The sequence below is a fragment of the Silurus aristotelis genome (genome assembly GCF_946808225.1).
Source record: "Silurus aristotelis genome assembly, chromosome: 1".
Classification (NCBI taxonomy): Eukaryota; Metazoa; Chordata; class Actinopteri; order Siluriformes; family Siluridae; genus Silurus; species Silurus aristotelis.
Window position 1 is genome coordinate 21,324,773 of NC_139574.1, and position 144,179 is coordinate 21,468,951.

The 144,179-nt window shown below is 36.9% G+C and overlaps 4 protein-coding genes across 7 annotated transcripts; 2 read left to right on the forward strand and 2 right to left on the reverse strand.

Annotated features, from left to right (window-relative positions):
- Positions 1-13,890: 13,890 nt before the first annotated feature.
- cnn3a (calponin 3, acidic a) lies at positions 13,891-36,925 on the forward strand. 3 transcript variants are annotated; one of them, XM_083552162.1, is made up of 9 exons: positions 13,891-14,069; positions 14,158-14,309; positions 16,125-16,247; positions 33,582-33,703; positions 34,097-34,163; positions 34,407-34,544; positions 34,648-34,764; positions 34,859-35,005; positions 35,224-36,265. In XM_083552162.1, exons 1-9 carry the CDS (start codon positions 13,922-13,924, stop codon positions 35,563-35,565), a joined length of 1,356 nt encoding a protein of 451 aa, XP_083408288.1. In that variant the 5' UTR covers positions 13,891-13,921; the 3' UTR covers positions 35,566-36,265. The 3 variants fall into 3 exon arrangements, with proteins under 3 accessions (XP_083408288.1, XP_083408286.1, XP_083408287.1); XM_083552161.1 differs by lacking the exons at positions 13,891-14,069; positions 14,158-14,309; positions 16,125-16,247 and adding exons at positions 27,798-28,108; positions 36,745-36,925 and having other exon boundaries at positions 35,224-35,571; XM_083552160.1 differs by lacking the exons at positions 13,891-14,069; positions 14,158-14,309; positions 16,125-16,247 and adding an exon at positions 27,674-28,108.
- An 11,065-nt stretch (positions 36,926-47,990) lies between these two features.
- Positions 47,991-66,041, forward strand: tlcd4a (TLC domain containing 4a). Its single transcript, XM_083552299.1, has 7 exons — positions 47,991-48,400; positions 53,215-53,375; positions 55,578-55,667; positions 55,812-55,870; positions 57,855-57,949; positions 63,139-63,212; positions 63,375-66,041. Exons 2-7 carry the CDS (start codon positions 53,221-53,223, stop codon positions 63,688-63,690), a joined length of 789 nt encoding a protein of 262 aa, XP_083408425.1. The 5' UTR covers positions 47,991-48,400; positions 53,215-53,220; the 3' UTR covers positions 63,691-66,041.
- Positions 66,042-76,174: 10,133 nt separating this feature from the next.
- On the reverse strand, positions 76,175-84,879 carry grhl2a (grainyhead-like transcription factor 2a). Of its 2 annotated transcripts, XR_014536226.1 has the most exons (17): positions 84,588-84,879; positions 83,672-83,858; positions 83,380-83,435; positions 82,896-83,211; positions 82,630-82,688; positions 82,241-82,397; positions 81,951-82,062; positions 81,182-81,276; positions 79,716-79,874; positions 79,431-79,518; positions 78,684-78,829; positions 78,486-78,523; positions 78,098-78,186; positions 77,807-77,892; positions 77,651-77,715; positions 76,370-76,808; positions 76,175-76,332 (listed from the first exon to the last, which is right to left on the reverse strand). XR_014536226.1 is itself a non-coding variant. In XM_083557716.1 (16 exons), the coding sequence occupies exons 1-16, from the start codon at positions 84,602-84,604 to the stop codon at positions 76,694-76,696; spliced, it is 1,785 nt and encodes a 594-aa protein (XP_083413842.1). In that variant the 5' UTR covers positions 84,605-84,837; the 3' UTR covers positions 76,175-76,693. The 2 variants fall into 2 exon arrangements, 1 of the variants encoding a protein (XP_083413842.1); XM_083557716.1 differs by having other exon boundaries at positions 76,175-76,808; positions 84,588-84,837.
- Positions 84,880-88,978: 4,099 nt separating this feature from the next.
- On the reverse strand, positions 88,979-110,222 carry ncalda (neurocalcin delta a). Its single transcript, XM_083530483.1, has 4 exons — positions 109,983-110,222; positions 94,611-95,008; positions 93,013-93,118; positions 88,979-91,832 (listed from the first exon to the last, which is right to left on the reverse strand). The coding sequence occupies exons 2-4, from the start codon at positions 94,986-94,988 to the stop codon at positions 91,735-91,737; spliced, it is 582 nt and encodes a 193-aa protein (XP_083386609.1). The 5' UTR covers positions 94,989-95,008; positions 109,983-110,222; the 3' UTR covers positions 88,979-91,734.
- Positions 110,223-144,179: the final 33,957 nt, after the last annotated feature.

A 144,179-nucleotide genomic window follows, 5' to 3' on the forward strand; every position in this document is an offset into this window, starting at 1 on the left:
GTAGTTTCTTTTTGCTTGATTGTTGTTACAAAAATAGGAAGCATTTGAATAGACTTTTTGATACAATGCAATATTCACACGTACTGTGTAAAGATATAATTTCCCATACCAAACTAATAAACTAAATGGTTAATGGGCTATAGAAAATAAGACAGAATTTATTCTGTTAATAATAACTATTTACATCAATATTTTCTCCAGTAAATAAATTAAGATTTTTTTTGTCCTTATTACTTCATACATTGCTTATTACAATTAAAATGGTCAATTTGCAAATCAGCTTTTTCATAGTAGGCATAAAATACTGCAAAAGTATAAAATTATTATTGAATTGAATGTCTATTTTATGTACAGGTAGTCGTCGACTTACAACCACGATTGGTACCGACAGACCGGTTGTAACACGATTTGGTCGTAAGTAGAGTAGGTTATATGTACAGTACTGTGAAATTATGCCGGAAGCTGGTACGCACTGTCGTACGCCGCGGCTAGCGATTTTGGTCGAATAGGTCGTAAGTTGACGACAACCTGTATGTTGGATGTCATATTTTGTTATTGTTATTATTATTATTAATATTATTATTATAATTATTATTATTATTTATTATTATATCCTTGATGTGTGAACAAAAGAAAAGCATGCAGAAACAGCGGTCCCCTTTGTTTGCTCCTTTGTTACTGAAATTTCCTAAACCTTTCTAAAGGCATGATGAGAGCTGGATGGGACAGGCAGGAACTATGCAAACATCCTGTTATGCTGAGCTAAGATGAGATTTCAAGTAAACTCCACTGGTGAGACAATGTCATTACCAGCTATACCAAATCTGCTGTACATGTCAGAATCTTTGTTCTTTGTGTTTGCAATTTGGAAATCGGGTTTGGGGGATTTTAATGTCATTCCGTGAGAACTGTAAAACTGGCAGGTTTCTTCCTGTCAGCATTGCAGGTAGAAACTTGTTTATAACTTTGCAATTGTGGCTAAAGTTCTAGGATTATGTTTGAATGGGAACAGATGAGTGTAATGCCAATCAGTAATTTTAGGGTTTGATTATTCAAAGTTGTTGAGAGAATAAGTTGTTTTCCAAACATTCACATGAACTGGCCTGGAAGCACTTTAGTGCCACCTGCACTAATGTAACTATTGCATTCCTTTTTAGTTAACACACTTTCCCTTTAGAGATCTGTGCTGACATTACAGGCATGTACTTGGACAGCACAGGCAGACAGTTCTAAAGCCACAGAGTCACATAACATGCTGTGGTGCTCTTATCATTGAGCTGTGAACTGATGCATGATAAGCAGGGTACATTCCTCCCGTTCAGGTGAAAGCATTCCTCAGCTGTAACATATGCGGGAAGTACTGTTTCAGGCTTGTGGCAATACTTAGGGTGAGATGTACTGTGCAAAAGGAACATGCTTGAACATTTTTAAATAATTATCGTTTCTGATATTCTGAGCTTCCTTTATCATTGCACAGTGGCTAAGAAGGCATTTATTTTCAGAGGAATGAAAATTATGTCATCAGGTCTAGGCACAAATATATAGAACAATTAAACACTGTGGATCAGCTTTATACCCCTTATATATCTGTGGGAACCATTCATTCATTTTTCCCCCTGAATCTGTGGCAGATCAAAAACACATCATTCAGCCGATACACTGTTATTTTCAAAAGTTATTCGGCAACTCTGTAGGGAAGAAACGTCTGTACCAGCTGTCTCCAATCACATGTGGTTCCAATTTGGAATTGGTGTACTCAAAGGGCTTTGTCTTATCAGACCATTTGTAACATTATCCACAAGTTGATATAGATATAACACATAAATGATGGATGATATCTTCTGAAAAAACTAACAAACAAAAAGGAGAACCAACATAAAATACAAAATACAAAAAAAAATAAAAATAAAACACTATCTAAAAGATTTAACCAAAAATGCATATTTTGGAGGTTAGGCTTTGCATGCCCACATCCATTTTACACATTATAAGCAAAAGCAAAAAGGATATAATTGCTCTTGTTTACTTATTATACTCTTTTCCCTTCTCTGGTATACACCCAGAAATTAGGTTCAGGATTTTAGACTTTAACCTCCTCTTACTAGAATGTTTAACAAAACATGTCTTACAAAAAATATAACTGCTTGTTCAAGCACTATTTTGTACAGGAGTATTTGCTAGTCATTTACGCCTTAAAGGAGTAAACTACCATGAAGTGAGCATATATCCACTGCTCAATTCCCCATTTTGAAAACTTCTCAATAATCTTGTGAAACTCAGACAGATAAATATGAGTTTCTCAGGGTGTACCTGATATAATATACTAGAATATAAGTGTCACAAAGTAGCATACATAGAGTGAGGAAAATAAGTATTTGAACACCCTGCTATTTTGCCAGTTCTCCCACTTAGAAATCATGGAGGGGTCTGAAATTGTCATCGTAGGTGCATGTCCACTGTGAGAGACATAATCTAAAAAAAAAATAAATCCAGAAATAACAATGTATGATTTTTTAACTATTTATTTGTATATGTGTCTAAGTGGGAGAACTTGCAAAATAGCAGTGTGTTCAAAAACTTATTTTCCTCACTGTACATTGAACCATGTCTTGATTGAACATACAAATCAGACACCAAAAATATAATTTTTGCATATAAACTGAGGCTGCATATATGCATATATGTATGTTTATATAAAGCATACAATTTATCATCAAATCATCTTTTTGTCTGTTCAGTGCAAGGCATCATAATTGTATGATGCAAATGTGTCTAATTATTACGTCAATATTTATCTAATATTTGTTGTATGATGTTAATGTGTCTAATAAATATAGCATAAACAAAAAAATAGATGATAAATTGCACACCTTGAATTAGTAAGTTAGACCTTGAGTCCAGAACCTTGGTTTTGCTTGCTAAGGCTGATAGCACACAGGAATAAAGCTTTGTATTTTCCCAGATGTGTAGGGTCATTAGCAGTATTTCTGTTCTGTGTCTTTGATTTGGTGGTAAACAGGCATCTGATGGTCTTCTCAGCAGTATGGATTAATTATTGTAATAGTTTCTTATACAGTGGGTACGGAAAGTATTCAGACCCCCTTAAATTTTTCACTCTTTGTTATATTGCAGCCATTTGCTAAAATCATTTAGGTTCATTCTTCTTCCTCATGAATGTACACACAGCTCCCCATATTGACAGAAAAACACAGAATTGTTGACATTGTTGCAGATTTATTAAAAAAGAAAAACTGAAATATCACATGGTCCTAAGTATTCAGACCCTTTGCTCAGTATTTAGTAGAAGCCCCCTTTTGATCTAATACAGCCAGGGGTCTTTTTGGGAAAGATGCAACAAGTCTTTCACACCTGGATTTGGGGATCCTCTGCCATTCCTCCTTGCAGGTCCTCTCCAGTTCTGTCAGGTTGGATGGTAAACGTTGGTGGACAGCCATTTTTAGGTCTCTCCAGAGATGCTCAATTGGGTTTAAGTCAGGGCTTTGGCTGGGCCATTCAAGAACAGTTACGGAGTTGTTGTGAAGCCACTCCTTCGTTATTTTAGCTGTGTGCTTAGGGTCATTGTCTTGTTGGAAGGTAAACCTCCGGCCCAGTCTGAGGTCCAGAGCACTCTGGAGAAGGTTTTTGTCCAGGATATTCCTGTACTTGGCCGCATTCATCTTTCCCTCGATTGCAACACCCCCACAGCATGATGCTGCCACCACCATGCTTCACTGTTGGGACTGTATTGGACAGGTAATGAGCAGTGCCTGGTTTTCTCCACACATACCGCTTAGAATTAAGGCCAACAAGTTCTATTTTGGTCTCATCAGACCAGAGAATCTTATTTCTCACCATCTTGGAGTCCTTCAGGTGTTTTTTAGCAAACTCCATGCGGGCTTTCATGTGTTCTACACTGAGGAGAGGCTTCCGTCGGGCCACTCTGCCATAAAGCCCCGACTGGTGGAGGGCTGCAGTGATGGTTGACTTTCTACAACTTTCTCCCATCTCCTGACTGCATCTCTGGAGCTCAGCCACAGTGATCTTTGGGTTCTTCTTTACCTCTCTCACCAAGGCTCTTCTCCCCCGATAGTTTAGTTTGGCCGGACGGCCAGCTCTAGGAAGGGTTCTGGTCGTCCCAAACATCTTCCATTTGAGGATTATGGAGGCCACTGTGCTCTTAGGAACCTTAAGTGCAGCAGAAATCTTTTTGTAACCTTGGCCAGATCTGTGCCTTGCCACAATTCTGTCTCTGAGCTCTTCAGGCAGTTCCTTTGACCTCATGATTCTCATTTGCTCTGACATGCATTGTGATCTGGAAGGTCTTATATAGACAGGTGTGTGGCTTTCCTAATCAAGTCCAATCAGTATAATCAAACACAGCTGGACTCAAATGAAGGTGTAGAACCATCTCAAGGATGATCAGAAGAAATGGAAAGCACCTGAGTTAAATATATGGGTGTCACAGCAAAGGGTCTGATTACTTAGGACCATGTGATATTTCAGTTTTTCTTTTTTAATAAATCTGCAACAATGTCAACAATTCTGTTTTTCTGTCAATATGGGGAGCTGTGTGTACATTCATGAGGAAGAAGAATGAACTTAAATGATTTTAGCAAATGGCTGCAATATAACAAAGAGTGAAAAATTTAAGGGGGTCTGAATACTTTCCGTACCCACTGTATATTCTTGGATTGAAAAGAGGATGATGACAACAATACAGGAAATAGAAAAATACTGGCCTATGAAGTAATATCTATATTATCTAGTGTATCTTAATTATGCATGTGATGTTATCCTCCCAATTTTCTCTGATTCTGTATTCATTTAAAATGTGGTTCTACCACAGTATATTGGAGTTGAAATGTAAATAAATAATTACAAAATAAGTGAATTTAAATATCTTGCGTGTATGACATTTACAGCCAAATTGGGTAAATGGTAAAGAAAGTACAGGTAATTGGACAATTGGCAATTTAGCTGTTGCAAAAATAAAGTAAAAAATCTTGGTCAAGGTCAAGTGTGACCCTGATCTAGACCTTTTGCATTTGGTCCAGCTAAATATCTAAAATAACAATAATTTTGTCTAAATATTTGTGAATCTGACTGTATAATGTTAGTTAAATGCAGTTCATGGCCAGTTTATAAATCTATTTTATTTGCGTTGACAAGTAAGAATGAAGCTATTAGAATTTTAAGCGTAAGAATGACTGCTATAATTACAATGGCCGTTTACAATTACAATTACAATATAGTACAATTGTATTGTATACAATACAATACAATTACAATATAACTATAATGACTGCTATAATTACAAGTGTACTCATTATGTACATTCTTTCAGTGTCCAATTATACAACTGCATGTGCAGTAATCTGGACTAACTTCGAAAGAAATTGGTTCCCATTTTAAGCTGTTTCCTCTTAAGATTTCTTCATCGTGTCATGTCAAGGGGTTTGTCCCACTGTTACCGCTGGCTTACTCATTAAGGATATAAGCCCACATCCGGATTCCTTCTTTATGACAATGTGTATTGTTACTAAATTAATTGTCTACAGAATGCAAGATGCATTTACACAAAAAGAAAAAAAAAATGAGTGCATGTTGGAATGATTTATAAAAGGTTATAAAGATTATAAGGAAATCTTAGCCATAACCATCAAAGTGGACATATGTATAAAGTGAGCATGAGTTGGCAAGGGATACATTTCTGTACAGTACATTTTTATTATGTATTAGAAATTCTGTCTAATTATATGGTAGACAATGTTGAAAAAACATTTCCTTTCTGGCTTTACTTTTCAACAGGTCAAGACATGCAGTTTAGGGATGCTCTTACCCTTGTTGAATTTTGTTATTGTGGATTGAGGTGAATCAGACTTTGAGCCTCAGTGAGATTAGTCATATCTGAAAAGGCAATCTAAAAAAGTACAGACATGATCCCTGTACTACACAAAACAAAACTGAAAATATACTGTGGAATACCTGAGTGTGCTTTAAAAGGCGAAATTTTTCACTCATGGATTCAAGCCCAAATGGATGTGCTCATCATAACTCTGATTAACATTGTGTTTAAGTGTCTGCAAGAGTAATTGATAAATCAAGCCAGGACAAACACGCTCATAGTTTTAATATGTCTTTTGGCCCTTTTTCTCAGATGCCCGCATATAGCTGGTGTTCTTAGATTGCTCCTGTGATGTCTGCAATCAGCCTCCATTATAAAGAACACTTCTATAAATCTTATTTGCCTTTTGTTCTTATATGGACCTGACACTAATACAAAAGAAATATATGGGCTGAAGTGAGAGAAAAGATGAATTATGAGTGAATCAGGTCAACTGAGTATAATGCACCTTAAAATTTCCGAACCTATGAATTTGTTAAAGACCTCTTTTACATTATCACTGCCATGACTAATAAAAAAAAAACTTATCATTAACAACATCATCATCATCATCATTCTGAAGTTAAAGAATTATAAACTAAACATAAAGGTCAACCATCAACATATTTATGAGATGTGTTATGTGTTTATATGTTTGCATGCTTGCTTTAAACTCTATAATTGGATCTTGTTATTTTGTTATTAATCCAGTTTAAAGAATTCAAATTACTACATCTGGTCAGAAAAAAAAAAACTCACTTGAAGTCTATTCTACCTTCTGGCTTTATTTTATGATGTCTGATGATCATTGCTGTCATTAGCTGTTTCAACAATAAGTGGTCTGACATGAGCTTTGACGTGACTGTGGTTTCATGAAGCTTGCTTCAATGTTCCTTTAACTTGCTTGTTGTTGCTCTAATACAAAATGCTATCCTGTATTCTATTTTAAAAATAATCTTAAACGCTAAGGTTCTATTCTCTCTTGTCCTGTACCACCAAGGAGATTTCCTTATAAACTAGTGACGTTTTCCTGTTTGCTTGGTCGCATGCCTATAGTGTAATCAGCATGTTTTGACTGAATATTACCTATTATATTCAGCCTATAAAAGCTCCATGCTTTTCCTCTCAATAATCCTGTTTGTCATTGTCTGGTAAAGTCAAGATATGTATTATTAAGACATGCTAGAAACAGTGTTAAAACTAGTTTGTAAGTAACATGTCTGGGTAGTGCATCATAAACAACATGGAACTAAACTTACATATGTAACTAGATTTCTGTGACTGAGTTGAAGACCAGCAAGTCATCTGGCTCTCTTGAGATGATTAGAAGAGTCGGAAGTTAAGCTTTGGTTGGAAAATTTGGTAATGCTCTTGCCTGAGAAACTTATTTCGCTGAAATCCGAATGTTAAATAAGAGGTTGTGTGTTTCTTTGCGCAACCATGTATGGGGCAAACTACTGTGGCAGTCTGCAGGTTTTCTGTATAGAGAACTTAATCATGGTATCAGTTGCAGTTCCCACTTATAAAGCCACATCATTTGAACACATTACTTTTTCTATTCCTGTGAAAATGCACAGCTAGAAATTGTGCTAAAATTGTGTTTAGCAAGAATAATGATTTAACCAGACATATTTTTTTATTAATAAATAATTTTATTTGTTTTAACTACTGGTAAAATTGTGTGAAAAAGGTAATTCCAGAATTTGCATGAAAAACAGGACAGAGAAAACATCCCCCGTATAAATCTTGTCTATTGTTATAAGAAAGCAGATGCTGGGGAAGAGACCCTTCTCTGATCTGCATCATCTGGGAAAACAGAAATGCTAAGTGTTAATTCCAGCTCAATGGGTTGCATTAAGAGCTCCCTGTGGTGTTCTTTCCAAGACTTTTGGAGAACCATGCATATGATCCCACTCTGGGTGCATAACAGCCTTTCATTTATTTAATATTTGAAATGAATAATGTTACATTATGCTAAACAACAGTTTCTGTATGGTTTTATTATCAGAAACACAACAGTTAATTGAAATGTTGATCATATGAGCAGCAGGTGACTGGATACTTGATGCAGATGTTTGGCTGGAATGTCAATTAAACCTGTACTGTGTGTATATATAAAGTTCTATAAAGTTATATTAGTACTTCAAACGTTGGACAAACACATGTTCTGCCCTAATCTCAGGATCTCTGACATTACTCTCCAGAGAGATATTTGTTTTTCTAGTTTTCTAGTTGAACACTGGTTCAACTCCTGTAAAACATCTCAGCTGTATGCTTTCTGCCAAAAAAGCAGACATGCATTTAGGACCATTTATTCGTTAAATTACTGCCTGCAGACTAAATGGACTCCATAATACACTTCCTTTTCTTTCATTGTTGTTTCAGCTGGTAGCCAAGACCAATTCTTTTCACTCCAAGCTTGAAAAATGATAAAAGACAAACTGTTTGTTCTGAACTGACCACTAATGATGTGACATTGCACAGATTGCATGCCATTTATGCTACAAAAGAGACCAACTATAGCCACCAAGAGACCCTTTTCAATATTTCAGTCACTCTCACAGTTTAGTCTGTTTGTTTTCTCACACCACATGAAAACCACATTTAAAACCACTTGGACTTGAATTTCTGCAGCACAAGCAAGTAGTAATCTTTTAGTAATCCCAAAACAAGTAAGTTGACTCAGGTGCAAAGTCTCCGTAGCAAAGTGACAATATTGTGGCTGACAACACACCAAGCTCTCAACAATACAAATATGCTCTTATCAGCTGATGTGTTACAAGACGCTGGCATGGCCAGAACGTTCCACATGCTGTGTAGACAGAGTCGTTCACTGCGCTGAGACACATAACCCTTTATTTACCAAAGATATTAAATTCAATTAATTTTAAGTTTATTTCTATAGTGCTTTTTACAATAGATATTGTCTCAGAGCAGCTTTACAGAATGTAGAATTATAGAACAAAAATATAAAGAAGTGAACTATTTGTAACTATCCCTACTGAGCAAGCCTGGGATGGCTGTGGCAAGGAAAAAAACGCCTTCAGGTGGTATAAAGAAGAAACATTGAGATGAACCAGAATCAAAAGGGGAACTAATCCTCATTTGAGTGACTTCAAGAGTGTGATTATAAATCATTAAACCCACACCGTAGTGTGTGATTATGTGTAATGTCCTTTCTACAGTCTAATACAGATAGTTGGAGTTCAGGAGCTCCTGGTCACTAAATTAGCTCAACATTTGAGTTAATTTTAGACTCGACACCAACTTCTCCATGCCTTTAAATTTATAATGATAGAGAAACAGTATGCATAGAATGTTTTATATAAATAAATTAATAATAATAATAATAATAATAATAATAATAATAATAATAATAATAATAAATTATTTTTTACCGATAGATAGATAGATAGATAGATAGATAGATAGATAGATAGATAGATAGATAGATAGATAGATAGATAGATAGATAGATAGATAGATAGATAGATTTTGACTGAGAGGTTGGTTATCGATGAAGTTGGCCAACCTCTAGATGTCTCGGGATGTGCAGTGGAAAAGAATTAGCGTAGTTGCTGTTCTTAATATTAACAAGCACAAGATGATCATGTGCATTTGATCAGATGCACTAAAGCGCAAGGTTGTGATATGTGTTATGTGTATGATCGTGTCTGAGCCTCACAATATAATTCCATACTGTCATCATATCTGTTAACATGAATGTTTGCTTTATTCTCTGATGAAATTCTCCCAAAGCAGAAGACGATTAAAACCATTTTACTTTGTGATTTCCTTTTTAATGTTATATCTATGTAGGTAAACAAGAGACTAGAAATACTATATATAAGATGGTTTGGCCCATGTTGTCAATCCACATTATTTTCTATACTTTACCAAAACAAGTCAAAATTGGTTTAGTTTTCAAATAATATAATTTTCTGTGGAATAAATATTAATCTGTAATATTTCATATATATCTTCAAACGGCTAAAATTCATTGCTCAATTAAAGAAGCAATATAGCTGTTAACATGTCACATTAAATATACTGAGGTAAACCATCATATAATAAGACACGATGCGATGTATCAATATTGTTACCTCGCAGATGTAATAGAACTTCAATTTCTAAGTACATTTTGTTATATTTACGTCATCTACTCGAAAATCTGAATTTACCAAACGACTGACCACAACTTCTTCCGGGTGTCACACATTTAATGAGATCATACACTTGCAAAGCTTCTGTGATTCCACTATGTGACAGACATTCATGACAATGAACATGAATTTTTTTTGTTTCTTTTGTTTTTTAGAGGTTCACTGCTGGAGTAATTAGTTATTTCATACATGGTGACTACCGTCTATAGAAACCTGTCTCTCTGATTACACACGTAAGTGGCAAAACAAGACATGAATTTAAACTAATTGTACCTTACTCCGGAAGGACACATCTTTCTGTTACATGCATTTTATGATCATGTCTTATGCAAGCCAGTGTAAGGTGACACTGTTTGTGTTTCGGTCAGTTAAAGTCTTAGAATGCCAGGTGAACATTGGAAGCATCTCCTTACCAAGTTTCAGTAACAATAAAGGCTTTGTGTCTACAGAGCAAAGGGAACAAGAGCACAGGAGACTCTCATGTATTGGGTAGAACAAACCACTGCACCATAGTTTTTAAGTAGGGTCAAGTTTATTTCTATAGCGCTTTCCACAACAGACATTGTCTCAAAGCAGCTTTACAGAATTTTAAGAGTTAGGTGTTTGGTGTACATTTATTCCTGATAAACAATCCATGTGGCAAAGAAAAACTTCCTTAGATGTTATGAGGAAAAAACCTTGAGAGGAACCAGACTCAAAAGGGGAACCCATCCTCATTTGGGTGAGATCAAGAGTGTGATTATTAATTATTAAACAATACAGAACACTGGAGAGTGAGAACTAACATGAGCACTAGAGTGTAAAATTATGATTAATGTTCTTTCTACAGTCTTTTACAGTCATTTGTAATTGCTTATAAAACCAGGAGCTACTGAGCAACTCATACAATAGCTCAACATTTGCGATCATCACAGATCCAACACCAGCTTCTCCATGCCAGAGCCTTTAAACACTCAAAGAAGTCCAATGTCCAAACTCCACATAAAGTGGGATCCAATTGGCACTGGTACATCTCTAGATGGTTTGGGATGTTTGTGGGATTGACATCTATTTCTTCAAAGGTCCACAATCTTCATAAGGTCGGACGTGACTGAAAAAAAACAACAAAAAAAAACACCCACATTTAAACTAATTGTTTTCCTCAAACTCTGTACTTGCAGCATAGCATGTGCTGAAAATGTACTGTAGCTACAGGTGAAACACAGTGAATGGTGAAGAATGTATAACTAATTTCATTCAATGATCCTATAACATGAAAAATTATGCACTGGAGAGCAGGCAATACTGAAATGATGATGAAAAGCAGCGGACATGAGCTTGCAATAGAAATATCGAAGCCTGTACAGTGTCTAAAGAACATGTATGGAATTGTTGGCCAAGATTGCAGGGAATTTCAGAACAACATAAAGTTCACACGGTAATGAAAATTCCTGCATGACTGACATTTGCGGCATTTAGCAGACCCCCAGAGCGACGTACAAAGTGCTCTAGCAATGAATAAATCTACACTGGTACGCAAGATTACAAACTTAATATAAATATAACTCTTGAATTCTACAATACAAACTTGGAAAGTGCTCATTTAAGTGTGTCAGGAAGAGGAAGGTCTCCAATCGTCGCTTGAAGATAGTCAGGGACTCCGCTGTACAGACATCTAGGGGAAGTTCATTTCACCACCTCGGTGCCAAAAAAGAGATGACAAACATCATTAAATATGAGGTCTTAAAGCATTGCTGTGTCTATCATTTATAAATAATTGTATTCATATGGAATGAAATTTAAAGTTTAACCCAAACACATGACATGACCCTCACTTGTTAATATGAAATCAGGCAAAAAATATGAAACATATTTATATATGAAACAAATCAACACATTTACAAATATGACCTTTATATAAAACATGTTTTAAAATAGTGTGTGTAGATAGATAGATAGATAGATAGATAGATAGATAGATAGATAGATAGATAGATAGATAGATAGATAGATAGATAGATAGATAGATAGATAGATAGATAGATAGATAGATAATTTAAATGCAAACTATTAATGAAGTTAGAATACTAAAGAATACTAATTTATATGGAATTCCTAAAAATTCTTGAGATGATGAGATTTCTTCAACTTTGTCCTTCTCCTCCAAGAGCAATCTGCCTCCTTCTGGCAATTCTGGGAATATTCTTCTGTCTGGGTTAACTGAGAAGTCTCATGCCCCTTACATGACCCTGCAGAGTTTCTGGAACATAAATGCCAGAAATCTGTCCTCTTATGCCCTGATAAAACTTGGATAGAGTATTAGTCAAATGACAAAATGAATTATGCTGAGCACATAAATCAGAAAACAGAAATCCAGTAAACACTAAGAGTTTAAATGTTTAACTCACTGTGTCCTTTGGAACTAGTGCTAGAAGAAGTTAAACATATGATAAGATTACATTTATCACAAACTGCATGTTGTATTGTTGAGGAAAATCTGCTGGTATGTTTTGGATTTGCTTGTTAGTGAAGGGTTACTGCTAATCAGGACAAATCATTCTGGTTGACCACCTTCTTGTTCTCTCCTACGATTAAGCATTTCTATTCTGGTCCACAGGGTATGACGGCTCACTGACCAGTTTAATGAATATGAAAGTATGATTTCACAACCATTGCAGACCTAAACACTTGTAGACCAGACAAAACACAAACACTTGTAGACCAGATGGATTTAAATAGTACTGACAGATGTTGTGGAAGTAAATATTATGGTAATGACAGTGAGAATGGTATTATTGGGCTTTATATGGGAATTGAGGAATGCATGTAAACTATAAAAACAAGCAGACAAAGCAATAAATAGTTCAAAAGTAATTGGATGTGACGCCATTAGCAAAAGTCATATGGAGACATGCTCAGCAAATGGATTCCAGCCTTTAAAACCATACTAAATAGGATGTCTGAGGCAAACAAAAACATCCCATGATTCATCAATAAGGTACATAAACAAATTTTAACACTGAACAGTACATGTTGGGCAAAATTGTTTACTCCTTAATGTACACACAGGAAGTTCCCCATTGCTTGCTGACTGGAACATCCCAAAGCACATCAGTGCTGAACTGAAGACATACAAGTGATCTGGGAAAAGAAATATAATAATAACAGAAAGGGCACAAGGAAATAAACACAGTATATTTGTGTTTGTGCAGCTAGTCTATGTTTTGTGTAAACTCTACAATATGTTTGAAGATCCGATTCTAAAAGCCATTTATCAGCGCATATTTAAACAAATTAGCCTTAAGAGAAAAATATTTTTACTGGACTTCTATAAACATTATTCAGCAGGGAAATATTTACGTTTAGAAATATTTTTAGAACTTTGTAAACAACGGCACACCAGCAGGGGGCTATATTTCTAAAAAAATCTTGTTTTTAGAAACGAAAAAGAACCCGCGTGCTTTCCGTACACCTAAATATGGCGTACTGGCATGGGGGCGTAGCTAGCTGGGATAGGCTAGAAACAGGCATGTTTTAAGTTTTCCTTTTTATATTTCAAATTAGTTTGAGTTTTGTATTAGAGTAAATGCTTATCTTTTCAACTTTTTATTTTTTTAATGATACTGTTCTTTACTGTTGAGTGCATTGAAGCGCCATACTGTGGCGTAATCTCAAATATGTCCCTACTTCCTACTCTATAGGCGCCATGATAATGGATCAAGGCACCCTATGTAGTTCACTACAGAACGCACACGAAGCCGTTTAAGCCGTGTTCCAATTGTTACCGAAGTTTAACGCTGTCGTGTCCAGTACCTGCATGTTTATTCAGCTAGCAAGCAGGATTTAGTTTAGATTTGGTTAGCGTTAGTTTAGATTTAGTTAGCTAGCCCGCGCCATGTTTAGTTCGGTCTTCTGTGGGTTTTTGTGTGGTGCTTTTCTGGTTCTGATACTTTTCCTGTTGCGAGTAATCGTCTTGCGGGCTGGTGCGAAGGGTAAACCTGCTGAAAAGGGCTCTGTGTGTGTCCTTGTTGTAGCCGGATCAGGTGAGATGAATGATTTAATGATGAAGTGAAGTATACAGCAAGAGTGCTGGATGTCTTTAAAAAACCGATACATGTTCATCATTCGCAGGTGGACACACGACAGAGATCATTCGTCTTATGGGGAGTTTGTCCCAGTCTTACACTCCACGCCATTATGTGATCGCAGATACCGACAAGATGAGTGAAGAGAAGATTCGCACGTTTGAAGCATCAAAAGAGAAAAGCAGCACACAAGCACAGGTACCATAATGGGAAGGGTTGCGTTAGGAAGGGCATCCAGCCCTTAAAACATGTGCCAAATCAAGCATGCGGATTATCCGCTGTGGCGACCCTTAATGGGAGAAGCCGAAAGAAAGAAAGCACAGGTACCACTCAGAATAGTGCTCAGTATCAACCTGCTGCTCTTTTCTTATTGCTCTTTTCTTTGTTTTGGTTTTTCCTGCCATCCCTTCATTATTGTTTGACTCCGCCCTCAATCTATAAAAGGGGCGGGGCTACATGTGGTGCATACCCCACAAGTGCTTTATAACTTTGTACAGATGTCTTTATAAATAACACTTATGCTGAACTTTTACCTTAGTTTATAGAAGATTTTACTCCTCATCTCATTACCCGACTTCACAGCTAAGCATCTTGATTGAACCAGGAATATACCAGTACCTGGACTTCTCTCTCTGTCTACCTTTTCTTCTGCACAATTTTATTTGCAGAATTGCAAAACTGTCACGTTAACACTGGACTGGCACACCTCAGTGTCATTTTAATATCAGCACATCAAAACTCCCTTTTTGTCGTCTTCTTGTATATTTTTTATTTATATATATATATATATATATATATATATATATATATCTATATATATATATATATATCATACAGTGGAACCCACTTATCTCGACCTCGGTTAACTCGCCAACCCTATTAAGTCGATGTTTTTAAAGTTCTCGAATTCTCGCTTTGTCTTAGCATTTATTATAGGTTATGTCGATTTTTCTTTTTTTTTTTCCGTCGCCGAACCCTAATATCTCGAGCACAGGGGTGGGGCAAATTTGCCACTTAACGTCGGTTATGTCAGGAATCCCCCTGCCACGCCCCCTTCAGCGGCGGCATTCCCTGAAGCACCCTGCTTCTTCTCCCTTGCGCTTCTCGCTGTCATGCTGATCACACACACACCTGACTCTCATTCACTCACTCATCCCATCTCCTATTTAAGCCCCTCACCTCCACACAATCGCGGTCCGTTATTGTTTATGCATGATCGTATGTGATGGTTCATGGCGGTCTGTGTAATCGCGTATACGTATCCCGCTACGTACCCTTCTTTTTGGACCCCGCATTCTCTCAATGGCACCCCGGATTACCCCGATCCTGCTGTTTTCCATGTTCACGCTGTCTGCACCATGTTTATCCGTTGCTGCCCAGGGCTGCGCTTTCCATAGCGCAGATCCGTTGATTCTCTACACGAATTGTCTCTGTTTTTACAGAACTTCGTGGACCGCGCTCCCGGAGCGCACCATTGGATATTACTGCTTCGATACATGTATTGGTGGATTATCTCCTGAGTATTCTCAATAAACTTTGTTTGCATTTACTTCAGCTTCAGCCTCCTTATCCGCATTACAGGTTATCTCGATCCGCATGACCAATCAAACAAATCGTGGCAACGCTGTTGTGTAAAAAAAAAACCTCCAAAAACACGTGCATGTACATTCTCATTTAATAACGCATATCATGTACATAAAAAAATGTAAAATTATTTGTAATATATTGCCACTATATTGGTTTTCATTTATCTCAATCATCGGTTATCTCGACGCTTTTTGGCGTCCCCTAGGCCGGCGACATAACCGGGTTCCAGTGTGTGTGTGTGTGTGTGTGTGTGTGTGTGTGTGTGTGTGTGTGTGTGTGTGTGTATATATATATATAAGCGTGTGTGTATCATTATATTTGTCCATTTATATCTTTTTGAATTTCGTTTTTAATAATGTGCTATAATTAGTAGACCTGTTCATGATAATAGCTATATATTATGTGGTTGTTTTGTTTCATTCTCAGTTCACCATTCATCGGATCCCACGCAGTCGAGAAGTTCGTCAGTCGTGGGGCTCCTCTGTGCTCAGTAGTATCTACGCTCTGCTCTACTCCATTCCTCTGGTCTTCAGACTCAGACCTGATATGGTACGTGTCCTCTGCATTATAAAGAGATCCCATAGACTCAGTAACATTTTCACTGCATTCCTTTTTTTTCAGCTTGGCTAATTGTTGCTTGTAATTTTTGCAGTTGTACATATTTTGCTTGTAGCTGATTCTAAAGAACTTTTATGACTTGTGCTACTAATCAAATCTGTATCTAATGTTACATATTGTATTCAAGAAATCAAGCTTACACTGGTGAACTTGGATTTGAATTCTTTTTTTTTTTTTGCATTTTTTTTGGATTTGAAATCAGTCGTATCTAGCTCTGGGGCAGGTGTAGAGATCTGTAGTACAATAATTGTGAAACAAGGATCAACATGCAGAGCTCTTCAGATGTTGTCAATGTCACTGTATAGGGGTGTACTATTGGTAAATACACAGACTGTGCTGTGCCATGAACAACATATTTAACATAGGATTTACATAAATTATTAATAAATGAGTCACTTTTCATAAGCAAGTTTCTTTTACAGAAAACAAAAACACCTTTATACAGGTACATTTCATTTAAACTGTACATCAAATACATGCACGGTGTGGAAGATCAGTATGATAGTGGAACACAAATACTCTGCATAGGAAACTCCTTCAATAGTGCAGTACAAATTCAAGAGGAATCTGCTCCCAAAGCCACTTTCTTCTGCCCTGGAGAGTTTAAAAACAGAGGTAGCACGAATGAGGTAAAACTAGAGGTACCCTCCCATTCCAAAAAAGTTGGGACACTGTACAAATTCTGACTAAAAAAGGAATGCAATCATGTGGAAGTTTCAAATTTCAATATTTTATTCAGAATACAACATAGATGACTTATCAAATGTTTAAACTGAGAAAATGTAAGTTGATTTTTAATTTCATGGCATCAACACATCAAAAAAGTTGGGACAAGGCCATGTTTACCACTGTGTGGCATCCCCTCTTCTTTTTATAACAGTCTGCAAACGTCTGGGGACTGAGGAGACAAGTTGCTCAAGTTTAGGAATAGGAATGTTGTCCTATTCTTTTCTAAAACAGGCTTCTAGTTGCTCAACTGCCTTAGGTCCTCTTTGTCGCATCTTTTTCTTTATGATGCGGCAAAAGTTTTCTATGGGTGAAAGATCTGGACTGCAGGCTGGCCATTTCAGTACCCGGATCCTTATTCTACGCAGCCATGATGGTGTAATTGATGCAGTATTTGGTCTTGCATTGTCATGTTGGAAAATGCAAGGTCTTCCCTGAAAGAGACGACGTCTGGATCAGAATCAGAATCAGGTTTATTGGCCAAGTGTGTTGACACACACAAGGAATTTGGTTCCAGCTGTTAGTGACTCTCAAAAGTACAGACATAAATTAAACCTATACATGACAAAACAGACAAGACAAGACAAAAACAGACTATACAAGACAATACAGACAATGTGAGACAGTATAGACAGTGTGGGTATTAAATAGGGATACAGATCAGTAATGTACATAAAGTGTGAGAGTGCATGGTAGTGCAAATTACAGTATTGTGTGTCAGGTATGGGAGCATATGTTGTACTAGAATTTGGATATACCTTTCAGCATTGATGGTGCCTTTTCAGATGTGTAAGCTGCCTATGCCACAGGCACTCATGCAACCCCATACCATCAGAGATGCAGGCTATTGAACTGAGCGCTGATAACAACTTGGGTTGTCCTTATCCTCTTTAGTCCCGATGACATGGCATCCCAGTTTTAAAAAAACAAACAAAAAGATTTTATTCGTCTGACCACAGAACAGTTTTTCACTTTGCCACAGTCTATTTTAAATGAGCCCTGGCCCAGAGAAAACGCCTGCACTTCTGGATCATGTTTAGATATGGCTTCTTTTTTGACATATAGAGTTTTAGCTGACAACGGTGAATGGCGAAATGGTGGATTGGGTTCACTGACAATGTTTTCTGGAAGTATTCCTGAGCCCATGTTGTGATTTCCATTACAGTAGCCTTCCTGTAAGTGATGCAGTGCCGTCTGAGGGGCCAAAGATCACGGGCATCCAGTATGGTTTTCCGGCTTTGACCCTTACGCACAGAGATTGTTTGGATGATATTATGCACTGTAGATGATGATAACGTCAAACTCTTTGCAATTTTTCTCTGAGAAACTCCTTTCTGATATTGCTCCACAATATTTCGCCGCAGCATTGGGGGAATTGGTGATCCTCTGCCCATCTTGACTTCTGAGAGACACTGCCACTCTGAGAGCCTCTGTTTTTTACCCAATCATGTTGCCAATTGACTTAAGTTGCAAATTGGTCCTCCAGCTGTTCCTTACATGTACATTTAACTTTTCCGGCCTCTTATTGCTACCTGTAACAACCTGTATTTTTGAAATGTGTAGCTCTCCAAAATGAGCCAATATTTGGCATGGCATTTCAAAATGTCTCAATTTCAACATTTGATATGTTATCTATATTCCATTGTGAATAAAAATATAAGTTTGAGATTTGTAAAAATTTTGCATTCCCTTTTTTTTTTTTCACAATTTGTACAGTGTCCCAACCTTTTTGGAATTGGGTTTGTAGAACCAATGTCACTAAAATTGTCAAAGGTTGACCAAACTTGGGCTATCCAACAGTTAAAGTGATATGTAACATCCCATTCCAGATTTTGTTTCCATAGCTGTTATAATGACCTCCACATTTCTGCAAAGGCAGTTTATACCATTGTGTGTTTTAAACAATCGGCAATATTGCCGGCACTGTGATACAAAATCGGACAGGAAATTGCAATTCTATTTTTGACTGTTATTTTGAGTGTAAAGACTACAATCTAAAAAACTGCTCTTATGTGCAGTCACCACTAGATGTCATAATCCTCTTCCAATTTGCTTTTTGTGTATGCCTCTTATAAAGGCTGAAACTTTGACCAGTGTCATTGTTTAGAATAAAACAGTATACAACAAGTTGTATGACTTAAAAAATGAGACACTGCCATTTAAATAATTTTGGTATAGCGTCAAGTCTGAATCCCACGAGGAACGATAATTGAATCAATCTCCTTATCCAATCAAAGTAAACCTCCACTGTTTATATTTGTGCCTGACAATCAATGGATGGGAGGCTTCTGTAACAGCAATCTTGTTAGCATCATTTGATAGAACTCCATAAGGCAAAGAATGCTTTAGTAAAAGAAAATTAGAGACATCTTGAATTCTATACACTTTACAGCATGTCTGCTGTTTTCGTTTCACAGAGCATAACATTTTAAAACGGGGCAATTACACAAAGAATTTGTCCGGTTTTGCTTCAATCATTGCAGACTCTGTAGCCTCGCAAAAGGCCTAGTTAAAATTTTCCAATGGTTTCAGGCATTCTTGTTAACGTCACATGGCATTTTTGTTCAAGTTTGCGCAGTCCTTGTGCTAATTCTGTAAATTTAAAATCAGCTAAACATGCTATTTTCCTCATCACTGATCACAAGGTGATCATATCAAGACCTGGTACAGAGAAGCAAAATATCTGGCAAACCTCAACCTGTTTCCAAGTCAGTGAAAGGCATAAAGAAAAGTGAACAGAAACAGGAAGATAAACAGCCAGAGGAGAATAAAGGAGGGGGAGTGAAACTGATACAGTGTCTTGTTCTCCCCTCTTCCTTCTTTTTTTTCAGGAGTCTCGGTTTTAGGCTGTGGCAGGGCCTGACTGGCTCCACAGCTACAGCTGTGAAACAGCGAAAGTAGATGGAGGAGGAGTATAATGGCATCAGATTTCTATACTGGCTGGGACAGGATGGGGCATGATGAAGCAGGGCAGAGGTTGAGAGAGAGAGAGAGAGAGAGAGAGAGAGATGCATGGGGAAGTAGCTGCCTGACATGTCAAAGGAAACAGTCCTACTGCTTCTCTCATCTCTAATTAGAGTAGCTTGTTTATTCCGAGTCATCTTTTTAAACTTTTTCTTTCTGTGAAGTGCCTTTAGAATGGGTGGAGGATCCATCGGAAAAGACGGGGCTTGTTTGAAAATCTTTTTTATTTAATTTTTTTAAACTTCTGTCATGTTAATATATATTAAACTGATTTAAATCTGTATAATGCCAGTCTGAATACTTCACTTTTAAGTCTCAGGAATGTTCTATTATCTATCTAGTAACTCATGTCCTATTATCTTCAGCTGCTACAGATTTAGAAGTGCCATATTTTGGGCTTCAATCCCCGTTCACTGCTCTGAGTCATTGGTTTAAGGGTTGTATTTTATGTCTGGTGACGTCTGATGCACAGCTCTGCATGCCTGCATTCCATAGCATGACTTAAATCTCCTCCTCTGTTTGTTTTTACCAAACTTGAGCATGTGTGGGAGCGGTGGGCGGCCGTGGGTGCTGCATTCTTTGGAGGCATCAGAGGGAACTGGGGGGTCATTCCAGGTAGGCGGGGAGAGATGCGGGGGTGGTCTTAGAGCTCAGTTTGCCATAAAAGGACATATATGAATCACAACACCCCCTCAGCACAGCCCACCACCTCCAGATGTGTCAGCACAATCCAAGAGCCTGACCGTGTCTGAACACACAAAATGTAATGCCGTCTATCTGAAAGCAATAGATGGTGGTTCATTCATTCTAAGTTTAGAGCCATTAAGAACTTATTAAATAGTTGTTTGCGTCACTTAATTAACTTTTTTTTGCTTCACTTTAATGGCGATCAGGTTCCTGGAGATATTATAGATTAGAGTTAGGACTGTCCGACTCAATTTCTGCCCGGGCCACATCAACATGTCAGCATTTCTTTTAAATGAAGGTCATGACCTAATGCTGTTCAGTTAGTTTTTATGTTAATTTATGTTATCTGGTATGTTGATTAGCACCAATAACCTTGGATTTTCTCAGAAAGAGCTTGGAAATGATTTTCTAGGAAATGAAAGGTCCCAACACACCATGCAGTATTAGTCTTGGGTAATATTTATTACATGAATTGGAAATGTATCTATTTTCCAAATATAGCAGATATCTAATTAGGAGAACTATTTTAGGTTTTTAAGTTCATACGGAATTGTATATGTGGGTGAGTACAAGGGGGTTTAACCCTGTTCCATGATATTGCCCCTGTGCACAAAGTTAGGTCAATAAAGGATGATTTACCAACACCAATGTGGAAGAACCTGAGTGGCAGCTGTCATCTGAAAATCTCTGGGACGAATTGTAACACTGACTGCACCCCCAGGCCTTCTCATTTGACATAAGTTCCCCTTTGCTCAATAATGTCCACTCTTCCTCCTAGATTTTAAAGTGTTGCTGTTGGAATTTGCTCATTCAGCCACAAGAGCATTAGTTAGGTTCATCCTCATGTCAGGTGAGGAGGACTGGGCATTCATCATTCATAATTATTACAAAGGCTTTTGAAAGGTGACACAGTGGTTTCCACTTGAACCTTTTCAAACCATGTCTTTATAGCTGTCACGCTGTGTGGAGGGGCATCGTTATCTAGTTGAAGAAAAACTTTGTGGCAAAATGTTAGGGTTCCCTCACATATGAGTGTGACAGTCAAGTTTCCACAAACCCCAAGATATTATCTGTATTGTCTTGTATATTCTAAGATAAATGTATAGTGTTATTTAGGATCTTTTTTTTTTTTTTTTTAGAGTCACTAACAGCTGGAAACAAATTCCTTGTTTGTGTAAACACACTTTGCCAATAAACCTGATTCTGATACTTAGATGTGCCATTCAGTGAAGTTTGTGTTTGATTTAAACATTGAGGTTTAATTAAAATTATTCTACAAGAGACCTAATGCATATTTTTACTGGGACTAGAATGAAGTCCCACACATGCAGATAGTGGGGGATTATATCTTGAAAATTGTTTGTTTTTTGTTTTTTTTACATTCCATCTGTTCTGTTTGAGAAGCACAACTTTTCCTTGTGTGGAAACTTGGTTATCCAGTTCATATGTTTTCCAAAAGACAAATGACAGTGGCTTGAGAGCTGCATGGTGAGCAGCTCAGCTTTGTGGGGTTTCAGTGTGGCTCCTTTTTGCTGAGCTTCACTTTTCAGGGGTCTCTCTCTCAATTTGTTTTCTTTTTTTTTTTCCCCTTTTTTTCTTTTTCTTTTCTTTTTTTTTTTTTAAGCACCCAATTCTGCCTCAGCACCATATGTTTTATTTTAGCCTTATTAGGAAATTGCTGGCAAATGGAATGGAGTTGCCTGTTGATTGTTTTAAGGAAGATTCCAATGTGTAATTGGATATTTTGTTCCTTTCCATTCTTATGATGTCTGGAATGACTGAAGGATTCCCTTTTCAGAATTTAGGATGGGTGTAATAGTCAGAGCTGCATTTAAAAATATAAAACATTTTGTACATAGCACACATTTGTTAGACAAAGTCAATGTTTTAAGCGCTATTTTTCCTTTACTGCAACCCTGAATATACTAAACTACTTGAAACGACACATCACAGAGACAACAGAGGTCTATTTCAGTCAACAGCAGGAGCTGTAGCAGTGTGTCTGGGCCTTGAAGAAAAGAGAAGAGTTGATGTTTCTTTTATAAGATGATGATGATGATAATGATGATAATAATAATAATAATAATAATAATAATAATAATATAAAAGTTAAAAATACAAACATTTTATTCACCGGAACAGAGAAGTTCGTTTGTATCGTACTGATATGGTTAATCTATTCAGACAAGAAAAAGGAAAAGAAAAAAAAAATCTTAATTATTAATATGGTGATGGACCACCATGAGCCTCCAGAGCAGCTTTACTGTGCCCGGATTTATTTCTTCCAAAAGTATTCTCTCATTTGGCATCATGATCATTATGGCAAAGAATGCAGTTGCTCCCCACAGCTTAGCAGTGCCACCTGCTTGTCTATTATATTGTTACCCACCTGTATGTGTTTTACTACTTTATTATTAATACAAGCTTTTCAGTTTCTGTCTGCCTTTTATGGAATATCAGTCTAGTAGCTGTCTGGGTATTCTGCTTCCGAAACCCAGGTACTGATAGCGTTGACGTTTTTATGGTTCTCACAGCTGCTGTGTAATTAGGTGTGTGTTGACTCATATCCCCTCAGACTGAGCAAGTAGGCAAAAAATATAAATTACACAACCTTACGCACACTTTCGCCTGGTGTCATTCTCTGCGTGATGTAGGTGTCTCATTTGTTGTCAGACGTAATGTCTTTATCAGATTGTTTTCAGATTTGTCATGAACCTTGTCACCTGTGCGAGAATTCATAACTGGGGTTTATGACGTACAGCCCTGATTGTGCCATTTTTTACTGATGAAGTCAGATTCCAGCAAAGTTTATGTACAAGCACAGGTGCAGGCCCTAGCATGTCTTAGCATTAAAAAGTAGGAAAACTGTTTTACCTCTTAAATCGGTTACCCACAGATTCAATTCTGTTCTTTAGAAATCTGACGGATGAAAACGCATGAGGACCTGCTTGCTCTGAATATGTGTGAGAGCGAGTGAGTGTGGATTGGCTGAGGATGTATACTACTGTATACTTTATTGAACGCTGCCTCTGGGAATTAGAGGTTCATTCTGAACGTTTCTATTGTCTGTCTAGTGATATGTTTTGTTTAGAAGGGTCCAGATATGTGAACATTTATGAGGAATTTTATGAACATGTTGTGCTGCAGAAAGTTTTTACCATCTCTGCCTGTCCTTCCCGATGCTGGAGGTATGCACCAGCCCGATCCACTTCAGAGGTACTTTACAACAGCAAGTAGCACATAGTTTGCAGGACAGTGTCATGTGAAACAGGGGTTAGCATGGAGGTGATAGTGTGTTGTACTTCTAACCCTTTTTTTTACAAAAGGAAATATTTACTTTAAAACTACATTTTCTTTCATATCCATGGCTGACAATTTATTTATTTGTGTTGAAGGCTCATGTTATGTCCATATTTGCATCTTGCTGGCAGCAGACTTATTAAACCTTGGCTGGTACCCATGGCAAATGGTCTTGAATCTCAGCAAACAAAACCAAAGCATCTTTGGGGCTAGAGTCATAACTTCTCACTGGTGGGCGACTATTCGCAAAGGTAGACCTGCAAGAACATGTGAAGTGCAAATACCCCCCAAACACCTGAGTTTTTTTACCCCCTTACAACGAAATGAACAGTTAGATTTTTATGGTAGGTTTATTTGAACAGAGAGAGACAGAATATTTTAAAAAATCCAGAAACAAAACAATTATATATAAAAATGTATTTGATCGAGTGAAATAAGTATTTGATCTCCTACCAACCAGCAAGAATTCTGACCACCCCACACTGAAATTAGTCCTGTCCATTTAAAAAAGAACTCCTAATATCAACTCATTATGTGTATAAAAGACACCCGTCACAGAATCAACCTCTTCCATTCAAACTTCTCCACCACCATGGGCAAGACCAAAGAGCTGTTAAAGGACGTCAGGGACAAGATTGTAGACCTGCACAAGGCTTGAATGGGCTACAAGACCATCAGCAAGAAGTTTTGTCAGAGAGAGAGAGACCACTGTTGGCGCGATAATTCTAGAATAGAAGAATACAAGAGAAGTCAATCACCCTCCCTCTGGCGCTCCATACAAAATCTGACCTCATAGGGTAAGGATGATTCTAAGAAAGGTGAGGGATCAGCTCAGAATTACACAGGAGGAGCTTGTTGATGATCTCAAGGGAACTGGGACTACAGTTACGAAGAAAACCATTGTTAACACACCACGGTCTGTCTTTTCAAGAATGCACATGAACAAGCCCGTCTGAAGTTTGCCAATGAACACAATGTTTCTCTGTTGTATTTGTACTTTGCATCCTATCATTCTTTGCTAGTTAAGTTCAGTCTGGATTATTCTTTACTTAATGTGTACCCGGCTCATAGCCTGCTCTTTAGTGCAGTGATGGATTCTCCAGATCTCGTGGCTTCTTTCCACTGCTGTCTGACTGCTTTCCTGTGCTACTCCTTTTCTCCAGTCTAAAATCTCTCATATTTCAACTTTCAGTTTTGACCTACATACCCATTGAGCAGTTTAGATTCCCTTATTTAAATGTAGATGTTTGCTGATTAAATCTCAAGCGGTCATGTTTGTGCATGTGTGTTTGTTTCAGGTGCTGTGTAACGGGCCTGGGACGTGCATACCTCCATGTGCAGCTGGATGGCTTTTAGGGATCCTGGGGCTCAAGAGGGTCCTGCTGGTTTATGTGGAGAGTATTTGCCGAGTGGAGAGCCTTTCCCTGTCTGGAAAGATCCTTTACCATTTCGCTGACTACTTCTTTGTGCAGTGGAAGCCTTTGCAAGACAAATATCCAAAATCAATCTACATTGGAAGGATCGTATGAATGAACAATGGACAGAACAGTATAATTTTGTATGCTTCAGTGACCTGTATTAGTACTTTTAAATGTCTGTTTAATGACAGTCAATGTTACTGGAATTCACTGGTTTATGTTACAGTGAACTGTAAGGAATGACATGATATGATTTATGAGGTGGCTGTATTCATGCCCTTTTGTTTGCTTTAGAAGCAGCTGAAAATCTTGTTGCAATAAAACCCAAACTTTTTTTCCCCCAAATGATATGGAGGCCTGGTTTTATCTACAGAAGACTCCAAACCAAATATCACACCATATCAGTGTCTAGATGTGAAAACATTTTTGTGTTCATTTAAAATTTCCCTCTGACTTAGTGCTTATTCTAAGAAGCCTGAAGCTGCATTGTGAAGTTTCCTGTCTTTATTGCTACTACTGCCTTAAAAGGAAGTCACATAAATAATTGAGGTGTGATTTTTCCTGTCAAAATTAGCATGAGGGAAAAGAGAAAACACTCAAATTCTACTAACATCATTTCTTGGTTTTTGTCCTAATCTCAGAACACTAGTATTACGTGTTAATGTGATCTGTATATTTGGATGCACCAGTAAACAATATTGAGTTATAAACGCACAAAAATACTTTCTGGACATGACGAGACGCCCCTGATTAGCAGGTTACCACCACATGATTGTTTAATGATGCCAGATCATCTAGAGTCACATATAAAAAGATCTGAACGCATTTGAGATGTAATTAGGAGGCAAGTACACTCTTGTATGATGCAGAGAAGTGATTGTGTATTGAGTGCTGTCTCACTTACTGGTGCTACAGCAGGGGACTCATTATCGAGAGCTGGCTGCAGTGATTAAATCAATCACAGCAGGAAGAGTAGGCTGACCCTCTTGTGGAAGCGCTCCAACAACCATAACACCAATCCAACTTAAACTTGTCTAGATTGTGGGTGATTAGAATGAGAGAGCAGTCCTGCATGTCTGCTGTTTTGCAAGTATTATCCACCAAGACAAACAGTCATTTTACATACTTTTACTCCATGCACTGGTAGAATAGAATGACTTGGGGAACCGTGCTTTATCTACCGACACAGCTGTTTATTTATTTAGTGTAGAACTTTAGGATATTCTATATTAAAGTATAAATGATGAAAAAAAAAACTCTAAATGTTTGCACTGTGCTTTTTGAGATGCTTCACCCAGGCAATGATTCCAACACAAATTTGGACTTTGTAAGTGCTTAATAGAATGTGTTAAATCCAGTTTTGAGAGATGCCTAAAATGTATTGTTTGTTGTTTTCTATTTCTGTACTGATTTGGATATTCAAGGTTATGGGCACCTCCTTAATGTTATCTAATTTCTTTTCTTTTTTTATGATATTTGTTTCTGGTCTTTTGTCAGTGTTTTCCAAAAGAACACAAAATATAAATGATTGTTATTTACTTTTTGACTCTCGTTTTTTAAATTGGGAATTACTTGTTTCATTATTTTTTATAGTATTTTTATAATTAATCTTTATATAATTAAGCCCCTGTGGGGGATTATTTAAGGTATATCTTATCTTTATATAATGTTTTTACATGTGCCAATTATTTAGTAGAAGCACCCAGGTTTAAAAATGGCAGCAAAAAAATCTGAAAAAATATATTAGCATTTATTCGATTTGTGATGTCAATTTATTCTTTACAAGACATTAGATTACATAGTGTCAAGTTTTTACACCAAGCATCAGGGTGGTTGTTTTTTTTTTTTCTCTCCCAAATATTACTCTAATCCCAAAAAAGCTGATGTTTTTATTTTTATATTTACTTGTTTATGTCTAGTCTATCAAAGCCTGGCAGTAATTCTACAGTGTGTTTGTGTCAGTATTTAAGCAGCACCTTATTATACTAACTATAATAATGGGTATGGTTAATACAAAAAAAAATATTGCTTACAAATGAAACCGCTTTGTGCCTTTTATATATATATATATATATATATATATATATATATATATATATATATATATATATATATATATATATATATATATATATATATATATAAAATATTGCTTACAAATTAAACCGCTTTGTGCCTTATATATATATATATATATATATATATATATATATATATATATATATATATATATATATATATAATAAAAATAGTAGTCTGATCAGTCAGCACATGCTGCCAGGAGTGAGGCTGTACGAGTGGGCGGGGTTACGCATGTAAGTCAGACCCCTGTGATTGGTTAAATACAATCGTCAGCCGTCTTGCGACATTTTTTCCTCCCCAAAAAAACCACACAGCAGAGCTCCAGGAGCGAGAATTTTCCGAATGAGCTCAGCTCGGTCAGTAACACTTCTGCTGTCGTCCCGTTCAGAGGCCAAACTCGGGCGGAGTTTATGATTTTGGCATTTGCAGCAGTGGATCGCTGAGTTACATCGTCTGTGATCTAAAATCAACTCAAACACACACACGTGCTAGAGTTGTTGTTTTTTTGTTGTTGCCAGATTTCACTGAAATTAAAACGATTTTAAAAAGCAAAGAAACATGACTCAATTCAACAAGGGACCAGCCTACGGATTATCTGCAGAAGTTAAGAGCAAGGTATGCCTGATTCAACTTTCAATTTTCAACTTATATATATATATATATATATATATATATATATATATATATATATATATATATATATATATAGCAAAGATGCTGCACAGAAGGAATGCAAGTAAGTGTGAGATTAGGAGTGTTACACAGCAGGAGAGGATCAGGTGAGGATCTGCCTCTGAGTACGAGACCTAAAAGTCTAAATATATATATAAATTTTGGCTTTTAACTTTAATTAGGTAAAAAATAATCAATGATAAGTAAGTTAAACACTAATGACAGTTCAGAAACTTATTACACCATATTAATGTGTGAAATCGGATTTTCTGTTAAATACTAGAAGCTGTGGAGTTTCACCTCGTTACATAAAACCATTTGATTTATTTGACTTTAGCTGTTCCTGAGTATACAAGTATTGATCCCCCCCCCCCCGAAAAAAAACCCGAATTCGTGTGCATTTATAATCGCCTTTAGATTCATTCCTGATCACTGCTTTAACTGTGTGCTACTTTTAACATGGATGAATGGAATAAGAAGCAAAGCCATGTCCATTGTATCCTATTGTCCGTCTCGGTGGGCGGAGTCTGAGCCTCTTCACTCTCCTCCCACATGAATAACAGCTGGACACGTTAGCAGTCCTGCTCGCATCCCAGAATCACAATCACATTTATTGCCAAGTATCATGGGTTGTATGTACAAAGAATTTGTCATGGTGTGCCAGTGCAATAAAAATATAAAACCTGGGTATACTAGGAAAAATAAAATAACACAGTAACAAATAAAGAATACATTTAATTGCAAATACAATTTGTGAAGAGTATGTAGAAGTGAGTCAGTGCAAATGATAATGTTTTCAAAATAAGCTCAAAGGTGAAGGGTGCAATATAGTAGTCTTGGTTATTTGCTTTAATGTACAGTGTATGAAATAACTGAAGATTTACATGAATGTAATGTCATTATTATTCACTTTCTTCATCATGATGCACATGAACAACCACATGATGCACAATTTGAGAGTCGTACAGCATTTGTAGGAAAATGAACTAATTTCGGCTATACCTGATATCACACCAAACAGGGTGAGAAAATATCCAAGTGTCTACAGCAGGAAGGATGTTGAATAAGACAGCGGAAATGCCTCAGAAATTCTTTCGTGGATGACGTCACTATTTACCCAAGGGCTTGGGGAGCAAATGGGTTGTAGGTCATATTCTATAGAGGTCTTTATACACATTATTCCACTAGCTTTTGTGAGTCTGAGCATTTGAAACATTTCCTGAGTTGTCATTGTTCTGGGAGATGAATGAAACGAATTTGTGTGCACACAGGTATTCTATACAGTTTGGAAATGTATGCTAGAATACACCAGGACTGCTCTACCACACCTATTGTTATTATTTGTATTAATTGCTGTTGTTTAGTAGTAGGGTTTGTTTTCAAACAAAAAACTAATGTTTGAACATTTTAGGGGCTGCTAGAATACATTAAAAATAAATTAGTTGAATGCAACGTTTAAAACACATTTAGCTCTAGTGAGTATGTGCTAGAAAAGTTTCTGTACAACCCTGTGAACTGTTAAAGCTGTTGTTTCACTGGTAGCCTTCCAGAACCATGTGGTCCAATTTCTGCCTCAAGGCTTTGCACACACAGTGCTGAACAGCAGTCTGTTGCTTTTGTTCAATATTTTTGGTATTAAACACAATTAAAAGTAACTCCACTTTACAAACAATATTGTTGTAATGTATTTCAAGAAAAGAGCAAAAAGTAAACACAGTAATTATATATTTAATTGCACAATATTTTTTTTTTTTTTATAAAGAATACATTTTCTAAGCTCCAGTTATATAATAAATTAATTATTCTTCAATAATTATTATATATATATATTTTTGCATACACTTTACTCGATTGCATCCTGTCTTCTAAATTTATGGAAAAGCCTGGTGATAGATCAAGATTTCTGTAGCCATAAGAGAACACAGAGTTTCTTTTCAGTTTCTGTTCGTTATGGGTCAGCGACCTGCTGATCCTGTTTCTCTAGTCTAACATCTTGCTTTCTTGAAAACTGAGTGTGTTGCTGTTTGCATGTTTTTGTTTTGTGAATAAAGCAAAGAACCATCCAATACCCAAGACCAGTTTAGGGATTTGTTTGTTTGCTTTTACAAAATCTTAGTTGAACAAAACCAGTACAGTTACCATGCTAACAGTCACTAGACCACTTTATATATATATATATATATATATATATATATATATATATATATATATATATATATATATATAATTTGTTGAGGTAATTAACTACTGATCAATCAGTAATTTTTAGGATAATCATCCTTGTATGATTATACATTATACATTCCTGGTTACACAATAACATACTCAAGTTTCCCCTATTCGCAGGCTTATTGCCAATACACCATGGGCCATTTATCAGCATTACAACTAACATATAGCTGGCTTGGTATAGCAGGGAAGACGTTAATACTTTAATATTAAGTTTTTTTAAGGCTGCACGTCAGTGGGACACTTTTTAGAACAAGAATATACCATTGTCTGAAAGGTATTGTGGGGGTGAATAGGTGGTTTTAATCCATCTAGTCTTAATAATTTCTTAGGGTTGCAATGTGTTTGCAATGTGCATTTGTGTTGTAGATTATCCTAAAAATTGGTATTCAGCTCATACTAGTCAGAAGCATTAGATGCTTTTCAGTTCAGATTTTACATTCCAGTCCACTGTCATATGTGAGTGACATGTTTGCATTTAAACACAGGAAATGAATACTAAAAGCATGAGACGGTCATGCCTGTCATGTTTCTCATAACTTGCCAACAGATGTTTGATTGGTTCAAAGAGAATGCTTGTTTCAGGTCAGTACTAAGTGTAAATCTTTTTTTTTTTTTTTTTTTTTTATGTAAACAAACCTAGGTGATTTGTTGCATCCTTCAAAGGTATACTTAATTAGAAAATAATTTACACTTTCAATACTTTTCCAGGAGCAAAGATTGTATCCAGTCTAGTTTGGAGGGGGGGTTGAAACACTTTAGTTTACTCTGGCCTGGGAAACAGTCCCACTGTAGTATATTTATATGGCATGCCAAAACAGCTCACTTATGGACTGTCCCCTGTGTTTCTCATGACTCTCTAGGATATGGCTCATTGCCAGGGAATAGCTAAAGGGCTCTGTGCTCATCATTGTGGAAGAAATAAAACTGCTGGCCTCAAATGGTGGGATGATCGTGTTAAAGAAAAACCTGGGAGTGGTTTTGTTGTAACCAAATCCAGGTTAATTCTCTGGCTCTGGGGCCATTTCTCCACAATGCTACATTCCAGAGAGAGGTTTAACGTAACCAATCACTGCTCATGTGGATAGAGAGGCTGTGCGGTCTGACAACTTGCTGCATTCCCTGCAGAATGCTGACCAACAATTTTTTTCCTGGATTGGTTCAGGCTGTGTAAAAGGCTGCAGCTGTTAACCCTGCACTGCCATTTTGGGATAGACAGGAAAGTCCATATCCTGAGGCCATTGTTATCCAGTTTTAGTCTTTCATATCCTTAGCATAGAGTTCAAATGTAAGGGTTGTGGGCCTTTTACAAATGTACCTTAAGAGTGTTTGGTTTTGTAATGACTCTTTTATCCTGTAATTTACCTGCTCAAAACTTGATGGTTCAACAACTGTTTTATATTCCACAGATAAACTGCTATAAAGTTTTTATGAAGTGTACTTTACTACTTGTATAGTATTTAGGAAATGCATTCGACTTCAACATTTCTGTGAAAAGGTCTGACATCTGTAGCAGCATGGAATTTTTTAGTACATTTCAAAGAGTCTATATTTTTGCATGCTGTTTGTCCATACATTTATCCTGTATTGGTTTGTCACTGGGAAGTGTTTAAAAATCTGAACAAAAAGGCTGGGCCATAATTCAACTTCAATAAGTTGAGGTAAAAGGCATCCTTCTTTAAATGTGCCTGTGCTCCTGGTAGACAACTCTGGAGAGGAAACATTTCGCCTTGTAATCATAACTGGTGTTTCAGACATATATCTATGTTCTGTACTGTCTTGCATGAGGAAGGCCCTCTTCCCTGTCCTGAACTTGGACAGAGGGAGGGATCATGTCTTACAGTGCAGTCGTCCTAGTGGTTGGTTTTACATTCCAGCAGAAAGGCTTTTGAAAGAGCCCAGTAGTTCATTGCACTTCAGCTAGAACTAAACTTCACTCTGAAGAAAATTACCATCACAAAGACCTGAGGGCTTTTTTTTTTTTTTTTTTGCATGGTTATAGTTACCTACCTGGTTTAGGCACATTTGAGCCTGTTTCTTTGTAGGCTTGATTCGAGGTCAACTTGGCATTAATGTCTTAGCCTCAATGTCCTGGCTCAGTGTCGGCCAAATATTGATGATGGTGGCAAAAAGTCAGTTTCTACACTGGCCTGAATACCTTGTGTTTAGGATCAACGACGGGAAAAATAACTAAGGAAATAGAAGGCCAGATTTTTCTCTTCTTCTTTTTTTTTTTTTCTTTTGCTTTCAAGTCTTGAGACTTTGTGTCTCACAGTTCTAATTCCATACACACCGAATCCATTTGGAATTATGTATTAAGTTTTGCACATTTAGATGCTTTATTTTATTAACAAACTCCTAAGAAAACTTTGCCTGACCACTGTGGATTGCTTTATATGTAGGCTCACCTGTCCCCTGTGGGGATTTAAATGGTCTGCTTCATGGAATCTGGTTCGTTCTGCAATGCTGTAACCTCCAGCAGTGTGAAATAATTCTGTCCTTTGAAAAAACCCACCAGATAAATATCATGTCATGTGTTTCGTCTAGAATCATGTTAAATGAGATACAGTATGCATACTGGTTGGAATTAGTCTCACATTGTATTTATTTAACGTTAATGGAGTGATTTAATGGTGCTTGTCTCTTGACCCTCCATCATATGTTTGTGATGAGCTATTGGCTCACAACTAGCATTGTTGACTTTGGCAGTTGGCAGGCTGTGCTATCATACATACCATTAGGCAATTGTAGAAAAAGAGCCAGTAAACCAGAAGTGTCCACAGTCTGATTCACTGATTAAATGGTGTTCTGGGTAACAATGTGTCTGTGATAAATCACGAGTGCAAGCTTACACAGAAATACAAAAAATTAAGAGAATGCAAGTAATGCAACCTTTTATTTCTCAACTATATGAAATAAAATAAAAAATAGTTAAAAGTTAAAAGCAGTTTTTTGGAGGCATCTGTAGCCCTGAGCAGCAGCTGTATCTGGTCCTGATCGGTGGTTGTGATTTAACACAATGAGGCTAAAGAGTGAGCATGATAAATCTGCTCTGGCTATTCAAAGCACTTTAAGATCATTCTAGAAGTTGAAACCGAACACAGTACCACTTTGTAGCATGCATAGTAATAGAAGTAAGTTTTTCGGTCTAACGTGCATTAGTGTTTGTTCTGTTTATCACATTTAGATTGCACAGAAATATGACATGCAAAAAGAAGAGGAGCTCCGTTTCTGGATTGAAGAGGTAACGGGAATGCCCATCGGAGACAACTTTCAGAAGGGCCTGAAAGATGGTGTCATTCTATGCGAGTAAGTTCATATATTGCAGAATGTTTAAAGTTGTAATGTGTGTGTGTGTGTGTGTGTGTGTGTGTGTGTGTGTGAGTGAGAGAGAGCGCGCGCGTGCGTGCGTGCACATGTTAGGTCAGATTTCTATTCACTGTAAGTCACATGTTTGTCATGTGACAAGTGACATGTTGTCTAGCTCCTTGTTAGCACTGTGTGATCTGACGTTACTGTGGCCATGTATGAAGTGCAAATAGATCAATTAAAACATAGAACTGGCCAACTCTTCTTCTTTAGAGTTAAATATCTTTTCTCTAGACATTTCTGAAAAATTCTCTATATAATTCTGTACCCACAATCTTTAAGTACAATGAAAATGCTTTACTAATATTTATCTTTGTCCTTGTGTACTTTTAGGTTAATAAACAAGCTACAGCCTGGTTCCATAAAGAAAATCAACCACTCGCAGTTAAACTGGCACAAGGTAAACTTACTGCTGCTGCTGTTTTCCACCCAACTGAAACCCTTTGTTGTGAAAACTATTCATTCAGTGTCCTGGAAAACAGAGATATAATACAAGGCATAACACTATTATGGTCTTGCACAACACCAGTCTCCATAGCCAGTGTGTGCTGTTGGAAATAGTGAAACCGATGATTTTTATCTGTTATTGTGTTCTAAAGAGGTTGGTGAAAAACAGCTCTCTTTGTCTTCATGCTTCCTGTAGCTGGAGAACCTTGGGAATTTCATCAAAGCCATCCTAACCTATGGCTTGAAGCCCAATGACATCTTTGAAGCCAATGACCTCTTTGAAAATGGGAACATGACTCAAGTCCAGACTACACTGCTTGCCCTTGCAAGCATGGTAGGTTCTGATTCTCTTTGATCTACTATGAACACATTGGGGCTTGTTCCTTATGAATAATAGTCCATATTTCCTATAAACTTGTTATATTATCTTTTTGCAGGCAAAAACTAAGGGCCTTGATACAAAGGTTGACATTGGAGTAAAATATGCAGATAAGCAGGAGAGGCGTTTTGATGATGAGAAGATGAAGGCTGGCCAGTGTGTTATTGGACTTCAGGTTAGACAGGCATCTCCCTCAGCTTTTACTATTTTACAATTATGTTTTTTCGCTACATGGAAATAGGCAATTTATTCAAAGCTGATGTTTTCAGATGGGGACTAACAAATGTGCAAGCCAGGCTGGCATGACTGCTTATGGCACGCGGAGACATCTTTATGACCCAAAGACCCAAACAGACAAGCCTTATGACCAGACTACAATCAGCTTGCAGATGGGCACTAACAAAGGAGCCAGCCAGGTACACCATCTAAACAAGCTGACAGTTTTACAATTGTGTATGGATAAAAAAAGATTTGTTCTGGGAAAGTGGTTTTGGGTTATATTTTAATGAAATAAAAAAAAAGTCATCTTTGGATCTGTATAATATCACAAAATTGTGTATTTGATTTGTTTTTGCAATACTCAACAAGTACTACATGCTTAGATGTATTTATTCACATGTGTTTGTCTCTTTAGGCTGGCATGTCTGCCCCAGGCACCAGAAGAGACATTTTTGATCAGAAGGTTGCTGTGCAACCTCTGGACAACTCTACCATCTCCTTGCAAATGGGCACCAACAAGGTGGCATCTCAGAAGGGCATGAGTGTGTACGGCCTGGGCAGGCAGGTTTACGATCCCAAATACTGTGCCCCGGCCACTGAGCCCATCACCCATGCCAATGGCAGCCAAGGCACAGGCACAAACGGCTCTGAGATCAGCGACAGTGACTATCAGGCTGAATACCAGGAGGAGGAGTACCAGGGCAATTACCATGATGAATACAGTGGCCACTACAATGACCAGGGAATCGACTACTAGGGAGAGGTGCATCATTACTCGAAACAGTATTAATGCAATATATTCTCAACAGAGCAAGTCTTTTGCCATCATCACTAGTCGTGTTTTGTATTAAGAGATGAGAGAAAAAGAAAGTGTTATTGCCTTGTGAGCGCTGCCCATAATCTAGATGACCTGTTTAAGCTGCCCATGTTTTACTATAGTCATATTTAAATATAAACAGTAAGATACCTTACGATTCAGAACATTACTTTTAACTGTTTTTTGTTTTGTTTTTTTAAAGAACTGTGAAGAAAATATTCCACATTTTCATTATACAGCGTTTGCTCAATGGATATCCACTTTTTTATACCCTGTGATTTTTCTTAGTTTATTAATTGAGGTTTTTATGCATCTCAGTGTGAAACTGTGTCAAATAAGGCACAGGAAATAAGCCTTTAAATCATTCCATTTGGTTTTTACATCACTGGAAGTTTTAGTTTTTTCATATCTCTGAAATGCCAAGGCTTAACTGTTTTTAAAAGAGATGCTTCCTTAGACTGGATAACCATGAGTTATGAGTTCTTTTAGTTTGCCGCTTTTATCAAATAGTTTTATTTGTGCCATAATCTTTAAATTGTTCCTATACATTCCACTCCCACTGTATTTATTGTCATTTTCTCAACTGTTTCACTGTCATATGGTTCTTTTGATGAATAAATTGTATGTTATTAAAAAAAAACTTTTAATGTCTTGGTTCTTTGATAGACTCATAAATCTTTAGTTTTGAGGCTACCCTCAAAGAACTTGCAGACGTCTTTTGGAAGCAGTTCCATGAGCTAGTGGCTTGAGATTTCTGGAAATAGTTATATAACATCTTTGAGTGGAAAAGCAGGCTCCAAAGTAGAGAAACTCGCAGAGAAAATTGTATCTTGTGCTTATGCATATATGCCACAGCCCCGATAGGTTGGGGTTTAACGCGAATTACTGAAAAGACATTTTGACTTGCAATGTATTTATTCTGGGGAAAAATTGAATAGTTTTTGTTGTGGTTCTTCAATCATGAGTAATTTGCTCAAACTACTGCACTGATTGCTAAACACATCTAAAATGGTAAATATATACAGGGTATCTATATTTGCAGCTCGATCCGGTTCTAATATTCTAAACTATGGTTTCAGATATGGTTCAGATACTCAAACTCAACTTCTTTTTTTCCAGCTCTTTGTGCAGTCCTTCAACAACTAAAGAAAACTGATGTCATTATACAAGAAGAACATCATTCTTTTTTTTGTAATTTAAATGAATACAAGTCTCTTTTTTTCTTCTTTCCTGTGGGGCAATGAACTACATAGAAACGTTTGTTTAATACATTGCAAAATAAAATTATATTTACCTATGATTTCATTTGTTGTTTGTTTATTTCCATATTGAAAGCTTTAATTGACAAAGAACCTTACTGAAAGGTATTTTGCCTGATGTGCCATTGTGAAAGTTCCCAAAATAAAGCAGCAACTGAATGACAGAACACTGACCAAACGAGAGCCGGCCTTTATACAAAAGCTTTGGCATTCGTTGGAACACTGCCACCCTCTCCATTCCCCCTTCACTCCATTGCAGGGAAATAATCAGTGCTTTGTGCTAGCTGTGGAATCCAGGACCAAAATTCAAGGCGCAATTATAGGGGAGGCCCCCCCAAAAAAGCTTGTTACCGCAGCAACCACCAGGACAGAAACCTAACCCGTCCTGTAGCATAGCACACGACTGCAAGCATTCAATTCCAGTTTTTTTATGCTGATCCAAGTAAGGCAAGCCAAAACCATGTTTAAACCTCAGCTATACTTCAGTCTGATGATTGATATGTTTACTGCATCACATTCCAAAAGATTCTGCATCTGAGCAATAGTTATACTTTATCCTCATGCCTCTGGCATTTTCAGTTTTCTTTGTGACTAAAAAGATTCAGTATCTTTTAACCAACAACTGTTAAAGTTGTTAGATTAAAAATACAGCTATTACATTCTACTGAACTTTCAGAGATACAGGTTTGAAGGTAAGTTTCAGAAAAGACTAATAATTCCCTAGCTGCATTTCACATTTTCTCGAATCAATCATTTCTTGCTGAAACACAACCGAGGCCTTTAGCAGCCTAGAAGCATGTCATGAATCCAAAGACAATAGTAAGTGGGAGTGAAGTGTGTCTGTGAAAACAGTTTCAAGACTGCAGTCTGGACTTTATTAGCTTCTGCTCACTTTACCTTAGAATGTAACTCACCTCACATCAACTCAGGCTAAAAAAAGAGGATTTGGAAGCTGAAAGAAAAGAGAAAAAGAAGTAGAATACCAGGAATGAGCATACTTTCAGCTTTAACCAGACATGCACAGAGGGCGGAGGTGGTGTGAAGGAGGAAAGCAAGGAGGGGGAGGGGGGGAATTTCCTGGAGCTGATGGGTTGCTGATCACAGTGAGATACAACCCCCTTGCTTACTAGGCCTGATCCAAGACCAGTTAAAATGTCTGGAGGGGGTCTTTGTGTGTATATGAGACTGCTTCTACAGGCCTAACACAAAACGGTTCTGACTCCTGCTGTAATATTCTTATGGTCCTCACCTTCTTTTGTTTCCTCTATCCACAATCAGCAATAAAATTCCATTCATGCCTTTGTAAGTGGAACCACTTGCAGCGAGTTATTTTTTAATCTTGGGAAGTGCTGCATTAAGAGCATCATCCTGTTCAAAATTCTTCAAATATTTATTTACATCTTGTTAACTTTTATAGTTTAAACTCTAGCCACAGATTTAGTTTGTCCTATATTGTCAGTGACAATTCAATGTCTTTGAATTTGGGTGTAGATGTTGTAGAAGTTTTCAAATATAGTTTTACATTTTATGAATATCCTTAACACCCAGGACCTTATTCGATTTGAGTAGACAATTTCCAACAGAACACCTAAATCCACCAATCTCCAAAAGTCTGAAACTGGCATAGACATCAAACAAAGAAAATGCTTCCTTTCTTTTCCTTTCCTTGCTTTTTTTCCAGGTACAAAGGGATACTAGATTGTTCTGTAGCCACTCCAGATCACATTTATTTTTAGCTGTAGGTGGTTAAATATAACTCAAGCATGAGGAAGTCCAACTAATTTGGCAAGAGTGTATACTAGAACTTTTATTTATTGTTAGCAAATGGTATGTCTGTGGTCTTTTACTTGCAAATAAAAAATAATTGTGTTCTGAATGGAAGTCATTGATAAAATTGTTTTTGAAGAAGATTTAAAAAAAAAAATAATAATTGTTACTGATTATCTTGTTATAAGGCTTTAAGTTTTTCCTTGTGTTCGGCTTTTCCTTGTTGTTTTTCCTACTATCGCTTAAAGGAATGTCCATAATTCTGTAGCCTGCTGTTAATCAGTCTTCAGCTAAAAACAGATGTCTTACCTGCATATCTGTTAAAAAGGTAGCATATTTGAGTTAACACCCAAGACATTTGCTAATGTTGTCAACCAATTACCCATCAACAACTAGATAATGAACTATACTTAATCTACTAGTGTTAAATATCTCTTATCTTCATCTAAAGAATCCTTAAGGAAACATTTTTTTCTAAATATTCACAAAATGGTTGTTAGGCTTTGGGTCATCATTCTCCTAAAATCCTAGTCCAGATATCTAAGGATAATAATAATCTATACACTTTTTCATATAAGCATCCTGTTGTGTATCTTCTCTTGTGGATTGTTTGTTTTTCTGGCTACATTTTGTTGAAAGTTAGTTAATTGCCAACCTGGTTTCATGGTTGAGAAGTGATGGCTAATGTATGTTTTGCATTCCATACCATAAATTAGTTAGTAACCTATGAGCAATGAAGTTGCAGATATTAAATATTTCATGTGGTAAAAAGAGAGACGTAAGATTTCCTCTTTTTTCATAGTGTATAAGTCATCTATTACATTCCTTTCAAAGGAATGGCCTCTACCATAAATACATGTATTTGTATTTTAGTCATAAAACACACAGAGAAACAATGGAAACCTATAAATGATTTATTAAGGATGTAGAGAGGAGCACACTATTGAACAGGGAAGACCTATTGATCAGCCTAATCTGGTGGAGCTTCTAGCACATTTGCAGGTTCATTTGCTGGAAGTTGAGAAAACATTAGACCAGGCTATTATTTCAAGCACTCACTTCCTGTAACTGGTGTTAACAGCAGCCAATAAATGGTGAGAAATTCTTAGAAGTGTGCACAGAAGAATCAACATGGTTACTGTACATGCAAGCTTGGGATACAATAATGATGTTTGAATAGTTGATCCAGCACTGTTTTTATACCTTTTCACACAGAAAAATGTTTATCCTAAATAAATGTTCTTTAAACAGCTTACAAATTGTTTTCGAAGGAATGTTTCAAAAGAACATTATAAAAGAACATTATGTAACTCTTGCACAGAGCCTTGAACAGAGGTGCACCAGTCATCTTAGACTAAACAGGAGGATTTAAGTAATTCTAAACATGTTTCCTTTTCATAGCGGCGCATTCCTCTGACAGGGGAATTGTTATTCATTTACCAGATTTCTCTTTTAAGTCATCTGCATGCACCAGTAGAGTTCAATTCAAGGGAGTACCTTACAACACCAGCACACTACATTTTAAAACTTAGGTTTTTATTTTCTGAATGTTTTAATAAGTGTAGCAGATGAAAAACAACTTTTTGCATGTGACCCCAGTCAATTCACTGCTTCTTCTCTTATAAATGATGCTTTAAATGTAGAATTGTGCATTTGGTATTTCTATTAAATAAATGCACAGCATGTGTGTATATGTAGTTTTGTGTGATTTATCACATAATACTGGATTTGAACAATCTCTGAACTATTAAGACTGAGAAAAATAATCTGAACTGGCAATAAATATCTTACATAACATATATACAGTTATATAACTAGCCTAAGACTATGGCCATACAGCTGTGACATCTTTTTTGGGCTTCACCGGTGTGCATCTGCACTGTGTGTTTCCTCGGGATGCTCAGAATTGTGGTATAATGGGAACAGAAGGATGGGCAATGTAAAAGGTGGAAAAAGATAATGATGAATGAAGAACACATTTTGTGCTTCCCACAGAATCTCAGTTTTCCAGAGAGTGGCTGAAACTAATCAGATTTAATTTAGTGCAGATTTCAATGATTGGTTGTGTTGGAAAGATTGTTATCATATAGATCGCTATCAGAGAGACATATTTGTATGTTCTGTGGGTTAGTTTAAAAAAAATATATAGAGTATGACATGCTTCATGGTTGGATTTAGATTATTATGTCTGCTATACATAAGTTTGAACAAGAAAGGATTTTGTTTACAGAATGTGAAAGTAATTATCATGGGACCATGAGCTCTTCCTTAAGTCTTTTCTTACAGACAGAAAGACATCATAAATTCACTAATACTGCAGGATCACCATTTGTGAAAATAATATATTCAATTTCTGGCCACTTGAGGAATACCAAACAGAGCGTCAGTGAAGCTCTATTCGACTATGTACACAAATTTGGAAGTCATTTATAAGAAGAGGTCAAGTTAAAATAAGACATCTGATGCATGAACTTTGTTATTATCCTGTGGCCTGAGGATTCTGGGTTTATCTTGAGTTTTTAAATAGAAACAGTGTGTGGCAGTGTTTGTGTTCTGATTGCTGTCAAGCTTTGCTACAATTTAAATGGACACTGTCTGCCCTCTGGTGGACTAAAAGGAACTCCAAAAACAGTCCTGGTCCAACCTGGTAAGAAAAGATTAGGCAGTGACACTACCAGTGCTGTGATATTTTACTCAAGGAATTAATGACTAATTGTGTGTTGGAAGTGAATTTTACAGCATCAATAATCAAGTGCTCAAAGAAATACTTAAATAATATATATATATATATATATATATATATATATATATATATATATATATATATATATATATATATATATATATATATATACTGTATATATATCCATACCAGTCCTGTTGGGTGAGTGCTATTAAAAAGTTTGGGTCAGAATCATCAGAATTGACATTGAGTGTAAATCATGTCCAGTCTAGACCTCCACCATGATGTTACACTTGTAATATGTAATCATCCATAAACCACCTATAAAGCAAATCTAAGCATGTCATTATACAATTAAATTTTTTTTTTACCAGTGATCAGATATTGTGCAAATGCAACTCCTATCTCTAAAGATTTCCCTACCCTGACACAACCAGCTTAACCCTATGGATATGAATTATTTAGCAGGTGCATTGGAACCAGAGAAAACTTTATACACTGGCATTGTCATGTTGGAAAATGCAAGGTCTTCCCTGAAAGAGACGACATCTGGATGGGAGCATATGTTGTTCTAGAACTTGGAGATACCTTTCAGCATTGATGGTGCCTTTCCAGATGTGTAAGCTGCCCATGCCACACGCACTCATGCAACCCCATACCATCAGAGATGCAGGCTTCTGAACTTAGCACTGATAACAACTTGGGTTGTCCTTATCCTCTTTAGTCCCGATGACATGGCGTCCCAGTTTTTCAACAAGAACTTCAAATTTTGATTCGTCTGACCACAGAACAGTTTTCCACTTTGCCACAGTCTATTTTAAATGAGCCCTGCCCAGAAGATCACGGGCATCCAGTATGGTTTTCCGGCTTTGACCCTTACGCACAAAGATTGTTTGGATGATATTATGCACTGTAGATGATGATAACTTCAAACTCTTTGGAATTTTTGTCTGAGAAACTCCTTTCTGATATTGTTCCACTATGTTTCGCTGCAGCATTGGGGGAATTGGTGATCCTCTGCCCATCTTGACTTCTGAGAGACACTGAGAGGTTCTTTTTATACCCAATCATGTTGCCAATTGACTTAATAAGTTGCAAATTGGTCCTCCAGCTGTTCCTTATATGTACATTTAACTTTTCCCGGCCTCTTATTGCTACCTGTAACAAAATTTTTGGAATGTGTAGCTCTCATGAAATCCAAAATGAGCCAATATTTGGCATGACATTACAAAATGTCTCACTTTCAACATTTGATATGTTATCAATATTCTATTGTGAATAAAAATATAAGTTTATAAAATTTGTAAATTATTGCATTTCCCTTGTTATTCACAATTTGTACAGTGTCCCAACTTTTTTGGAATCAAGTTTATATATATATAGCATCAGCTGATTGATTGGTCAGAGGGAAACTGTTACAGCAAAGTTACAGCTGTGTGTAGCATCTGAGATTAGACTTTTTTATGCCTACGAAGGAAGAAAAATTTATCTCGGACATACAGTGCCTTGCGAAAGTATTCGGCCCCCTTGAACTTTGTGACCTATTGCCACATTTAAGGCTTCAAACATAAAGATATAAAACTGTAATTTTTTGTGAAGAATCAACAACAAGTGGGACACAATCATGAAGTGGAACGAAATTTATTGGATATCTCAAACTTTTTTAACAAATAAAAAACTGAAAAATTGGGCGTGCAAAATTATTCAGCCCCTTTACTTTCAGTGCAGCAAACTCTCTCCAGAAGTTCAGTAAGGATCTCTGAATGATCCAATGTTGACCTAAATGACTAATGATGATAAATAGAATCCACCTGTGTGTAATCAAGTCTCCGTATAAATGCACCTGCACTGTGATAGTCTCAGAGGTCCGTTTAAAATGCAAAGAGCATCATGAAGAACAAGGAACACACCAGGCAGGTCCGAGATACTGTTGTGGAGAAGTTTAAAGCCGGATTTGGATACAAAAAGATTTCCCAAGCTTTAAACATCCCAAGGAGCACTGTGCAAGCGATAATATTGAAATGGAAGGAGTATCAGACCACTGCAAATCTACCAAGACCTGGCCGTCCCTCTAAACTTTCAGCTCATACAAGGAGAAGACTGAACAGAGATGCAGCCAAGAGGCCCATGATCACTCTGGATGAACTGCAGAGATCTACAGCTGAGGTGGGAGACTGTGTCCATAGGAGAACAATCAGTCGTATACTGCACAAATCTGGCCTTTATGTAAGAGTGGCAAGAAGAAAGCCATTTCTTAAAGATATCCATAAAAAGTGTCGTTTAAAGTTTGCCACAAGCCACCTGGGAGACACACCAAACATGTGGAAGAAGGTGCTCTGGTCAGATGAAACCAAAATCTAACTTTTTGGCAACAATGCAAAACGTTATGTTTGGCGTAAAAGCAACACAGCTCATCACCCTGAACACACCATCCCCACTGTGAAACATGGTGGTGGCAGCATCATGGTTTGGGCCTGCTTTTCCTCAGCAGGGACAGGGAAGATGGTTAAAATTGATGGGAAGATGGATGGAGCCAAATACAGGATTATTCTGGAAGAAAACCTGATGGAGTCTGCAAAAGACCTGAGACTGGGACGGAGATTTGTCTTCCAACAAGACAATGATCCAAAACATAAAGCAAAATCTACAATGGAATGGTTTACAAATAAACATATCCAGGTGTTAGAATGTCCAAGTCAAAGTCCAGACCTGAATCCAATCGAGAATCTGTGGAAAGAACTGAAAACTGCTGTTCACAAATGCTCTCCATCCAACCTCACTGAGCTCGAGCTGTTTTGCAAGGAGGAATGGGCAAAAATTTTAGTCTCTCGGTGTGCAAAACTGATAGAGACATACCCCAAGTGACTTACAGCTGTAATCGCAGCAAAAGGTGGCGCTACAAAGTATTAACTTAAGGGGGCTGAATTATTTTGCACGCCCAATTTTTCAGTTTTTTATTTGTTAAAAAAGTTTGAGATATCCAATAAATTTAGTTCCACTTCATGATTGTGTCCCACTTGTTGTTGATTCTTCACAAAAAATTACAGTTTTATATCTTTATGTTTGAAGCCTGAAATGTGGCAAAAGGTCGCAAAGTTCAAGGGGGCCGAATACTTTCGCAAGGCACTGTACTTAAAAATCTATTTTCCAAAAAAGCTAGACATCGTGAGGAGTGGTTGGACAACCCTGAAGGTAGCTAGCTTGTCTCAGCTCGGGAAATGGTTTGTTCAACACTTCCAGACCAGTGAATACGAGCGGTACCACTGGTTCAGCCTCTGAGGAGCGGTGCAAATTATGAGTCTGCATCTCCGGTGAGTAGGTTGTATTTTATTTACATTTTAATGTTTTTGTCATGTTATTAGACAAATATTGATTCTGAACTGCTCCAGATGATGTAGGTGGCACAGTTGCGGTGGTAGTGTAAAGGTTTGGAGTTGTCTTAACTGGGTTTCTTGCTTTATTAAAATGGTATTTACCCTCCATATGTAAAATACCTCTCTCCCTGTAATGCCACGTGTTGTTATATTGCGTTTTTGTATAGTATTAATGGTTTCTATAAGTGCGACGTGATGGTGGTATTAAGAGGTGGATTAAGTCCCCACTGTAGGCCCAGGTACCAAATGCATGGCCCACCACTGATATATATATATATATATATATATACACAGTGCCTTGCGAAAGTATTCGGCCCCCTTGAACTTTGCAACCTTTTGGCACATTTCAGGCTTCAAACATAAAGATATAAAACTGTAATTTTTTGTGAAGAATCAACAACAAGTGGGACACAATCATGAAGTGGAACAAAATTTATTGGATATCTCAAACTTTTTTAACGAATAAAAAACTGAAAAATTGGGCGTGCAAAATAATTCAGCCCCCTTAAGTTAATACTTTGTAGCGCCACCTTTTGCTGCGATTACAGCTGTAAGTCACTTGGGGTATGTCTCTATCAGTTTTGCACATCGAGAGATTGAAATCTTTGCCCATTCCTCCTTGAAAAACAGCTCGAGCTCAGTGAGGTTGGATGGAGAGCATTTGTGAACAGCAGTTTTCAGTTCTTTCCACAGATTCTCGATTGGATTCAGGTCTGGACTTTGACTTGGACATTCTAACACCTGGATATGTTTATTTGTGAACCATTCCATTGTAGATTTTGCTTTATGTTTTGGATCATTGTCTTGTTGGAAGACAAATCTCCGTCCCAGTCTCAGGTCTTTTGCAGACTCCATCAGGTTTTCTTCCAGAATGGTCCTGTATTTGGCTCCATCCATCTTCCCATCAATTTTAACCATCTTCCCTGTCCCTGCTGAAGAAAAGCAGGCCCAAACCATGATGCTGCCACCACCATGTTTCACAGTGGGGATGGTGTGTTCAGGGTGATGAGCTGTGTTGCTTTTACGCCAAACATAACGTTTTGCATTGTTGCCAAAAAGTTCGATTTTGGTTTCATTTAACCAGAGCACCTTCTTCCACATGTTTGGTGTGTCTCCCAGGTGGCTTGTGGCAAACTTTAAATGACACTTTTTATGGATATCTTTAAGAAATGGCTTTCTTCTTGCCACTCTTACATAAAGGCCAGATTTGTGCAGTAAACGACTGATTGTTGTCCTATGGACAGAGTCTTCCACCTCAGCTGTAGATCTCTGCAGTTCATCCAGAGTGATCATGGGCCTCTTGGCTGCATTCTCTGATCAGTCTTCTCCTTGTATGAGCTGAAAGTTTAGAGGGACGGCCAGGTCTTGGTAGATTTGCAGTGGTCTGATACTCCTTCCATTTCAATATTATCGCTTGCACAGTGCTCCTTGGGATGTTTAAAGCTTGGGAAATCTTTTTGTATCCAAATCCGGCTTTAAACTTCTCCACAACAGTATTTTGGACCTGCCTGGTGTGTTCCTTGTTCTTCATGATGCTCTCTGCGCTTTAAACGGACCTCTGAGACTATCACAGTGCAGGTGCATTCATACGGAGACTTGATTACACACAGGTGGATTCTATTTATCATCATTAGTCATTTAGGTCAAAATTGGATCATTCAGAGATCCTCACTGAACTTCTGGAGAGAGTTTGCTGCACTAAAAGTAAAGGGGCTGAATAATTTTGCACGCCCAATTTTTCAGTTTCTTATTTGTTAAAAAAGTTTGAAATATCCAATAAATTTCGTTACACTTCATGATTGTGTCCCACTTGTTGTTGATTCTTCACAAAAATTACAGTTTCATATCTTTATGTTTGAAGCCTGAAATGTGGCAAAAGGTCGCAAAGGTTAAGGGGGCCGAATACTTTCGCAAGGCACTGTATATATATTTATTTCACACTCACTGGCCACTTTATTAGGTACACCTTACTAGTACCGGGTTGGACCCCCTTTTGTCCTCAAAACTGCCTTAATCCTTCATGGCATAGATTCAACAAGGTACTGGGAACATTCCTCAGAGATTTTGGTCCATATTGACATGATAGCATCACGCAGTTGCTGCAGATTTGTCGGCTGCACATCCTTGATGTGAATCTCCCGTTCCACCACATCCCAAAGGTGCTCTATTGGATTGAGATCTGGTGACTGTGGAGGCCATTTGAGTACAGTGAACTCATTGTCATGTTTAAGAAACCAGTCTGAGATGATTCGCGCTTTATGACATGGCGCGTTATACTGCTGGAAGTAGCCATCAGAAGATGGGTACACTGTGGTCATAAAGGGATGGACATGGTCAGCAACAATACTCAGGTAGGCTGTGTCGTTGACACGATGCTCAATTGGTACTAATGGGCCCAAAGTGTGCCAAGAAAATATCCCCCACACCATTACACCACCACCACCAGCCTGAACCGTTGATACAAGGCAGGATGGATCCATGCTTTCATGTTGTTGACGCCAAATTCTGACCCTACCATCAGATTGTCGCAGCAGAAATCGAGACTCATCAGACCAGGAAACGTTTTTTCTAATCTTCTATTGTCTAATTTTGGTGAGCCTGTGCGAATTGTAGCCTCAGTTTCCTGTTCTTAGCTGTCAGGAGTTGCACCCGGTGTGGTCTTCTGCTGCTGTAGCCCATCCGCCTCAAGGTTCGACGTGTTGTGCATTCAGAGATGCTCTTCTGCATACATCGGTTGTAACGAGTGCTTATTTGAGTTACTGTTGCCTTTCTATCAGCTCGAACCAGTCTGGCCATTCTCCTCTGACCTCTGGCATCAACAAGGCATTTACGCACACAGAACTGCCCCTCACTGGATATTTTCTCTTTTTCGGACCATTCTCTGTAAACCCTAGAGATGGTTGTGCGTGAAAATCCCTGTAGATCAGCAGTTTCTGAAATACTCAGACCAGCCTGTCTGGCACCAACAACCATGCCACGTTCAAAGTGACTTAAATCACCTTTCTTCCCTATTCTGCACAGATTAATCAGGACAGAATATATATTTGAACAGTGCTCTCCCCAGTTGTTGTGTAGTTCATATATCTTTTACTAAAATAATATTAGGGTCCTGGGTCCCGGGCCCATTGAAGACCCTTGATTGTGTGTAGATTTGGAAATACGTGTCTGCCAAATAAATACATTATTGTAAATACATTTATGCATTGTATAGCACAAACACACACACACCCTCTCTCTCACACAGATCGGTGTATTAATGTCCTATGTCTTTAAGGGTGAGAGTGAAACCTGATGCCGGCGGCTCTCGGCGCTTTGCCCTGTTGTAACCTCCTCCATCTCTGCGCTTGAGGTTCGCAGCATCTTGCTGTAGCATGTCTCGGTTCTTCTACGTTTACCGAACCAACTTTTACCACTCATGGCGTTAAGAACGGAGATGATCCAGCACACATGAAGCTGTTATGAAGCACCGGCAGCAGTGTTCCGCGGCGGTGTGGAGGAGAACCGGTGCAGCTGAGTGACTGGGCGAGCACAAACAGACACACACACACACACACGCCGCGAGTGGACGTTTTTTTTTTTTTTTTTTTGGTTGCCAGCCCCTGAAGCGTTTAACCGCCGCGCTCAAATAGCTGACAATTCCAGCAGCGACGGACCTGAACACGCCAGCTGGCATGGTCGATGTTTGACAACAGGTAAGCATGACCTATAAACCAGACATCGTTTGTTACGATTCTTGTTTCTGTTTTCTTGTTTTTATTTGGGGGCTTGTGGGCATTACGACGAGAGCTGGCCTGGTGTTTTAAAACATGTACAAACCACGTCTATGATTTCACCAATCGAGTATTTTTTGGCACCCTTTTAAAAAGAAAATCTGGGCTGCATTGGAGAAAGATGTCGCTGGGAGATATATGGAGCTGTGTTCTTACACACAGTAACAGGAGCAGGCTTTAGCCGTGGTCTCTCCACTTTATTAATATCAATACGTAAACATTCATGGCACATCTAGTTATAGCGTTGTTCTGCACTGAAGCATAGTTTAAACTCAGATTTCATGAAGCTCATTCGATCTCACTGCTTGCTTCCTTGTTTGTCAGGTTTATTTGGTGGTGGTACACCAGTTCTATAAGCAGGAAATGTATATGGGTTTGACAGGAAACGTCATTACTGGGTAATGGCAGCGTTCACTAGCTACTCTAGGTCCTGGCGTTATTGAGTGTTTTTCAGTCTCAGCCTGCAAGTCTTGAGTTATCCATTAATCCTTTACCAGTTCTATATTTCTGGCAGATTGTTAGAAGTTATTGGTATCTAACACATATGATTTGTTCTCAAAATTCAGCCTGAAGAGAACATTTGGGCTCCTGTTAGTCTGCTGTTTCTCCATCCACATTTTTAAATAACAGATTACATGCCATCGATGCATCCAAGCTTTCTGAGAATGGTAATCATTGAACAGACCCGAGACCTTGAAGAATTGCAGGCATGGCAGCTGTGATATCTAAAACAAACAGCTTTACTGGTAGTCTAAAAAAGGACATACAATGCTCTGGAGTTTTATCTACACACATTTCAAATGAATGAGTCCATAGTGCATTGCTGGTTTTGATGTCGGAATGAGTTGCTGTTTGTGTTTTACATATGTCGCCTTGTCTCAGTGTAGGCAATTGCCCTTGACAACTGGCACTTGTGACAGAATATATGAGGAACAACTTTAAATACATTTCCATGATATTAAAGTAATAGTGATGGACAGACAGCTGCACTATTCCTTATAGAGGCTTGCAAAAGGGATGCTAATTCTCGGTGCATGTGTGACTTTCAACCCCACAATTATTACTTTAAGTTTTGTAAGTCGTTGCACTTCTAGCTTGGGAGTAGTTTGGGTGAAGGAACCCTAGGTGCCTGAGAACACAAAAACAAGCTGTCACGTAGAGGGAGTGGGACACCATGTCTTTAAGTTCCTGTGTCAAAAACAGCAAGAATGGCTTATAGATAAGATTGTACTCAGGTGTTTATATCGATGGAGAAAGCATGCAGTAAGTCTGGTTTGACTCAGACAAGGGCGCAGACCGTATGGAAATGTCCTAGTGTGACGGATTGGCCAAGTCCTGGTTGCACACACTGCAGTGCTGACACACACTGTGTTTATCTGCATGGTAAAATCACAGTTTGTCTCCTCTGTACATCTGTGGTTTGCATGTCTGTGTTTAGGAGTAACACCTGTTTATAACCTATAAAATGCTTTCAGACAGTTTGTAACCAGCTAATATTTACAATGATAGTGTGGCTATTGTGATCTCAATAGAGCTACTTTTTAGTGTCCAATGTGCAGTGCAGTACTACACAAAAGGGTGTGTACTACACACACCCTTTTAAGCAGTTATTGCCTCAGGTAACAGCATATTTGAGGATTTCTATTATAAATAGCAAGTAGTTGAGATAAACAGGTTTGTAAACAGATCAGTCAGAAGTGTATTTAGATCACAAAAAGAATGAATGTTTAATGCAGAAAATGCCTTCCATACTTTAATCAAAATGTAAAAAAAAAAAAAAAGAAGACAGATTTTCAATAATACTGACTTCTTTTGTAAAGGCACATATTACCGTCCATTTGTATCCAGCATGACAATTTAATTCATTGTTCAAGAAATAGAGAAATTTAAAATACTATTTTTAGGATGAAACCGTAAACGATGTGTATAAGTGAAATCTCATAATATGCACTTAAAGAACACTCATGTTAGAGATGTGGGAGTTAATCAACTAATCATTGTTGTTATAATGTTATAGTATTATTTGTGTTGTGATAGCAGCTAGCTTAAAGGCAGTTGATGTCCAGATGACATCCAGGAGTTTAAACAAAACTGTTTTTTCTTTTGTAGGTGTTGTTATGTAAGCACATCGGCTGCCATTGTGATTTTTAGCAAATATTTTTCTGTAGCTTGTTCAAACCGTGTATTACTGTAACTATCATAAAATATTTGATTTCTAAATGAAAGTTTTGCTGCTACTAGGATCAGTCTAAAAAATTATTCAGCTCCCTTGAAGTATTCATTAAGATTGCATAAGCTTGTGGTGCTGTACAAAGCTATTCTTTGTTCTCCTCTGTAACTTTAGTACATTTTACTTTATCAATCTATTTATGCTCTTGGACAGGATTTCCTCTGTTTTTAGACTACATCAAATGCCCAGACACCAGAACAGAGCTTTTCTTTAACTAGCTTATGTGTTCAATGCAATTCAAGATGATAAAATATAAAAATGATGGCTTTTTAATAGACTGGGAACACGGGGTATGTGTCTTTCTTGAGAGAAGTAGAATTGGATTAGAAGACTATTTGAGAGAAGAGAAACTGAAAATGTTGAATGTAATTCAAAAATAAAAATTTAAGCTCAATGCATACCAGAAATTTGCTGTGTTTTGATGTGTGGTGAACATCTTCTTTATCATTTTTTTTTTTACATCTCATAACTCCAGCATTGAGTCTGTAGGTTTAAAATTAATTCCAAAATAAACAACACTCTTCAAGAGACTTGGAAATCTAGTGACCGCAGTATCCTGATCCTAAATCCTTATTTGCCGATTCTGGGAAAATGGAACAAGGGCACCGCATACACCTTGCAATTAAATATATTGTATCCGGTTCATCTATGCTTAAACTTCAGGAAGTGGAAGGAAACTGGAGTATGTTTGATCTATCAGATTGCACAATTTATATGCTAGAAACATGTCCACAAGGTTTTTAATTAACAACCTGTGTTCCGTTGCTCTCTGCCTTGACTGTCTGTAAGGCGAAATTTTCTTAGCATAGTTTAGCATACGTCTCATGCATTTTTTTTTACCATGAGGTGTGGTGACCATAGTTACCTTGATTGTGGTGACTTAATGACTATTTATTTATTTACTAATTTATTCATTATAATAAGCAATTTTTCCTTGTCAGGGTCATGGAGCGTGAGGTGAAATGAGAAAAAATAACTCTATGATACAGATAAACCAAAATGAACACACTTTCTGCTTGGATCTATCTTGATTATGTTGGCAGGCTAGTTATTAAGCAGGAAATTTAGGTTGGTAGATTGTGGTCTCCAAAGGTAAGAGCTTTTTAACATGTTTGTCTCAGGGACACTTGCAATCATTTTTTTGGAATACACAGTTGCTTCTTCCCCATTTAACTTTGCCACCCACAGAATTTGTTTGAACGTTACCTTCTTGACAGTGTTGAGCAACAAACCTGTTCTGTTTTTTCTGGAATTTTATCACCTTATCCCCCGCTGCAAAAATGCGATCATGAGCTGAGATTACTGGAAGATGGCAACTGCTGCCTTGCACAAAATTGTTAAAAATGACAGGTAGTATACTGTTTGTATATAATACCAAACTGAGATACTGTACAGATTTATTTTCTCAAAAAAAAAAAAACACTTCTTGGGTACAACAGTGGTTTCAATATTATTGGCACCAGTTAATATTTAGTAAAAGTTTATAGCGAATAACAGCATTGTTCCTGTAATGTTTAACGATGTTTAACTAAATCATAGAAGGATCTTGGTCCAGTTTACCATTCAGAACATATTAAGTTCTATGTCAATGGAGTTCAAATCCAGAGGCTGAGATCATTGCAAAACGTTGATTTATTATCCTGTATTTAATTTTGTCATTATTGTATTGAAACAATCTGAAGCAAACCATTGCCAAAACTAGTCCTTTGCCTTATATAGCATAAACATACTGTGCATTAAATGTGTACAGTTATTTGTATACAGAGGTATAGTAGTCAGCCTAGATAAATAAAGTGCAGTTTAATAGTGGGTGCTCTCTATGAAAGATAGACGCCAGATTTTTGTTGCTTCTTCCTAGGCTGTCTTTCTTTCTTTCTTTCTTTCTTTCTTTCTTTCTTTCTTTCTTTCTTTCTTTCTTTCTTTCTTTCTTTCTTTCTTTCTTTCTTTCTTTCTTTTGTGAGGATCACAGTGCTTTGTATCAGTGTGGACAAATTAATTGACAAATTGATGCCTCTCAATGAAGGACACAAATAGAGCATTAAAGTAGTTTATGTCTGCAAAATCATCCATTCATTGACACCGCCACCTTCTGTGTCTGTGTAAATAGAGAACTCGTTTTGCTGTGCTCCTGAACTACTTATAGATCCTACGGTTAAATTGTTGGTGCTGTCTGTCCAGTATATCCTGTGACATACTTGACATGAATATATTGCAGGAATCTGAATGGTGCTTAAAATAAAGCAAGACACGATAGTTTGTCAGTGTTCGTAGCCTACAGTACACTGAACTCAACTGGTGTACGTGTGTACAGTATGTGCATTAGTCTCTTTGCTCTGAAATCTCAGTCTAAACAGCACAAAGGTTGTACAATCCAAAGGTTGTTTACCTACTTCTTCTTCATCAGGTATGTGTACAAAAAAGTCATCATTGTGGGCAGAACTGAAGCACAGGTGCTGTAGCTCATTGATTGTTGATTTTTCTGTTTCTGTGCTTCTCCATCTTTTAGGTGGCCATGGATGCCTTTAGCCAGCTGATCTTGCTTATTGCAGCAGTCAGTTTTTGCACCTTCCAGTGGCTCTTCCACAGCTTGAGTCCCTGGTTGTCATGCAGGATCAGCCCAGGTTTCTGGAAACTCAGCCACAAGCAGCAAGTTGAGTGGAACTCAAGGTAACACACATACCACACATTCCACTGTGTGCATGCCAGAGGTGGCAAAAGTACACACATCCATTACTTAAGTAGAAGTACAGATACTTATGTTTTAAAATACTCGGGTAAAAGTTGAAGTACTGATTATACCTTTTTACTTAAGTGAAAGTAAAGAAGTCTTGGCTCTGACATGTACTTAAGTAAAAAGTAGTTGTAGTTACTTCTACCTGTTTTAGCTGTTAACTGGACCTCACATCATATTAATATTAGATAGATTATGCCATTATACCAAGTCGTCCCAAATAAAACACTGCATGGGAAACGGCTTTGGCGTGTTAGTGTCAGTGCACTATGCTACAAGCTATTGTAAACAAGCTAACGTTAACTAGATAAGTCATATTTTAATCGCTAATAGAGCAGATTCATGGAAAATTACATCGCTAATCAGCATTATTGCCGCAACTAATTTATAAGTAAATCTGCATCTACTACATTAAAGAGAATCGCTTTATTTAAAGTAAATAAAATACCCTAGGTAATGGAATTGAACATTAATTGAGCCGCAGACACACACCTGACTCGTGTGTGTGTGTAGAGAAGATGAGATGAACACAAACCTGACTCGTGTGTGTGTAGAGCAGGTGAGATGAACACACACCTGACTCGTGTGTGTAGAGTAGGTGAGATGAACACACACCTGACTCGAGTGTGTAGAGTAGGTGAGATGAACACACACCTGACTCGAGTGTGTAGAGTAGGTGAGATGAACACACACCTGACTCGAGTGTGTAGAGTAGGTGAGATGAACTGGGAAAGCAGGCAGTGGGTCAAACCACTGTGAGGAGGGGGAGGGGGGGGAACTGTTTCTAAATGCATTTTTGCGTTGTTTTTTTTCTACTTATACAATTATATAGTTATACATAGATATATTGTTTACAATAAAGAGTGCAATATTTTTTAGATAATTTTTTTTGGGGGGGCACAACCCCCCTGTTCCCCCCTGGATTTACGCCCATGTTGTTACCTAATGAATGTATTTCAGTGGATTGAAAAAGACGCGCAGTATCAGGAAATCGGTTGTTCGGCTGAAATCAGCACGCAGTGAAAAAAGAAATTTGATATTTCACCAAATCAGTGGATTAAAACTAAAGTAACGAGCCTGTTTTGAAAATGTAAGAAGTAAAAAGTACAGATATTTGTGTAAAAATGTAATGAGTAAAAGTAAAAAGTTGTCTGAAAAATAAATAGTGGAGTAAAGTACTGATACCAGAAAAATCTACTTAAGTACAGTAACGAAGTATTTGTACTCCGTTACTTCCCACCTCTGGTGCACGCATGCTAATAACTTGCTGTAACTGTATTCTTTCTAATTATCCCAAGTAGAATTGAAACAGACACATTAAAGAGTAAAATCTGAACAAGTAAAGGCACAAATGTGGCCACCTACTCACAGTTGTGTATTCTGTGTAATAAAGACTATGAAGCATGCTGCGCTAGAAATTTCTTTTTTTTAAGCATTTGTTCTACAATGTTTACAAGCCCAATGGAACTATTAATGTGATTCACTGAGAGCATGAAAGAACATGAAGAATCTGCTGAAACCACAAGTGTCTAATATTCTGATTAAAGATAAATCAGGGCCTTCAAATGTCTAAAAAGTCTCAAATAAAAAAAACTAATTTTAGGCCTTAAAAAGTCTTAAATGCACTGTTCCGTCTTAATTTAAAACAAGTTAATTTTCCGATGTATCTCAAATGCTAATTAAAATGCTCACTTTTAACACAATGTTGTTGTTTTTTGTTAGTTTGCATGGTGTTGTAGTTCTTCCTTTAGCTAGTCCAAATATAATTAACTGTATTACAACTACAAATTCAATCTCATCAATATCGTGTGTTTCGGTCTAATTGACTTTGTTAGCTTTGAGAAGTGGGAGGACACTTTTTTATTATTTATTTTTTTATTATAACATAATCATGCAAATTGTAGTTGCATGCTCACAATGTAATGGACAAAAAGTAAACATGTATGTAAGAACATAGTGTCAGGAAGCGTGTTTTTTCACACATTGAGAATTATGAGGCACAATGGAGTGTCTGGCCTTTTTTAAAATTCTGATGCAGCACTGTATTTTTATGTGACACTTGGTTTATACTACTTGTGCCAATCAAATTGTGTTTTTTTCCAATGCTATACTGTGGATATATATCTCTGTTTTTCTAGGACAGTGTCCACATTCCATGCCATACTGGTCGGGCTCTTTTGCCTCTACATCCTTTTCTTTGATGAAGCCATCAATCAGGACCCTGTGTGGTAAGAGAACTGTCATACTGCATGCAGAGAATTATGTGGCATTACTGCGCTGTAGGAATGAATACAGCTGGAGCCAGCTCGCAGTCATTCTCCTCACCGCAGGGGCCCAGCGGTGACTTGTTTACTCTGTCTTTAACCCTGTAGGGGAGATCCAACATTGGTGAAGATAAACGTGGGAATAACAACAGGCTACCTCATATCTGGTGAGATTTCAATCTTGCAGTCTCATTACATGCAGATGGATTTGTGAGTTATTAAATAAAGTCTGAAAGCATGTAAAACTGCCTCAGACTCATGTGAGACATGCCACAACACTATGATTTGTTTTCTTAATAAATAATTAATGCTCAGATTACATTTATTTAATGTAGTATACCTTTTACTTTTTGAATCAATATTAGCTAACTTTAAAAGAACAGGCATTAAAGTTGCAAAATTAGTATTTTACAATATGTTTGCCATCTGTGCAAATGTACATGTTTATGAGGCAATAAACCTTTGCTAATGAAGCCAAATCTCTCCAAAAGTATAGAACTGCAAGGCCAATCCTGTTGTTTTTGCTATATATTGTACATGAGGCACTTATTAGATTAGGTTAGGTTTGAGATTAAAAGATAAATATGAGAAGATCAGAATTTCAGCTTTTATTCCTGATATTCACATCTAGATGTGTTAAACAACGACCACCAAATTTTCAGGTAATTAAAATTATTGGAACAGATTTAAGTAAACAACACTGAGCAGTCTTAAAGTGAATAAACCTTAATATTTTTTTTATGTCCAAGGTTGCAATGGCTAACATTACTAAAGTATTTTGTGGGGTTTCTCCTTACAGTCTCCCTTTCAGGAGGTGAAATGCATGCTCAATTTTGTTACAGCCTTGTGATTGACTTGGCCAAACTTTCCATGGTGTTTTTTGGGTCATTGTCTTGCTGCCTGATGAAGACCCCCCAAATTTAATTGGATTCGACCAGAATGTTTCTGTTATATGTGTCTGCTATAATCATGAGTTCATCGTTCATAAAGAGTCTGTTCAGCATACATGCAATGCAATGACATTATCTCCACTGTGCCTGATAATTGAGCTTGTACAGTATGTTTTGAATCGTGAAGAGACTTTTTCTACTCTCATCCTTGCCAATCACTTTTTATCAGACGGTAATCTGGGTTCTGACCTTTTTGTCTTATTTTGTCTCTTTATATTTTGCAATCTGGTCTTACTTGTTTGTATCATGTGTAAAGGCCTCTGTATTTCTGCTCTCAAACTCATCTTTGAAAGGTGGATTGATAAACAGTTATAGAGAGATCACTTTCTTCATCCCAGAGGGAAATTTACAATTGGATTCACACAGCTGGATGTTATTGTTTCATTTTTCTTCACAGCTCACATAATGTTTCTCTTGTTTTCTTTGACTGAGTTGTCAGTACACCAGTTGGTTCTGCTCTGTTTTGAGGAATTCCAAATGATTGTATTGGTTATGCCCAATGTTTGTGCAGTGGCTCTGATAGATTTTGCCTCTTTTTTTCAGTTTCAAAATTGCTTGAATTTTCCACACAGATGGCTTCAGGGTTTATCCCAAGAGATGACATTCAAAGCTATTAATTGTTAAAGCATTCAGTCTTTACAGGGCACACCTGGGTAACAAGAAAAAAACTGACAATCATGTGTTTGGTAGGGCAAACCAAAGATGCCATATTTTAAATTGCTTAACACCTCTGTAAATATCAGGAAATAAAGGCATATTTTAATCTTTACCCCAAATGTCTTCGAACAGTAGAATTGCTTTTGCTGTTCCAATACTTTTAGAGTGGACTGTATATTTCAAAAATTAATGTAAAAAATAAATAAATCCTCATACAAAATCTGTTCATAGCAAGTTTGAATTATATGCGGCTTTTAGAGTATTTCCTTTTACCCCACATTTAGAATGAATTCCAGGACCATGTTAAAAATTATTGCTGCTTCAGCTGATAAAGTGGAGCGTGTCAAAGTTGTGTTGTGATTAGACTGAATTGCTAAGAGCTCTTCTCATAAAATCATGCATATGTATTAATAATCTCACTTCGCTCTGCAAGAATGTGATAGTAGTGGAGTGGAGTAGTTTGTTACATCTAGGTGACAATGTAAGTAAAACATTTACAATATGAGAGACGGTTGCAAATGAGCCTATTTCCTTTTTTTTTCAGATCTGCTGCTCATATTTTACTATTGGAGGGCGATAGGGGACAAGTTTTTTGTAGTTCACCACCTGGCTGCATTGTATGCTTACTACTTTGTACTGGTGAGTTCCCTATTGTCCAAGAGCAGAATGTGCAGGCAAGATGGGAAAGAGTTGGCCAAGGGTGAACAGTTGTGACACCTGAGAGGTGTGAATTGGCTGCTAAAAGCTCACTGTTCTCTACTAACACATCCAGGCTTGATCCGATTCTATGGGTAATAGTGACATTATTCACAGCACAAAGAAAACATCATAGTCAACAGTTATGCACAAGATGAGAGATACATATTGCTCTGTTTTAAATCATTATTTCCAAGTGTTTATATGTGCAAATGAAGTTCTACAAATGCAGTTCTGCTGCATTGTATATGTTTTACTTGGTTATGAAAATCGATTAAGATGTTGTCATGGTGATGAGCTGCCACACCGTTGCCAGCATTTTGGTGCTGGAACTGATTTTATTCAAAAATTAGCTTTTTTTGTAGATGCATGTTCTGGTTATAGACTGTGCACCTGTGCCAAAAAAACAGCAACAGTGAACTGCTACTCTTACTGATGAGCAGGTTATAAAAAGCAGCCTGCACATGAACTCTGCAGAAATATTAGCCTAGTAAGTCCTGTTAACATTGCTTACTGTTTAAATCATATATAGCAGTATGATTATGGGAGTACACACAACTTTAGGGTAAAATAATTCCAACTTTTTGCAGACCTGATAGCTCTTAATTTAAGCAGAAAATTATTATTATTATTTTTTTAACCTTTAGTCAGTTAAATGAGCTACACAAAAATGGTGGTTAATGCTGTTCACCTTTGGCTCTGTTAGTTTGAAACTTTCTAGGATGCCAGGTTCTGTAGTTGATTATGGCCTTGTTGATGATGGTACTTTTTGCATGGATTGCTCAGTGAAGTTAATGTTGGAAATCGTCACACATTTCCTTGCTCTCCCTCCACCATGCTTTTTTCTTGCATTGACTGGGTGCATGCAGTAACCAGCTCACAGTTCACACACTGCTGATGTTGCTGCCTCTGGTGGAGGGTCTGCTGAATGCATGTTTTCATCATATGCAAAAATGTTTTCTCTCTTCTTTATATCTCTAGCCTCCTTTTCAGCTCTTTCTCTCATGCCCATAATTTCTTTTCCAAAACGTGGCAGACACAACGTGCCTATTAAGGCATATGATTGTTAATGACAGGGAAGTGGTAGCTCAGTGGGTAAGATGTTGGACTTCCAAAGGTTGTGAGTTCAAGTCTCAGCACTACCAAGCTGCCACTTCTGGGCCCTTCAGCAAGGCCTCTTAACCTCAACTGCTCAGTTGTAAGAATAAGATAATTGTCGTTCTGAATAAGGGCATCTGGCAAATGTCATAAGCTGTGCAGAACTAATATAAACTATCTTATTTATTTATTATGGATGCGACTGAAAGAGAGATCTCTTTGTCCTTTCCGCTTGTTCACTTTGATTTTTCTTTGCGTTTTGCCACAGAATTCACTTGTATAAGAAGTATATATGACTGTGGCCGAGAGTCAACTCTACATTACAGAACTGCCAGGCCACATGATCATAAATATTGAACAAGTATCGAATTTTGTTCTGACCCACAATTAACAGCATGACAGGAAGTGCTTAGTTTAGCAAAAACATCCTGTGTGCCCAGCTCAGTGGCTTAGTGGTTTTGCTTTTTGTAATTTGTTTCTTTGGCCAATCTAAAAAAAAAAGCACAGTGGAAATATTAGTGGGTGAAAGAGGTTGTGATCTATACCAACCTCCAAATGAAATTTAAAACTTCTTTAAAAATTATACCTAAATGATGTATGTAGGGCCATACTGTTACTGGACACTTTCATATCTGCTAAATGAAGTCAAATACAACTAACAGAAATATTAAAAATGATAAAAGGTTTGGAATAGATTCATCATGAGCTTGGAGTCTCTCAGCATTGTATTTTATTCGTCTTTGTTGTTTAAAAAGACATGAGCATTTGTTATGTTCCTTGTGTTATTTTGATGGTTTGTCAGTTTTGCAAATGGTTCTGGTTATTTTACACAGATTCAAAATTCTCATAAACCATTTGCTGAGTGTTAATAATGTCAGAGAGTAACATATAAGTTTAGTATTTAGTATATATAGTTTGCTTTTAATAGTACTTTAGGAAGCTGTAGCAATCACTTGGTATTTTTGATTGGCATTTATGAGTTTGTCTCACTACAGAACAAAGTTAAACTGATTGACCAGTGCCTATGGCCATTAAAAGACCATATCCTCAAAAATGTTTAGCATATATGTTTTTTAATATATAGTGCATGTTGGACAAAAATTATTGTTGCTGTTGCAGCTTTTCTGTTGTTTTTTGCTTTCAATTTGCTTCTTTTTTCTCCAAAGAATCTGTTTTGTTTGTCTTTGTCTTTAACTGACATGACGTCTTGAATAACAAAGTCTCACTTTTACTGACTACCAAACATGCAAAAATACCACAGCAAGGTTAGTGCTTTCTAAACAAAAGCAACAGGCTTGGCTGATCTAGATCTAGACTCCTTCCTGTCTTGTCTGCTGTTGTGCTGTTGTGGAACACTGCAGCTATGAAGCCCAGTTACAGTATGGACTTACCAGTGCCTAGGGGTACTAGTATGCAAATGCTGGTGTTTTTCTATTTTCTTTTTTTGTGGTCCAAGTCCACTGTTGAGTAAGTATGCTATAATTCAATTTTACCCTCAAGGTAAGTGTGTTATTCATGTTTTCTAGTGTTGGACTAGAAACTAAAGGGTCAACATGCGTAGAGCTACATTTGACAAAGTCACCATTTATGGCCAAATATACAGAAGAGCAACTGCAAATGCAATGTTCATTACAATATCTTGATGAAATATGTAGAGCTGCAACAACTAATCGATAAAATCGATAATAATCGATCATAAAATTTGTTGTCAACGAATGCCGTTATCGATTAGTTGGGCTGTTCAAGTTTCGGTTTAGCGTTAAGGATAGATAACACAGCCGTCCGCGAAAATAGTGGACAGCAGAGGGTCAACCTGCGACAGGAACAAGTGTGCGTCCCAATTCATCCAAGGCATGGGACCATTTTATATTAAACGCAACAAAGATAACTGTACCTGGAAGTTATGTAAAGCGGAGCTTGTGTGAGATGGAAGCACAAGAAAAGAAAACACACGGGTGTCATGGATGAAGGTGAAACATCAGCACGGTAAGAAAAATCTGTATAAACCTCATCATGTAAAAATGGTGTAGTTTAATGAAGTGCTATTGTGTGAACTGTTTGTTTGTTAACTTTGGGACAGTCGCACTAATTTAGTTCTGGCATCAGCTCACTTGCGACATAGTGATGAATTCAATTAAAACAGTGCAAACAAACACTAAATCTAAAAGCAGCAAATAGCTGTAAACGATTACATTTTCTAATTACTGTTGTGATTTTCATCGAATGATTATGCATTTTTACACCAATGCATTTATTTCTTTATTTTTTAAATCAGGCCTGTAGCTCGCTGTGTTTCTCCGTTTAATTCTCTTTTTATAGCATTTGTCTACAACAGTTAACTTTTGTTTTCAAAATGTGATTCACTGCGGCTTTAATATGTTTAAATGCTTGTTTTTAATGTTTGCATATTTAATTTATGCATTTATCATTTAATTATTATACAACATTAAATTCATTATATTCTAGATGCTTATATATTCACAAATGAACAAAATATTTGTGTACTTTTAATTTTTACAAAAATTGTCAAAACAATTATGTATTATATTTTATATAGGTTTTTTTTTAAACATGGTTGTCAACTTGCTATCTGCAAAATACAAATGTTGTTACACAATTTGCTTCACCTTTTCATTTTAGTTTTCTTTTCTTTTTTTTGTCTACAGAAAGAAACAACCCAGCATGAGTGAATTTGTTCAAAGGAGAAATCCCATGCACTCCTCAACAAGCAGCCAGTAGACGCTTTATAATGTCTAAATTAATTAAAGATAATTAAACTTAATATATGGCTTTTGCATTTTTATAAGTACATTTTTATACATGAATACCCTGAATTAGGGTTCTGTATAGTTATAATAAGCAGCAAATTGAAAAAATATATAGTTTTTATCCAATTAATAGGGGGGGGGGGATTATTGTCTAATTAATCGATTATCAAAGTTATTGTTAATTGCAGCCCAAGAAATATGTAATATAGGCTTCATATAATGTAAAAAAGGTGTCTTCAGTTAGTACAGCTTTAAGGTGGATCTAGACGAGGTAAAGTGTTAAGAGTGTAGTTATACTGAATATTGGCAAGGCTATGATGTAGTGTTAGCTAATCACAGCCATGCTGATATGCAGTATAACCTTATAATTGCGAGTACAATAGTTATATAAACAACAAATGAATATTGATTAGGTAATGTTTCAGACACAGTATGACCAAATGTCCTGTTTTTTTTAGAAATTAGAAATAGATCTCAAAGAAGCCACACTATTTCTATTGCCAAATTTCTAGCTGCTAGGCAGATTACATTGATATGTACATTCCTGTAAAATTTTATTCTTGTAAAATCAGTATCCATTTATTTTATTTTTTTATCAAACAAGCTTTCATATTGCAATAAATCAAGAGTTTTTAAATCTTCCGAAACCAGACACCATTGTTTAAATCTTAACAGTCACAGAGTCTAAACTTATTTTCTTGTTAATAGATTATCTAGATAACTTCTTATACAACTCTATGAGGCCATGTTTAATTCTGAACTTAGACTACAGTTCTGGTTAGGTTCTCCTCTTCTTTGTGTGGGCTTCCTCTGGGGTTTTTTTTCCACCTTCCACAAAGTGCCTGTAGATGGCTTGGCTAAGATAAATTGCCCCAATGTGTGAATGAGATGAGATAAAACGTGTCTTATCCAAGGTGTATCCCCACATCACACACAGTGTTCCTGAGAAAGGCTCGAGATTGACAGTGACCTTGTGTGAGTGAGAAAGTGAGTAGGTGAGAGTAAGTTTCATTTGTAAAACACTCACCAACACTGCTGCTTGTAATTATATTGGGTATATCTAGTATTCAGTGACTAGTTATGCAGAAGCATTTTGATGAAGGATCAGTAATAAAGGTTATTGGAGTTGCTCTTCTATGCTTCATCCAACCAAAAGATGGTTAACCATTGATACATTGTGCTGTTATCTGACTAATCCAGTTGCCTATTTATTATATCATTTTGTCTGTCATTGTCTGTTCCTTGTTCTTTACTGTGTGGTTTCAGGGTCAAGGAATGTTGCCTTATTTTGCTAACTTCCGTCTGCTAGCAGAGTTTTCCACCCCATGTGTGAACCAGCGGTAGGTGCTCCAGTGCTTTCTGTTGAGTTACCTCTGTGAGCTACAACTTTAACTTCCTTACAAATGAAAACAAACTCCACTTAATATATGTCAATTATTACAAAAAATACAAATATAGTTAATTGTAAGTTGTGGTCATGTGGGTGTGCTTGTGTTTTGCAGCTGGTTTTTTGAAGTGTTAGGTTACCCTAAATCCTCCAGACTCAACATTGTCAATGGTGTGCTCATGGCAGCTGTGTTTTTCATGGTGCGCATCGCGGTCATGCCCGTGTACTACAGCCGTATGTACACTGTATACGGCACGGAGGCCTTCTACAGGGTGTCATTTGGTGGCCGCAGTGCCTGGATCTTTTCCAGCATCTGCTTGGACATCATGAACGTCATGTGGATGCATAAGATTGTTCGCGGCTGCTATAAAGTTCTACGCTCTGGCCGGCACGTCAAATCCCAGACTCAAGAAAATGGAAAAATTAACTAAGCCTGGAAGAAACTTCACTCTCTGTAGTGGGGGGGATTTGAAGATCCTTAGAAAAGATCTTTAGAGCACTCTGTTGTTTTATGAGTGACAGACTGTGAGTCAGCCAGCAGCAGCTGTGTAGTTAGATGGATTCACTTACTTTTGAAGCTGGGAGAAACCACCCCAAAGCAATACAATACATGATCAAAGTTTTCAGTGATTCTTGTGCTGCAAGCAGACTATTTGTGTCAGATTAAGATGTAGAGGACATTCCACCTACTTCAGTGGTTTGGGCCCAACATTTGAAAAATAGTTAGCTCAGAGAGCACTGAAAATTTAATTTAGATTATATTTAAGCTGATTATATTTTTATCGCCTGAAAGTGAGGCTTTAATTTTAAATTTTAAACCAAACAAAGTCTTACTTGGACTAAATGTGCCACATTCATCTAATTTATTCATCGGTCACTGCCATAAATAAACTTGAACAGCCACCATGTTTACTCTGAAGTTCCACTTCATAGACAAACAGTCTATGACCACCTCCAGGACATTACAGCAGGATTCCACATATGAACAGGACGACATCTTTATGCCAAGGATGCTGGTACGGTTTAACTGTGAATGTGCACGGACATTTTAGAGTTAGATTTTTTTTTTCTGATGTTGTAATCAAGAAGAGAAGTGCACTTTTTTTTGTGTGATGGGGGACACACTTCTGTCTTTGCTTTTTGAAAAATGAAAATGATGCTGGAACGGACATTTTCGCCTAGATTTGGTTTTGGAGCTGATGAACATAATTGGACTGTTTCTTGGACTGATCTGTTATTACTGCAAGCCAGTTTAGATTTTTTTACTTTGGATTTGGGAATGGTTTACACGTGCACACACACACTCACACTTGAAATTCTACACAACTCTGCATTGTGTGTGCAGGGGATAAGTGCATGTAGCTCTCTGAATGTTTTGCATTGTTAAAAGAATTATTAATGCACATGCACAAAGACTTATTTTAGTTTAATGTACAGTGACCGTAGAGTACAAACAGTCCAATATTTTGTAAAAGGCTTTGGTCATGGACATGACCTTATGGATGATGTTTCTTTTTATGCTGTCACTGAAGATTTGTTTCTGCATCATGCCTAATTTATTTGAGCCAGAACTAGATCAGCATGTACATGTCTATTTATTCTTTTAAATGAAGTGTATTATGTAATGGAGAACAAATGTGAGATGTATCTTATTAGAAATATATAGAATACCAGTTCACATTCAACACATTCAAATTAGCTTGAGATGTACCATGTCGCTTTGTGTGAAATTTTTAGTGTAGAATATACACACACACACACACACACACACACACACTTGGATCTGAAAAATCTCAGAACATTATATAACTGGATGACACAGGTTTTTTTTATATTCAAAACTCAAAGTATTTATGTATGTGTGTATGATGACGTGATATAGAGGAATTATTTGCTCTTTAAATTTGAAAGATCTATTTTTAATAAATAAATTACTTGAATCCTTGTGCTACATTATGGTGAATAATAGTAAGTACAGATTCTTTTCACAGTTAAGCCAGTCATTATCATTTGCATTATTTGTCCTAAATGCCCTTTAAGAGATATTAACTTCCCATTTTTAACATCCTCTGATGTCATTATGCATTTTTTATAAGACTGAGCTTTCATGTCTTGTTTTCTTTTTTTTCTTTTTTTTTGTCATATTCTTCATGCCTTAGTTCTAGTGTATGAAATATGAAATAAAAGTTTGCTTTTCGATTTTATTATGGATTCAGGTACACCAGCATTAAGATATGTCTTAATATAGTCTGAACATGTTGCCCAAATGCCAAATTTCAGATTCCGTCTGACCTTTTCATGGTACTTAAAAAAAACTTTTCATACTGGATGTAAATACATTTCATTTATGTAATACATGACTGTAATGCATAAATGCATATCTGTAAACCTTCCGTGTGAGAGCTAAACCTTACAGCGATGGCTGTAAACTCAGTGAACGGCTTGTGTAATTGCCGCTGGGAACTTTAATTTGAATTTTGAGTAGTTAGAACGTAGTGTAAACTCATTTGGCTCCTATGTTTAATTTAAGTAACTTACATTAAAACAAACCACCTTATGTTTGTGGATACTGCTCTTTGCATCAAGCACAGAACAAGCAGCCTCACTGCGTTTTAATCTGTCTGGATGAATGTGTGTGATTTTGAGTTGTATGAAGCAGGACCAAGATCGCTTACTTCTTTTAATTGATTTTCTGTTTTTTTTTCTTTCATTTTTTATATATTTGTATCATTTCTCTGACCCAAAACCCCATTTGCTCAGTAAAGCAATACCTTCAATTGGATTGAGTGTAATCTATTCTCACAAACGAATAATTTATGCAAAATCATATTTACAAGCGTTGCATTAACTGTGTTTTGCAGTGGAGCTGGATGACAAATGCTTTTCCAATGCAATACTTACATTTTTGTAAACAGAATTTATGCTAAGAAAATACACTATATAGACAAAATATAATTTGTGGACACCTGACTAAGATTTGTATGTGCTCTTTGAACATCCACATTTTATGTTTTGCAATGTATGTTTGAGTGTGTGTGTGTGTGTGTGTGTGTGTGTGTGTGTGTGTGTGTGTGTGTGTGTGTGTGTGATGCATTAGACTGGTGTCCCATATAGGTTTCCTGGGATAGACTTTTTAACCTGACCTGGATAAAGCTGTTAGTGGTGATGAATGAACAGAAATAATTTCTTAAAATTTTTTTGGGCCCAATGTGATGTATATAGTTTGTATAGTGAAAACATATGATAAGTAATGAGAAGTAATGAACCAATCTGCCCAAATGGGGCTCCAGATGGCAGAGTAGGTAATGGGTTGGCTGTTAGGAAAGCTTGCAGAATAGAAACAATATGCCAGTTTGTATATACATGCATGTAGCACTTTATTAAGAATAGTATACTCATTCCGGGTATAGACTTAATTTACTCTTAAAACCTAAAGCTTTAGCTTGGATTCCACAAGATAGAAATGGACAAGATAATTAATTTCTTGGAATCTGGATCTCACAATTTCTGTAGATTTTTCACATGCAATTTCAGCCTGCAAAATGTCCTTTCTACTACACCCTAAATGATCACACCATGCTCACGAAACCAGTTTGACATCATTTTTGCTTTGTGACTTGATGCATTATTATGCTTGATGTAGCCTTTAAGCAATAGGAAATTCTGGTAATGGATAGTCAGCAGAAATATTTAAATAGGCCAGAAAGAGGCAAAACCACCTACATCACTTACAACATTGTTGTTGACCAAGTACACTGATTTATGGCAACAGTAATCCCTAATTGCAGTGGCCTGCAGTGGTCTTTCTGCAGGATAATGTGCCCTACAACGCTTCAAAAGATTGTTCAGGAATAGTTTGAGGAACACTTCAGAGAGTTCAAGTTTAACTTTGCATAAAACCATTAATTGATTCACTTGTTAAAATATCATAAGATCTGAATACATAGTTGCATGAATATATATTATATATTTCCTATTTCGTATATATACACACGTATATATATATATAATATATATATTTTCTTTTAAGTATATATATATATATATATATATATATATATATATATATATATATATATATATATATATATATATATATATATACAGTGGGTACGGAAAGTATTCAGACCCCCTTAAATTTTTCACTCTTTTTTATTTTGCAGCCATTTGCTAAAATCATTTAAGTTCATTTCTTTTTCTCATGAATGTACACATAGCACCCTATATTGACAGAAAAACACAGAATTGTTGACACTGTTGCAGATTTGTTAAAAAAGAAAAACTAAAATATCACATGGTCCTAATTATTCAGACCCTTTGCTCAGTATTTAGTAGAAGCCCCCTTTTGATCTAATATAGCCATGAGTCTTTTTGGGAAAGATGCAACAAGTTTTTCACACCTGGATTCAGGGATCCTCTGCCATTCCTCCTTGCAGATCCTTTCCAGTTCTGTCAGGTTGGACGGTAAACGTTGGTGGACAGCTATTTTTAGGTCTCTCCAGAGATGCTCAATTGGGTTTAAGTCAGGGCTCTGGCTGGGCCATTCAAGAACAGTCACAAAGTTGTTGTAAAGCCACTCCTTCGTTATTTTAGCTGTGTGCTTAGGGTCGTTGTCTTGTTGGAAGGTAAACCTTCGGCCCAGTCTGAGGTCCAGAGCACTCTGGAGAAGGTTTTCGTCCAGGATATCCCTGTGCTTGGCCGCATTCATCTTTCCCTTGATTGCAACCAGTCGTCCTGTCCCTGCAGCTGAAAAACACCCCCACAGCATGATGCTGCCACCACCATGCTTCATTGTTGAGACTGTACTGGACAGGTGATGAGCAGTGCCTGGTTTTCTCCACACATACCACTTAGAATTAAGGCCAAAAAGTTCTATCTTGGTCTCATCAGACCAGAGAATCTTATTTCTCACCATCTTGGAGAACTCCATGCGGGTTTTCATGTGTCCTGCACTGAGGAAAGGCTTCCGTCGGGCCACTCTGCTATAAAGCCCCACTGGTGAAGGGCTGCAGTGATGGTTGACTTTCTACAACTTTCTCCCATCTCCCGACTGCATCTCTGGAGCTCAGCCACAGTGATCTTTGGGTTCTTCTTTACCTCTCTTACCAAGGCTCTTCTCCCCCGATAGCTCAGTTTGGCCGGACGGCCAGCTCTAGGAAGGGTTCTGGTCGTCCCAAACGTCTTCCATTTGAGGATTATGGAGGCCACTGTGCTCTTAGGAACCTTAAGTGCAGCAGAAATTTTTTTGGAACCTTGGCCAGATCTGTGCCTTGCCACAATTCTGTCTCTGAGCTCTTCAGGCAGTTCCTTTGACCTTAATGATTCTCATTTGCTCTGACATGCATTGTGATCTGTAAGGTCTTATATAAACAGGTGTGTGGCTTTCCTAATCAAGTCCAATCAGTATAATCAAAAATTTCTGGACTCAAATGAAGGTGTAGAACCATCTCAAGGATGATCAGAAGAAATGGAGAGCACCTGAGTTAAATATATGAGTGTCACAGCAAAGGGTCTGAATACTTAGGACCATGTGATATTTCAGTTTTTCTTTTTTAATAAATCTGCAAAAAGGTCAACAATTCTGTGTTTTTCTGTCAGTATGGGGTGCTATGTGTACATTCATGAGGAAAAGAAATGAACTTAAATGATTTTAGCAAATGGCTGCAATAAAACAAAAAGTGAAAAATTGAAGGGGGTCTGAATACTTTCCGTACCCACTGTGTATATATATATATATATATATATATATATATATATATATACAGTATATATATTCCTTTTTAAAAAATTAAATTGGAGTATTGGAGCAATTGGGTTTATAATAATAAATAATTACACACTGTCTTGTTGCATCACAATATTACTGTATTACACTGTATTTAGACGTACTGAAAGATATTGCAAACGTTTGCTTTGTCATTATATATTTACATATATGAGATTTATGAATTATATAATGTTCCTCAAAAAACATTTTAACATTATTTTGAGTACATGATAAAAGCCAAGTCTTGCTAGTAAACTTAAATTGTTTAAACCGTAAACAAAACGCATTTTATCAGAAAAACTCCCTGTAAGGGTAAACACATTAGACAATACCGTTCTAGGCCACTAGATGACGCGAGGGAGCTATTTAGTAAAGATGGAGTTGTGGCGGAGAGGTGAGTGATTGGAGAAGTCCAGGAGGAACTGAGAGAGGAAGGAAAGGCAGCTGGGTAGCCTGAAACCTGACCAAGAAAAAAATGAGTTGAATTTCATCTTCTGGTGAGCAATAATTTCTTGTATTGAGACAATTATGAAATAGATCTGATACTGGACTTGTCATCTTATTTATTAGGGCAAAAATACAACAAGTTCAATATGATTATTTTTTATTGGTATTGTGCTTTTAACAATAGACATTGTCTCAAAGCAGTTTTACAAAGATAATGTGGTAATAAACAATGAATTAAATTGTTCTTTATAAGTGTAAGTTTTCTCTAATGATCAAATTAAATGCAAACTGTACACAAAACTGTAAATATGAGAAGAGTATTTGAAATACACTGTATGGCCAAAAATATGTACAAACCTGACCATTACACTCATACGCGAGTCTTCCACAAACTAACAATGCTGCTGTGCACAAAGTGAAGTCTAGAAAGACATGACTGTAATGAAAGATAAAGGTAATGAAAATGTTAATTATATGTTAGTGCCTTATAAGTTTAATGTCTATATGTTTATCCCTATCTAAACTATTTTATCCTAATTTTAGTTTTAGGATAAACTTATAGACCTCTAATCCTGATCTAAACTATCCTATAAGTCTTCATTCTGCATCTGCATAAGGCACCTTACATTGTCATATTAATTGCTACAGTTTCTGGTCTGTTATCCATTACATGTTCCTTTGCACATTATATATATATATATATATATATATATATATATATATATATATATATATATATATATATATATATATATATATATACATATATATATATATATATATATATATATATATATATATATATATATATATATATATATATATATATATATATTTGTGACCATTTAAAAAATCTTCAATCTTTAATCCCTAATGAGCATTCCAGTTTCTACAGTGGCAAGGAAAAACTGAGATGGTATGAGCAAGAAACATTGAGAGGAACCAGACTTAAAAAGAGAACCCATCAGAAATTGAAAGGGAGGAATCATTGGTCAGTGGTATCTCAGGAGCATGTTTAGAAAGAGAGAGAGTGTGTGTGAGTGAGAGAGAGAGAGAGAGAGAGAGAGAGAGAGAGAGAGAGAGAGCGAGAGAGAGAGAGAGAGGGGGGGGGGTGACAGGTAGAGAGAAATATGGATTATTAAGTATCCTTATTGTTGCTGAAAAGTTAGACACTGTACAATATGATTAGGGTGCAAGTTTGTTATCATAACAGCAAACTCAATGTTAATGCTCATGGTTTTGTAATGGGCGCACTCTTTACAGCAGGTTTAATGTATGATGTGTAATTTATGTGTAGGAGTGTAGGATTTGCAATTTAAATGATCTGTTCTATTTCACACTTCCTTAGCACCAGGGGCAGTATTTACACACCTGAATACTTTCTGGTGCACATGCTGAGATCTTTAGCACATACTCACATGGCGACCGTATAACAGTACTTTGCTGTCATGAACAGCTCTCTGTCCCTTTTTTCTGCTTGCCTTGTACACATGTTGGGTGTTTTAAAACATTCAGGAGCTTTCTTCATAACAGCTTGTGACTATAGTCACAGTTGCAGGCAGCCTGTGCTCTAAAGCTAGCAAAATACTTGTAACATCACCGCGATGTTTCAGGTATCTAAGACTTTTTTTTGTAGTATTGATTCTGCAGTGTTCACCTCTAAGATTAAGTTGATGGTCACTTGGCAGGGGAAGTATCTTTACTTACACCATGTACATTCTGAGAGTAGGATTATATTTCTGCTGCCAGCATAATCAAGGGGGTTTCCTTTACTGCCCCACGCTCAGCCTGGAATTTAGCGGATTCCACTAAGGAACATATAAAAGGAGTGATTTCCCTCAGTTTTGTGTTGTTGTTTTTTTTCCTGTATCAGCTTAGCTTTCATTAATCTTTATCATTGCTGAATTATTTGCCCCTTTGGGATTCATTCAGTTTCAGTCACTATCATTTCTGGGTAGCTGAAACTTGGTGAATTACAGAAGCATTGGCTTTCCCACATTTCTGCACAGCATTATTTGACCAGAATTCATCATACAAAATGTTCTTAAAACCGAGCAATGAAGCTGCTTTGGTCTGTATAGTAATTTGTTTCATGCTGAGCAATCAGAGTGATTACAGAGACTAGACCAGACATGGGCAAACTACGGCCCGCGGGCCACACACGGTTATACGGTTGGGTTTATTAATCCGGCCCGCCGAACGTGACCAAATTCTATTAAAATAGGTACAGGTAAACATTGTTCAATTTACCTTTCCCCTGTAATGCCCACGTTTCCCCTAAAGATGTCGCACTTCAGCTCCATTGACGTTGTTCGCGTGCAATATTCTCTTCTTCTCTTAAGAGAGGTTAATCTGATCCGCATCTATCCTGAGAATTGCCACAACAAAACTTACTCCAGACTTTGATGAACTGGCAAAATAAGGAGTTCAACAACACTGTTCCTACTGAAACGGAACTTGAGTTTTTCTGCTGTGTTTATTGATGCACTGGCAAAAAAAAAGATCAACAAATTGTTGATCTTTTGGAACTTGATGAAACTGAATTTGCCAAATTTCTAATGTTTTTATATATATATATATATATATATATATATATATATATATATATATATATATATATATATATATATATATATATATATATATATATATATACACATATATATACATACATTATATATATATATATATATATATATATATATATATATATATATATATATATATATATATATATATATATATATATATATATATATATATATATATATATATATATATATATATGGGGTGCTGCGCCAAGTGACCTGGCCTCCACAGTCACCGGACCTGAACCCAATCGAGATGGTTTAGGGGTGAGCTGGACAAAGTGAGTGAAAGCAAATGGGCCAACAAGTGCCAAGCATCTCTCGGGGAACTCCTTCAAGACTGTTGGAAGACCATTTCAGGTGACTACCTCTTGAAGCTCATCAAGAGAATGCCAAGAGTGTGCAAAGCAGTAATCAAAGCAAAAGTTGGCTACTTTGAAGAACCTAGAATATGACATTTTTCAGTTGTTTCACACTTTTTTGTTATGTATATAATTCCATATATAATTCCACATGTGTTAATTCATAGTTTTGATGCCTTCAGTGTGAATCTACAATTTTCATAGTCATGAAAATAAAGAAAACTCTTTGAATAAGAAGGTGTGTCCAAACTTTTGGTCTGTACTGTATATATATATATATATATATATATATATATATATATATATATATATATATATATATATATATATATATATATATATATATATATATATATATATATATACAGTGGGGAAAATAAGTATTTAAACACCCTGCTATTTTGCAAGTTCTCCCACTTAGAAATCATGGAGGGGTCTGAAATTGTCATCGTAGGTGCATGTCCACTGTGAGAGACATAATTAAAAAAAAAAAAATCCAGAAATCACAATATATGATTTTTAAACTATTTATTTGTATGATACAGCTGCAAATAAGTATTTGAACACCTGTCTATCAGCTAGAATTCTGACCCTCAAAGACCTGTTAGTCTGCCTTTAAAATGTCCACCTCCACTACATTTATTATCCTAAATTAGATGCACCTGTTTGAGGTCGTTAGCTGCATAAAGACACCTGTCCACCCCATACAATCAGTAAGAATCCAACTACTAACATGGCCAAGACCAAAGAGCTGTCCAAAGACACTAGAGACAAAATTGTACACCGCCACAAGGCTGGAAAGGGCTACTGGGAAATTGCCAAGCAGCTTGGTGAAAAAAGGTCCACTGTTGGAGCAATCATTAGAAAATGGAAGAAGCTAAACATGACTGTCAATCTCCCTCGGACTGGGGCTCCATGCAAGATCTCACCTCGTGGGGTCTCAATGATCCTAAGGAAGGTGAGAAATCAGCCCAGAACTACACGGGAGGAGCTGGTCAATGACCTGAAAAGATCTGGGACCACCGTTTCCAAGGTTACTGTTGGTAATACACTAAGACGTCATGGTTTGAAATCATGCATGGCACGGAAGGTTCCCCTGCTTAAAACAGCACATGTCCAGGCACGTCTTAAGTTTGCCAATGACCATTTGGATGATCCAGAGGAGTCATGGGAGAAAGTCATCTGGTCAGATGAGACCAAAATAGAACTTTTGGGTCATAATTCCACTAAACGTGTTTGGAGGAAGAAGAATGATGAGTACCATCCCAAGAACACCATCCCTACTGTGAATCATGGGGGTGGTAGCATCATGCTTTGGGGGTGTTTTTCTGCACATGGGACAGGGCGACTGCACTGTATTAAGGAGAGGATGACCGGGGCCATGTATTGCGAGATTTTGGGGAACAACCTTCTTCCCTCAGTTAGAGCATTGAAGATGGGTCAAGGCTGGGTCTTTCAACATGACAATGACCCGAAGCACACAGCCAGGATAACCAAGGAGTGGCTCTGTAAGAAGCATATCAAAGTTCTGGCGTGGCCTAGCCGGTCTCCAGACCTAAACCCAATAGAGAATCTTTGGAGGGAGCTCAAACTCCGTGTTTCTCAGCGACAGGCCAGAAACCTGACTGATCTAGAGAAGATCTGTGTGGAGGAGTGGGCCAAAATCCCTCCTGCAGTGTGTGCAAACCTGGTGAAAAACTACAGAAAACGTTTGACCTCTGTAATTGCAAACAAAGGCTACTGTACCAAATATAAACAATGACTTTCTCAGGTGTTCAAATACTTATTTGCAGCTGTATCATACAAATAAATAGTTTAAAAATCATATATTGTGATTTCTGGATTTTTTTTTTTTAGATTATGTCTCTCACAGTGGACATGCACCTACGATGACAATTTCAGACCCCTCCATGATTTCTAAGTGGGAGAACTTGCAAAATAGCAGGGTGTTGAAATACTTATTTTCCTCACTGTATGTATATATATATATATATATATATATATATATATATATATATATATATATATATATATATATATATATATATATATATATATTTTTTTTTTTTTATGTGTGTGTATGTATGTATGTATGTATGTATGTATGTGTATCACCCGGCCCCTCTGTCAAATTTTTGAACCCATTGTGGCCCGTTAGTCAAAAAGTTTGCCCATCCCTGGACTAGACTCTAATTGCCAGTCAGTAACAAATACGATGACTAGACTGCCTGAAAAGGTCATTCTCTTTTTCTCAGTTTCTTTTTGACAATGGTGAAGATGAGAGCCGTCTGAGGCAGTCAGAAAAATGATCATCGCCAAACAATACAATTCAGAGGGGTATAAGGACAGCTTCAAACATATTGGTATCTTTGTTTCCACAGTTTGCAATGTTATTATTAAGTTTAAATCAACCAACAGAACTTGATTATAAGAGAAAAGTCAGCCAAAGAAGACAAAGCTGAAGCAAACTGCTGAAGAAAAACACCATGTATAACATTAAAAGTGCTTCAAGCTGAAATGAAGAGATCTGCAGTGCACATTAAATAGAGAATAATAGGTGAATCCTAAGGAGGACCCTGCTTTTGAAAGACAAATATAAAATGGCAGAATTTTGCACAAACATACCTTGAAGAAAAAATCCTTGTATGGATTGATGTAACTAAAGTACAGCTCTTTGGCAGTGCAAATCAGTGATTTGTTTATAGACAATGAAATGATCATGTATCTACAATTAAATATTCTCTGTAAAGCTGCTTTGGAAAAATGTCTATTGATAATAGAGATGTACAAATAAAACTGAATTGAATTAAATGAAATTGTAATATAGTTCAGTATTGTTGCTGCTTTGCTTGACCTTGAATGCCATAAAAGTAATAAATGAATTATTTAATCAGAGCGTAAACAGGTTTAAAATAACATTTTAAAATAAAACTTGCTACCCAGTGTTAGCCACTGCGAATGGCCATACATTTCCCCACCCACAGGGTACCATGGCTCATTGAATGGCTTAGTGAAAATAAAATTAATCTAAACCATAGGGTATGCGCTTTATAGTCAACAGACCTAAACTCACCCAAACATATTTTAAAGCATCATGTTAGACAACTTTTTTTAGCACCATCAAAACACCAAGTTGGGGAAGATCTTTTAAAGACTGAGAAATCTTGTGGAATTTATGGCAATGCGAATTGAAGCTATCCCTGACTAACCCTTTACTTGATGACACCTGTTTGCATACTTAGATTTTATCCTGTTTACTTACTTGTTCAAATTTAACCCTTAATTTACACCCTAATAACAAGCATAAAATATGCGTATAATTGTAAAAGATTATATTCATGATCAAGGAAAATCTTCGTTCCATTGTTGTGAGAACATACAGTTAGTTTGAATTATAAGTGAAATATTTAAAACAACCTGAAAGTATTTGTACTGAAACTACATGACTTGCTTGGCATGCACAGTTCCCACTAGAGCCACAACTTCTCCCCAATATAATGCTTATGTGGAATAACACAATGTGTAAGAAGAATTTAGTTACATTAAATAACTGATTTCCAATCTGTCTATTTCTAATTATAATATAGCCAAGATACACTGTAAAATTTATTCTCCTTATTTGATTTAAAGTTCCTTTCTGTGCTATAACTACCTATGGCTTGTGTTATACTTAAATTTTTATTCTGTTTAAATTTAGATCCATGTTTTGTATACACCAATTCGAAAATAAGTTCATCACCTAAAACTGGCAGAAACAAATTATACTGTTTATTACATTCATTCAAAACAAGTAATATACACACACACAATAAAAAACATTAAATATATACATGTTCAAAAACACTGTCTAAAGCTACACATATATTCTAACATACAATAAAGGAGAGAAAAGGGGATGCAGTTCAACCACTAATAGCCACAGTTGAGCAAATCTCTAAGAATGTACAACTGTGGGTCATTTCATAGGGGTGGATTAAAAAGCAGAATACTGAAAGCTAATGAAAAGAACCTGTTTGGCCAGTTATTAGCAGAACACACAATACTACATATAAACAGCACGGATCATTCTGTTTTCATGTGAGCTTAAACACAGGGAACGCAAGAGAAGGAAGTACACATGTGTACGTCACAGTCTGCCAACCAATTGTTAAGAATCATTGTTCTCTTACTAGGTATTTTGTTTAAGCCTTCTTTATCCATCTTTGTTTTGTTCTTTAACTGGATGGGAAGGCCATTATAAAGCCACCTATGAAACTTAATCATGCCATCACTAGATTTCTGTAAGTGTGACCTGAAAGCACTCTGTCTGGGGCTCAATGTTTAGTACAAATGCATCCTCATTGGAGTAGTGCTCGACGATGTTGTCATCCATGTTGACCAGAATCCTGAGAGTCACACAAAACATGAAAATGCATTAATATTAACACGACCATCTAAAAACAAAGTTGCCTGTTTATTAACTACAGGTATCTAAGTAACATATGTCTGGGCCTGGACTTTATATGGTGCTGCATAAGTTGTACAGGAATAGTGCACAATGAGTGAAGAATGGTGTAGAAATGAACGAATTGGACGATGTGTATTGGACATTTGTACAGTTTTGCTGCAAACAGTCCCTTCTACTTCATTAAGTGCTGGACAGGGTTGTGACACAGGGATGTCACATTAAGCTACAATATACGCCTTAGGACATCAAAGTAAAAATAGCATATGCATTACATGCGCTAGATTGTTGTTTAATTCTTTATTTTTATCTTAAAGCAGTAAAAGAGCACAAGATAATTGTAATGATTAAAATAAAGGAAACTTAAAGTTTCGTTGATCAACACAATTTAATGTTCCAGCCCGACCTGCAAATACTATTACAAACTATTTCTATCTAAGCTTTTATATTAAGTGTCATCAATAATTGCAGGTAAGAAGCCACAATAAAAAATTGCATGTGGTGTGTGTTTAATCGTCAACATATGTAATAACCCCAAAAAGCATGCTGTGATATCTAAATATATATAACACTGTGCCTTTAAAAAAGAGCCACGTTTGTGTTTCTGATACGCATGCATATGTGCTGGCACTAAACCAATGCAATATTTCTTAACTATTGCAGCTATTGATTTTTTTCATTTTTTAGATTGTTACAAAATTATATAGAAGCTTGCTTTCTTGAGATGGCAAAAAAAAAAAAAAAAGTGACAATATTTATAGGTATGTGTGTATACACACTCACCCTTTCTTATTCTTCTTGTAGATTTTGTTTATCTTCTCAACAGGAAGGGAGTACTTGACTGATATCTGAAAAAAAAAGAACAAGCCTGTAATTCAGTATATTTTTTTTTTTAATGGGAATGTGTGTATGCTCTACAAAGTGCAAGTGTGTACTTACAGCCTCAATCAAACTCTTCACTGTTGGAGACTTGAGCATCAGTGCATCAAAAACCTCATCAGACTCTTTCCTTACGTAAAGTAGAACTGTTAAGAAATTGTTAGTGGTTAAGAGTTGTGAATCCTTTTAGAGAAAAAAACTGCATTTACAGCAAGCATTTATATTTAGCTCTGAGGCACATTTAGAGAGAGGGTCAAATTTGGAAATCATTTAGAATATATATATTAATATTCAGCCACATCTGGTTCTCTATTTGTTTCCCCTCTTTCTCTCCCATGCACATGTACACACCTCTCCTGTGTGCTACACTTTTGCCCTGTTTGGCTGGTGGAAGGCAGGGATCATCCTCAGTCTGTCTGAATACCCTCTTCATCATCACACTGTAGGTTCAGTAAACATAACTAAACTCAAAACATTTTCAGCAATTAGCAATAACTGATCATTAAAATCATTTACATAAATGTACATATAATTTCAGTGATAGATCTTTGCCATAAACAATCATGAGTACACTACAACGCAGTAGAGAAAGAAAAAAAACATTAATCAACTTTGTTCTGTGTCTGCAGTTTATTACTCATGTATTTTGTTTGTTCACTGTGTACTGTGCAGTATATGGGTGGAATGACAATAAAAACCTACTTGACTAACACTCAGGGTGCAACTGCATTGCACTTACCAATCACTCTCCATTTCCTCAGTGCTATAGCCAAACATCTGTAAACAATAGGACTAATATTATAGGCAGGAGTATTGGAGCATGGATGACTTTTGATACAATAGCTGTATTATTTCTCCATTTTATTTTTTATTTAGTCCTGTTGCACTCTAATCTATTAACACATAAAAATGGATCAACTATTACAAATTCTCTCACCTGTGCAGCTCTTTGCATGTTACTGAAATGAACATCTGGGATGAACAGGACTGGCTGAGAATCCAAGTCTGATATAGATTTGAAAAATGAGATGTCTGATCTCTTCTGTATTATTGCTCCAAGACTTCCTCTTTTACCTGCCAGATCTGAAAGAAAATGGAAAGCCAGGAATGATACGGTGTTGCCCTTTACTGTATTTCACAATATGTATAGACATGTTTCTAAACTTGTTTTGCTGGGCACAATAAACATTTTACTAGTCCCTGCAAGTATTTGAGCATTTACAGAATGTCCATTAGAAACATACATTTCCTTTTGTGCAATAGAGACAAAAACGGTGGTAGATTGTGTTTACATTTAAACTTTAACACCCGCTGGTTCATGTTATAATATTGTAACTCAGATTGCAGGAAGCATTATTGGTTATATGACCACATTATAACAGCAAAAGTGGCTATTTGGCAGCTTTTAAACAACACCATTCTCACTCCATTGGAATCTATGGTGCACAAGAAAGAGGACATAAAAGTTTAGCATTTTAGCTTAAATTTGGAGCTTCGTCTCTGGTTAAAATAGCCCACCGTTGTTTTGGGGCTTATTATGTTTGAATTTTTTTTTTAATGTTGATTCGATACATTTTATACATTTATGTATTTATTTTTGTGACCGATTCATAACCGTGGTGTAAATTTCAACCACTAGTAACCTTCAGTATTTCAGATTATTCGCATATATGCTTCAATTTACCATTGTGACCTTGCCCTCCAGCCACATGACCCTTTGTTTTTTTTCGCATCTGCTTTCTCTCCTCATCGCGAATCTTCCTCTCAGCCCCCTGTGAAGAAATAGGAAGTGGATCAACTACTACTTACTAATATTGGCACTAACTGACAATTTTTTATGCAGTTGTTTTAATAACTAGTTGGACATGAATGGTACAAAATATTGGTGAAGAAGCTTTCAAAATGCAGATGTAATATTTGTTAAAGTGCAAGTTATCATATGCACCGTTATAGAAACACTTTTGCGAACCTTATCACAGAAGACTTTGATTTGGCAGTATGCTCTGTGAATTGGTTTGTTGCTCCTGTTGTTGTAGCTGTATGTGTCGATCTGGATCATAAGCGGAAGTCCTTTTACTCCTTTCTGAGAGGAGAAATCTGTGCTCAGACAGTTCACTGTGATAAACACCTAAGTAAAAAAAAAAAACGAGGAAAAGATGATCATAAAACAATACACACTATAAGAACAAATTATGCCCCGAAAAGTTTTCTGAACTGTAAAACCTAGCTAGGATTAATACTCAACATTGGCAAGTGTTACATTAATAACTTACATAGGCATTTAGTTTCAATGGTCTTTTTGTGTAAATGAATGTTGCTTTAGTAGGTGATTTATGCTACAAATGGTACATGACAAATAGGGTCTATCTGACTAATAGACTTGTATGACAAATTGTACTTCCTGCAGGGGGATGTAACCTTACTTAACTGGTCTGAGCACGATACTGTCAGTGTTATTGTGACACTTCTTTGTTAGTTTGGGGTATATGGCAATTAGTGACCAAACCATTATATGCATTCATTCTCAGGTAATTGCGTAGGATTTCTCTATCCGCAACAATTATACTTAAATGATCTGAAAGAATAATTATCTACCAGACCAAGTTGCCTCATGGCAGACAATCAAATATAAGGAGATCCAGGGGATTAAAAAGAACAAAGCAGCTAAGTGTATGTAGTGTATGTAAATGGCTAATTTATAACAAATAAATCAAATAAATAAAATAAAATGGTCAATTTCGGTGTAGTATTGATAGTATTCACTTTTAGCAATCAATTTATTTAAATATACCGAAAGACGTTTGTTTGAAATGCTCCACTGCTAAACACCATGTGCCAATATTTCAAGATACACTGGAAAACCTACTCTTGACAGATGAAATGTGGGAAATGTTTTTGCCTGGAGTGAAAATACTTTCCCACTGATAGACTAGTTTCGCTTCATGTCTGTACCTGTAACTTTTGTTTAATAAGAAGTGCAAAGTTGTGAGAACCACTTCTTTTCACAGGGTCATGTGATCACTTAACAGACATCAGTTAATAAACTACAAACATGCTCACAACAACAAGTAACAGTATTTTTCTTTCACGGTTATTGCAGTATAAGCAGTCAAGCCAAATATTTAGATATTAAAATAAGCTTGAAACACAGATGCTGTACATATTTTTTCATTTAACTTGCATTTAATAAGTATAATCGTGTGACATTAAACTAGTTTTATTGTAAGTCTATGCTAAAAGAAGTTGCAATTATAATGAACTATAATTAATTGACAACTGACATGAATTATAATTCTGAAGTCTTTTTTAAAGCAGGCTAAATTTATGGACTAAGGAATAATACTTAACATACACAATTTATTTAAACTATTCCCAGAAAGTCCAACACTCTACTGAGTAATAAGATTTATAAATATCCCCAGTGTCAGTTCTTACCTTAGCTTCCTCGTTAATATCCCAGGTGAAAGAGACGGCATTGTAGGCGATTTCCTCCAGATTCCCAATAGTGTTGAAGCTCTCTTTGTAATCAGCTTTAGAGAGAGATGAGAGAGAATATTGTTAATAAAATAAATAAAACCATTACATTTCTTCTCATAAATATGAATATTAAAAGCTGACAAAAGTAATCGTTAGAACAGTGTTCGATTACAAGATGAATTATAAACAGCTTTTCAATATCAATTATATTCAGCGAACCTTGTCCCTGTATCATGAGTCAGTGTTTATTTTTGTGCATTTATCCCAACAGTTATAAACATATCTATTCAAATCTTGATCTGTAGCCTTGGGCAATATGAAAAATTTTGGGATACTGTTATTCAAACCATTCATTAAGGTTCCAGGCTTTCTAAAACATTGTCTACATGCTGTTCATGAGACCACCAAAGTGGTCTTGAAGAGCCAACCCTTTACACCCCTGTCTCTGGCCTGGCCGTATATCTATTGTCTAACCATTTTCCATTTTCCATCTGTGAGTAAAGGTGAGGGATTACATTGCCCCAAGCCTTCTACTAATGTTGCATTTACCAGGATACAATATAAAGGAAGTAAATGAGAGGGTTAGGGAAATGTAACACACACACACACACACACACACACACACACACACACACACACACACACACACAAACACACAAACACACAAACACACACACAGGGATGTTGACTGAGGTGAATTCCCAAAGTAGTAAGAAAAAAATCCTACCAATATCTAGAACTCTCTGTTTTGCCGTGTGCTGGCGTGTGTGCCAGTAGTTCCAGTGCTTCAGCTGCTCATCGCGACACTTATCCTCTCCAAACACCACCATCACCACACTCTATAACACAAAGACAAGACAAAGTCTTCATAAAGCACGGAAAACAGAACCTTGTATTTAGAATACAGTCTAGGTGATAAATTACAATACAATAGTCAAAATTACAACACCAATTCTACTTCACTTTTCACAAAGGCAGAGTGCAAAAGATGACCATGTAAACAGTACAAAGACTCACCCTGACTTTGCTTATAGGATGGCGCAAGCCTTTACTGATGCCTGCATCACACAGTGTGATGCCGTAGAACTGGCCTCTGTTCAGATAGATCATTGGACCCTCGCCAGGCTTCTGCCGAACTGAGCGGCTCGCTTCTACACTGTACTGGAATGTGTTCCTACAACACAAGATAGGAATAGTGTTATTGGTCATTCCCACTGACAGAAGATATAAATATCCAATCCCTTTTTCCACAAGAAGGTCAATGGTTTAAGGACAGAGCTCAACTCAAGACATCACTACATTTACATTTGCGGCATTCAGCAGACACCCTTGTCCAGAGCGACGTACAAAAGTGCTTCGAGTCTCTAAGACTCAAAGACTCACCACTATTAAAGCACAAAACTCACATTTCAGGCTGCTCAAACACAGACTCTTGGGCCCCTAAAGTGGTGGGCACTCTGAATTTCTGCAAAAAGCACAGAATATCGGATATTAGAAGACAAATAATGAATAAAGAATAACTGTTAACATTATAGTGTATGCTAGACAGTATAATCATAATGCTTAGCAAAAGCATTAGGATTATGAAAAGCGGGTTTTTTTTTGGTCCCCAAAAAATGTATGCTGTAGGAATGCACCGTTTCCAAATGGATGATTGGACAAAATCTCTTACCACATTTTCACCATTGTAAGAGTCTTCAAAAGTGCTATCCGGCATGCTCCTCTGATCATCCTTTCCATAACTGCTATGTGCATCCTGAGTGGTCTGCTGGTAGGGTACATGATTGTATGGCTGCCTTTCTTGCTGTTGGTTAGAATACACCTCGGACTTGACAGAGGCCACCACTCCACCCTCTGATGGCAATGTGCTATATGAGTCTTGCTTCACCTCTGTGCTACGAGATTCTGTGTTAACTGAGAGATTGACTGGAGGAGATCTGGTACCCTGGACACGCTCATTCACTGATTCCACACCACCATGGAATATTCTATGAATATTAAACATATAAAATTAAACATTTTATTGCACGGTACATTGGCAAAAATTTATTTCATGAGTAGGTCACAATAGAATTATTGCTGTGTCAAAAAAAATCCCATAATGATCACATTTCATATGGATGTGTCCAGTTGACTGCAAACAATCCACAACTAACCTTTTTTCTTCCTCTGGAAATTTAGCTACAGACAGGAGCCTTTTCTCTTTTGGAACCTGAGATTCACAGGAGAGTTTGGTTACAGAATAGCACTCTAAAAAAAGACCGTACAACAACTACCAAACAGATATTAAGTCGATCTTGTAAAACAGAAGTCTTGCAACACCTCTTTCTTCTGAGGAAATGTAAGCACAGAAAAACGTCTCTTCAGTACAACAGGAACTTGACCTTAAAAAAAACATGAATGCTGGTATAGCCTAGATGACTTTTCAACAGAACAAAGCCTTCGCACCTTGTAGTATTCATACAAGAGTCCGAGCGCTGCCACGCTGTCCTCGTCTCCATTGATGCTCATCATGGCCTTGGTGGCTGCAGTGAGAGGGTTCTCTAGGTAAGCCCTCCAGGCTTCATCCTCACTTGTAAAGACACGGCGGGACAGGAAGGACGTCTCGTTGGGAACCACTACTACCAGTCGCTTGCTGTGTCATAGACAGTTTTGAGGAGAAGCAGATGATTTTATATTTATAAATGAAGCTTAACGTTTCTCAGGTGTATGATTCATACACAGAAGTGAGCAGGAATTAGGAAACACTCAATATTTTTATCTGATTAAATCTAGTCAGTATTCAAATGAATGAAAACACCACAAAAGCAGCATTCTAGTGCGGGTGTGTATATTTTGTGTCATGCGGCAGTTGGGCTCAAACACAATAAAGAAACAGCGTTTTCCAGGAGGTTCATTTTTTTTTTTCCTGGAGCAGAGACTTATACTAAATAAAACCAACACCTCTGCTTGCCTGAGGCGTTTCTGGAGTCAACAAAGAGCTTTACCAAAATCCTGCTATTCCCAGAGCTCTCCCTTTACATTCCCACACATAATACACTATCCCAGTGGATATGGATACTGCCCAGTGGAAGTGCACAAAAGCATAACAGAAAATCTGGGTTAAATGTTTACATGTGTGACATCTCTAAAACTATTTCTGACCAGTGAAAAAAAAAAATAAGCATCCAACATACAGCTGTTTGAGTTAAAGGACATTTACTGCTACTATATACACTATAAACAAAGTAATAATAAAAAATTATCACCATTAACAACTTTACTGACTGATGTTAAGACGAACAATGAAAAGTCGGAGGTTATTCAATGCTCTTTATTTCATTGCTCCAGAAGGGTGAATTCGAGCCCGAACAGGTGAACTTACCTTTCCTCCTGAGCCATGGTTATAACGGCTTATCCGCTGTTCCTGTTGGGAAACTGTCCAGGAAGCGGCAAATCTTTCAGTCACCAAAAGAAAAAACCTTCAGTGGAACGACAGAGCAAACGTTTAAACGTTACCTGACTCCTAACATCCGTCTGACATTAACATTAACCTCGATCCACCTATATAAACAAAGCAAAACGACTCGCAGTGGGCGGGAAGCCACTTTCCAAATACTCAGCGCTTCCCCGAGACACGGCCACGTGACTGCAGCACAGGTGGGCATGAATTAGTCAATTAGAGGGCGGGGCGAATATGGTCACCGCCCACTGCTTCACATCCTGCAAAGCCTACGTGCAAGAGCGACAAGTGCATTGTATTTCTCTGTAATGGCAATGACTTAAATGAAGATTAATATTAATAATAATAGTAACACTTTGGAGGAGTGGTAGCTCAGTGGTTAAGGCTCCGGGTGACTGATCGGAAGGTCAGGGGTTCAGGTATTGCCATGCTGCCACTCTTGGGCCCTTGAGCAAGGCCCTTAACCCTCTCATGCTCCAGGGGCATGACCCTTGCTTCTGAGCAAGCTGGAATATGCAAAGAACGAATTTCACTGTGATGTTATGTATATGTGACAAATAAAGGCTATTCTATTCTACTTTAAAAGACGTGCATGTGTCAGGGTTTTTTTTTTCTTCCTGAAACTTCTGTGTGTATAAGCAGATTTATTGTTAACTGCCAGACTTCTTTTATACAGTACTTGAAGTCACATAACCTAAGGTAAGATTAGGCGTGTGATCCACAGCTCCATTCTAACTGTAAAGATAAGGAGACTGTCATCTGAAATTATGTATTCTTAAAATGTTTTTAAGTTTTTGTGCAGAAGACAGTATTGTGTAATAAGGTCCTACAAACTGCACAGATGAACAATGTGCATTATTTGATAGTCAATTTTATTGTACTATCTACTGTTTAGTGTATTGTTACAGTGTTACTATGATGCTTTTTTTTTTCTTGTCACATGGTAAAGCTTAGTGATGTTAGGTAGCTGGGGTCAGAGCACAGGGTTTATGTAGCAGCTTGTTCTGTACTGCATATGGTTGAAATTGCAATAAAAGCCACGATAAGTCGAAGAGAACATGTCTCAGAGAACATAAAAAAAATAACAAAAACATGACCTTTAACAGAAACATTGTTCCACCACTAGTGTAAGGAGATTGTTTTGTTAAGAGCAATGATGTCAACCTGCACTGGGGCCATTAGAGTTATGCTGTTAGATTACTCCTTTTGTCCAATTTTTTTTATGTCTGCGTTCACTTTGTTGGAAAGCATTTCTTGGGTCTGAATCAAGAAAGAAGTATACTGTAGATGGGGAATCATTACATACAAGTTATCTCTTTTTTTTTTACAGCAGAAAGGCAAGGACTTTTAAATGTCAAATGTACTGGCTGGACTCGAGAGCACTGTCTCGGTGATTTGAGGTCAAAGCTCCTCGTCAGCCAAATGCAATGCCAGATCTTTCCTGAATCTTTATTCTTCTTCATGGGACAGTTAAAAAAAGAGGTGTGGCACTTCAGAGTCTGTGAAGAAAAACTTGCTTCTACTTCTACCAGTCTGACAGGTAACGGTTGCAGAGTAGGGTGGGCCTGAGAGCGGTATGTTTGTGTGCGCGCATGCACGCATGTTCACACACTGGTTACACAGGCACGTCTTCTTACCCTCCATATCAGCTGAAAGCTCAAACTTGCAGTAAAATGCAGGGCAATAAGCGATGTTGTAATGGCACATGTTTGTCTTAACCATACCACCTCAGGGGAATTAGAATTTCTTGCAGACCTCTGGACCGCTGCTTAGTCTGTAAAAGCTATGATTTAAATGCATTAACGGATCTGTTGACTGGGAAAAAATGCAATCATTTAAGACTAATCCCACTGAAGCTGTGATGAATCACATGAAGTCAAGTGCAGTTTTCGCCCAGCTTGTTTGTCTTCTCTGAGTTTGAACACATTTTCAATCTATAATTAGAATGAGCTCTCAGATTGGTCTTGTTGATGATAAATGAACTGGCAACTCATAAGTAATAAAACTGGTGTTGTGCCAAATTTGGCACGGTATAATAAAATGCACTAATTCCTGGATCTCACTAATGTATCTTATGATTATACGCATAAAGAAAACTATTAGTTATGTTTTTCACACAATTCATTTTATTTAATATATTTAGTAAATATTTACTTAATGTATATAATCTATATTGATCCACTTATTGCAGCTCCTTTTTCTATTCAGTGTCATGTTTAAGGATATTACATGCCTCAGGATTTTATATAAATAGACGGTTTTTTATTTTTTATTGTATTGTATTATATTAAACATGTATTTATCTATACATGTTAGACAGAAGACGTGTTTTTCCTGAAGCGATGTGAGCCACTAACTCATGAGGTATTAACTCATAGGATTCATTTGGAAAGCAAACAGATTGGCACATAAAGCACAGTTGCTCAACTGTTGGGAGGATACAGTCATGCTGGAGAGTTAATGAGGAAAGACAAAAAGTTACAGAATTTTTTTTTTTCTTCTTACTTTATGTAGAAACTCATTTTTATGATAAAGCCTTGGACTTGTGTGCACTTAAATGACTCAATAATAAGGTGCTAATTTGCACATTACACAATATAACACTCAAGTTCATTTTTTATTTTTCATTTTTTGTTCCTCTGTCCAAATCTGACTTTGAGAATAGGATGACATCATCCATGTGCCATTATGCTATGCTAGATACAAACATAGGGGTAGTGCTGTATGTAGCGAATCATTTTCATTCATTTAAAGAACATTTCAGCCGTAGTGGACATAACACTAATTGTTATATTTTATAATATGCACATGTACATTATTATTAAGGGCCACGTAGAAATATTTTACAGTAGTTATTGGTCATGATTGGCTAAAATCACAGATTTTCAAAAAGTATAATCCTACTCAAGATTATCACAAAATAGTAGCTTTACTGTAATTACCTTAAACAAAACTTGGAAAAATGGTGTCAGTTGCTCAGAGAAGTAGTTGCTTGACTTGAGGGAATAGAGAAAACTGAGCTATCAGATATCACAAAAGAGAACGATAACAGCAACATGGCAACACCAGAACATGTGCAAACCAAAAAAAACAAACAAATAAAAAATGCACTCATCTTTTCCAGGAACACTGAGCAGCAGGGCAAGAATACGCCATGAATGGGACGTCAGGAATTGAAAAGCAATACACTCACATTCTAGTGGCAATTCATCTTAGCCAATCTTAACAGCATGTTTTTGAGACCTTTACAGAACCTTCACAGACAGGAACCTGAATAATTTGTTTCTGTGAGAAGTAAAAATAGTCACGAAGGTTTGCATACACATTTGATTGTACTGCTCAAAACTCAATGCTCGTCAGTACATTAGTTATCCAAACTACCAAAGCAGCTACATGAGACCTCAAGGTATAATAAAACTCTAATTTTTCAGCCCTCTACATTATACCATGTGAAAGCACAACGCTGCAGGACACTGCTTTAGCTAATTTATAACAAACAGTTTTAGCATAAAAGTCCTCACTTATATAATTTGAAGCACATGTAAATTCCTGTGGGGAAACCAAGGGAAAACATTAAACAGTACCGCATTTAAAAAGGGACCAAAACCTACCAAAAGGGAAGTGGTAAGTTTAGTGTTTACGGTGTTCTGATCGGAAGATTGTGAGTTCAAATCCCAGGACCACTAAGCTGCAAAATTCTGCTCCCCTTAGCAAGGCCAAAAAACTGTCAACTGTTCAGTTGCATAAACAAGATAATTGTAAATATGCTCTGGTTGAGGGCACCTGCCAAACGGCATAAATGCAAATGTATCAGGTGTTATGTTATGAGGTATCTGTAGGCACCCAACTTTAGAGAGAGATTGTATTGTAAATCTGAACAGGTTGATTATTCTCACTGCAATGTCTTGCTCAGTGAAAACTACTCGTGTCATCATTTAGAGAATTAAAGTAATAACTTTATCCAGCACTGACCGATAAACATCACATCAAACATTAAAACCGTGACTTAACCGAGAGCTGTTTTACTTACACGCAAGTCATATGATAATGTCACATGAAAACAATTAAACAATTTTTTTTTTAAATTATTATTAATTTTTTCCCCCAGGTGGAATTGCATGGATTAATACTTGTCTTTAATAATTAATTGGTTTTATTAATGATTCTTTGTTTTCCATTCACATCATTGATCCATGCTTTACTAATAATCCATTAAATTGTCCATTTGTAATCCTCTACATTTAAAAAGAAAATTACTGTGGCTGTTGACATTTTGATAGTGTAGTAATTGATCACACAGACAAAAACAAGTCTTTACTTTCTAAATTTAATTTTTGCTTTATAGCATAACTAAAACAGATTTCTATATCTCAAGATGACATTGCCACAAAATACAGGCTACCATACAAAATCTACAAAAACAAAACAAAAAAAAATTAAACAAAGAAGAAACTGCAGCAAGTACGAATGTTCTTTTCGACAAATAATTGTACAGTATAAATTTATACAATACTGGTTCTGTATATTTGGCACCTAACCACATGATATAAATTGTGATATAGAAATGTGTGATTCTCAACAAGAAAAAAGAAAAAATACAAAATGAAACATATGCATACACCATGGAATAAATTGATGCAGTAGTTGTGAACATTATCCAACTGTACAAAACAGCAGTTTCAGAAATGGAATTGCAAAAAAAGGCAAATTTATGAAATGGAAAAATATGAAGTCCAGCAGTGGATCTCAGCTGCAGGTCTGGGGAACCACATGCTCTGCACATTTTAATGAAGCAACCAACTCTAATAGGCTACAACCCAATCAAAGTCTTTATAAGCTGATTCAAATGTGTGTTCGAGCAACGGTAGAACACTCAAATGTGAATTGCGTGGAGTTCCCAAGGCCGTAACTGAGCATTACTGCGATAAGGCATTTAACAATTTGCAGTGGCGTCCGATAACATTCAAAAGTTACAATAAACAGCAGCAGCAACAGAATGCATCTGGAGCTCCAATGTGTTTATCATGTGCACTGAAAGCAGAACAGGAACTATACAGGTGAAGTGGGTATCTAATTTTGTAACTAGATTTAAAACTGCATCTAATTGTAAGACTGTATTTTTATATATACACACGTTAATAATAACAACGTTTTTGTTTAATAGTGAAGAACTGTAGTCTCTGAGATCAGATCCCACACTGTTAAACCCTAAAGAAGATGTCAGATACAGGCAGGTTATACCACTAAATCTCCAGACCAGCTGTCTAAACATTGTCTAATACATCACAATCTTAAAATGTACCAAGTTTAAAAAGAAACATTTTCTAGAATGAATGAATTGATTTGAACACTATAACGCTTTTGGAAAATTGGACCCTGATCATTTGTTCTATACGCTTCCAGTAGTAAGAGGCTAATTCTAGATTAGGTTTTAGCATTCCAAGCATTTACATTAGTAAAACCAACATTGCAACAATAAAGCAGTTATTCATAGAAACACAATTATTTGCATGAGTGTGTATGTGTGTGTGTGTGTGTGTGGTGTGTGGCAGCTCAGTAACCAGCCAATGTCTGCATATCTACAACCTACAGTTCATACTAGATTTGCAAAGTACATCATACTAACTTTTACATCCATAAATCTTCTGGTCTTCTAATATTAGACTTTTGGCTGCTCACAAGCTCTCAGGGGGAAAAAATGCTAAACCATTAAGACCAGTGTGCGCAAACAGTACCAGGACACTGTATGGCTACACATATACATACAAACAAGCATGCATACATAGAACACAAAAAACTTTTCTCTTCTATGTACAGTTTAGATGTATATAACATGCTCCACTGAAAACACTAAAAACACACAGATGTTGCATCTTAAAATAGTCAATTGACAGTTTTGCATGCTTCTCATCATTTGAAGGGAAAGCAAAACCCCCCTTAAAAAAAAAAAAAAAAAAGGCCATATTAAAGGCCTATTAAAGTTGAGAAAAGTCTCAATTCTTCATTTTATTTCCTTCAGGCAATAATGCACAAGGGAGGAAAAGGAGTGCACTTCTAATAAGTATATATTTACTGGGATTATGGAGAAGTGTAGTGTTGTACATACTGCACAATTGTGTGGACATATTGGCTGTCAGGAATAGTAACACTGATACGCTAATAATTAATGGGAAGACACTGGAACAGCCATTACTGGGAATGAATTTCCCCTGAAATACTAAAAAAAAAAAGATCAACCAAATTGTAAGGCTCTACCATAAATCGTGCATATCCAGAGTGACGACCAAAACCGTCTCAGGCAAGCAGATACACTAAACCAGGGATAAAACATGAACTCCCATCCACTGTTCAATTGCATTTTGTAGATCATGATTGTAGATGCAGTGTGGTACTGCAAGACTTTCCAACTAGTACTTGACCTAAAATAATAATAAAACCTACACTATCAATCTATTTAACTGCATCTGTTAGTTTGGTGCTAGTACTAAATCATGTCAAAGGCATCTGGTAAGGATGTGTAATCACTGCTGGGCAAAAACTAAGCGTGTAAAAGTGATAGTCTTCTAGTAGCAATACTGTTAGACACTTGATGGTGCGAAGGTGCGAAGCTCTTCTTCCACAGTGCTTCACTTTGTCGTTATTAAAGTGGAGCTCTCCATCTCCTGTTCAAATTTAATGACCAAAATACCTACACCCCTCACGCTGCGTGAATAAAACGTCTATCAGGCAGTCCAAGTAACGTATCCCAGAGCCCAGAGATATCCTCTAATTCATATCAGACATCCTCACAGAGAGAGAGAGAGCACAGCAAGTACAAGCGTGTGATGTGTGTGTGACAGAGAGGATTGTAAGAGAGTGAGAGAGTGTGAGAAAGTAAGAGAGAGCGAGAGATAAAGTGTTGTGTGCTTGTATGGGTGTGTATGCAGTGCCTATATCTGATGAAGCTCAGTTTGATGGGATACAGACCCCTGTAAATAGGCCCGGTCATGTCTGGGTACTATGGTTTCAAAGCCTGAATTAAAAACCGTAAATAAATAAAACAGAGGAGGAGAAATTGTGGTTGCTGCTTTTAGAACTGTCCTGCGCTGCTGGGGTCACACTGCAACAGACGCACGATGGATGGGTCACTCTTCGCTCCCTTAATAAACTCCTCCAGAGACAGCTTACCTAAACAACAGCACAAATAAACTGGTCAACAGTACATTCCTGGCTGGTTCCATTAAATAGATTAGAAAATCAAGTGAAAAATTATTTCAATTATTCCTTTTATTATCCATAAACAGCACAAACACCGCTGCAGTGTGCTGTAACGGCCAGCAGATGGCAGAAAGTCACATTTTCTAATTATACACTTTATTAAAAGCACCTATACACATACTCATTCATGCAATTATCTAATCAGCCAATTATGTGGCAGCAGTGCAGTTAATAAAATACTGCAGATATGCAGCATTAAGTAGTCAAACATCAGAATGCTAAAAGCACTACAGTGAAGTGTTGAGTGTGGCCAGACAGACTGCTTTGGCTATTTCCATTCTGCTGTTCTTTTGGGATTCTCATGGTATAGTTCATAGGTTATTTAAATGGTGCAATAAAGAAAAAGAAAAAAAAACATCCAGTGAGCATCAGTCCTGCTGATGAAATGCCTTGTTGAAGAAAGATCAACAGAGAATGACCAGACTGGTTTAAGCACACAGATGGTAGGGTCAGATATTGGTGCCAACTGCACGAATCCATGCTGTGTCAACAGTCCAGGCTTGTTGGAGGTGGTGTAATGGTGTGGGGAATGTTCTGTCTGCACACTATGGGCCAATAAATACCAATCAATCATTACTTGGCTGCCATAGCCTGTTTGAGTATTATTGAGATGTGCATCATTACCATCTTCTAATGACTACCTCAAAGTAGAACACATACACCATGTCAGAGGCTTTAATAATATTTGAAGGAAAGGCAACAGGTCATTGATCAAGAAATCAGTCTAGCCATTTTTCTTGGACTCTGCTGTTCACAGAAGCTAATATTACATGGGACTATTTAACTTCCTCAGCTTACTCTTTACTAGTTGCAGAAACCAGGTATTTTTAGGACAACAGATGCATAAAAATGAAATTAATTAAAATAATTCACCACACACACACACACACACACACACACACACACACACACACACACACACACACACACACACACACACACACACACACACACACACACACACACACACACACACACACAAAACACCAAAGTAAAGCACTGATTGTAAAAAATAAATAAAGCACTGTGTCAAAACCATGTTAAAACAGACAAAACACAAGACTATTGTGTAGCGAAACATAACTCTTACCATCTCGGTTGGTGTCCATCTGTCTGAAGATCTTCTCTGTTCTTTTCTCTGGTGTAGACTCATCCTCTGGCATCTTCATTACTGATGAAACCATTTTATAAATAGCCTAGGAGGGACCAAAGACACATTAGGATGCCAATTTGCCAGGACAAAAAATACAACATACAAAAACAGAACACTAACAACACAGTATAATGTGAGATATCTAAATGTTCTCTGGAAATTAATCATGCTTTAGGTTTTAAATAATATATTCACATTTAACTAAATCAAACACATACAAAATGGGGACTGGTTATATTTCAGACAAAAAGGGTTTTTAATGTTGCCAAAATAAGAATCTCTGTGATATTGGGACAGCAAGTGATTTGCTTGTGCACATGCAGGAAATGCAAAGACTACACCTCAGATCACGTATTTAATTTTTAATTATCTACAGAAATATTTGCTTTTGAATCACCATCCTGTAGACCCAAAATAGTGTATATTGACAATCCCATGATACAAGCAATCCAGAATTCTGCATAACATTCACAGTTACTCTAAGATGGCATATAAAAAAACAAAAGACAAAACACAATTTGAAGTGAAATAACAGTGAAAGTGTGAATAAAGCTTTGCAAGTATCTATATGTGACTGTCTTGTAACATGGCTAGGAAGAGGACAAAGCAGAGGAACAAAAAGCACAAACATAAGATGCTGAATAGATATAAGAATAAATAATAACATGCTTATACATTTAAGCAAATACACACCATGAGCACTGAGACATACATCAGATCAGATATTTTAGTGACTCCTTCTCTTATGCTACAGCAAAGGCAACTCTTCGGCTTTTTAAGGCACATGTCGTTCAGTTCCACACACACACACACACACAAAAGAACATGCTCTAATTACACTGCTTTAAACTGCTGGTGTGGGCCTTAGAACAACCACTATTTCATCTCCATGGAAATGTAAACAGTAGAAAATTATGCAGTGCAGAAAGTAATCTGAACTTTATCTTCCTAAACTGGTAAACAACAACAACACAATTCTATTAATTTCCCTAAACAATAATAACCATGAGTTTACTAACGATCATAAAGCATTACATATAACTGCTCTGGGAACTACACAGAACATTTTGAATGATTAACTGAAATTAATCAACTTGCATTAACTGCAATCGTCACAAACACAGTAACCACTGGTTACCCCCCTAATTTATTTAGACATTTATAATGCTGCATAAACAGATTAAGTTCACACCAACATGTTTAAGTGCCAATATGTGCAAATCCCTACTCAGGCCCCATTTGGGCAGAGTCTTAAAATCTGAGCAGCCACTTGCTGATAAATTACAGTTAAAGAGTCAGAACAATCTCAGCCAGGCCCAATTCCAAAAACAGACAAAAATAGACATTTAAAAAAAGCAGGATCTGAAGGAAAGCCTTATTGTTTGAAACCAAATCAAAACAAGACTAACTTTCTTTTCAGTTGTGAAATATATTCTAGCACTGGTGAGGTGTTTTACCACCGACCCATTCCCCACCCCCCATAATTATTCTATAAGTATTTAAAGATGTGCTATTCTTAGTTTTTTGGCACATACCTGCACAATTTCCAGCATCTCTGCCTTACTGATATACCCATTTCCATCCAGGTCATACATGCTGAAAGCCCATTTCAACTTCTGCTCCAGCTTTCCTCGTGACGTGACGCTGAGGGCAATGATAAACTCCCTAAAGTCTATAGTGCCATCACCATTGGCGTCAAAGGTACGGAACACGTGCTCAGCAAATTTGGAGGCATCTCCATAAGGAAAGAAGTTGCCATAGATCTTTTTAAACTCGTCCATAGATAGATGGCCACTTGGGCAGTCCCGCAAGAAGCCTTTGTACCACTCTTGGATCTCGTGCTCGGTGAAATCTGTGCTCTCCAGGAGGTCTTGCATCACCTCTGGCCGTAGCTTGCTGTTCTGCTTCCCCATGCTTAAGATTCACGTTACAGCTTTAAAAAGACCAGAGAAAAAAAATAATCACATAGTAAAACACAATTTGGAAAAATATTTTTCATCTACTCATATTGTGAAACTTAGGGCAATAATATTTGTTGTAAATCTTCATACCCAGGAACCAATAAATAAACAAGATCCGCCACTAAGTTTTATATTTATAATTATAGTTTTTTCAGAAAAGAAAGTTACATTAAGAGTTATTTAAGACATATTCTACCTTTTTACACATTTCATTATATCAATGCATATCAAGTGAATAAATGAATAAAAAAATGTCAGTTGCACATTGACATCACTGTTGCTCAAGAAGGAAAACACATGCAGGTCTGTAATCAGAAGAGGCAAAATAAAACTCTCTGCACTGATATATAACTACAAGGTTATAACACAGAGATAATAGAACACAAAGTTACTGTAATGAAACCTGAGCATTGCTCAGAGTGCCAACACACACACACACACACACACACACACACACACACACACACACACACACACACACACACACACACACACACAGCCTTATGCAGAATTACTGCTCCATACACCATCCCAGAAACAAGAGCAAATATCATTTCTTATCTCACTGCAATAAATTACCTTGTTTGCTTTAAAAATAATTCAATAATGCAGACTAAACTAACAAACGTGTTTAAGGTGGAAAAGAACTTTTGTTTTTTAAAAACAACAACAAAACTACAAGGTTTACTAAAGTAATATTGTATGGAGGAACATGGGAGGGGGGGGTTGTAATGATTCACTGGTTAAAAAAAAAAAAGGAAACGTTTTATGTAGGTCATACAAAAGTAAAACTACTTTTTATGATTAACCTTATTCAAAAGGTCCAAGGGTTTTTTGTCTACCGTAATTCTAACTAATATTACTAATACTATTCATATTAGATCAGGAAAAATTGCTTAAAACAATCAACTACTTTTAGAAGTTTATTATAATGCACATGGCACAACTGATAGCCAAAATGCTAAAAATGACAAACAACACAAATATCAATAAATGCACATTTGATTATCAAATTACATCCAATTAACCAACAGGATATTTGAGTTTTTCACATTTTCTAATGTGGCGTCTTTATTTGATATATACGCTCTAATATAATGAAACTGATGAAACATACAGGTACGTACAGATAAAGAGACGCATCTTTGATTTGATCTTTGTGTTAAGAATCATTTGATCCTTCTCTAACTAAATTGATTATCAAACTGCATCCCTAAAAGCGATTGAGATCTATCCTTTTTTTTAGGTTAATAACACTAAGCAGTGCCTGCAAACATGCCTTATCTCCCGCAAGTAAAATAAAGACACTGTCTGAGCTAACTGTTTCTTTACAGGGAAACGTGCTAAACTCCGACAGCAACCAGAGTTCAGGATCAATCCTGAGACTTTAGAGATCTGGGGCACTGATGCTACTCAATAAAGCAGCGTTTTAAATCCAATACACTTCAGTTAGCTCAAGCTGGATTGATGCATCCTCCAAGGTAATTTGCCCAATGAGGCGTTTACCTTTTCATAATGATTCACTTAATATAAAGCACAGTTCAGTACAGAAACAGTCCTTGTGTACAGAAACAGTCATGCTTTGATATAGAATATGTTACATAAACTGCTTCTCAGACTGACATGGTCTGAGGCGGGAAGACTTACTCATATTATTTAATAACATATATGATCACCCACTCGTAGCCTGTGCACAAACACACTCAGATGATGTATATAGAGGCATAGGATTAAACACCGCTGACACAATGTGTCATTATGAATGAGATCTGCATGACTGTTTAAATGAGGAGACAACAGGAAAGATATAATAACCCTGTTCAAACATAATTTAGCTTTAAATAATATGCATTACAACAGTAATGTTACATTAATCATAAGCAATTGTGACCTTTTGTTCAATGAATTCTTTATTTTTTTTGTCAAATATACAGATAAACCAAGACTATTTTAATTCACAGCAGCACAGGAGCTTTCTGCTGTTTATTCCACAGTATGGTAGACTTTGACATAATCATTGATCTGGGGAAGGCATACATTTAGTTATATTCTTGAGTGCCGGGGTTTTGTAAAGTTTTTTGGCTGAAGACTTCAGGACAGAGGAGTCTACACTTTCCACAACAGACATGCTGTTTTAGTTTTCCTTTAAATAACAGCAAGAAAGAAAAAGGAGATACTGGAGAGATATCGACTGATTATCATGGCTACAATGTACATCATAACAAGAACCAAGTAGTCTAGCAGACAATAACATTTCAATCACTTTAAATTAATAAATTAGGGGTGTAACGATACAAGTATTTGTATCGACAATTTTCGGTACAGGGCTCGCAATCCTTTTTATGTGCAGAGCATCTGGAAATCCGAATTTCCTCAGGAACATACAGTATTAAGTGGCGGACCACAAGTCTGTTTAGTTTGTCTCCGCCTCACACTTTGAGTGCATGTTTTTACTGTTATTAAACAACAATGCCAGTGCCATATACAAATTATATATATATATATATATATATATATATATATATATATATATATATATATATATATATATGGCACTGTATATATATGGCATGTGTTAATCCATAGTTTTGATGCCTTCAGTGTGAATCTACAATTTTCATAGTCATGAAAATAAAGAAAACTCTTTGAATGAGAAGGTGTGTCCAAACTTTTGGTCTGTACTGTATATAAATTGAGTTGGCACAGTGCCACTGTGACTACTCACTCCGTAGCGGAAATATGCATGAAAACGCTAAAGGACAGGACAACTTGCAGTAAAATGAAAAGTAAAAAAATTACAATAAAATAAAGGAACAAGGAATTCTTGAAGCTGGCCACAATACGCTAAAGAATCAATAGCGCTAGCATTAGCTGCTAACCTGGAAATTACTTTTGGCTAATGCTAGCAATATGGTTCTCTAGCGCTTTATGTCCAGTTTCAAGAATTTCTCTTAGAAGGAGAAAATCCTGACAATTCCACATAATGAGGGAGTGAATAATTGAAGGATGGAAGGAATGAAGACATTTGAAGAAACTTCATATGAAGACAGATCATCTCTTTAGAAAATTAAATATTACATGTAAAACACACATCTGTATTACCACACACACATCTGTATCACCCCATACTTATCTGTATTACCCAAATGGGGTCTAAAAAAATGTTGTAATTTGTGCCAATTTAAATTATTACACAGCTTAATCATATAATAAACAGTGTGGTGCATTAATTAGATTTAATTAATTGAATTTTTCTTTTTTTTTATATAAAATATTACTTATTTTTAAAACCATTAAAAAAATGCCTGCTTGGGTAAATAATAACACTGTTCAAATGTCAATAATAAACTATAATAATTTTATGTTTTGCATTTCATTCAACTGTACTGAAATTGAACCGAACTGTTACTTAAAAACCGAGGTACCGAACTGTGAATTTTGTGTACCTTTACACCCCTAATTCGAATTTGAAAGCAATAAATGTATTATTTATAACTCTAGTCCACCAATATATTGCTTGTGTCAAGATATATCCAGCATCCTAGGCAGGACTTTATTTGGCCCCTTTACACAGAACCCCAAGGCATGTCCACACCATACCTTCTGCACATTATAAAGGCAACAGAACTGATGCATTTATATATCAGATAATTACTTTCAAAGAAATATATATATATATATTATATATATATATATATATATATATATATATATATATATATATATATATATATATATATATATATATATATATATATATATATATATATATATATATATATATATATATATAAGAACTATACTTAAAATTCAGCACTGTGGCTGCATGTTACCATAGTAACACCATTATTAAGCACAGATCTAATTGCACTACATTTTCGTATTATACATGTTTCTCAGGAGGACTGGAAATTGCGCACTGCACACAACAGCATGGATGTTTAAAGAACAAGCAGTCAACACTCACTACTGCACACAATGCCGTCTGAACATAGCCATTAAAATGCATCTCGCATATATGCACAAATAAGGTTACGAGTTGCATTTAATTTTTCCACATTTACACAAATGCTCTCTTAGTGGACCCTATTCACACCATTAATAAAATTAGAATGATCATTAATATTCTTCATATAAATGCAATTAATAGATGTCAGCAATAAGTCTTTAGTATTTTAATTATATTTGCATTCAGTTTTTTTAAACACCTGGTCCATTTTCCCTCAAATTATTCTTTTTTTAACCCTTTTCCCTCACAAACCACTTGGTCTTAGGACAATAGTGATGCTACTAGATTCATCAGCTCAACAAATCCAGACAGAAATATGAATGAATACAGCAGCCTGGAAGCTTCAGGAATAACTGTGTGCCCTGCTCATTCTCTAGGCTCTAGAAGTCTCTTCATAATAACAGGTAATATAACCAGTCAGATTCATCAGGCAGTTGCCATGGAAATCTGTTCTGAACATTTCATGGCTTGATTGAGACTGAGTGAAGCAGAGCTCACCACAGTGTGTGACTCACAAAAAGAAAGAGGAGATTGTTGAGAGTGTAAAACAAGGTTCTGCTTTATGAAAGCCCCGAGCCCTACCAATATTGGTCAATTAGGCTTAGCATCATGGTCAATGCATGGTAATGGGTGGAGCGAGAAAAAACGCATGCAGTCATTATCCCCTCCAATCTTCTTCAATCAGCAAACTGTTAGGGTTCGAACACTGTTTCCAGTCTGAAAATTCAGAGATTATGATTTCAAAAAAATAATGAAAAAATACCATATAATTGTCAGGTTTGGATGGATGGTTTTATAGACCCTCCTCAATGCCCCTTCACTCTGCTTGCCATGAAAATGCGAATATATACAGGTAGTCGTCGACTTACAACCTATGCAACTTACGACCATTCGACTTTATGACCACAATCGCTAGCCGCAGCGTACGTACTTTTTTAACCAGCTTCCGGCATCATTTTACAGTACTGCACATATAGCCTACTCTACTTACGACCAAAACGTGTTACGACCAATTTGTCGGTCCCAATTGTGGTCGTATGTCGACGACTACCTGTATTTATTTTTGACAAAATTAATGCATTAATAACGTTAACGCAAATAAATTTTAACGGCCACAAATTTTAACAACATGCGATTAATGCAGCATCTATTTATGTTTGACCATTTTTATTAAAATTATAAATAAATAAATATAAAATAGTCCAAATTAAAACCTAAACCTAAAGCCAAATCTCAATTCAGCACCAAAATCCGCCATAATGAACACATTCAGCAATTAAAATTAACGTAATTTGAACATCATAATTACTTTAAAACTTTCACAAGACTATTTTGTCTATGTTGAGTTTGGTTTCACTAATAATAAACATACATTTGCATAAAGCATCCATATTTGTCCATGGCAATGTTGATTAGAATATTACAAAACTAATAAATAATCTTCTCAACAAATGCAGACAGAAATATGAATGAATACAGCAGAATGCATATATATATATATATATATATATATATATATATATATATATATATATATATATATATACACACACATATATATATATATATATATATATATATATATATATATATATATATATATATATATATATATATATATATATATACACACACATACATACATACAAACATACGTATAATAAGTAATTATTGATAATTACATATATTGATATAGTGAATTATAATAATAATATTTGTGTAGCCTGCTGCATGGGTTAATGTTATCTGTTCACTGTGTGTTGTTTTAATTATAAGTCAGTCAAAACCCAGGAGACTCTCCTGTTTAATTAGCTGAGGTTGACCTTTTGCCACATTGCTATGGAAACGCTTAACACTCAGAAAACAGAAAAAAATATTCAGCATTCATAATAGATGCCCCCATAACTAAACTCTGAGAAAGTTTTGCAATGTAAATGTGTACAGCTTTTCTTCTTTGTAACTGTTTTTTGTAACTGTAACAAACTCGCAATTCTGACTTTTTCTCTCATATCTATTATAACAAACGCAAATAGTGAAGGATTCTCATGCCAAAGAGTTAATATAGCCATAACTTGTCATCTGGAAAATGGCATACAAAGCTCTGTTTACAATAAAAAGGTAACTCCCATATTCTGTAAGAATCACATCACATGGTTTTCTATGGTGCTTTGCCAGAAAGTGTAGCAAATGAGCAAACTCGCAATTGTGAGAAAACAAAAGTCAGAATTCTGACTTTATAACTCGCATTTGCGAGTTCATATCTAACAATTCAGATTTTTTTTTTTTTCTGAATATTTTTGTTGAATTTTGAAATTGTGAGATAAAAAGTTGCAATAACTATTTTTTATTCAGTGGCGTAAACGGGCATTCATACAAATGGTCACGCAAACACCTGCTTAAGAAATCGTGTTCACCATAATGTCAATCTCATGCAGCTTTCTGTAACATAAATCTCTGGCTTTCTACTCAATCATTTGGTGAGGAAAAACTCAACCTTAATTTCATTTTCATCTCCATAAATGTTCATAAGCATGATTGTGTTTCAAGTATTTGGCTCTCCTTCGAGAGATTCTGCAACACTTGATGTGCTTAAGAGTGTTTACAACACATGCAGCCCTAGTTACAATTTATTTAAGCATTGTGTTGTAAGTAAATCACAGAAAATGTGACATCCCACTTGTGTCTTACAGAGGATAAAGTTAGTTTACTGCCAACTGGTTAGCCCGTTAGCTATCGGGGAGGAGAGAAGCATTTGTGGCATTTTCTTGCATATTCATGTTCTCACATGTAGCCTGGCAGCTGCATTAACGGAATGGTGCTCAAACAAACTAAAATCAATGTTATCAGGTTCTGTAACATGTATGTAAAGGTGGTAAAGACTGAGGGAGAAAAGGGTATAGAGCATGGTACTTTATCTTCTATTAAATCTAATGCCCATACAGTGCCAAAGTTAACAGGCATTTTACCCCCAAACACATTGAGCCCTTGGTCTTGGGGCTTCATCCAATTCATTCGATAAATTATAGACTAAAAGATTTTGTTTACCGTCCATGGCAGACAACATGGTCTTATTTTGTACAGGGGAATGCAGGAGAAGAAGCTGTATGAGAAATTGGACACTAAGGAAGGAGAAAAGGATTTATACCCATTGGCCAGGCAGAGGGACCGAGCTGGGAAGGATGTACTGCAAGTTAGAGCAATAAAGGATGGAGAGGGGAATGTGTTGTCTAGTGAGGAGAGTGTGTTGAGAAGGTGGAGGGAGTATTTTGAGCAGCTGATGAATGAGGAAAATGAGAGAGAGAGAGAAAAGGTTGGATGGTGTAGAGATGGTGAAGCAGGAAGTGGATAGGATTAGTAAGGAGGAAGTAAAATCAGCTATTAAGAGGATGAAGAGTGGAAAGTCGGTTGGACCAGAAGACATACCAGTAAAAGCATGGAGATGTTTAAGAGAGATGGCAGTGGAGTTTTTAACAAGATTTTGGAAGGTGAGAAGATGCCTGAGGAGTGGAGAAGGAGTGTGCTGGTAACGATATTTAAGAATAAGGGAGATGTGCAGACCTGCAGTAACTACAGGGGAATAAAGTTAATCAGTCACACCATGAAGTTATGGGAAAGAGTAGTAAAAGCCAGGCTGAGAGAAGAGGTGACTATCTGTGAGCAACAGTATGGTTTTTGCCAAGGAAGAGCACCACAGACACATTATTTGCTTTGAGAATATTGATGAAGAAGTATAGAGAAGGTCAGAAGAAGTTGCATTGTGTGTTTGTGGATTTAGAGAAAGCGTATGACAGGGTTCTGAGAGAGGAGTTGTGGTATTGTATGAGGAAGTCAGGTGTGTCAGATGTATGTGAGGGTGGTGCAGGACATGTATGAGGACAGTGTGACAGCAGTGAAGTGTGCAGTAGAAACAACAGACTGGTTCAAGATGGAGGTTGGACTGTATCAAGAATCGGCTATGAGCCCTTTCCTGTTTGCAGTGGTGATGGACAGGTTGACAGACGAGGTCAGACAGGAGTCTCCCTGGACTATGATGTTTGAGGATGATATTGTTAGTTGTTGAGAGAGTAGGGAGCAGGTTGAGAAGATCTTGGAGAGGTGGAGGTATGCGCTTGAGAGAAGGGGAATGAAGGTCAGTAGAAGTAAGACAGAGTACATGTGTGTAAATGAGAGGGAGGATAGTAGAGGGGTGCGGTTGAAGGGAGAAGAGGTGGAGGAGTTCAGGTACCTGGGGTCAACAGTGTAAAGTAATAGAGAGTGTGTTAGAGAAAAGAAGAAAAGAGTGCAGACAGGGTGGAGTGGGTGGAGAAGAGTGACAGGAGTGATTTGTGATAGAAGAGTATCTGCAGGACTGAAAGGGAAAGTTTATAGGACTGTGGTGAGACCTGCAATGTCTCATCTCATGGTTTTGAGACAGTGGCATTGAGTAAAAGATAGGAGGGGGAGCTGGAGGTAGCAGAGCTGAAGATGAAGTTGAGGTTTTCGTTGGGAGTGATGAGAATGGACAGGATTAGAAACGAGTTTATTAGAGGGACAGCGCATGTAGGATGTTTTTGGGACAAAGTGAGAGGCGCGATTGAGATGGTTTGGACATGTGCAGAGGAGGGACATGGGGTATATCGGTAGGAGAATGCTGAGGATGGAGCCACCAGGAAGGAGGAAAAGAGGAAGGAGGAGGTTTATGGATGTGGTGGGGCAAAAAGGCAGATATAGAGGACGGGGGGAGACGGATGATCTGCTGTGGCGACCCCTAATGGGAGAAGCCGATAGAAGTAGAAGAAGAATATAAATTCCATATTTTATATTATAGAAAGTTAATAAGTAATTAATGTGAAAATGTCAAATATGTAAGTTTTCTTCAATATAAGTTGAGAACAGGGTTTATACAAAACTTCTATATTTTCAGTGACTACTTTGACTACCTGACAATGTTTTGCATTAATGTTCAGAAAAACCCAGACAACAAAGCCTTCCTGCTTCATCCCACATCTCAATCTTTACTGGAACATTCCATTGTGCTAGAGATATTGTCTCTCTCCAATATTACGGCTGTGAGAATGACACGACCCAGGAGACATGTCACTACCTCTCCGTCAGAGACGGTGTAAAATATATAGTCTTTTAGCACCTTCGGGGTTTCATTTTCATCCCTTTACAGCATGCTTTATTTTGGTTAAAAAAAAAAAGGCGCTTTTAAAATACTGAATCGACCTGACATAATATTATTTTTATTATCACTATTACAACAGATTCAGCAAATTTGTGCAATCTAATGCAACCACTGTAACGTCTTTATTGGGAAACCTTTTCTGTCACACCGGATGAACAGGTTGGTAAATTTTCATTCAGATGGATCGTCATAAAGGCAGACATTCAAATGTTAACGTTTCATCAATTTACAAAAGTAAATTTCAGATTCTCATTCTCATTTTGGAGAAATGTTTTTGCACTTATATTGAACACAATTATATTTAGAATAATATAATCAATGTTTTAGCATAACCAGACTGCGTTTTTCTTTTCTTAAAAAGCAAAGAAGGTGTGCCAGTTATAGACACTAAAGATTTTATTTACTTACTTTGCATTCTTTGCGCTAAACAAACTAAACAACCAGACAGTTAAATTTTTTTTATATTTAAATTGACTTTTGGCAGGATTTAAAGTGTTAATATTTAAGCACTGATGTGAACTATCTCAGATCTGCAAATACATTATCCAATTCCTTCAATTTTTAAGCCACAGACAACACAAACCAAAGCCAGGCTTATACCATGTGACTAGGGCATGACGTACACATGATGTTACTGTGACGGAATTAATCTGATAGTGTTTGTTACACAGTGTTAGGGGTTACAATATTCCTGAATAAGGTCTTAAACAGTTTACTAAAATGTCACCAAATATTTATCACACAAGGCAGGTGAAAGCAGTGTAGTAATTCGATATGACTAGCAGCCCGGTGCCTGTTTTTAAATGGAAGATAGATTGGAACAGCACCATCCACAGATGTAAAGCCAATCTGTGACTTTTCAATCATCAGTGGGGTGGTGTTGCTTCGCAACCACACTCACATGCTGTAGACTGTGTAAGTGTTCAGCTTCATTGTTTCGCATCAAAGAATGAATCTAATGGAAATTTTCTGAAAATGCAAAAATGGTACTTAAATTTGACATTGTGCACACAATACTGTTAGTCTTCACATAATCTCTATTATTGCATGCATGAGTACAGTCACTATATGTCATCTAGTGTATTACATCCTGAATTAAAAAAAATATGACTAATTATAGAACGCAAGTATTCATGCAATTTTAGTTGTTTAGCAGAAATCACTGTGGAAAATTTTACAGAACAAAAAGTAAGCCTGTACGACTATCAATAATATTTGATCTTTTACAGTGAGAAGAAAAACATCTTTATATATAGTTGTACATGACTCTTATGACAGTGGAATTCCTCATTGATAAAGAAGCCTGACTACATTAGTAAAATGTATAAATGAATAATTAATCCTTGTTTCTTAATATAAACTTAATAAAACAGCAGATAAAATGCTCCATGTTGCTAGACTACTGATATTTTCAAAACAACTCAATGACAAGTGTGGATAAAACTGTGTGCAGGAGGATCCCAACCAATCTGCAGTGCTCTAGTATTTCAGCTATTTTTCATTAATAGTGGCTGAGATGTAAGGAGTGCTGGACTTGCCGGAGTAACACATAAAACATTCCTTACAAGGACACATGAAGCCACTGATAGTCATCAGCACACTGTCAAGTAGCAGGAAAAAATGAACTGTGGAGGCTTTAACAGCTGCCAAAGTCTTTCCAAAAAAAAACCCTGAAAATGCACATGCAATGAGCTAAACTATACATATAATGAGCATTCCGTTGCCATCATCCCTTTCAGCCTTTACTAAAGAACTACAAAAGATGAGCAGCTGTGTCTCCAGCTTGCTGTGTGATGACGGATATTCTGACACACAGTCCTATAGCAGAGGAGACATGATGAGCAAAAATAGCCTTTCGAACACTTCTCACTGCTCCTACTAGTCCAGGTTGGGGAGATGTTACTAACACTGGAGAGTTTTATTAAGCCTTCCTGCTTACATATGTATAATAATAAAGCGTTTACAGGTATATAAAATAATGGTTTGATTTTACTTATCCGTATTCCAAGGTAAGAACAAATCCCTAATCCTTTTAATCCTTAGAAGTGCCAGAACTAAGAAAATAAGTTGCACATATTTCTCAGCCAGTTTCATATTGTTGGCCAACTACACAAAATCCTCTGCCAATAAGTGTAGAGCAGGATCTTAAGACTTATATTTAATCCAACCCTATAATGAGTGAAGCCTCAGTGACCCCTGACCTTCCCCAAGATGCCATTGAGATACTACAATGGGGACGCCCGCACAGCTGTCTCTGACAGCTCAGTGTCTGCTCAGCACTGCCTCACAGCTACACAAAAAAGCCAAAACACAAATAGTTTAAACATCTAAGCAAAGAAAAAGTGCTTATTAGGCGCCGTACTTAGAAACTTATCTATCAGCTATACAGATTAAAAAATAAATAAATAAATAAATGTATAACAAGCAGCAATAGCAGCCAGGCACTTATGTACACTGAACTTTTGCCTAATGCCAAGTTTCACACATCAATTATCATCTGAGCATCTAATATCCTCACATTGCTTCACCACCCCATTCAAACTATAAACTTCAGGAGCTTGTTTCTACTCCTTTAGCCAGCGCTGTAATAAACACACTGTAAATCACAACACAGAACTAACAAATGTCATGATACGCATTAACTTTACTCATTAGCTGATTCTCTCTGTCACAAGACAGACCGTGAAGTTGATTCCTTAGTAAAGAGTAATGCTAGTATTAGCCACTAGTAATTCTCTCTCTCTCTCTCTCTCTCTCTCTCTCTCTCTCTCTCTCTCTCTCTCTCTCTCTCTCTCTCTATACACAAATATAAACATTACATTCTCTGTATACTGTGTATGTGGAAGAATGACAAAGCTTGAGTTGAGATTATATACATATATATACACACATACATACACACATTTGTACATACACACTTTATCCAAAGTGTCAATATTTTGTGTGAGCACCGTTGTTCCAGCACTGCCTTAATCCCCCTGGCATGAAATTCACGAGCGCTGCACAGGTTGCTTGGATCCTCTTTATGACATCACGAAGCTGCTGGATGTTGGGCACATGGCGCTTTTCCAGCGTCCGCTTGAAGATGCTCAATAAGGTTCTGGTCTGGAGACATACTTGGCTAGTCAATCACCTTCACCTTCAGCATCCTCAGCAAATCAGTTGTCATCTTGCTGGTGTGTTTGGGGTCGTTATTATGTTGGAAATTTGCCTTTTGTCCCAGTTTCTGAATAAAGCGCCTCATGTTCTGCTTCAGAATGTCACAATTCATGTTTCCCTCAATGAACTGTAGCTTCCCAGTACCAGAAACACTCATGCAGCCCCAGACCTACCACTATGAAACCACCACCATGCTCGAATAAGGCAAGACACAATTTCCTTGGTACTCCTCATCAGGGCGTCGCCACACATGCTGGACACCATCTGACCCAAACAATTTTATCTTAGTCTCATCAGACCACAGGAAATAGTTCCAGTAATTCATGCTCTTGGACAAGGTTGTCTTCAGCAAACTGTTTGAGTGCTTTCTTGTGAGTCAGCTTCAATAGAGGTTTACTTCTAGGACTAAAGCCATGCAAACTGACTTGTTGCAGTAGATGGTGTATGGTCTGGACACTGACAACCTCTAAAGCAATGCTGGTAGCAGCGGAGCAAAAGTGAATGAAAAGAAAATAAATCCTTGTCTGTTTAACCGTCGTCTGTCTCCTTTTCCTTCCAACCTGGAACCAGTGAGATCTGTTACAGACTTGTCATGTTGCCACGTGATGTAGCAATTTTGCATAGTTCCTCTCTCTGGTGATTGATCTTAAAGATAATATATATAATATATATATAACAGGCGTAGTGTTTTTTTGCTACCACTCCAGTGTCTGCTCGTCATCCACGTTCACCTGGTCTCCGTGCTCCACACCGGAAAGACACGTGACCACACATGTGCACTGCGTAAACTGAAGCTATACGGTCTTTTTTTGTTTTGTTATTGCCACGGAAAATCTGCAAACTTTTCTCAGAATGTACGTGTCTACACATACCCTTACTTATTTCATTAAATCGCAACATTTGCTGTCATATAATCGCACAAGCTGACATCACGATTGCGATGCAATTAATAGTGCAGCACTAATAGATAGATAACCGTATAACAGATACAGTATCTCAAAATCAGTGCGTCTCTGTGTCCTTAAAGAAGTTAAGCTTTTAAAGTTTTAGGGATAAGGAATCCGCTCAATTGATTAGGTTTTACTGTTAAAATGTGTTAAACACAACCAGGCGCTTTAATTGCTCTCTACTGCCTGCAATGCATACATACAATTTTCACATCAGCAAGAAGGATACAGAAGTAGAAGTTCTATAAACGTATAAATATTTGAATCAATTTACACTCCACCTATGAATGTAGTGTGTGTACTCTTATTATTTGAAATCCATGAGTAATGATCATTTTGTGATGATCATCATCATGTGAATAATTCTGCATCTGAGTACTGACGCCCAAGTGCAAGTGCACACACACACACGTGCAGGCACACACACACACACACAATCTGGGTCTGTAATAACAGACAAGGCTGATAACACACAATAGCAGTGGTTGCTGTGAGCCTAATCTCCTCCCACACATGTGGGTTGTGTTGATGTAGCTGCCAGCACTGTATCTTATCCTCTTTCAGGAACACACACACACACACACACACACACACACACACACACACACACACACACACACACACACACACACACACACACACACACACACACACACACACACAAAGAGAGAAAAAGTGTGTGAGAGAATGGACACTACAGCCATAGCAGAGACATTGTTGTTTCCACTGCAGACTCACTCATACAGCAATCCAAAGACACCATCATTGCATAATGCTTTAAAAAATAATAATAATAATAATATTAATAGTATTAGTATAAGCTACATATTAATACATTCTCGGCAGTCATGCCTTGATAGACTGCAAAACAGAGCCACACTGAAAAATGCAGCTATATCTTAAATGCAAAGCTATTTTGGCAATCAGAACAGGCGTAGCTGCTCTGCTAAATAAATAAGGACCCGCACATGTAAATAAAAAAAAGATGAGGTGTTCAAGAGCTGAAAGTGCTGAAGAAGTAGGAGGGGAGACATTAAGGGAAAAAAACAAAGGAAAAAAGAAGAGCTGCATGACTTCAGAGATCAAGCTAGCTTCACTTCATCTCTCTAGCTCCCCCACTATCTTTCACATTGTTTACTTTCTTCATATGATTCCTGGTCCTTTTAATAAGACATGAGCATAACAAGAAATCAAAACAACCCTGTAGTGTATGTAACCTCAAGCATATTCCATCTTATAAAAAAAAAAAAAAAAAAAAATACCCCACCTTCCCACTTCCCCCACACTCAATTTCTCCTAAATCACAGCATCAACTTGAACATAAATACCAGGGCAAGCCTCTTGAGAATTCACTGACCTCATATCCGTTAGAAAGAGAGAGAGAGAGAGAGAGAGAGAGAGCAAGAAAAAATGTAGGAAGCTGAGTATGTGAGAATGAGACTGGAGGAGAAAATAAGAGGGAAATTATATAAGTGTCACTGTGAATGTATTAAATCGAGGAAGCACAAGAGAAGCAGGGTGGATGGAGATGAAGGAAAAAAAAAATATGGGAAAAGGTTTGTGCGTGTAAGTGTAAAACACAGAAAGCGATAATCTATTCTTTTCTAAAATATGCAAAAGAGATGCTCAGGCAATAATTGGGTATTAGCACAGAAGAGACATACCTCTTCTTTTTACGTCAATACAAGTCCTTAGAAGTCCATAACCTTGCAGTCTCCCCTGAGCCACAAACGCAGAGAGCAACAGGCGACTATACAAACCCTGCGCGGCTGATTATGCAGCAGGCAGTTCAGAGAGCAGCCTCGTCAAACTCACCAACTCGAAGACTCTTCGAAGCCGCAAGTAGCCAAATTAAAAAAGCAAACTCGCACAGAGTTCCTCCCCTTGTGACGCAGACTCCAGTCACATGATCTCATCAAAAGCAGAAGTGAGCCTTCGTTGCCACGGCAACAGAGACATGGCTGCACAGTGATTTCAATAGGTCAATCTCCTTTAGAGACGCTGGGGAAAAAAAAATCTCCAAAAAACACGCGTGCACACAGACCGAGACAAAGGACGAGAGCAAGAGGGAAAAAAATTATAATAATCCTGCACATTCAATACTTCCAGAGTCATGAGAAAAGTTTCACAAACCATTCTCGCCCATTCCTATGCACTCAAAAGTACTGTACATTTTAGCTGAAGCTTGCTCTGCTGAAGCCTGCTTTAAACTGCTCCACGGACTTTCAAAGCAAACCTTTCAACTATAAAATTTATTTTGTTGCAGTCAGACTCTGCTCAGAGGGGCACCCGTAACTGCTGGCCAGCCCTCTGGCCGATAAGTTTTACTTTACCCCTTTTAAATGCTTTTAGAATCAGGCATTAAATCCAGATAAAATTTGCTCAGTAACTAGACTCTTTTGTCCTCCGTGCGCTTCCACCTTTATCTGCTACATACAGCCCTGATATAAGAAGGAGAAAATCGATTAGCTACCACACAAAAAAAAAAAGAAAAAAAGAAAAATCTGCATTACACTCCAATTTGACCTCAATTAAGTGTACTGGCAAGACCTGCGCTTATTCTTTGTCGGTGAAATCCAACAAGCTAACTTGCTAGTCACAAGAAGAGTTATTGATTGAAATGTAACATTTCCGTTTTTGATGATTCAAATTCAGATCATATCTAAAGATATTGGATGGACAAATATATTTCTTACTTTCTTTATGGGAACTATACCAAATATGCCAAAGGTTTTTGCAGCAAAACAGACATTCAAGAAATCTAGCAGACAAGCACAGTGACCTAGCCATTGTTTGATTAGGTTAGAAGGTTTTACTGTAAGTTCAACTCAGGTATATAATTACATGTTTTTCTTGTCAAGTGACTCATGAAGCTTGTAAAACTGTATTTGCAATCACAACTTACGTGTCTTATGTAGTCTAATTTTGCAAGGTCTGACAGCTAGACTGATACAGCCATATTAGGTGAATGCAAGATTAGTGAGAGCAAGTAAGTAGTTTAAGACCAATAAAAACATGTATTGGTCTAAAACAAAAAAAAATAAAATAAGGCATAAAATAAAAAAAGCAAAAATTATAAGCGTAATAAAACACCAACCGTGTGTGTGAAGGTAAATGAATGCAGCCAAGTGTAAAAATGCAACAAATAATGCAATGAAATCATTCTATGAATAGACTCTAAAGCACATGGGTGTTTAAAACAGAGGCAGCTGTTAAGCACACAAACAAAAGTGCAACGTTCATGAACAATGCAACAGATTACCTTTAATTTTAAACTAGTTTACCTTTAGTTTAATTAGAATGCAGGGCCGGGTCATACAGGTTTGGGCTGTATCTATAACTACTGTGCACACATGACTAATGCTCAGTTTGGTTTGCCCAGCGCACCTCTAATATCAAATTAAGTTTCTTTGAATGTAAAAAAAAAAAGAACTGGTAATTAAGCACCAACTTCTGTTTTTTTTATTTATTCATTGACCATCAACACACGTTAATTTTGTTTTTGCATTTTTAATCTTAACAAAAGAGATCTTTAAAAAAAACAAAAACAAAAGATTATAGTTTTTTTTTTTATATAAATAAAAGATTATGTCTAAAAGCATGTCATTATAACTACATTTTCATAAAGCACATTGCTTTATAGTGGTTTTATTGTTCATACTTGTTGGTTACTCTAAAAAACAAACAAAAAAGTTCTGTGGACTTGGTACATACATAAAAAGCTCTGCTGCAACACACACTGAGCCTTTGGATTCCATCACAATGGAACAGACAAACTTTATTGTCTTTGGGTCACTATTTCAGAGCTGACCTTGCTCCTGGTCCACAGGGCATGGAAAACCTTTTTTCTATACAAGGGGCCTGATTACCATCTGGAGTCCTGCTGAGTAGAAGATTCAAGTCATTTAAAACAGAGAAAAGAGGGTTGTCTATGGAGGAGGGGTAAGATCATGAAGACGAGGACTACAGGGTACGGTAGAAGAGCCTTAACTTACAAATCATAAATTAAACTCTTAATGGAGAACTCTGCCCAACATTGGAAAAGTACATACTACAAACCATGGAAGCAAGAGCTTGTCTAACTATACATTTAAAATAAAATTGGATAGTTCAAATATTTACCAAACCCCTCTTGATTTTAATTTTTAATGCCAGAACTACCCTTTAAATACATTTCAAACAGGAAGTAGGCTATTTAAGAAAACTATTTTAGACATCTGGCCTTGGTGTGACTATGACCCCTTCTGGATCAAATCCAAAATCTTATCAGTTCATCTTCTGACTACCGTAATATATTTCCATATAAATGCTACCAACATCAACAAACCATTCTTGAGATAGCACAGTAAAATCAAACTTCTATGGATAGACACCTTAGGAAAATGTCATAAGTAGCTTTTTGAAAAACTGAAAATACTCTGCAAAAACAAACATCTGCTAGTAGATACACACACAGATATGCATGCATATATATATATATATATATATATATATATATAGACCAAAAGTTTGGACACACCTTCTTATTCAAAGAGTTTTCTTTATTTTCATGACTATGAAAATTGTAGATTCACACTGAAGGCATCAAAACTATGAATTAACACGTGGAATTATATACATAACAAAAAAGTGTGAAACAACTGAAAATATGTCATATTGTAGGTTCTTCAAAGTAGCCACCTTTTGCTTTGATTACTGCTTTGCACACTCCTGACATTCTCTTGATGAGCTTCAAGAGGTAGTCACCTGAAATGGTTTTCACTTCACAGTTGTGCCCTGTCAGGTTTAATAAGTGTGATTTCTTGCCTTATAAATAGGGTTGGGACCATCAGTTGTGTTGTGCAGAAGTCAGGTGGATACACAGCTGATAGTCCTACTGAATAGACTGTTAGAATTTGTATTATGGCAAGAAAAAAGCAGCTAAGTACAGAAAAACGAGGGGCCATCATTACTTTAAGAAATGAAGGTCAGTCAGTCCGAAAAATTGGGAAAACTTTGAAAGTGTCCCCAAGTGCAGTCACAAAAACCATGAAGCGCTACTAAGAAACTGGCTCACATGCGGACCGCCCCAGGAAAGGAAGATCAAGAGTCACCTCTGCTGCGGAGGATAAGTTCATCCGATTCACCAGCCTCAGAAATCGCAGGTTAACAGCAGCTCAGATTAGAGACCAGGTCAATGGCACACAGAGTTCTAGCAGCAGACACATCTCTACAACAACTGTTAAGAGGAGACTGTGTGAATCAGGCCTTCATGGTAGAATATCTGCTAGGAAACCACTGCTAAAGAAAGGCAACAAGCAGAAGAGACTTGTTTGGGCTAAAGAACACAAGGAATGGACATTAGACCAGTGGAAATCTGTGCTTTGGTCTGATGAGTCCAAATTTGAGATCTTTGGTTCCAACCACCGTGTCTTTGTGCGAAGCAGAAAAGGTGAACGGATGGACTCTACATGCCTGGTTCTCACCGTGAAGCATGGAGGAGGAGGTGTGATGGTGTGGGGGTGCTTTGCTGGTGACACTGTTGGGGATTTATTCAAAATTGAAGGCATACTGAACCAGCATGGCTACCACAGCATCTTGCAGTGGCATGCTATTCCATCCGGTTTGCGTTTAGTTGGACCTGGCCTCCACAGTCACCAGACCTGAACCCAATCGAGATGGTTTAGGGGTGAGCTGGACCGCAGAGTGAAGGCAAAAGGGCCAACAAGTGCTAAGCATCTCTCGGGAAACTCCTTCAAGACTGTTGGAAGACCATTTCAGGTGACTACCTCTTGAAGCTCTTCAAGAGAATGCCAAGAGTGTGCAAAGCAGTAATCAAAGCAAAAGGTGGCTACTTTGAAGAACCTAGAATGACATTTTTCAGTTGTTTCACACTTTGTTATGTATATAATTCCATATATAATTCCACATGTGTTAATTCATAGTTTTGATGCCTTCAGTGTGAATCTACAATTTTCATAGTCATGAAAATAAAGAAAACTCTTTGAATGAGAAGGTGTGTCTCCAAACTTTTGGTCTGTACTGTATGTGTAATTATATATATATATATATATATATATATATATATATATATATATATATATATATATATATATATATATATATATATATGTATATATATATGTACAAGGAATATAAGAATAATCATGATGGATAAAGTGCAAGTAAATAAAGTGAATAAAACAAATGCGAACATGCATTGCATTGCTCCATACAGCCTCATGTGCTAGTTTCCGAACACTGGTTGCCATCCACAAACTCTCTACTATTACTTCTTTCTGCTGCTCCCATTAAAGGTCGCCACAGCGGATCATCCGTCTCCATACTAACCTGTCCTCTACATCTGCCTCTTCCAAACCAACTACCTGCATGTCTTCCCTCATCACATCCAGAAACCAAACTCTCTAGTTGTTTGACCAAACACAGTATATGATTGCATATTCACTGCCCACCTGTGGCATACCGTGTATTTCAAACCTAGGCCATCAGTGGCGTCCTACCTGAATCAATTCAATTAAGACCATTATTACGACATCACGGCTATAGAAATCATCAAAATTATACAGAAACACAATACAACAGTTTACTGCATCACAGACAGGGATTTCATGCAGTGAGAATGAATGGCATTAGTAAAGCAAGAAACACAATTCAACAAGTCTCCTTTCACTACAGCCACAGCTGCACCACCGGATATAAATCATCTCTAACAGAAGCATCAATATTAACCTCACAGAATGACCCTGGGTTTAGAGTGCATTTATTTTATGCATTATGGTTTTCCTGGGGATTAGAAATTATGGCAAATTGTGTGTTTATGTGCAAAATCAACAGGAAAGAAAACTCAAGTGTAAATGGTCTTTGGAAAAACCTAACAACTGCTTTGAACTGTTTTGGCTGACCTTTCCTCACAATGTCCAACTTTTCTTGAAAAGTCCATCTTATAAATGTCCTTGTAAGTATGTCTGTGACCAAATACATTTCTTCTCCTTGAAATAACTGAAGAATGAAATAACAGCTATTAAATGTGCACAAATATATTTGAGACCATGCAGTTTCCGGGCTCCAGACAAAAAAAACAAAAATTAAGGAACCATTGGCTCCTATGAGAAAAACAACAGGTGCCAAATTAAATTTTTAAGTGGCAAACAAGAATTATCTTAAAAAAATGTAAAACACTTCGAGTCATCCTGTCGTGTGCACATCTGTCATCATTTTACAGCATGGCCTGGGAACTGAAGCCATCATATAGGCGGTGTTGAATTTTATTTTTAGCTCTTTCAGCATGCAGTCCGCATGCACGAGACACTGCGAGTGCTAACTGTGTTTCCACCATTATGTAATCACGAGCATTTTTATTCTTTTGACTATCGCTGTGTTTTCGTACCGTCTCTTTAATTCCCTGCAATTTCTCTGCCCGATTTAGAGCAGAAGTTGCAAATCATTTTCTGCATCTCGTGATCAAACCTCAGCCATGAAAACTCTTGAATCCAAGAGGATTTTCAAATGTCTTTTGGCACTTTTATTTATGTTTTTATTGACTGACATCGAAAGATGGTCCTCAGTGCCTCTGTCGTTCTCCCTCTCTCTGACGCTGGCACAACTCCAGCCTGCCTTTTTACTACAGGTGTGTCATCAGCTGAAGAGTTGAACAAATGGAGACCGTTTTGAAAAAAAGTCTGATATTTTGTTTCAGCATGTTTTTTTCCGATAAGGAAAGGTAAGTTTTGATTTAACCGTCCGGTTATTTTGCCGCTTTAACTTAAACGTAGGCGGCGCATGCGTCTCTGTTTATTACATCAACAAATTATGTGATAGAACATGCGCATAAAAAGTCATAACTCATGCAGATTATATGGTCATAACGTGTACGTTTTTATAGTCGCAGGTGGCGATCTAGGCAAAAATATTACTTGCAATTTATTATGTTTGTCGCAGTCTGAGGCCCGGAGTTTGCTACAGATCTGGTTGCAAGCTCTGACTACTGTTCTCTCCGACCATCCGATCAAAGAACGTGAAAATGCAGACGTTATTGTGTGCCTGCTAGACGACCCCAGAGTCGTTAACTTAAAATCTGATTGGTTATCTCTGACAAGCAAAGAGTGGGTACTTACTAGGCGTGTAACGGTATACGTATCCATACTGAAGTTTTTCGGTTCAAGGCTTTCGGTAATGCAATCTTTTTTACATTTTACAAACATACAAGTTTAAATCTAAATTCTCGTTTTATTTAAATGTTTAAAAAATGTAACCTGTTGATGTTCACAAATGTTAATAATGACGACAAGCAATTTTTTGTTTTGCACTTTTTTCCCCTCTTACCATACCGAAATTTAACTTTAAAAACCGTGACTTAAAAACCGAGGTATGTACCGAATTGTGAATTTTGTGTGCCGTTGCACCCCTAACACAGACAATGACACAGCCCTCACTGACTAAAAGATCTGCATCTTGCCACCTCAGAAGTGATTTAGAATTGAACACTAATAAAATATGGCTTTATCAGCACTGGACATTTCATTTGGGATCGATAGTCGACAGTTATCATCAGAACAAATATGGTCTAGACAACAGCACCTCTATTACAGCATTATTCCTGGATATTTTAATCCAGACCTTTACATTGTACGAGCACAGTGAATTCTTTATCCCTAAATGCAAGGCTGGAGTTTAAAAGTAATACAGTATATATTCATAGCTAATAATGCACCAATATCATAAAGTCCTTCATGCTCTGGACACTTTTCAGAGGAGAGTAGTTAGTTTGGATAATTAATAAATATAGACTGACTACATAATACATTTGCATAGAATTAATGTACATTGTATATTCACATTGGAGAGAACGAAAAAAAATCATGGTTTGGAATTTATCTACAAATATCAACACTTATTACAAGCACATTACCTAAAAATAGGACACGCTGCAAGCCAAATGCATTGATTTTGTTATATTTGCACTTAGTAAGATAACATTTGGGGGTAGACGACAGCAGCAGCTCAGCGTAGAGGAATCTTTGCTGTTGCCTAGCTACCAGTGGTCAAAGTAGTCAGCCGAACAAGGTATGTACAGACCAGGTGAGAAAAAAAATAACATGATGTTGAACACAACAGCACTGCCAAACAGGTACATTTAATTAGAGTGTCTGTAGAACAAAGTGTTGTGCAAATGCTATTATCATTTCGCCAATGAGCAATCTAGGATTTAATAATAGAACGATTTGTGACCAGAAATGTTTGTCGTTGTATTTACAGACTGCTTTGCAATAAGCCTATTTTTTTCTTGACCTCAGTCATGTAGTCCAAGCCTTCATCAAATGACATTTATTTGTTCACATTTTTATGACCAGCATGCGAACACTAACATTTGGGAGAAAACAAAGTGCAACCGTACAGGAGCACACACTCAATCACATATACACAAGTGTGCATGTGGTCTGGGTCGAAGTGTATGTCAGAGCATGGGAATCTCTGGCCAGAGATCTCCCCTTGCCAGTGAGTCATGGGAACAAGAGCACACATTACAGTTAGCTGTGCTCTTTAATCATAGGTCAGGTCACAAAACACACACACGTACACACAAAAGAGAAATGAATGGTGCATGCCACGTTTTCCACCATATATTACGGCAACAACTAGTACAGTCCTGTTTAAGAGTTTAAATCAAAATCAAAAAAACAAAAAGGAATGATATAGTTAGTATACAACAAATCCGTGGATGGATGCTAATACAAAAACATGTACAGCATGAATCTAATCACCACACACAAATATAAACACAAGCTTACATTTAGTACTCACATAGAATTGGCTGGCTGTCTGCGATGTTCCCCACACTTGTGAGAGAAAAGCCGAGAGCCAGCTAATCTGCAGAGGAAAACCAGCAGCCTGTAAGTCTTGGCTTCCGACACCAAGGATTATTTTAAGGCGCACAAAGGGTCAAGCAGCACAGAAAACTTAACACATGGATTATGTCTCCTAATTACAAAACAAATTTTTGGCCCCTAAAATCTTTATACACTTGGCTCCTTGTCATAACTTTTGACTCATCACAAATAACATGAGCAAGGCATGGGAATATTTGATATTAAATGCAACCAAGAAAACTGTACCTGGAAGTTATGCAAAGCAGAGTTTGTGTGGCATGGAAGTAGAGACCTGCACGAGGCGGATTTTGTTAAAGTCCCGCTCCCACCCGCAAAAATATATATTATTTTCTTCTGTTCCTGCCCACAATATTTAAGTTTAGTCCCACTCCCACCTGCAGGTAAAAACCTGTGTGGGACAGATTTTGCAGTCCCGCTCTTGCCCGCTTCTTCAAAAATGTTATTTACTCCCACCCACAATTAGCGTTTTGTCCCGTCCCCACCCAAAAAAAGCCTGCAGGTAAAACGTATAAGTAGTTTTATTTTCAATACACTAACTGCTTCTTCCTGCTACCTTGCTTTTTTAAGTTTCACTTGCTTCCTTTTTGAATATGAACGAAAAAAAAAAAAAAAAGGCTAGGGTTTTGTTGTGTTCCATGTTCCTAGCACTCAGTGATTCTCCTCCGTCTTGTGCTTCAGACACTGTGCCTCAGTGTGCTCTAGTAGATGTTAAACACAACAGCACTGCCAAACAGGTACATTTAATTTGAGTATTTTAGCGCCCACACCCGCATTCCCCCATCAAATGTTGTCTCTCGTTTGCGTTGGGTTAAATGCAGGTCTCTAAATGGTATTACAACAGTAATGCATGAGCATGTGAAAAGAAAACACACGAGTGTCATGAATGAAGGCGAATGAGCACAGTAAGTAAACACTGTAGAATCCTCATCATGTGAAAATTGTGTAGTTTAATGAAGGGCTATTGTGTAAACTGTTTGTAACTTCATGACAGTCGCACAGGATCTGTTCTGTCGTGACTCGCAAGCATCAGGTTGCGCAATCACCTCGCTTGCAACAGTGACTGGTTTAATTAAAATGGTGTGAACAAACACTAAATCTAAAAGCAGCAAATAACAGCAGCAGTAAACAATTACATTTTTACTCACTATTGTGTTTTTCAGCAAATGCAGCATTTTTTTTTTTTTTTTTTAATAAGGCCTGTAGGTCGCTGCGTTTCTCCGTTCAAATCTCTTTTTATAGCATTTGTCTAGAACAGTTATCTTCTGTTTTCAGAGGGGGGGGGGATAATAGTTACTACAATTTAATAAGTTCTGAAATATTCCTTAATAGTAGTAAACATATGCATTTACAAAACACCTAATAATGAGCACTATACTAATACTTGGAAGAGCCTCCCTTCCCTGTTGACCTCTCATCAACAAAGCATTTATATACCAAGAACTGCTAATCACTGGGTTTTGCTTATTGCACCATTCTGAGGAAATTCTAGAGACTCTTGTGCCCAACAACCCCATGAGATACCTGAACCAGCCTGTCTGCCAACAAAAATTATTGGCAGTCACAGGCATCACATTTTCTTCACATTCTGATGATGTATGTGCACATTTCCTGAACATCTCCTGGCCAGTATCTGCACAATTGTAAGCACTGCAGCCACATGACTGACTACATACCTGCCTGAGTAAGTACTTGTTCAACTTATAAACACTAGATAATTATAATGAAGAGGTTTTTTTTATTTTTTATTTAAGGGTGTTACAAGGTAGTAAGAAGCAAAAAAAGCTCTAGAGAAATCCACCTAAATCTTGAGTCTATGTGTGGGCTAATACTGTGGTGTAAAAAATAAATAAATAAATAAAACATAGGCAGCATATTTTTATACCATTAATCTAGCTTTTCGTAGATTTACATCATGCTAGTCATAAACTGCCAGGCCAAGCAATGACAAATAAGGATGTCCACAACAGTCTTAATTACTCTATAGATGATCCCATTAATTGGAGGATTGTACTTTTTAACAGAGCCCTCCTTATTGCTTCGGCATCTAGCTATTCAAACTGATTATTAGAAGCATTGTGTAGGAGTTATAAGACCATGGTCTTTCATGTGCCCACAGGATGGCTATCAAGACCTTGGTTCCTACTGTTGATTTTACAGGTTGTCAGTAGAATTGTTTTGAACAGAAGTAGATCTTTAATCCCAAATGGACTGTGAGATTTGGCACCCTTAGTCTGCTTGCCTAAGCCTAAATCTGGTCTATCAGAATGAATCACCAACTGAAAATAAACAGTGCAGAAAATTCTGCTGAACATAAGATTTGCAACAGCGGCATTGGATGTTTTGGAGCGAAAAATGCTTACCTCATAGGCTGAGCTGGGGCTTTTCTTGATTAATTGCATTTTGACTTTTCTCTACTGCTAAACAGTGGCACGCCACCATGACCTGCCTCTCTGTACGGTATGTGCGTCTGTTACTGAAGCTTATACATGTCTGACTTCCGATTAGAAGAGAGTAGATGGCAATCTGACTTGAGGGAGGCACCAAAAGGAGGATGGGTTTCCGTTTGAGTATAAATCCTCTCAAGGTTTTTTCTTCACATGGGGTGCTAAAATAAGAGATGAAAACAGCTGCTTTTTATTGCTTCTATTGTCATCTCATATCTAGTTCATTAGCAAACCATGTGGCCACAAGTACACTAGATAGCATATGCAGTAAAGGATTAACAAAAAGCCGTGTGACAAACAGAAATTTTGCATAGAAAACCACAAATGATTACTGAGACGTGCTGCTGTAAACTGTAAGCTGTAAACTGAGACCTTCTAGCTGTAAGCTGTAAACTGAGACGTGCTAGCTGTAAACTGCTGTGTTTCAGCTGTTCACTTACGATTAATTCACAAGTGATAAGACAGATGTTCATAACAGTGAACATCTGTGACTTTTAGAAAAACATGTCTGACACGGCCCAACATTTCACGACATGACTCTGTACCATAAAGTAAAAATACATTTTAATGTGAATTTTTATATTGAAATTGTGTTCGAATCAAATCACTTAGTCAAGATAAATTTGAACAGAATCTTCATAGTCAGCACAATGAACACGTAAAGGAACACAGCAGCACACTCGTTTCCTTGGAAACCTGGTTTCTGCTTAAATGCACAGAAAGCAGCATGCAGTAGTGGAGATGCTAGCAGGTGTGTGTATGCTTGTGTGGGGGAGCTGTAGCACGCCTACTTGTGCTCCGGTTCTCTTTCTCACGAGAGAGCCAGCAGTCACGATTCTCAGCCCACTCAGACAGAAAACTTCCCATCTCATTTCATATGGAGGCTTTAATGTGTTTGCGCTAGCGGTGCTGGTTCCTCTGTGGAGGCAAACTGCATGCAACATTTCACACCTCACCATGAAGACTGGCTGTTCACAAATCTGAAACAATGAATGGCTGAGTGACTCATCTTGAATCTGTGGTTACATTTGGCCAACAGATCTGAGTGGGTGATATCTGTTACAACTCTAGACAAATATACAGAAAGACATATTAAACAGTACTTGTTAACTTCTGGTTTAGTTTGCACCATCTTGCGTGTTTAAGCTCCAGATTTCAAGTCCACTTGAACTTACTGGCATCAGTATTACTTGGAGGCTCAATTATTTTAAATTCTTTCAATGTGTAAAAATAGGTGTAAGAATCGGTAAGTGACAGGTCCACGATTCTTTCTTAATTAGAAATAACCAATTATGGAAAAAAATAGAAGCCAGAAAGCTACATAAAATATCTGCCTTGGACCTTATGCTAGCACACTAACTGCAAAGGTTTCTGACGGTAGTTCCCCATGTGGTCTGATCAATCATGTGCTTGTAGCTAATCGGTTTTCTCTTTCTCTTTTTAAAAATCACCGTTGGTGAAGCTTTTCTCCCGATGCCGTGCAGCTCAGAACACAGCTTAAGTGCGTGTTTTCATGCCCGGTTGTTTTCAGCGTGACGAATGATTCGCATTTCCTGTTGACAGTCCGAGTGAGCGGCAGGTCAAACGTCAGAGGAACCTCATCCATGTTTATGATGTGGTGCTGCCCGATTCAGTGGGAGCGCATCCGCTTTAATATAAAGAGTTTCAATGGTTAACTTTAACCTGTTCGGCAATTTCATTGGTCTAATGTTATGGGGCTCAGTTTTTTTGGCTTGAAGTTCGTGAAACCGGGAAAAACCCAGGAAAAATCCATAAATTAGCCGCTTTATTGTTTCAGCCGCGGGGCTCAAAGTGTGGGGAAAAAAGTAGCGGCTTATTGTCCGGAAAATACGGTATGTATGTATGTATGTATGTATGTATGTTTTGACTATTGTTTTCAACCAGCTGTATTTAAAGGTAGGCTCGGGGACCAAGGCTTGCTAACAAGTGCACTAATTGGAGAAGCTTGTGTTGTTTAATAAATGTTTAATTCAAGCAATTTTCTGCATCATGTCTTGGAGAGCAAAAAAGAAAATTGACCAAATATATTAAGCAAAAAAAAAAAAAACGGCAACAAATATCGGCCATCTGCTGCCGTGATATGGCTCCCCATAAAACCGTGCATTGATTATAAAATACTACTAATACATACTGACATATAAAGCACTTAACAGTCTCGTGCCGCGGTATCCGAGTGAACTTATTTACCACTATGATCCCTTATGCCTACTTAGATCAAAAGGTGCATGCTATTAGTTGGTACCTCAAATATAGACTACAGCAAAGGGCAGAGCTTTCTGTTAAAAAGCCCCACGTTATGGAACAGCCTTCCAATTAGTGTTCGGCACTCAGACACAGTCTCGGTCTTCAAGTCGAGGCTGAAAAGTATTTATTTAGCCAAGCCTTTTATCTGTAGGCTTTTTTTAGTTAAAGGAGCAGATCTGAAGATGGACATGTGCAGAGGAGGGACATGGGTTATATTGGTAGAAGAATGCTGAGGATGGAGCCACCGGGTAGGAGGAAAAGAGGAAGACCAAGGAGGAGGTTCATGGATGTGGTGAGGGAAGACATGCAGGTAGTTGGTGTAAAAGAGGCAGATGTCGAGGACAGGGTGGTATAGAGACGAATGATCCGCTGTGGTGACTAAGTGTTTGGTGAACTGGGATAATTGTATGCTGTTCCCTCACTCTCACGCGTTCACTCAGGTTTGTAGACGGTGGTGTGGCACGTCCCTTATCCCAGAAATCCCTTATGTCTGTGTTACCATCTGGCTCTCCCTTTTAGTTATGCTGCCATAGTGAGTCCTGCCGGAGTCCTTAACCGCACAGTGTCTGCACCTGCTCTTAAATACAACAATAAGGATACTTATCCCCCCCTCTCTCTCGGTTAAGTTAAACATGCTCCTAAGGTGACCGTGACCAGTGTATATGCCGCTCTCCCCTCCTCGGATCTGCCTGCTTTGTCCCGGCTTGCCTCTAGACGGGGTTCTCTTCGACTGGAGGCCACGTTGTGCAGCTTGGTTTCAACACAGGAGCTTTGGGGAAGGATTTGGGCTGTACTTAATGTCAACACTCTGCTACAATGACTCAGACTATAGTTTTCTTTTGATTACTGAACACCTCAATGTTTAACTGTAATACATGCGCATTCTGTGCAACCCAGATGAGGATCAATTCCCTCTTTAGTCTGGTTACTCTCTAGGGTTCTCCCTTATGCCATCTCTGGGAGTTTTTCCTTGCCACAGTAGCCACCGGCTTGTTGATTGTTCCTTATAAATGTAAGTTTGTCTCTTATTTTAATCATTCTTTATTACCGTTATTAAAGCTGCTTGAAACAAGGTCCATTGTTAAAAGCACTATACAAATAAAAATTACGGAATTAAATAAAAAGACACTTAAGTGATTAGCTGCAGAAGTCAAATAAAATTTTTCAAGTCTGTGCAAAGTAAAAAAAAAAAAAAAAAAAAAAAACTTATTTAGAGTAACACTTCATTTCGTTGATGAAGAAAGCAGCAGACCATTTTTCTTAATGACACAGGTGCGAGTTAACAACTCAAAGACTTAATAATGCATGTGCCCCTTAGAAAGTAAGTGTGTGCCACCAGGTGTGCGCAACAACTGACGGCTGTACTTAAAAACCATAGTTTGGTACACCAACGGTGCACAGTCAGTTATATTAGGTCATAGTTTAGAACGACAATATATCAGCAATGATGGCCCCAATTTATTGATTTTCACTTCACTGAATTTTCATTTCACTGTTCATTGAGGAAGAACGTAGCCTATCTAATCAGAAATTGATAAAACAACATGAAAAAAGTGGCATCACAATTAGGACTGCTAGACTATGTGCAGAACCAAATGACTTGGATTCAACTCACAATGAGCATCAACAGAGAGGACAAAAAATATAAATCATAGAATTAACTAACCAGCTAGATGAGTTGGTTGCCAGTTTGGAAATCTAAAGAAATCACTATATGTTGAAGATTATGCACAAAGGCCTTATTGAGGAAAGTTTAAAGCCATATTTATGTAAAATGGGTTTTTTTGTACAAATAAAATGTTTGTGGCTGTTTGACATTTGACAATAATACACACTGAAGCCCTGTGACAATCACAAAAACCCAAGTGAAAATAATAATTATAGCAAGAAAATCATTTAAGTGCTGTGCTGGTTCTTAAAATAATAAATATTTTCCACAGTTTTGCACAAAGTGAGCTGCCGGAAGAAGTGGTGTGGAGTGGAAGATCTTAAGTGACCTATTATAGAACCTCGACCTACACCCTAGTAAACACCTTTAAGATTAATTGAAACACTGACCGTCCCCCAGGCCTCCTCACTGTACCCACATCACAATCTGACTTTACAACTTCCAAAAATAGTGGAGGGTATTATAACAGCAATTAGAGACTAAATGTGGACTGGAAATCTTACAAAGCGCATACAAATCTTATGGTCAGGTATCCACCATTGTCCATATAATGTAGAATCCCAAGGTTCTAAAGAAACTGCTCTTTCCTGTTTATACCAATAGGACCTCACATTATGTCTCCTTTCCTGAAACAGTGACAGAAAGTGACAGAATGAACAGTGATCTCAGATAAACTCATTGATATGTCAGGATATTGTGTGCCTACTTAGTCACTGCAAAAAGAGAGAAAATGAGCAATATGCAATTATGTGCATGTAATTTCTGTTTGCGTCAGTGACACTAACGTTCACTTGACTTCCACATTAAAAGCGATTCCCAAATTTCTAAAAACAGATATTTTTTTTGGTAATCTATAACCTTGGTTGGACAAATTGTTATAAGCGCTATTTAAAGTGAAGACCCCAATACATGATCAGAGGTTCAGTACAGCAGTTTAACTTGCCTTTGTTTTCTGACCACTGGCATATGATGTAATTAAGTCCAGATCTACATGTAATGTTGGTCACAGTTCCTGACTTTTCCACAATTATTCACTGTAGAATGTTTTTAAATGATAATGATTTTAAAAGTAATCTCCAAGACCAACTAGTGTGAATCTAATGTAAGAAATTCTTCTGTTGTAAAAATAAATACAAAAATGTCAGGACAGGATGACAACAGTTCTTAGGTACAAGTTTTAAAAATGTCAGATCAACACACAAACCCACATACATTTTCCTTCTACTGCATGTACCACAAAAGCTTAAGTTTAACCACGTCTCTCTCTCTCTCTCTCTCTCTGGTGATGCACAGTGATGTTATTTGGGTGCATGCCTTAACAAACCAGACATAAATGTGGGCTGCATTTAATGATACCGCAGCACAATTACAACAATTATTTTTACTAGTGATGTATTGATACTGATACTTTAGTCATTTATGCAGAAATCCGATATCACGTCCGACAATGTGTCTTAAGCCTAGTGTACATTTCTGAGCTAATGACAGATGGCACCAAATGACTGTTTAATGACGGCAATCGAATCCAAGCAAACTGCAAACCGGAATCTGTGAGAATATCAAGAGGATGTACTACAGCAGCCACCTACGACACATACAGCGTGTTTTATACTGTTAAACAGTGTCTAACAGAGTGTGTGACGCTGGCTGGGCACTGGAGAGCAGAACCAGTGAGTGTGGACATTAAAAATGTCAGATGTAAAAGCATTTCTCTTCTGCAAGCAGAGACATGCAAACTTCTTTTCCTCTTACCTGCCTGAGTCTAAACTTTGCATGTGTGTCAAGGTGAAATTCACAGCACCTTCAGTTTAACTTTATTGACCACATTCACTGAATGGCTCTGTGTATTCATGTCAGTCAACATTAAGTGTTGTCTCAAAGACACATCCCGACATCTTAAATACAACAGTCAGCATGAGGCCTAATAGCTAACATTACACAGCAGCAACCAACAGAGCAAAATAAAATGTTCCCTGATGATTCGGATTGCTTAAAACTAGAAAAGAAATTATAAATTCACACTTTTACTTTGTCGGAAATCGCTGGTATGGCTGCAACCCTTTAAAAGCAGTAACTAGCTAATTATAGACACTTATGTACTTTTAGTGCAGTCAACGAATTGATCAGCTTCCCTAATTAATTAGGCCCATGCACAGCTTTTTTACGGTCATCTGCAGATATGCTCACAAGCGTGGCAGCTTTTTAAAAAAATGGTTAGAGGCAGCTAACTACCTTATAAGCTAAAATATAATGTAGACAACAACAAACAACAAAACTCTTCCTAAAATTAGAATTAATTTTTTAATAACTAAACTGTGTATTTTGTTCGTCAGTCTGCTGGTACAAACCATAGTGTTAATGCACCTGCTGCAACCCACAACATATTTGGCCTTAAAAAAAAAAAAATCAAAATCAAAACACTATGATAGTATGAGTTATAAAAATAAAGAATAAATAAATACAGGAAAACTCACCAGCATTTCTTCTTTTTTAGTAGCTGGTAATCATTTTGAAGTAGGAACGAGAGACACTGTACAATAAGAATAAAGCAGATACCACTCACTGGCTTCCCACCAAATTACAGCCTTAAGTGAATGTTTTAATATATAATGCAATCTTTCACAAGCTGATCCACCTCTCCTACCAATCAGAGTGTACTGTATTCTAACTAAGTTCATGCATTTTGTGGCACTGTGGTAATTAAATGATCTAAAAGTGAAACATGACCTAAGTTACCTACCAATATGGAGCAGACACCCCTAAAAGACTACTGACTGGAAGCTACTATTACAGTGCTGCGAGTACAGCAGTCCAACAACATCAAATTGTACAGATTTTTCAAACTTGATTCAATGCATAGCAGTTTTAAACAAATGCTTAACACCATCACAGATCAATCACCTATAAACCTCTTCCTTTATTCTAACTGTTTCACTTCCATGATGCTGCGTGCTTCACAAGACCCAATTCCTCACTTGATCAGTGAATTTTACAAAATGTTTCTTGAGAAAAGTTTTCAAAAGTGGATACTGAAAATAGGAAACTGTTTCATGTACAATAGAGTAGCAGATATCGCGAGATGTCTTAAGTCTTAACTTTACAGGGTCTCTATTAATGTTTCTTAAATATTGGGTCCTCAACAACCAGGCAGTGAACTGGTACTGGGCTGTAAATTTTTTGGCACCAGGCCTCACAGAAAGAATAAAAACATTGTATATACTGACAGGAGTCTGCTGTGTCTAGTTTTTTTAATGACCAATTTCCTGCAATTGTTTATTTTTTTTTTTTCTTTCTATGCATTGATAAATTAAGCTTCCTGATTCTGCATTATGGTGAGTTGAGTTACATTTCCATTTTTATATATATATATATATATATATATATATATATATATATATATATATATATATATATATATATATATAAAACACACACACACACACACACACACACACACACACACACACACACATACAAACAATAATCAAATTTATAACAATCATATAATATGTATAAAAGTAATATAACATGCATGACAACAACCACTCAGCCCGTGAGAAAATGGTCTTGAATGATGCAACGGATCTGTGATGCAAAACAGTTTGGTGACTGCTGCATTATACAACACTTCATTAAAGTCATATTTCAACTTCAATTTCAACCAAATGTCTGTCAAAAATGCACATTGCTCATTTGGTAAAATCAGTAAAAAAAACAAAAACAAAAAAAAAACAGTCTAGTAAGATACAATGAACACCGCTGTGTGTAAATGATACACAGTGAAGGGGTTTGGTGCTAAAAAACAGACATGACCCCAGGATTTGTTTTGTAGTCTAACAGTTTCTCACCATGTTTCTAATCTCGAGTCCATCACTGATACATAAAAGAAAGTAACCTTATTAATCACTCCTGTAAGGTGTTCATACATACAGACTTGGAAACTGTGTATAGGTTAAAGTTTTATTTGTATGGTGTTTTTAACTACGGACATTGTCCCAAAGTAACTTCAAAAAAATAAGTAGGTTATAAAATATGAATTTATTTGTTAGTTGTTTGTAAGTTTATCCCTAATGATCGAACCAGTGGCCATAAAGACCATAAGGAAGAAACCTTCAAAAGGAAGGAACCCAACCTTATCTGGGAACAACTAATGTCCATCCATTGTAGTTTTGTTATACAATGATAATAATAAACTTAGTGTCCTGTTCAGTGATGGGTCCCTAATTCAGAACTGTTCATGCAAACTAAGTGTAAGTGTGGTGGAGAAGCAGAAAGCAGGAGAACCGAGCTGGAGCTAAAAGACTTTTGTCTGATCTTCTCATGAACGATGTTCAACATGATGTTTCAGTCCAACACCGTTAGCTGGAGACTCGTCTGTCAAGCATGGAGGAAGAAATGTAATAGTCTGGGGTGCAGTAGGGACGGTGCTGAGAAGGTTTTCACTTTAATGTCCTGTAGTTTGTGCTTGAAATAACTCAATTTCACTCAAAGTATATTTAATGAAACACTATTCCGTCTTTTTCTTTTACTGCTCTCTGGAGCTCTCTGTGGCTGAGGAAGGGATGAAACAGATGATCCTCTGACCACCATCTCTCATCAGTCCAAATCAAACTCGTTCACTAAGACTCGGCATGATTGAATCACCGCTAACCTGCTGCCTCGATTACACTTCCTATTAAACATGAGCGTGCTAATTCCCTGTTATAACTCACAAATACAAAACCCTGGGCTACAAAACAGAGCTGAACACGAGCACACGCGTCTCTCTAGACCAGTCTCCGTGAAGACTTTGAGCTAGTGAGCTAACTCTCCGCGCGAGGAGCAACAAGTTGAACCGAACGAGTCCAAGTCTTCGGTTAGCACAAAGCTAAAGAGCGGAACAACAAACTTTGGGTCTTTCAGACGAAACCCAGGAGCAGCTTTTCTTTAAGTAATAATACAAAAAACTACTCACCTACGACAAACCTTCGCGGAAAGCCGTGACACCTTGCAGCCTGTAAATGTTATAAAACAGGAGCAAGAGCGACGCGCAAGAAAGAAAAAAAGAGAGAGAGAGAAAGAGAGAGAGGAAGCAATAAAACCGACGAGGAGGAAAAAGTGCACTCGGTTCCCGTCCGCGGCGCTACTGAAGGGCCCCGGGGCAGGCTGATGACGTCACTTCACGCGCCATGCACACGCCCCTTCTGCAGCCCGGCTCGAGTGTTTTTTCTTTTCCTTCTCCACGCCTTTTAAATGTCCTTATATGTGCATTATAATGCAGAATAGCGTGTGAAAATGTCTTAAAGCGCAGACACCGAGCACTATGCTGCACTTCTGTAGGTTTTTGAGAAAAGCACTGTTCTCAACCAGTCTTTATATACAGCTATTTAGGCGGAAATAATCTATGTCTTGGCCTAGTGGTTGAAAAGGGCAGTGGCTTTTGGGAAAATCCCCACGCATAACTTTGTACAACTCCAAAACCTCCGACTATACTTGTATAAATAGTTTTTTTTCTCCACCATTATGAATAAAGCTATCTGTAGATCTGTTCATTATTCAGTATCTTTAACACAAGTACCTCCTATCTAAGTGTCCACTGTAGTGAAAAGTAAATATGCATTTGAGCATTTGGCATGGCCTACAAATCCCAGCAATCTGTTCAAACTGCACTTTCAGTAACTTGCTTTCATATTACACCTGCAAACATAATCAGCCCATGCATGTTATTCCACATGCTAAAAATCTCTACATCCCCACAAAATCCAAGCAAGTCCACTTCAGATCCATTAAATCCCAGGTGGTGGTAAGTGGAGTTCTGTGTTCTGGTGCTGTTTTTTCTGAAACCATGCAGAAACAAGAAGAAGAACAAAACTACATTTCTGTCACAAACCAAGCTATTTAAAACACAATGACAATAAAATATGTCTCAGGATGGATGTTAGTTTGCAAAAAAAAAAAAAGTAATTATTTTATAATTAAATTATTTATTATAATTAAATTATTATAGAATACATTATTGAACCCACATGGAAATTGTTATTTCTTCACATATCCCAGTGATATAGGAAGCTGGGGTCAGCCATGATGCAGCACCCCTGGAGCACAAAGAGTTAAGGCCTTGCTTAAGGGCCCCAAGAGTGGCAGCTTGGCAATACAAGAGCTTGAACCCGTAACCTTCCAATCACTAACCCATAGCCTTAACCACTGAGATACCACCTCCCCAATATGTTATATTTGAGATAAAGTCAACAGATTTGTATGAAATTATAAATGTATTTTTTTTCTTGTTTTTTATGATGATAGTCAAGTATTCACAGCCTGTGACATGACGCTCAAATTTGAGCTTAGGTGCTGTTTCCACTGATCATCCTTGAGATGTTTCCACAATTTGATTGATCATGTCCAAGCAATGTACAGATACATCCTTAATGAAAACCTGCTCCAGAGCACTCTGGACCTCAGACTGGGGCGACGGTTCATCCTCTAAGATAACAAAGGAGTGGATATGAGATGATCTGGGAATGTTTTTGAGTGGCCCAGCCAGAGCCCAGACTTGAACCCGATTGAAAATGTCTGGAGAGATCTGAAAATGGCTGTGCACCGATGCTCCCTGTCCAACCTGATGGAGTTTGAGAGGTTCTGCAAAAAATAATGTGCCCAAAAAGGTGTGACAAGATTGTAGCATCATACTCAAATAGACTTTATGCTATAACTGGTGCCAAAGGGGTTTCAACAAAGTATTGAGCAAAAGCTATGAATATATATATATATATATATATATATATATATATATATATATATATATATATATATATATATATATATATATATATATATATATATATATATATATATATATATATATATATATATATATATATATATATATATGTGTGTTTGTGATTTTATTTTTTTTTTTTTTTGTATTGTTTTTTATTTTTAATGCATTTGCAAAGATTTCCAACAAACATTTCACATTGTCATGATAGGGCATTGTTTGTAGAATTTTGAGGAAAATAATGAATTTAATCCATTTTGGAATAAGGCTGCAACATAAAATGTTGGAAAAGTGAAGCTCTGTAAAAGCTTTCTGGATGCACTGTAGATAGAAAGATTTATACTATAACTTATTTCTAGTGATTGTCAAGTCAAGAAGCTTTTATCGATTGGATATATATATATATATATATATATATATATATATAGATAGATAGATAGATAGATAGATAGATAGATAGATAGATAGATAGATAGATAGATAGATAGATAGATAGATAGATAGATAGATTTATATTACAAATTTACCTTCTTGCTACTATCAATCAAAATATTATGCTGTTAAATTCCTTCATTCAATCTTCAGTAACTTGGTCAGGTATTTGTCACGCTCAGAAATTTAGATTATATTGAACCCATGATTTTACTGCCATCTAGTGGTAGATTAAACATTGTTTTTATATTACTGAAACTGATGAATCTTTAGTAATTAGGACGTTCCGTTTAAAAATAATTTTAATTGTAACTACTTAATTGTAACTGAATCTCTACTTTGAGAAACAGACCCCTTAGATGGACCTCAGCTATCAGCTCTAATAAATAGTAGCCATAAAACATCAGTCTATTCTTCAACGGTAAAGATGTTATAAACGATGTCTTTTTGGCAGAGTTTCACAGAATGATCCATATATGTGACAGGCCAATAAGCAGAAAAGGTTTATATGGGCAATAGAACACAGGCAATGGACAGATGATGATTGTTAAAAAGTGTTATGGACAGACGAATCTATGTTTGAGGTGTTTGCATTACAGGCATAAAGATATGTAAGCTGCAGAACAAATGACAAGATGCTGGATGACTGCTTGACATCGCCTGTCATGGTGGAGGAAAAAAAATGTTTTTCTTGGCCATCCTGTTTAATGTGTCTAGTTGAATTTGCCATAGTGAAGTTCAACAGAGAGATCAAGATCACCTTGACTGTATCAAAACAAACATTAAAGCAAACGGAATTCCTTTTAAATATATATATCTTGAATATGTTTTGCTTTTTCATTTTAGATTATTGTTACAGTTATATTTTTAACAATTAAAAAAACGAAGTCTGAGTACTTTTCAAATTCACTAAAAGCAAGTGGAGAAGAAATGACTTGAAGAACAAATATGGAATAATGAAATGCCTAGATATTAAGAATGGATTTCACTTCTTTCAGTATTTAGTGTTTCAACCACATTAGTGGCTGTGAACTAGCAATTAATTAAATTCTGTTAATAAAAAATAAGTTTTAATTAGTAGGAAAGTAAAAATGTGTTGAATGTAAAAGGAGGATCCCTACAAAAATGTTATGGTAATAATGGTTCATTTAAAACTGCTTGAATGAAAGTATGTGACCACCAGATGGCGCGCTTACTCTTTGGCATGTCGTATTTTGTTCATTTTTGTAAATCTTTTGCCGTGACTATTACTATAAATAACTAAATACTTATAACAGTTTACAATTATAAACTTAACTCTACTTGCTCTCACATAACTCTTAACTGAGAGCAAGTAACACTGTGATCTGCACACTTTATGCCTGCCACGTTGCTGCTCTCCATGGTGCTGAAGTCACACCCTCTGGCAAACTTTAGCAGCCATGTTTTGGTCAACCACACCCACTATGTACAGTTGGCTTTTACTAAAATAAGCACCCAGGCGTTATTCTCAATAGAGCTCCATTACAAATTAAAAAGTAAGAGATTTAAATTCTTCCCTTTACATTTACACTTAACTTACACAACTTTTTTTTTTTTTTTTTTTTTCCGCTAATGCTAAAAAATTTCCAGTGCAATCTTTTACCTCCTTCTGACTATATAGTCATGTCAAGGTGGGTTTATGGGTTTTGTGTTCTACTCCTACCATCATAAGCAAAGATCACAAGATGGCCAAACAGAACCAAGCTAAACATCATCTAAATAAAAGCCAATCAGATTGCGAATTGGAAGACAAAAAACTGGGTGCACAAGACCGTGCTCTTTCCAGTGCAGTGAAAAATAAATTAGATGGAAAATTAGGCCTTCTTTCTTTTTTTTTTTAAGTTTTTTAGTTTACCTACATTATAATGTATAAATGCTTTAATCATTTATGCATGCCTGTTGGTGGATAGGCTGCTCTAAAGTGTGTGTGTGTGTGTGTGTGTGTGTGTGTGTGTGTGTGTGTGTGTGTGTGTGTGTGTGTGTGTAATAAACACTGTAATAAACTGGCGTCCCAATCATGGTGCATTTCAGTCTCATGCCCAGTGTCCCTTGAATAGATTTTCAATCTACTGAGAGCCAGACAAGGATAAAAAGAAGAAAATAAAAAATAAAAATTATATTCCATTTAATTCCACAAACAGCTATGAGCTAAATGAAGTTATCAGGCTGTGAAAGTTAGTGGCCCCTTATGATTGGTCTAATGTTTGTGTCTCTGCGTTGGAAGTTTGATATTCTTTAGATTGACTCTGTTGTGTTCACTAGAAACCTGGATAAATGGCACCAGAGTAAAGAAGTTAGGCAAGAATTAAACATTCCAGCTTAATTTGCTTCTCTATCATTAGATTCACAGAGAATCTCTCTGTGGAATTTTTCTAACTTTGCTTTTGGGTTTATCATTACCCATCTCTACGTTTCTCCTTTGTCCATAATTGTTCTTAAAAATTGTTTAAGCAGAACTTTTTTTGTTTTATTTGTGCAACAATGGAAAAATAAAGTGTAGTGCGCAGTAAAAAAAAACCCCACTAATTTAAATTTGTAAATTAAACTGGAATTTGTAAAAGCTCCCTCAATATGTCTTGTTTTATTGAATTGTGTTGGTAGTGGTTATTTTTTATTGAGTCATTAAATGTTTTAATTGAAAAAGAATATTAAAAATGGAAAATACCTTTAGTCCTACATGAAGGCAAACACATGGGCACACAAGAATTAACACTAGGGTTAATGTGTTGTGGAAGTGTACACATACTCCCTGCTGCACTGTGCTTCCACCTCTTTCTTTGCTTGGCTGCTGGTCTTGAAGCTGATGCCAGGCATTGATAGCTGGCAGACTGTCAGTAATTCGTGTTAATTGAGGGAAGTTTCCATCCCTGGCACCCAGTCAGCTGGCATGGTTGTCCCTCTGTCTCTATGAGGCCCAGCAGCTCATTCAGTCAAATCTCAGTGCAAAGCATGACCAGCTTTCTGCTTTCTTTGTTGATATATGATCACCTTTACTTATACTGAAGTAAAGCGATGGAAAAGTAAATATGCATAGCAATTGTCTGTTCAGAAATAAAGAGTGAGCTTGAAGGATCAATCAAATAAATGATCATTTTGAATAGTATTATGGTTAATCATTTATTCTTTTATTAAATAATCTCTCTTAATGCATACATTTTGCAGAAACATTTAGTATATATAGCATAATTATTTTTTAAAATGCAATTAGATTTTAAAGAAAAGGCACCTCTGACCTATTCATTGATGTGAATGCCATGTCACTTTTCTTTACATCAAAATATCATGCATCAATAATAGCACGTTCAATCCAATTTCACCTCATTTGAACTGTGATGATTTCCATACATCTCAAACACAATAATTAATCAGCCTCTTAACTGTGGGGTGTTAATCCTTTTTAACTTACCACAATTGACTAATTAAACTAATTAACCCAAATAATGAAGAGATTGTAATTTCATGGTTTTTTTCTATAGCCACACACAGAATGACATCCCCAAACTGAAATGTGCTCAATTATTATTCCCAAAAACAAAAGACATTGTCTAAGGAAATTTTTTTTAATTATTTAATTTATCAGTTGATGAATCTCAGTCTAGGAAGGATCAGAATGAGAATAATTATTCACATGGGAAAAGAGACTTCACAAAGTCTCTGGAAACAATAGTAAAGCAGAATAAAAAAGAAAAAGAAAAACTCTTTAAATTATCAGAATTGGTTTTTTTTGTACATGTAATTGCTAATTATGTGATAGTTTTATCATAAAACTGTTATCTTTGAAAAAGATTTGCTTGCACTTCTTCACTATGCAGGACTTTTCTTTTTCCCTTCAGTTTTTAATGAATTAATTAGGCGATCACTGTAATTACTGTTTATATTGTTGTTAATGAGCCCAAAGGCAAGCAAGCAGCACTCATCCAAATTACACTCACTAGGCACAGAGCCAAAGAGAAGTCCTAACCGGGTGGTGTGTGTGTGTGTGTGTGTGTGTGTGTGTGTGTGTGTGTGTGTGTGTGTGTGTGTGTGTGTGTGTGTGTGTGTGTGTGTATGTATCAGTATGCATGCATATTTGTGTTTTTCTGTTAACCTAATATTATGACCTAAATACACAGTATATTTGCATATATAATAGAACAAATTGTAAACATTAACATCAGGTTATAATAAAAGAGTTTAAATTTGTGTTTGGTTGCAGTATATTCCATATCACTCAATCATTGCAGAACCAGCCACATTCTTATGCACACACAGACACATATACACAAATGATCCACCAAACTTGGATTAATCCTCAAGAGTCTGTCTAGAGTGTTTCATGTCTCTATGTGGGTTTCTTTTGGTGTGTGTGTGTGTGTGTGTGTGTGTGTGTGTGTGTGTGTGTGTGTGTGTGTGTGTGTGTGTGTGAGTGTGGAAGTAGTCCCATCCAGCATTTATTCCTGCTGTAGTCTCTGAATGCACAGTGACACTGAACAGTTGCTGACAATCATTTAATGAATATCGTATTAATAGGTAAAAGTTTTTAGGATTAACCTACACAAACTACTATATCCTAGTTTTTTTAGAAGCATGAGAAAAAAAAGATTTCTCTCTAAATGGTTAAATTAGAAAGTTTAACAGGAGAGTCTTTGTAAAGTCAAATTAAAATGATTTGAGAGTTTAGTGTTTAGTTCTTTGAAAATGTCAATTACTTTTGTTTTGAGGAGGAATGCTATTCAAAATGTACATGTAGACATTTATAGAAGTGCAATTAATTCAACATTTTATTATTAATGTAAAACTGCAATCATAAGACTGAAAAACATTTCATAAACGATACCTTAAAAAGTGCGGCGTGATGTTTAACAGATGTACAAGGAAGTTCAGGTCATCTGCTATCATAATAACAAGACAGCATAAAATGTCAAATCTAGTTATATCTGCCAAAAGATTTGTAGCAGTTACTTGGATGATTGAGGTCAGGGCATGCATCAGGTACACATAAGCCCACCCATACATGCACACAATGTCAAAAAGCAGCAAGAAAACTGTCAGCTATTTCATTAACAGTCATTTCTGGAGCCTTCTCTCCAGATGCCAATTTGACCGAATCAGTGTAGCAGAGGGGAGCAATGTGAGAAAAGAAATAAGGAAATTTAAACATGACAAAAAAAAAAAGCAGATAGGGAGTAGAACACATGGTACATATAAATATGCTATTTTCTCCAATTGAAAAAATAACAAACAGCCTCACATTTGCTTGCAGATATTTATCTAAATAGAGAGACTAATTAATGTGTCTGGTGCCCTTATTATATTTTGAAGGGATATGCCTCAGTGGGGACAGACAGAAAGGTCACTTTCAAACTGAAACTCTGAAAATTGTGAGTACAAGGCAATGACTGCTGCATTCCCAACCTTTTGGGCAGGATTTTTAAACTTCACAAGCTAGCACAAAAGATTGATGCTATACATTTGAGTATAACTTACACAAACTCGTAACACGCTTGATGATAGTAATTAAAAGCATTTGTTTTAAAAAATAACTCCCAAGTAGTTTTTAATGTGTTGTATTCACTTAATACCATTCTCTTCTACATTCAGCATTAAGCCATCGTGTTTATTCATATAAGGACTAATTAATCATACTGATTTATAACTTGATACCACACACAACCACATGAAGCCAAAGAGCCATGGAAATGTGAAAAGTTACACATTAAAAAAGCTAAGAATGTTTTAAAATATGTTGCCTTGTTCAATTAGTTATTTTTTAAGAATGAAAACTTAATATTGCCTCAGAGTGATAATTTTTACAAGCACAACATAGTTCCTGGTACCTCTATTAGATTATCAACACTCTGTATATCTTTTTAAAATGTGATAATTGAATCCTCAAAGCCTCAACTATTACAGTCAAATATTTAATTCTATAAAAGACCTTTCATTATATTTCTCTTAATACAGTATATGATCATTCTGACTTTATTGTCATGCCATGGTTTATTATCCACCCAAATCTTGTTAACCACTGGTGATCTGATTCGACAGGGTAAATCTCATTGTTTTTGCATGGGCTCTCCTTTGTGAACTTTCCTGAAATTAAGTCTTCAGTTAGCTCTGGTCAATCAATGTAGTAATTACAGTGAGGTTCTGATGCAGTGTGGAATCGCTGGGTGCTGCTGCTTCATATCGATTTACTTAAAGCAATTAAACACTGTTTCTACTGCAATGGTGCCTCAGTCCTTTGCCATCTGCTCCAAGCACACTGCAGTGAGGCTCTGCAAATGGGCAACAGGAAGTCAGGAAATGAATGGTGATAAACAAAACAGTGAAGAACATCTGTAGAACACTTACAGAGCCTACACACACACACACCCATACCCACACACAAACACATACACAACAGCAACAATTAAATGTATAACACCATAGCAGTATGAATGTCTAGCACTTTCTTTTTTGGATTAGAGAAAATATATGTAAGACATATGTTCAGAATAATGCACATGTAAAAGCAGTCGAAAAATTTGTCACACTTCAGAGCAAAACATATTGTGTTGACCACACAATGTTGTAAAATGTGACAATAGTGAAAGCAGTATTCAGTGGACTGCAGGGAATTTAATCTGTCTTATCATCACCACTGGCTATACTGGGCTACAAAATGGTGCTGTGCACAATAGATACTGTCCGATATTGATTTTGATGGCCTTTCCCCCCACTCCAAAATGTCTTTCCCATCTCCTGCAGGTAATCTTAATGTCTTCATATAAGGCCGGAGGCCCACTTACAGCAGAGACATCAAGAGTAAAACAACAATTTTGCAGTACAACAACCATCTACCACTGCTTTCACTGAACAAAAAACTAAAATGGAGGAGTACTAGTACTGTAATGATTTTTGGAAATAAAATCCTACAGTATGTTCATTTTCATGAACACCCCTGAAACAGAAACAAGGGTGCGGCCAAGGGGATACCATATATAGAAAATACTGGACATGATTCAGCTCAATTTTATGTAATACAAAGAAACAGTCAGTCCTGTGGGTTTTCGACAGCTAGATACAAATTTAGATTTATTAATTCAGCTCAGAAGAATTTAGCTGATCCTATTACAGAGTGTGGTGCTATTCTGTTATCCAGAGCATGACATAGGATAGGTCTTGTTGTTCAAAAAATGTTTCATTTTATATGAATCATTCTTCTCTTTAAGATACACAAGATATACAAGACCATTGTTCAAAATATTGCACAAGCAAAAACAGTATACAATCACACATGAGTATAGAACATAGAGATTTGTGCTCCTTAATTCTTGTGCCACTTTAAATAACTGCTGCAGCCAGACACGCTTTCAGTTTAATTTAAACATCAGGAATCTTTTATCAGTTCTTCCGGCTGCACACCAACCTATTATTATACTTTTCCTAAATTTATATCAAGTGAATATGACAGTAGTCTGCCATCCTCTGATTTAAAATCTTAACTGGCCTACATAAAGGAGCTTTCACAGGAACAAGCTCTGCTTTAAAGTCTTGAATAAAGCACGTTTATTAATCCTTGAGGGAAAATGTGAGGGGTGTAAAAAAAAAGAGCAGAAGAAAAAAAGTGGAACAAAAAGCACTTTGCCTTTCTTTTTTATTTCACCAAAAGCATGAGCAAGAGAGCTGAAAAAGAGGAAAATCAATTACCAGGAACACCTGAATATTATTCGTTGCACCATCCCTTCACTCCTTTCAAAAAAAAAAAGAAAGGAAAAAAGAAAAAGCCTAAATTACTCAGCAAACTTATCGCTTGCTGTGGCAAGACTGGTATTAAAGAAAACAATCAAGGCGTCAGGATTAATCTCGGACAGCCGCCTTATCTTTAACTTGCACCTTTGTTATTTTCTGATGAGCTGCTCCTTTCTGCGCTACCACATTGTGCCATACCTCACTGCCTCCTTTCTCCAGCTCCCTGGGCTGTGGCGCAGGACCTTTTCAGTTTATTAAAAAAACCTTTATTTGTGAAGAACAAAGACGAGATGAAGGCAAACAATAAGGTCAAGCAATCTCCTTTCTGCCAGCACTCTGTCCTCTCACCTGATATTTGCAGCATTATCTGTGTTTGTGTGTGTGTGTGTGTGTGTGTGTGTGTGTGTGTGTGTGTGTGTGTGTGTGTGTGTGTGTGTGTGTGTGTGTAGTTCAAATGCACTGACGGGAGTGTTCTCCTATAAGTGATTGACACACATCAAGCTCAAGCGAAAGACCTTTCGAATGTTCCTCCTATCAAAAGGGCATGACTGTCACTTTGTGCCACAATGACAACTTGTCAAACTAAAAGCAGGACTCTGCTGATAGAAATGTGCACGTACGCAGGCACATACATTGGATACACACAAAGGTGTAAATGTAGACGCATAGATTAAATAGAAATAGCAAGAGCTGTGTTTTGACCTCATGTCATCTTGAACTCTTGTAACTCCATGTCTCTTAGCTGAATCAGTAAAGAACTCAAATTCATATCTATTGCAGACTAGCCACCACATGATGCAAAGCTCGGCAGCTAGACATAGTTTTGTCTGTAATCAGGTAAAGCGTTATGTTCTAGGTCATTCCATACCACTTTCTCTCTCTCTCTCTTTCTCACTCTCTCTGCCTTCTCTCCCTCCATCTCACTGCAGTGCTCCTTTGCTCTCCAGCAAATCGAGACTAGCATCTGCAGTGACAAGTGCTCCTGTTCACCTTTTCTCTCTTATCTCCTCTCTCCCAGAGAGCTCCTTCTCTCTTTTCACCCCTCTAATCTCCACCTTCCCCTCTCTGTCCCTCGCTCTTCCTCTCCTCCTGTCTTTTCCCTCTCTGCTTCTGTATTCATCAGGTCTGGCTTGTCCACGTATGCGATGGCTCTTTTATCTGCCCCTGAGAAAAATGGAAGAAAAAAGAATGCATTAAGAAAAAGTGATAAACAAATATGAGAATACATTTCACATTTGGTTATGTGTGCTTCTATTTAGCTTTCTATGAAAAGACAGTAGAGCATTTTTGAAACACAGTAAAGTAACAAAGCATGCTTTGGACTTTTATCCGGGTCTAGTTTACGACATTGTAAAGCTAATCTGCCGAACACTGCCGACGAGTCTGGATTGCCAGCCATAAGTGTTGCAGTGACGATGTATTGTTTGATGTCGTTACTGAAGTAAATAGAGGGCACAAACACTTGAAACAGTTGTTAAACCTGGAGCACCTAAACATCTTAAAACTCGACATCAAACGCTATGCAAATGTTGGATTGCATTAGCACAGTAGCATCAGTCCAGAGCAGCATGAAGAAGCCGCTGAATATTATACGAACCCAAACCGATGTGCTTTGGAAAACGTGAGAAGAGCTGTAAGAAGTGTTGAGCAACAGCAATAATACCACATATTGGTTAACAAACTAATCCTTCCAGGAGAGTCTGTTATTTGTGGGTTAAAGAGTTTCAGATCACTTAATGGAAAGTGGCCCTTGTAAAATGAATTCATCCAATCAGCCTAACACATAAACACATCTCAATTATGCAAACAGTCGAAGACAATGCTGCAGCTGGAGACAGAAAGCTCTCTGCACAATTGTCACCTGAAAAGAACTCCAGTGCGGATAATGGAACGGGAAAATAAAGGTTGCATACAGAATACTGAGATAACATAATCCATATTGATGATACCGAATTGCTGAAATATAGCATTAAACTACGTAAAAGAATATGTGTCTAAAAATGAGAACAATGTTTGCAGAGAATTCAGGTAAACATTACAGAACATAATGGTTTGCAGTTCAGCCTAGAGGGAAATACACCATAATAAAGTGGACTGACACAAGAGGCTGGAGTTGATTAGAGTCCTATTTTCCCTGCCCCCGAGTGTTATATCTGTTATATACCATGGTCATTTGTCTTTAGAACAACATTGCATTTATACTTACTCATAGGCCTAATGTTGTAAAACATCAACAAAACAAATTAATCCCTGCAATCACAGCTGCTATAAACTGTTGCTCTCTCCCCATTTCTCATATCTCACTTTTTCTTCTTCCAGTGTCAGGAAGCTGAAATAAATAACATTACAAATCCTCTCTTATTCACAAAGATTTCACACTGTAATTTACTTCACAAATGTAAACTAAACAATAATTTTTGCAAAAATCTTGATCATCGCTTCTTAAGAGTTGTAGTATATATAATTAGATTTTTTGAACTTGTAAAAATAAAGGTTTCATTACTCAGCTGTGTTTTGAAAATGTGGATAATCTGCTATACAAAGTCATTATACAGTAGCATCAGAAAACCTCTTTTTATACTTGTGGGAATTCCAACAAATGTGTAATGATGAGACTAAATTGATACAAACACACCATTCCTCCTGGTGGACAGCATTCATGTGTAAATCAATGATGAAAATCATTAGTAATATTAGAAAACAGCTCATTATGTGTTGCTCAGTGCCCTAAATCTCCAATGCTTGCTCTGTAAAATAAATAGGATTATTTAAAAACAAATATAGAGATTATTGTTACAGATGAGGGACTATACCTGTTTGCCAGGGAGGCATTCTGCCCTCTAAGGTACATAGGTGTTTAATTGTGTGGGTCTCCTCCACTATTTGGAGGCAGGTATATTATCCCCCTGAATCACACCTGTGTTTTCACTTCTTAATAAGGCTTGGGAATCAACATAACATTGCATTGAGTTATGGAATTGAGACACTCTAATGTCTGCTGATTTCTTGTTCACCTGATCTGCTCTGTATAAACAGTGAATTTTTGACAGTGTATGACCAACCACATGCCATTCTAACACTCCAGGCAAAAAGAATATGACTACTTGAATATATGAATATTTATAAACATTTTACATACACATAGGTGTGACTGTAAAAAAAAATCAGTCTAATTAAAAATGTCAATCCAATAAAACTCTATATGACCAAACTAATTATATGTAACTGCTGCCTCTTATTTTTTTCATACCTTATGTGTGGCTTATTTTTTTATATTACAAATTAGTAGAAGCTCATATGAAATTCACAAATGAATAATTATAGGCCTTACAGATTTCATCATGGGAAATGGTGACCGAAAGGTTATTCTAATTTTGCTTTGGAATGTATAATAGTAAGATATTTCCCCAGGCCATGAGATCTATCCTGCCTGCAATGCCATTAATGTTGTAACTTTTAACTAACACAAAAAAAAATCTTTATTCGAAAGAATGAGCTGAGATATTATTTCAAATTATATTTACATTTTTGAGATAATATAAATATAAATAAATATGTGAATAGATTAGCTGAGACAAAGCGATTGAAAAACAAAAGAGGCAGAGAGAGAAAGAGAGAGATTGGTAATTCATTAATTTGAGATAACTAACCAAGATACTGTAAGGAAATTTCATCTAAATAAAATGAACATATCACAGGCCCACTCTAATCATTTTAGATATGATACAAGTAGGAAATGTTTGTCATATTGCTGAAAAGGAAGGCAATGTCTATATCAATTGAGATACCTTTCCATCCTGTATTTTGCGTAGTTTACATTTATACTATCTTTTAGTCATCATTCACAAAAGGTAAGAAAGCTGGAGTTTACAACAACTTTTCTCATGTCACATAACAATAATGTGATCAGAAAAACTTACATAGTCCTAGTGAATGTTTTGTAAATAATTAGATTACATCAAACTTGTCCCTGTGACAGTGCAAGACAATGTCCAATTAATGATGACTTAGTAACTACTGTGCTGTACCTTTCAGTAAAAATAAATATTGACTGATGCAGCCAAGCTAATAGTGATGAAGCACCATGTAACCAAATGCTTTCAGACATCACACCCATACAGCCCTAAACTCTTGTCACAAAGTTGGAAAAACACAAGTGTAAAAGTAAATATTTTTTATTCTGTAACATTACAATTAGCCATCTAGCACAACAATGTTCATGTGCCTTCACAAAAGAGTGAAGGTTGTAACAGCAAAGCATGAACTAAATCTGGAATGAAATGTTTAAAATGCACATATCAGTTTATAGGTGTCCACAAACTTATTTTTGTGGAGAGGGTGTTTAGTCCAAGTTTGTCATCTAACAGGCATTCATACAATTACGGTTTGTGAACTCTGTAGAATTATTGTAATTTTGTCCAGTAGGTGTGTGTCAGAAGTTTTCTGCTCAAGATTAACACAATTTTCATTTAATTTTTTTTTCTCAAATTTGCTTGTTCCTTTTCACCTTATAGAGTTTTTCTGTGTCCACTGACCACAATATATGTTTTGCTTTCCAACTGCAAAGTACTTTAATTTGCCCCTCACAGTTTTGTATCTAGACTGAGTAGTTTAGTCTAGATAAAGTTTTATTTTTACTAGTAGTAAAAAAGGACCTACAAGAGGTTGACATG

What these genes read in the sequence shown, in the direction of transcription:
- tlcd4a (XM_083552299.1), top strand. Translation starts at nt 53,221, where the DNA reads ATGGATGCCTTTAGCCAGCTGATCTTGCTTATTGCAGCAGTCAGTTTT. An exon ending in ATCAATCAGGACCCTGTGTG is followed by an intron (nt 55,668 to 55,811) that starts GTAAGAGAACTG and finishes TTAACCCTGTAG; the next exon opens with GGGAGATCCAACATTGGTGA. An exon ending in ACCCCATGTGTGAACCAGCG is followed by an intron (nt 63,213 to 63,374) that starts GTAGGTGCTCCA and finishes TGTGTTTTGCAG; the next exon opens with CTGGTTTTTTGAAGTGTTAG.
- ncalda (XM_083530483.1), bottom strand. Translation starts at nt 94,988, where the DNA reads ATGGGGAAGCAGAACAGCAAGCTACGGCCAGAGGTGATGCAAGACCTC. An exon ending in AGATGCTGGAAATTGTGCAG is followed by an intron (nt 93,119 to 94,610) that starts GTATGTGCCAAA and finishes GGTCCCTCCTAG; the next exon opens with GCTATTTATAAAATGGTTTC. An exon ending in GATGGACACCAACCGAGATG is followed by an intron (nt 91,833 to 93,012) that starts GTAAGAGTTATG and finishes GCTGTTGTTTAG; the next exon opens with GTAAGCTGTCTCTGGAGGAG.
- cnn3a (XM_083552162.1), top strand. Translation starts at nt 13,922, where the DNA reads ATGTTTAGTTCGGTCTTCTGTGGGTTTTTGTGTGGTGCTTTTCTGGTT. An exon ending in CGCAGTTAAACTGGCACAAG is followed by an intron (nt 34,164 to 34,406) that starts GTAAACTTACTG and finishes TGCTTCCTGTAG; the next exon opens with CTGGAGAACCTTGGGAATTT. An exon ending in TGCTTGCCCTTGCAAGCATG is followed by an intron (nt 34,545 to 34,647) that starts GTAGGTTCTGAT and finishes ATCTTTTTGCAG; the next exon opens with GCAAAAACTAAGGGCCTTGA.
- grhl2a (XM_083557716.1), bottom strand. An exon ending in TTTCCAGAGGAAGAAAAAAG is followed by an intron (nt 83,212 to 83,379) that starts GTTAGTTGTGGA and finishes TAATATTCATAG; the next exon opens with AATATTCCATGGTGGTGTGG. An exon ending in TGAAGAGTTTGATTGAGGCT is followed by an intron (nt 77,716 to 77,806) that starts GTAAGTACACAC and finishes TTTTTTTTTCAG; the next exon opens with ATATCAGTCAAGTACTCCCT.